Here is a 105334-nt window from a genome sequence, read left to right as displayed (position 1 = left end):
GTAAGAATGACCATTTGATTGGCACTGTGGGCAAAGCTGTTTTTTGACAGTGACCTCAGTGCTAAGGTAATATAACCCTACCCCGGGAACAGTGAATGCCCTGTAGACACCCATATTGAGTACTGCCACAAACTTAAGTAAGTTTCTGCTGGAGCTTGGCTCTGAAATCTGTGTTTCTCTTGCCTGATCCTGGCCCTTTTTGCAGCCCAACACTCAGAGGCAGAGGAAGGAGCTATCACTTTGCCTCCACCTTCTGCAGCAAGTTAAGCCCCTCTAAAGAGGCATTGCCTGAAACTGTGTTGCTCTTTATTTATTTTAGCATGGTTAATTTGTACTGATTATTTGAACAAAGAGTATTCTTTTAAAATAGAAGTCATAACCAGAGATTGGAGGGAACCGTTGCTGCAGAGGGCCATTTGACTTTGAACTCACACCCACAAACCACCTCAAAAATAACTTTGTATTATTTCCAAATGAGTTTAGTACATGAATACAGACTTGCTCCAGTAGGACTTGGCAGGGGAGGGGGGGGGTGTTCTCCACAAAACATTAAGCTTGTATTCTTATCTCTTTAGTGGACCATGGTTTCTTGTGATATAATATTTTTGTATATATTAAATCCATTACTTCATTAATAAAATATTTTGTTAAAAAATTATTTCCTACAATGCATGCCTCCTGGTATTAGACTAATGTCTAATCACTCAAAATAAGATTTTGATTTTAAATACTTCTAGAGATTTGACAACTTCCTTTCAGGATTAATCAATCTAATAAGAAAACTCTTATGTCTCTTAAGACTAACCATAATCTCTGCTGATTAAACTTAATCTTATGAGTAAAACTGTTCAATCTTGTATGGTCTCAAATACTACACAAATATTCATTGCTCACTTTCTAAATGCAGGCCTTCATAAATCTGAGAAACGTAACTTGACGTGCTTCAAAGGTATCCTTTGAAGGTCCAAAATGTGCATATGTGCCTTCCTATCCTGGCCCTGGTAGACTATCCTGCCCCAGTCGGACCCCTAGGCTCCAATATACAACTCAGGGCAAGTCCTACCCCTTGGCAAGAAAAAGGAACAGTAAATACATCATAAAGGACTTTGATTGTCAAGGTGTAGCTTAGGCTTTATACTAACCTGAACGCTAAGGAAGTTGTTTGAAATAGCCTAGTGGAAGGTAGGCTAATGGAAGTCTGCACTCAATATGCCACCAAATTTGGAAAAATCAGCAGTGGCCACAGGACTGGAAAAGGTCAGTTTTCATTCCAATCCCTAAGAAAGGCAATCCCAAAGAATGCTCAAACTACCACACAATTGCACTCATCTCACATGCTAGCAAAGTAATGCTCAAAATTCTCCAAGCCAGGCTTCAACAGTACATGAACTGTGAACTTCCAGATGTTCAAGCTGTTTTAGAAAAGGCAGAGGAACGAGAGATCAAATTGCCACCATCTGTTGGATCATCGAAAAAGCAAGAAAGTTCCAGAAAAACATCTACTTTTGCTTTATTGACTATGCCAAAGCCTTTGACTGTGTGGATCACAACAAACTGTGGAAAATTCTTAAAGAGATGGGAATACAAGACCACCTGACCTGCCTCCTGAGAAAGCTGTATGCAGGTCAGGAAGCAACAGTTAGAACTGAACATGGAACAACAGACTGGTTCCAAATCAGGAAAGGAGTACGTCAAGGCTGTATATTGTCACCCTGCTTATTTAACTTCTATGCAGAGTACCTCATGAGAAACGCTGGGCTGGAAGAAGCACAAGCTGGAATAAAGATTGCTGGGAGAAATATCAGTAACCTCAGATATGCACCACCAGATATGACACCACCCTTATGGCAGAAAGTGAAGAACTAAAGGGCCTCTTGGTGAAAATGAAAAAAGAGAGTGAAAAAAGCTGTCTTAAAACTCAGCATTCAGAAAACTAAGATCATGGCATCTGGTTCCGTCACTTCATGGCAAATAGATGGGGAAACAATGGAAACAGTGACAGACTTTATTTTGGGGGGCTCCAAAATCACTGCAGATGTTGACAGTAGCCATGAAATTAGAAGACGCTTGCTCCTTGGAAGAAAAGTTATGACCAACCTAGAGAGCATATTAAAAAGCAGAGACATTCCTTTCCCAACAAAGGGTCGTCTAGTCAAAGTTATGATTTTTCCAGTAGTCATGTATGGATGTGAGAGTTGGACTATAAAGAAAGCTGAGCACCAAAGAAATGATGCTTTTGAACTGTGGTGTTGGAGAAGACTCTTGAGAGTCCCTTTGATTGCAAGGAGATCCAACCAGTCCATCCTAAAGGAAATCAGTTCTGATATTCACTGGAAGGACTGATACTGAAGCTGAAGCTTCAATACTTTGGCCAACTGATATGAAGAACTGACTCCTTGGAAAAGACTCTGATGCTGGGAAAGATTGAGGGCAGGAGGAGAAGGGGACGACAAAGGATGAGATGGTTGGATGGCATCACCAACTCAATGGACATAAGTTTGAGTAAACTCTGGGAGTTGGTGATGGTGGACAGGGAAGCCTGATGTTCTGCAGTCCATGGGGTCACAAAGAGTTGGACACGACTGAGCGAGTGAATTGAACTGAAAGGGAGGTAATTGACATTATCAGATCAACATTTTAAAAAAGATCACTCTGATAACATATGCCTGTAGTGGGTAGGGTAAGATGTTAGCCTGGAAGTATTACTTCCAAGATCTGTGTGAGAAGAGCTCAGACCTGAATAAGATAGTAGCAGGAGGGGTGGGAATAACTGGATGGATTTTAGAGGGGCATAATACACGGGACTGCTGGACTTTTCCAACTTCGCAAAAGGGAGGAGTGAAAAATGACTCCAGAGTGTTAAGTCATGGGCAGTTGAGTAGGTGGCACATTCACTCAGAACATATAGCAGAAGGAGGTCTGTGTAATATTGAGTTCAGTTTGGGGATTACTAAAGATTGAGTAATTGTGAGACTTCCAAAGTGAGATTCTGGTAGGCCGTTCAACATATAGATGTGGATCTCAGAAGAGAGACTTTATGAAATGTCTAAGATATGAATACCTAAAACATTAACAGTATGAAAAAGCTTGGTAATTCACTCAATACTTTCTTAAAATTTAATGTGGTTATCACTTATACAGATTATTGAAAAATATTTAGAGAAATCATGTATGTGTGCATGCACGCTGAGTTGCTCAGTCATGTCCGATTCTTTGCAACCCCATAGACTATAGTCCACCAGGCTCCTCTGTCCATGGAATTTTCCAGGCAAGAATACTGGAGCACATTGCCACTTCTTACTCCAGGGGATCTTCCTGACCCAGAGACTGAACCCACATCTCCTGTATCTCCTGCATTGGCAGGCAGATTCTTTACCACAGAGTCACCTAGGAAACCCCTGTAGAGAAATCACAGATACAAAAAAAAAAAGGATGAAGGAAAAGGAGGAGAGTAGGATGGAAAGTAAGGGATAAAGAGGAAGTGTTGGAGGGAAAGAGAACAAAAAGAAAAAATTTTAATTACTTATCTCCTTCAATATACTCATTTTATTCCATGTTAAAGAGTGAATCATCTGACCCTTCATACACCTTATATTGAATGTGTTTGGGGGCATGTGAATGGGACATTATTCCAAAGAAAACTTGCATGAGAACCATAGTGGGCACCTTGTAAGTCTGTGGCCTCTCGGAATCTTTTGAACATCTAAATGTTCACAATTTCCCACACTGTGAATCCCAGGTCTGCAAGCTAGAAACTATGCTTGTTACCTCTCCAATCTCTCTCTCATCTCAGACAACCAGCATATGTCCTAGGTCCTGCCGTCAGTGGAACTCATGGAATGCCTTAGACTCATAAGAACATTATGAAGAGTCTGGCTGAGGCACAGAGTGCTCAGTGGTGTCAGAGGTGAAGGTTGGTGATAGTATCTGTGCTCATGTTCCCAGAGGCACTGTGGACAGTCCCATGGCTTTGGTTACAGCTCCAAGAAGCTTTGGGCTTCCCCATTGATTCACTAGTAAAGAATCCACCTGCAATGCGGGAGGTGCGGGAGCTGCGGGTTCAATCCCTGGGTTGGGAAGATCCCCTGGAGGAGGAAATGGCAACCCACTCTAGTATTCTTGCCTGGAAAATTCCATGGCTAGAGGAGCCTGGTGGGCTACAGTCCCTGGGGTCGCCAAGAGTAAACACAACTGAAGGGACTTAGCACGTATGCACCAAGAAGCTTTAACCTCTGAGAATGACTGGCCCTTCTCTGTTAAAACTAGCTAGGCTGTGTTGGTTCCATTGTTTAGAAGAGAAAGGAAGCCCAGATATAACCATTTATAGCATAAATTCACAATGATGATGATTTTTATTATTTTCTAAACACAGCTCATTAATATATGAGAATTCCTGAAGGCAGACACTAGCCAGTGGTGGCACATACATAGGAAATAGAGGAAATACAACTTAGTTGCATTTATTCTTTTTCCTCCTTTCTATCCATATACAGGTCTGTGCTATGTGCATGCTAAGTCATTTCAGTCCTGTCCGACTCTTTGCAACCCTATGGACTGTAGCCCACCAGGCTCCTCTGTCCATGGGTTTTTCCAGGCAAAAATACTGGAGTGAGTTATCATGTCCCCCTCTAGGGGATCTTCTCCACCCAGGGATTGAATCTGTGTCTCCTGTGACTCCTGCATTGCAGGCAGATTCTTTACTGCTGAGCCACCAGGGAAGCCCATCTACAGGTCTATACCACCGCATTTCCAGAATTAAATTAATGAATGCACATAATAAAAACATATGCTGAACCTGATAGACATATATATTTGTCCACTTTTTCCAAGACACAAATAAACACAATGCTGAGGCATCTCTGAGAATTTACAGAATTTCAGAATAGACTTTAAATGGCAATGAGGGGTATGAGGAAGAGCATTGACATTAATTCTAGCATTCTAGTTAATTATAAACCAATCATGTGATCTCGGGCTTCTTTGTTCTAGTTTTCCCCTCTGTAAATGGAGGGTTGTGTTAATAACAATAGCTATTATTTTTTGAGCTCATACTTTGCTAGTCACTGCTGAAGGGGTGATAAGCAAAATTACTACCTCAGGCTAAGAAAGAAGATAAGAGAGGTTAAGTAAATTGCTGAAAGTTACATGGTTAGGCAATAGCAGAACTGTATTATGGACTTTGATACATATTTACCAAGTTTTACTCCTTAACCTTCATTAGGTGATCTCTTATGTTCTTTCAGCTATACCCCTCTAAATAAACTTGTGTTCTTTTTTAAATCAAGAACTGCAAGAAAGATGTAAGTTGACTTTCACAAGCAACGCTATGCATTTTGATTTTTAAACAGCCTAAGGTAGTTTTGGGTTCTTGTTAGGCTTAATATCCTGTTAACTCCTGTTGAAACTGACTAAGAGGAGTCAAGAGACTTAGCTGCCAAGGGAAGAATCTGTGATTAATGGTGAACATGTTTAGAACAGCATAGTGATAAGGCAGAGACCCTGGGGTAGGGTCTGCACCAGCGGTGAGGGAACACTAATCACATGGTGGCGGCAGCAAGCTACGGAATAGAATTAAAATCCCTGTGGTTACAGAACAGTGGGAACAGGACTGGCAACTGCAGAGAGGTCCCAGCAGCATCAGCAGCAGCATCAGAAACAACTGTGGAGTATTTTTATGTACCGGGCCATGTTCTAACTATTTTATGTACATTATTTAATCTTTTTTAGTTAATATATTTCTATCTTTACTATGGATAAATGAATATATTTATAAAAATAGTCTTGTACAATATTAAATTTTTGTCACCTGCTTTTGTAATTTCATATACTTGAATACCTTCCCATGTCTTTGAAAACAGAGTTTTTCAAATTGTCTGTGAAGGACCAGGGTCTTTCCCTATCCTCTCAGATCAATATTTCGTTAAGTGACTCTGCTCTTGTTCTTGAACGTCACAGCAATGTTAAACTGGTATTAAAGTTTATACTTTCTGTAAAATACAATTTCTGTATTTATCTCACTGTGAACTGATAACAGTTTATTGACTGGTTCTAATATACAGATCATGCTTTAGGTAGCACTGTTTTGAAGCCCCTAAAATTATTGCATAGTATGAGGGAAAAAACAATTTAATAACCAATCCTGTTGGGGATATAAGAAAGCACTGTTCCACAGCAACCACTCCATTGAGTGGCTCTACTAATTTTATTGCTTTGAGAAACAAGGCCTTTGTTGTGAATATACTACACCTTTGTAATAAAATCAACTCCCCATAGCAAGATACCAATTACAAAAACTTGCATTTCAACTTAATCAGTTAGCAGTTAAGTCTTCAGCTTTGTTTACCTTACCTCTGACATCTGCCTTCTCTTTTACTGCCATCATCCTTTTGGAGACCACAGAATCATGATTCCTGGCCATCTTAATTGTCTCCTTGCCACCAGCATCTTTTCTCTTTTTCTTCATTTGAAAAATGAAGTGAGCAGAGACTGATGTTAAGGCGTTCTCTAGCTTTAATAGTCCAACATTTATCCCCTGCAGTTCTTATCAACTCTGACTTTGTTTCTGCCCCAAATAGCATATCCTAAGTTTTCCATTAGAGACTTTGCTACAAACATAATTTTGAAAAGGAAGTACAACCTGGAGATCAGCAACTGAGATTTGAAACCAGGCTGAATATACTGACAGTTGAGAAACTATAACCTTGGCTACTCTGCATTGGTGTTTTCTGCTCTTTAATTTGGCACTACAACCCTCTAGGTAATTAATATTTCTGTAGTTCTAGGAAGGTAACCTCTAAGGGTAATAAGAAATAATAAGAATCATATAGAAATAATGAAAAACATAAATCTAAATCCGGAGTATTAGTACTTTTTGGTTGCTTGAAATATAAAAGTAGTAATAAGTTTCATAATCAATATAATCTGTTTTTTAGTATGATAAATGTGTATATAATATTTAAAAAGGTCTGATATCTGGAATGTGAGGTCAAGTGGGCCTTAGAAAGCATCACTACGAACAAAGCTAGTGGAAGTGATGGAATTCCAGTTAAGCTATTTCAAATCCTAAAAGACGATGCTGTGAAAGTGCTGTACTTAATAGGTCAGCAAATTTGGAACTCAGAAGTGGCCACAGGACTGGAAAAGGTCAGTTTTCATTCCAATCCCAAAGAAAGGCAATCCCAAAGAATGCTCAGACTACTGAACAATTGCACTCATCCCACATGCTAGTAAAGTAATGCTTAAAATTCTCCAAGCCAGGCTTCAGCAATACATGAACCATGAACTTCCAGATGTTCAAGCTGGTTTTAGAAAAGGCAGAGGAACCAGAGATTAAATTGCCAACATCACCTGGATCATCAAAAAAGCAAGAGTATTCCAGAAAAACATCTATTTCTGCTTTATAGACTATGCCAAAGCCTTTGACCGTGTGGATCACAACAAACTGTGGAAAATTCTTAAAGAGATGGGAAAACAAGATGAGAAACCTGTATGCAGGTCAGAAAGCAACAGTTAGAACTGGACATGGAACAACAAAAGGAGTATGTCAAGGCTGTATATTGTCACCCTGCTTATTTAACTTATATGCAGAGTGCATCTTGAGAAACGCTGGGCTGGATGAAGGACAAGCTGGAATCAAGATTGTGGGGAGAAATATCAATAACCTCAGATATGCAGATGACACCACCCTTATGGTGGGAAGTAAAGAAGAATTAAAGAGCCTCTTGATGAAAGTGAAAGAGCAGAGTGCAAAAGTTGGCTTAAAGTTCAACATTCAGAAAATTAAGCTCACGGCATCCAGTCCCATCACATCAAGGCAAATAGATGGGGAAACAGTGGAAACAGTGGCTGCCTTTATTTTTGGGGGCTCCAAAATCACTGCAGATGGTGATTGCAGCCATGAAATTAAAAGACACTTGCTCCTTGGAAGAAAAGCTATGACCAACCTAGATAGCATATCAAAAAGCAGACAGATTACTTTGTCAACAAAAGTCCATCTAGTCAAGGCTATGGTTTCTCCAGCAGTCAAGTATGGATGTGAGTTGGACTATAAAGAACACTGAGTGCCGAAGAATTGATGCTTTTGAACTGTGGTGTTGAAGAAGACTCTTGAGAGTCACTTGGACTGCAAGGAGATCCAACCAGTCCATCCTAAAGGAGATCAATCCTGGGTGTTCATTGGAAGGACTGATGTTGAAGCTGAAACTCCAATACTTTGGCCACCTGATGCGAAGAACTGACTCATTTGAAAAGACCCGGATGCTGGGAAAGATTGAGGGCAGGAGGAAAAGGGGATGACAGAGAATGAGATGGTTGGATGGCATTACTGACTCAATGGACATGGGTTTGTGTAGACTCCAGCAGTTGGTGATGGACAGGGAGGCCTGGTGTGCTGTGGTTCATGGGGTCACAAAGAGTTAGACACGACAGCAACTGAACTGAACTGAACTGATATATTAGACATGATTTTTAACTAATAAATATGAAAGTTCAATTTATGCTTCAATGTTTAAGTAAATAATCAATGTTTAATTGTTTTGATTTAGTATCTCATAATAATTCATGTTTAAATAATTAGTGCAGTAAGTTAGCATTGAACAAAGTACCTATAGGAGTGAGAGTTCCTTTCTGTAAAAAGCTCCATGATGTTGAAAATCTCATCAACACTCCACCATTGCCCTTAAAGAAGGTGGCCATTTTGTGTTTCAGAAGATTGGAAGGAAGAAGGAGAAGACAGAGATCAGTTCCCTGAGGTGAAGATGGATTCAAGTCTGGCTTTGGGGGCATTTTTCCTGAAATATGATGGAGGCAGTCCTGAGAGTGAGGAGGATCTCAGACCCATGCAGCTCCCCAGGAGACTGAAGAAATGGTGCGGCTGCTGAATAGGAGCAGCTTGGAGAGGATTGGGGATTGAAACCGTGTCTTGATTTGGGGAATAAATGATCCTCTTTTTCAAGCATCGTATTAAAAGAGTAGGTGTGCTGCCCTGGTAGCTCAGTGGTAAAGAATCCACCTGCCAATGCAGGAGACTCAAGAGATGCAGGATATATCCCTGGGTGGGGAAGATCCCCTAAAGGAGGCAATGGCAACCGACTCCAGTATTCTTGCCTCGAAAATCCTATGAACAGGGGAGCCTGGCAGGCTAAAACCCATTGCGTTGTAAAGAGTCAGACATGTTTTAGCAATTAAACAACAACGTGAAGAGTAGAGGTGACTGCCTGTAAATAATTTATGCAGGCATCAAAAATTAACATCTCAGAGGTGATCAAAAGATTTGGACTGAAGACCCAAATCCTTTCCCCCAAATTTTCTGATGTTGTATATGATGACCCAGATTGTTTATGATCCTAGAGAGAGGTGGAGCCTGTCTGCCTTACCTGAATTCTCCTATATAATCAGCTAAACTTCCCACCAATTCTGTTGAGTAGAAAGCTTAGGCAGGCATCCCTAATTAAGAACAATGAAGAAAATGACGTTTTTTTTGAACCCAGGATTGTGAAGCGGATTCTCATCCTTTGCAAATATAGTAGAGCCCAGTGTACTCTGACGCAGCCTGAGCTATTAATATTTAGGATCTACGGAAAAGGAAGACCACTGTGGGATTACTGGTTCTTGACAGAGTGTGTCCACATTTTGAGAGGAGATACAGAAAAGGACCACCAAATGAAACAGGTAGAGGTAAAGCCCTGTAATGTGATGTAAGCCAAAGATGATAAACTAGAACCTAGTCCTTTATTCCTATGGTCTAGGAAACAAAGCCTGTGCTTAAATCAACTTCTCCTGGTTCAAGAAAAGGAAGTGTGACACAATAAGAAAACTTTTTCCTGTCTTGAGGAATTCTAAAGTACAGTCTGGAAATCAAGTCAGACCTTGCTTAAGACAGTAACAAAGTCTGCTTTACTAGAAATTCTTTTCCCTATAATAATCTTATGATAATCAAACATATATTTGGTTTTTCTTTAGAAAACTAAGATAGTAAGATAGTAAATATATTCATTACAGTTCTAACAAGATAATGTAGTAGACGAATAGACTGAAAATTCATCTATTTTTGTTTTGAGATTTATACTATTATTTGTAAAGTTTATGGATAAATGCATTAATATCTAATTAAATATTATTAAAACTTAAATTCATAAATATGTAAAATGTGGTTTCTACCTTAAGGTATTCCAAGAGTCTCCAGGAAATGGGTCTTTTAACTTATATTCCTTATTTTTAAAGCATGAGAAGATATTTGTACGTGTTACTTGGGAGAGAGTTGGTAAAAGACCTTGGATATTCATGGGAAAATGCCAGGATTGGTACTTTTGGGAGCAGGAAGTCAAAGGTTTGGTAAGGAAAATGGCACAATTAGGACTGTTTTGTTTTCCCAAGTTTTAAATTATAAAAGTAATCCAGGTTTACAATTTTAAAAAATCAAACAGTATAAGAGTGTTGTCTAAAAATATTTACTATATGATAAGATATTGGCTTTTAATTTCACATTGGTGTTCCCAAGAGCAGTGATTTAATACATACCAATTCTGTGGTCAGTCACATTCATGCAAAAAAAGAAAAGAAAACAAAGAAAGGATTCTAATTAGGAAAATGAAACAATGTAATTTGAAAATATTGATAAACATTTCAAGTCTATGATGTTATACATAATAGCTCCATTTAAATCTTCGAAAAGAGAAACCTGCAAAATGTTAATAAAAAATTAAAGGAAATTATGCTTAATGAAGGAGAAAATAGCCTAATATTTTAATAGCCTCTGTAAAATAAGTTCAATTGTGTGTGAAAGATTAGGTAAAAATAATGAGAGACAAAGCATCAGTTTTTGGGTTTTTTTTAACGTCTGTGACTATATCAAGCATCACAACTTTCATGCTAGTATGCATTAGGAAAACATTTTTTATTATATATATATTAATTACCTATTATGGATGGTGAGCATGCAATTTTGCCTCGTGAACTCCAGCTGTAAGAAAAGGAAAGCACTGTGATGAAATGGAGGTTGTCAAAACAGAGCTCCCTAAACTCTGAGCTCAATGGTGGCAAAGGCCACATCACCAAGTTGTTTGAGTTTTATCCTCAGTGCCTGGCACAGTGTCCAGTGTATAATAAGTACCTAAAAAATTGTCAAAAACATAGTAATAGTAATGTTTAACATTGATCACTTTCTGTGTGTTATTAATCTAAGCACTGACATCATTTTATACAAATCTTGAAAAAAAACTCACAGACTACTTCATGAATTAGTTTGTTCACTCTAGGGCAAAGGTTAAGAACTTCCAGAATTACCTAAATACATGAATTTTAGGTCTCCTGTGATTCACCTTTGTTGTCCAAAATATGGAATTTCTTTTCCTGTGAGTGGCTCTCTGGTCTTTAGCATCTTACACACTACTTAATCCCTAATGCTTGCTAGAATTTCAGTAGCTCAGTCATTGTCTGTTTAAAACTTCTCAAATCCCAGTGCCTTTGAGTTCATATCCCATAAATTGTGAATTCCTGCACTGAGTCATTCTTTTGTTCTGTTTCTGCTCCAGAACTTATGTATCACAACCATAGGAAAAAAGAGAACTGTTAAATTCATAAGGGCAATTTACATGGATAAAAAAGTATAAATTTGGGGAACAAACAAAGAAAAACTTGCAAGGATCTAAAAAATCTGATTTTCTTATTTTGGAATGCCTCTTTAAAAGATAAGATATTTTTAAAGACTATAACCATAATACCATTATCATACACACAAAAATAATTCCCTAGTATTATCAAGTATCTAATCTGCATTCCTATTTCATTGAAATCCCCTTATTTTAAATATATTTTTATTGAATCTTCTCCTCAAAATTTTGTGAAAATTTTCATACCACAAAGTCAAAATAATTTTACAGTGAACACATATTTTCAGACCATCTAGATGATACCATTAATGTTTTACTATTTCTGGTTTTATCATATATCTATATATATCTGTGTATACACATTTGTTCATCTGTTTTTTTTGTTTATACATTTTAACGTAAATTACAGGACTACCCTGGTAGTGAAGAGTGCAGAGTACTCTGGTACTCTGGTGGTGCAGATGTTAAGAATCCATCTTCCAATGCAGAGGACAAGGGTTTGATTCCTGGTCAGGGAACTAGGATCCCACATGCCTTTGGGCAACTGGGCCCTCAGTCACTTGAGAGCCCAAGCTACAATAAAGATCCCATGTGCCACAACTAAAACATGCTGCAGTCAAATAAATAAGTAAATTTTTTTTTAAGTGAATTACAGACATCAGTACAAATGAACAAATCTAAAGTATATATTGAATTTAACAAACATATCTGAAACTCAAACTGATATCAAGATACAGAATATTGTCACGGCCATCATGCCCCTCCCCAATTATTCCCTATCTCCATTCCCTAACGGAGAAGGCAATGGCACCCCACTCCAGTACTCTTGCCTGGAAAATCCCATGGATGGAGGAGCCTGGTAGGCTGCAGTCCACGGGGTCACTAAGAGTCGGACACGACCGAGTGACTTCACTTTCACTTTCCACTTTCATGCATTGGAGAAGGAAATGGCAACCCACTCCAGTGTTCTTGCCTGGAGAATCCCAGGGACGGCGGAGCCTGGTGGGCTGCCGTCTATGGGATCACATAGAGTCAGACACGACTGAAGTGACTTAGCAGCAGCAGCAGCAGCCATTCCCTAAGAGATAACCACTGTTCTGATTTTTTCCCCAGAATAGATTAGATTTGACTGTTCTTAAACCTTATATAAAGAGCCTTCCTCTTTCTTGTGAGGCTTTTTTACACTCATCATCATGTTTTTGAGTGTCAGTCATCCATATTGTTGTGGGATTCAGCAATTCATTCTTTTTTACCTACTGAATAATATTACCTTGTATGAATATACCATAGTTTATTTATACAGTCTCTGATGGACACCTGAGCTGTTTCCAGTTTGGGGATACTATGAATAAAGCTATGAAAAATCTTATACAAATCTTTTATTGTGGTCAGATGTACTGATTTTTCCTAAGTATTAATGTCATAGGGTAGGCACATACTAAATTTGGAAGGAAACTGTCAGATCTTTTTCCAAAGAGGTTGGAGTTTTTTACATCCACCAATAATGGCTGGTGTGATTTTCTCACATCATCACCAAAATTTGGTACTATCAGTGTTTTTTATTGTAGTTCAGTTCAGTCACTCAGTCGTGTCCAACTCTTTGCAACCACATGGACTTCAGCATGCCAGGCTTCCCTGTCCACCACCAACTCCTGGAGCTTGCTCAAACTTATGTCCATTGAGTTGGTGATGCCATTCAACAATCGATCTATCAGATATAATCCCTTTAATCTATTTCTTTCTTCCACTGTATAATCGTAAGGGATTTGATTTAGGTTAAACCTGAATGGTCTAGTGGTTTTCCCTACTTTCTTCAATTTAAGTCTGAATTTAGGAGTTCATCATCTGAGCCACAGTCAGCCCCTGGTCTTGTTTTTGCTGACTGTATAGAGCTTCTCCATCTTTGGCTGTAAAGAATATAATCAACCTGATTTTGGTATTGACCATCTGGTGATTTCCATGTGTAGAATCTTTTGTGTTGTTTGAAGAGGGTGTTTGCTATGACTAATGTGTTCCCTTGCCAAAATTCTGTTAGCCTTTGCTTCATTTTGTACTCCAAGGCCAAACCTGCCTGTTACTCCAGGTATCTCTTGACTTCCTACATTTGCATCCCAGTCCCCTATGATGAAAAGGACATCTTTTTTGGTGTTAGTTGTAGAAGGTCTTGTAGGTCATCACAGAACCATTCAACTTCAGCTTCTTCAGCATTAGTGGTTAGGGCATAGTCTTACTGTTATATTGAATGGTCTGCTTTGGAAATGAACAGAGATCATTCTGTTGTTTTTGAGATTGCACCCAAGTACTGTATTCTGCACTCTTTTGTTGACTATGAGGGCTACTCCATTTCTTCTAAGGGATTCTTGCCCACAGTAGTAGATATAATAATGGTCATCTGAATTAAATTCACCCATTCTGATCCATTTTAGTTCACTGATTCCTAAAATGTTGATGTTCACTTTTGCCATCTCCTGTTTGACCACTTCTAATTTACCTTGATTCGTGGACCTAACATTCCAGGGTCCTATGCAAATATTGCTCTTTACAGCACTGGACTTTACTTTCATAACTAGTCACATCCACAGCTGGGTATTGTTTTTGCGTTGGCTCCATCTCTCCATTTTTCTGGAGTTATTTTTCTATTCTTGTCCAGTAGTGGATTGGGTACCTACTGACCTGGGGAGTTCATCTTTTAGTGTCATATCTTTTTGCCTATTTTAATACTTTTCATGGGGTTCTCAAGGCAAGAATACTAAGTAGTTCGCCATTCCTTCTCCAGTGGACCACGTTTTGTCAGAACTCTCCACCATGACCTGTCTGTCTTGGGTGGCTCTACACAGTATGGCTCATAATTTCATTGAGTTAGCCAAGGCTGTGATCCATATGATCAGTATGGTTAGTTTTCTGTGACTGTGGTTTTCAATCTGTCTGACCTCTGATGGATAAGGCTAAGAGGCTTGTGGAAGCTTCCTGATGGGAGAGACAGACTGTGGGGGAATCTGGGTCTTTTTTATTTATCAGCCTTTTTACATTCTAATGCGTGTACAGTGTTATTTCATTTTGCTGTTTATTTGCATATCTCTGATGACTAATGACATGGAGCACTTGTGTCTGGGTCATTACCATTAGTTTGTATCCTTTTGTGAAGTGTCTGTTTAAATCTTCCAGATTTAGAGCTATCATTTATTACTTTTTTTTTTTGGATTGTTTTTTGTTCTTTCTTTTCCCTTTTCCTGCCTTCTTCTGGTTTAAATGTTTCTGAATTTTGTTGTTTTAGTTACTCAGTCATGTCTGACTCACTGCGACCCCATGGACTGTAGCCCACAAGGCTGCTCTGTCCATGGGATTTCCCAATCTTTCTTTGCCTCTTTGCATTTTTATTTATGCCTCTTTGAATTCTTAGTGTTTTCTCTAGGGATTACAGTATAGAGTCAACTTTCATACTCCACTTCACATAACATGTGCTATGGTTTCAATGTTTGCATCCTTGCAAAATTTGTATGTAAAAATCTCAATGCCCAATGTAATAGTGTTAGAATGTAGGGCCTCTGGAAGGTGCTTATGTCACGAGGGTGAAGCCCTCATGAATGGGATTGTTCTTCTTATAAGAGAGACTGCACAGAGACCTCTTCCCTCTTCTACCATGTGAGGATACAGTAAGAAATCAGAGGTTTGCAACCCGGAAGAAGGTCTTCACCAGAACCTCACCATGCTGTAACCCAGATTTTGGACTTTCAGCCTACAGAGCTGTGAGCAATAAATTACTGCCATTTGTACACCACCCAGTCTCTTTGTTCTAACAGCCTAAACAGATTAAAACAACATGTGCAAACTTTGCAACCATAGGAGTTCATTTATCATCTCCTGTCTCTCTTTTATTAAAAAATAATTTATTTTTGGTTGTGCTGGGTCTTCATTGCTGTGCATATTTTTGTTGTTTGGTCTCTCAGTCGTGTCCAACACTTTGTGACCCCATGGACTGCAGCACACAAGGCCTCCCAGTCCATCACCATCTCCCAGAGCTTGCTCAAACTCATGTCCATTGAGTTGGTGATACCATCCAGTCATCTCACCCTCTGTCATCCCCTTCTCCTCCTGACTTCTATCTTTCCCAGCATCAGGGTCTTTTCAAATGAGTCAGCTTTTAGCATCAGTTAGCCAAAGTACTGGAGTTTCAGAATCAGCATCAGTCCTTTCAACGAATATTCAGGACTGATTTCCTTTAGAATGGACTGGTTGGATCTCCTTGCAGTCCAAGGAACTCTCAAGAGTCTTCTCCAACACCACAGTTCAAAAGCATCAATTCACTGGCATTCAGCCTTCTTTATGGTCCAACTCACACACATACATACATGATTACTGGTAAAACCATATCTTTGACTAAACAGACCTTGTCAGCAGAGTAATTGTCTCTGCTTTTTAAGATGCCATGTGTGAGCTTTCTCTAGTTGTGGACAGTGGGGGCTACCCTTTATTGTGGCGTGCAGGCTTCTCGTTGTTCTGTCTTCTCTTGTTGAGGAGCATAAGCTCCAGGTGCACCAGTTTCAGTAGTCGTGGTGCACAGGCTTAGCTGCTCTGTGCCATGTGGAATCTTCCCAGACCAGGAATCAAATCTGAGTCCTCTGCCTTGGCAGAAAGATCATTATTCACTCTACCACCAAGAAAGCCCACTACCTCCTGCCTTTCCTTATGCTGTCATTGTTATATATATATTTCATTTCTATTTCACCCTATAGAAAAGGCTATCAATTTTGTTTTAAGCAGTTATCTGTGTTTTAAAGAAATCAATAGATTTCAATTATATTTACTCAGTTATCTAGCATTTCTTAAAGTTCTTCATTTCTTCCTGAGGATTAAAGTTTCTAGGTAGAATCATCAGCCTGAAACTTTCTTTAGCATTTCTTGTAATGTCAGTATGCGAGCAATTAATTCTTGGTTTTCCTTTACTTGAAAATGTCTTTATTGTGCCTTCGTTCTGGGAGGATATTTTCACTGGATATAGAATTTGGGTACTAACTAAAAAAACTAAAACTAAAAACTACGAAGTTTTCTCTTTCAGTATTTGTTTAATGTTTTACCACTGGTCTCCTGGTCTCCACAGTTTCTAATGAGAAGTCAGTATTATTTGCAAATTGTCCTCTTATTCGTAATGTGTCTTTTTCCCCCATGGCTGCTTTTAAGATGTTGCCTTTTCTTTGGATTTCAACAATTTGACCATGATATGCAAGCCATTCTTTGTATTTATCCTAATTTGTCTTGAAACAGAAACTTTTTCTTCTGGCAAAAGCTATGTCTTCTGCCAAATTTGAGAACATATGGGTCATTGTTTCTTAAAATTATTTTCCCCCTTTCTCTCTCTCCTTCTGGGATTCCAATTATAGTTACACTTTCCCACAGGTTCCAAAAAGCTTTCATTGTTTGTCCAAAAATTTTCTCTTTGTTCTTACGATTGGATGCTTTTTATTGATTGATTTTCAAGTTGACTGACTCCATTCTGTTAGTAAGCCCATCCTTCTCCTTAGTGCAGTAGGGGTAATCTACTATTTAGCCCACTATTATTATTATTATTAATCGCAATCTACTATTTAGTCCACCCAGTTAATTTTTTAGCTTAGATATTTTATTTTCCATGCCCAAATTTCCATTTGGCTCTTTTTAAAAGTCACATTTATTAAAATATTCCTCAATACAGTAAAATTCATGACTTTTGGCAAAGATGTACATTTGTGTAACTGCTACCAAATCAAGACATGAGTATTTCCATCCATCATCCCAGAGAGTTCTCTTGTGTCATTTTGCAGTAGACCAACTCCTACCCCTTCACCCTGTCAACCATTGATATATTTTTTGTCCCTTTATCATTGCCTTTTTCAGAATGCCACATCAATGGAGTCATACAACATGTAGATTTTTTTGTTTCTGGTTATTTTTTCCACTTAATATGATGCTTGTAAGAGTCATCCATTTTGTTGCATGTAAACTGCTGATTATTTGCCCAGGTTTTGTATTTCCTTTTTATGCATTCACTAATTATATGCACTTGGGGTTTTTTTTTTTCCAGTTTTTAGCAATTTTGAATAAAATTTCCTCAAAGTCTCCTCCCATGCACATCTTTTGGATTACCTCAGGTTGAGTTTTTCCACATGTGTGTGTACATGTAGCATTCTGCCGGCAAATCAGACAGAAGTCACCAAAAGGTCTTTAACTCACCAAAGGTAAATATCTGTATCTGTTAGGATATTTTATATACGGTGCTCAGTTGAGATATATATTTAGCAAAATTATTTTTAAGTGGAAACAACACAGTAAATAATATAAGGTTGCTTGGATGTTGCCTCCTATATAAATCTATTGTATTATTACACTTGTTATAATTTTAGGTTATAAAGGTCTAATTGTTTCACAGCCAGTCTGGGATGAGCTTCATTCATTCCAGTTATGCTGTATATGAAAGTGAAATTTGCTCAGTTGTGTCTGATTCTTTGTGACCCCATGGACTGTAGTCTGCCAGGCTCCTCTTCCCATGGAATTCTCCAGGCAAGAATGCTGGAGTGGGTAGCCATTCCCTTTTCCAGGGGATCTTCCCAACCCAGCGATCGACCCTAGGTCTCCCACATTGCAGGTGAATTCTTTATCGTCTGAGCCACCAGGAAGCCTTATGGTGTATATAGTTTGAATGATATATAAATTGTTCCTCCTCTTGACCACCCCTTCCCATCTCAGTATTTTGCAAGATTTAATTAGTTGTACATCTGGTGCCACTTACTTGCTACAGTTGTTATAATTTGATGGCAAACCCACTTCTCATCATTGAAGGAGACAGAAAAGATGTGTGTCTGATTAGTCCCAAGATTTTTTTGAGCTGTGCCATGCATGATTCTCTCTGCCTATGCAGCTCCATCTTGGAATTTTTTTTTTTTTGGTCTTATTATTTTTATCACTCTATAGAGAAGAGGCTACTGATGAGTACTAGTCTTTTTTTAAGATTATTTTAAAAATCTATTATTATTTGACTAGGCTGGGTCTTAGTTGTGGCATGCAGGACCTTTAATTTTGGCATTTGGGCTCTTAGTTGTGCCAGCATGCAGGGTCTAGTTCCCTGACCAGGGATAGAAACTGAGTCCCCTGCATTGTGAGTGCAGAGTCTTATATGCTGGACCACCAGGAAAGTCCCCAATACTAATCTTAAATACAGTTTTATTTTTTTCTCTCCACAAGTAAATTAATGTCTGCTCTTAAATATCTACTCACACTTTCTTGGGGGAAAAAATCAAGTATCAGTGCTAACAGATGTTGCATGTAAATTGTTAGCAAGTAATGACTACAACTCAGATGATTAAGAATTTTGTAACAGAAAGTTCTGTTATATTTTAATTTTTACATACAATTATGATAATTAGCATATTGTAAGAATATAAATCTTTGCTTTTTAAAGTTTATTTTTTACTATTTCTTTATTACCATTGGCTTCATTATGTAAATACTAAATATTGAATAAATTAAATGTCAATTTTTTAATTACCATAGTTCATGTTTCTAATGGGACCTTCAGGTGTTTAGAGATTTTTTTGGGGGTTAACATTCAATGCAAAAGTACTAGATGGTATATAATTCCAGAGTTGAATTTTAAGATTCCCTAATATGCATACTATCTTTTTGTCTGAAGTAATAAATAAGCTATGATCTTGAGAGTGGGGGGAAAAAAAAGACTCTCATACATAAGAATGGTATTACTGGGTCTTTTGGCAATTGTGTTCAACTTTGTAAGAAATATCCACACCAGCAATGTATAAGAGGTCATGTTACTCCACATCCTCACTGGAACTTGGTACCAAATCTATCTTGAAGTGAAAAAGGATTTAATTTATTTTGCAAATTCACAGAATCAGTATAAGGATCAACCTTGAGAAATGGGCAGAAGCTAGAGAGCTCCAGAGATATAAGCAGTGGAAACATAAGCCAAGACTACTGTACCCAAAGTATCTGCTCTGCACACTGTTGAAGCTATTAGAATGTATATGATCCTTAACCCTCTCCACATGTTTGTACGTCTGTGTTAGTCTCTCAGTCGTGTCCAACTCTTTGCGACCCCATGGACTGTAGCTCACCAGGTTTCTCTGTTCATGGAATTCTCCAGGCAAGAATACTGGAGTGGGGAGCCTTTCCCTTCGCCAGCAGATCTTCCTGATCCAGGAATCTAACCCAGGTCTTCTGCATTGCAGGCAGATTCTTTACCATCTGAGCCACAAGGGAAGCCCTTCCATATCTTTAGCACATGCTAAAAATTCAATGTCCTCTGAGAAAGCCTAAGATTGACTGAGCTCTAATCATGGGATGAGGATGGCTCCACTCAAATCTATGGTAACAGACAAACATTACCTCCCATTAAAACCATATTCAATGAGGAATTCTTCAAAAGGGAAATCACTATTTTTAGGAAGGAAGGGTTCAACAGCCAGGAAAACAGCTATCCACTAACACAGTCATGATAGAAAATTGGAAAAGTACAGAAAAAAGAAAAAAACAGGGAAAGGAGAGAAAGAAATAATCCCCCTAAATGCAACAATCAAGATACAAACACTAACAACATTTTGTATATTTCATTTATGTTAACTTTTTTCTAGGCATGGGATTTACATATAGTTGCATTAGGCACTTGAATATCACAACACTATCTCACCTTCAAAATATTTCCCAATGGATTTCTATTATTTCTCACATGTAATTTTCCCTCTATTATTAGGCCCACAGTAAATCTGCTTATGCTAAATGTTTATGCCAATTGAGGCCAAATATCCACAATTTTTTGATGGCCTATGTTCCATTTTTTATTTCAACTGAATTGCAATTACATTTTTTCCATTCATTTAAACAGCAGCAACAAAAGATTTCGAAGTATAATCAAAGTATTCAAATTGTTGTCATAGTAAATACTACCCTACAGAGATGGAGTTACTGTCAAAACTAAAATGAAGACAGAATCACTTTGGGATAACTTGGATGTTTGCAAGTCAGTTGATAGCATGGAACAGGCAATTTATAAGTATTAGTGTATAATGTATCAAAGTGTAGGTTGCAGGAAAATCGAATTTTTGACATGGATAATTGCCTATATTCATAAACAATGGCACATTTTATCTGATCAGTTTCATAGCCTTAGTATTAACTCTTATCCATTCATAGCTGGGATAAATACGGTATAAAAATCATTCTATTCTTTGGTAATACACTCAACTTTCAATTAAACATGTAAATTATTTTATCCTTTTGTAAATTTATTAATTGTGGAAATATGTTGCTTAATTTTTCCTGAAAAATTGTCATAAATATGAATTAAAGTAAAAATAATAGAACCATTTTTAGGGGAGTGGTCACTCATCTATGATCACTCACCTACAGCCAGACATCCTGGAATGTGAAGTCAAGTGGGCCTTATGAAGCATCACTATGAACAAAGCTAGTGGAGGTGATGAAATTCCAGTTGAGCTATTTCAAGATGATGTTGTGAAAGTGCTACACTCAACATGCCAGCAAATTTGGAAAACTCAGCAGTGGCCACAGGACTGGAAAAGGTCAGTTTTCATTCTAATCCCTAAGAAAGGCAATGCCAAAGAATGCTCAAACTACCACACAATTGCACTCATCTCACACACTCACATTACACTGAGTAAAGTAATGCTCAAAATTCTCTAAGCCAGGCTTCAACAGTACATGAACCATGAACTTCCAGATGTTCAAGCTGGATTTAGAAAAGGCAGAGGAACCAGAGATCAAATTGCCAACATCACCTGGATCATCAAAAAAGCAAGAGAGTTCCGGAAAAACATCTATTTCTGCTTTGTAGACTATGCCACAGCCTTTGACTGTGTGGATCACAACAAACTGTGGAAAATTATGAAACAGATGGGAATACCAGACCACCTGACCTGCCTCTTGAGAAACCTGTATGCAGGCCAGGAAGCAACAGTTAGAACTGGACATGGAACAACAGACTGGTTCCAAATAGGAAAAGGAGTATGTCAAGGCTGTATATTGTCACCCTGCTTATTTAACTTCTATGCAGAGTACATCATGAGAAACGCTGGGCTGGATGAAGCACAAGCTGGAATCAAGATTGCTGGGAGAAATATCAATAACCTCAGATAGGCAGATGACACCACCCTTATGGCAGAAAGTGAAGAAGAACTAGAGTCTCCTGATGAAAGTGAAAGAGGAGAGTGAAAAAGTTGGCTTAAAGCTCAACATTCAGAAAACTAAGATCATGGCATCCAGTCCCATCACTTCATGGCAAATAGTGGGGAAACAGTGGAAACAGTGACAGACTTTATTTTGGGGGGCTCCAAAATCACTGCAGATGGTGACTGCAGCCATGAAATTAAAAGATGCTTGCTCCTTGGAAGAAAAGCAATGACCAACCTAGATAGCATATTAAAAAGCAGAGACATTACTTTGCCAACAAAGGTCCATCTAGTCAAAGTATGGTTTTTCCAGTAGTCATGTATGGATGTGAGAGTTGGACTATAAAGAAAGCTGAGTGATGAAGAATTGATGCTTTTGAACTGTGGTGTTGGAGGAGACTCTTGAGAGTCCCTTGGACTGCAAGGAGATCAAACCTGCCTATTAAAGGAAATCAGTCCTAAATATTCATTGGAAGGACTGATGCTGAAGATGAAACTCCAATACTTTGGCCACCTGATGCAAGAACTGACTCATTTGAAAAGACTCTCATGCTGGGAAAGATTGAAAGGTGGGAGGATAAGGGGATGACAGAGGATGAGATGGTTGGATGGCATCACTGACTCAATGGACATGAGTTTGAGTAAACTCTGGGAGTCGGTTATGGACAGGGAGGCCTGGTGTGCTGCAGTTCATGGGGTTGCAAAGAATTGGACATGACTGAGTGACTGAACTGAACTGAACTGGAATAAAAATAATAGAAAAGCTTTTTTAGCGGAGTGGTCTAGTGATTAGGATTTTGAGCTTTCACTGCTGTGACTTGGGTTCAATCCCTCATCAAGGAACTGAGATCCTTCAAGCTGCATGGCCAAAATGAAGAAAAGAAACCTTTTTTTTACTATTTTATAGAAAAGGTATCACTTTTTTAAGAAAAGGTATCACTTTTTATAGAAAAGGTATCTTATAATAAAAGTAAATTCAATCATTAATTCATTTACTTGTTATTTCAACAAATATTTAATTGAGTGTCTTCTATGTGCTAAGCACATGGATAAAATGATGAACAAAAAGACATTTTCCCTTTGATGTAGATTAGATACTGGAGGAGACAGACATAAATCCAATAATCACTTCTTTGATAAGTATCACAAAAGAGACAGTCATGGTGCTGGGTGCTGTATAATGAGGCTTCTGATGGTGTGGGTAGTGAGAAAAGACCTTCCAGGGAATAGTAAGTGAACAAATGCTAAAAGGATGAGTAGAAGTCGCCTACTCTAAGTTAAAAGAATGAGGATTAATGGAATTGGTAGAGAGAAGAGTAGATGCAAAAATCTTTGAGAAGAAAGGCAGGAATACAACTCAAGAAGGAAGAAAGTGAGCATGGTATAAGATGAAGCTGGAAATGAGTAGAGGTCAGGTCATGTAGGCCTAGTAGGACTGAAGGGTTTTAAGGAGGTAGTGATATGATGAGTTTGGATTTGCATAATGTCACTCTGAATGCAGACTGGATAATTAATTAGAGGAAGGCAATATGGACTCTTGGGGATCAATTACAATGCTATTCATGCGATAACTTTTGAGAACATCCTATGTGCCAGGAACTGTTGCTAGGTGCTAGAGATCAATACATTGGTGAACATGACTAACAAGGCTCTTATGGGACTGAGAGCATCTTAATGTATTCAAATATAAAATATACAAGCAGTATGAATAAATATATTGGTATTTTTAAGTTTGGGCTACCCAGGTGGCTCAGTGGCAAAGAATCCACCTGACAGTGTGGGAGATGCAGGTTTGATCCCTGGGTCAGGAAGATCCCCTGGAGTAGGGAATGGCACCCCACTCCAGCACTCTTGCTTGGGAAATCCCATGGACAGAGGAGTGTGGTGAGCTCTAGTCCATAGCGTCACAAAGGAGTCAGATACAACTTAGCGACTAAACAACAACTTTTAAGTTTAATGTGAAATATAAATTAGTATTATTAGTATCTTTAATTTAATAAAAGACAAAATAGATTAATAGAAATAAAATTTTTTATATTGGTTTTGGCATTAACTAGTTACCTGACCTTGGTAAAGGAATATAAGCTTTATGTGGTGGCCCTTCGTAATATTCATTTGTAAAAGAGAGAATGAGACTAGTGAACTGAGATTTCTTTTTCCACTAAAATTTTACTAATCAAATTACATAATTGAAAAAATGGCCTCATCATATTTAGAAACTGCCTGCTTCATCAAGGAAAGCTAATTCTATTTGTTCAAGTGAAACTTTAAGTGGTAAATTTGTATAGTCTTGCGAATCTATTCAAGTGATTTATAGCCTAATGATTCATAAAAATAAAGCAATGATTCATATCCTAATTACTGATTATTGAGGTGTATAAAGTAACTTCTTCTGTATCACAGTGATTATAATTTCTAAAGCTTGTTTCACAGGCAGAGATGACAGTTTAGAAGATGCTATATTAAAACCAACTTGGAAATATGACATTTTAATTGGAAAATGTTAATGACTGTATTTCAAGAAAGTACAGAATTCCATGGTTACTCATTAAAGATTTTGAAACAAAAATCTTAAATGATAAATTCTTAGAGAAACTGAATCTTTGTTTCTGTACCTGCTGTGGCTTTATATATAGCTATGTATGTCATAAATGTTTTGAGGGGAAAAGTATGACAATACAGGAGAAAAACAATTACATGAGTTCTGTGTGCCATTACAATATCTAGTTATGGTAAAACATTTAATCCTATGATGAAATATTAAAATTTACTATAAAATAGTATTATTGGTTGATAACATTTCATACTTAAAAATAAAACCTAGAAATTGTAACATATTTCATCACACCTTTAGGTAATAGAAACAAAGTTCATCACAACGAATATTGCCCATTTATTGCAACAAATTTAATAATTCTTTTAGATATACTAGTTCTTATTAGCAGATAAGAACAAACCACAAAGCTATGAGAAATCTTGTTCATTCTGATTTGAAGAGTGATGGCATGGGCAATGTGCATATTTGTGAATGTGTGTTGGGGGGTATAGGGTGGAGAAAGATATTCCATAATTCTAAACTAACTTTTCTAACTCCCCATTTCCTGCTGCCCTGAAGGAGTACTGATGAAAAAAGAAGATGGAGATGGACAAGGGAGGGAGTAAAGAAAGAAAGAAACTATACACAAAGAGGAGGGGATAAACTGAAGTAAAAACGTATAAGATTAAGTTAGGAAAGATGGTCCAGTGTGCCACTTAATTCAGAGATGGAGGGGGGAAGCTGATCCTCCAAAGGAAGAATTTCAGAAGTTCTACCTTCTACATTTCATTTCCCCACCTCAGAAATTATCTTATTGCTTGATGAAAATGTCACACACTTTAATATACTAAGTACTTAAATTTAATTCAATTTTTGCAGTATTTTTGTTTGAAACCTGTTCATTCAGCATCTTGTGAATGACATAAGAATTTTTTAAATGGTCTATTCTTTCAAGGAAGTTCTTATTTTGATCTATCTATCCTGGACTGTAAACAGTTTTGTCCCCTTGATATATGCATTCAATAACTACATTTCCAGTGAAGGTGAACAGACTCACATTTCACATAAAAAGTCTTGGCTGGGACCTGCCTTGGAAGAGGACAGAAGCCTGGCCAAGGCCAACAGCAAGATGGCCTTATCTTCCAGACAAGAGAAGACATCATGAGCACTGCAAGCTTTCCCTTAAAAGAGAAGAGAGATCAGGTTTGGTGTGGAAGGACTGTCCTCTCTCTGGTAGGAAAAGAATGTGATGGAGGTCTTTGCTACAACAAGCTTGGTCCGGTAGGTGGTAGGATTTGTGGCTGGGGAAATGCTGGGGCAAAGGGTACAGAAACACAGGAGCCATTGCTCCCATGGTTAGAGTTGAGAAGGTAGTGTAGAAAACATCAGTCCCATCAGGTAATTATAGGGCTGCAGCTGAGTTAACGGTAGTGGTAATAGCACCAGCAGCAGCAGCCAGAGTAACAGTAAAAATTACAGTAACAGTTAACATCTATTGAATGTTTATTATATGCTTTGTTGTTGTTGTTTGGTTGCTAAGACTATGTTTTAACTATACATATCAAATTTTAATCCTCACAACAGTAATGAGGTAATTGCCCTTTTATAAAAACTCAAACTGAGGCATAGAAAGTTTAGTTATTTGCCTGCAGTTATGTGCCTAGGAGATGAAAAGGATGTCACAAGGTTAGGAAATATTAGAACATCATAGTGCCTGTTTGCTAGTCAAACTGCCATATATCCCTTAAAAGGAATCAAATACAGAGATTTCTCTGGCAGTCTAGTGGTTAAGACTATACTTCCAATACAAGGGGCATGGGTTCAGTCCCTGACTGGGTAACTAAGATTCCACATGTTGTGGGGCCAAAAAAATCAAGTATAACTTTTCTTAGGTTATCATACAATTTATGTGGTGATACATTGTAGGAAATCAATAAATTTGTGTACAAAGCCTAACAGGAAGCAATACACAGAGATAATAAGATGCTCTCTTCACTGTGTGTGTGCTGAGCTGTGTTCGACTCTTTCCTCACTAGCTTAATATCTTTTCAGTCTGGAGGCTTTCTGGAATGCTGGGCACACCCTAGTTTAAATACAAAAGTACATTCCACAGTGAAATAGCTGTGTGTGTGTGGGTGTGAAATTTCAGGGACTGTTTTTCTTTGCTTTTGCCCTAAACTTCACATGCATGCTCAAATCATGCCCAACTCTTTGCGACCCCAAGGACTATAGCCCCCCAAGTTCCTCAATCCATGGGATTCTTCAGGGGTTGCCATTTCATTCTCTCCCTGGAGAGAGAGAGAGAGAGAGAGAGAGAGAGAGAGAAGGAGAGAATCTTCCAGACAGGGGATTGGACTTGTGTCTCTTGCGTCTCCTACACTGCAGGTGGAGGCTTTACCACTGAGCCTCCAGGGAAGCCCTAGCTGTAACGGTTATTATGGCATTAAGTGGAGGGCTGAAGGTAAATATTTTTCAGTTATGAAGAAGGAAACCAGTAATTACCACACTGCTTCACTCATTTTGTGGAATGCATTACATGCTTTTCAGGCATTCTAAAGTGGCCTGACAAAATTAGGAAAAATTCTAAATACTGAGGATCTGTTTGCGATGTTAGGAAGTGTTCCATTACAAAGGATGTTTTCCTTCTCCCATCCAAATTTAATATTCTAGCAACGGATTCTCCTTTCTGCCTTTATTTAACCAGCAAATATGTTGAAACTACGCAAAACTCACCTTTGGGAGGAGTGTTTTTTTAAGACACTGTGGCACAGAGCATTATATTTATTAATAGAAAACAAAGAAAATAAGATTTTTTTTTATAGCAATAGGAATTATAGGAAAAATGATAAATTCTTGGCTAGACTTCAGAGGAAAGCAACAAAAGACCTCGAGGAAGAGGGGGTGCAGCAGGAAACAATTTACTTTGGCTTCAGAAAATTCTAGAATCTCGTGCCATATTTTTACATTTCTTCAAATGCGAGTTTATATATTTTCGAAAGTGCTAGAAACACTAAGAATTTATTCTAATAACGCTTGAAATTCCCTAGCCCAGAGCACTGTGCTTTACATACGTCAGGATATAAATAAGCGGCTTCTGAAAGTCCAGCTGGAGAGATCCCAAGTTCCCATGTCCTGGACACCAAGACAACTAACCAAACTCTAAACCCCTTAACCCACGTTTAAATTCCAGAAGCCGGAAGCATACAGGCAAAAAAATCTTACAACTCACAGGAACCACTGAGGAAAAATTCATCTGTCAACGCACAGGTTACATTTAAGGTATCTGGCGGAGCGTAATCCATTAAAAAAAAAAAACAACAAAAAAAAAACGCTGAGGGGACGGAAAATCCACTCAACCTCTCCCTAGGAAACGGGATATTTACTGGGTAAACAAGCGGTAGCCTCAAGACACACCTGCTAATCACGCCCACAGAAACCCAGGAGCCTCTATCGCCACCTCCTGGTCGCATCCCGGCGCTTCTCTACAAATTCGTGACGTTCTGACGTCGGAGCCGTTGGGTCTATTTGAAACACACGCACGACCAATCCGTCAGCGTCTGCAGGGAGGAGCGCGGCGGCCAGTCACCGCCCCTCTGGAGACTCCAGCAAATGGGAAGGAGGTTGACATCACGCGCCAATCGGCATGGCTTTTAGAGAGAGCGACTCACTTTTTGAATTGGCTTTGGCTGTGGCCGCGGCCGGCGAGGAATGGCGGTAACGGTGAGTAGGACCTGTGCTTGAAAAGGTGGAACTTCCAGGGCGTCCTCTGAGAGTGGTGAGGGCTCTGTGGGTGCGCGTGGCGGAGGTGGGGATTGGGGCCGGCGTCCCCGGAGCAATGGGCAGCTGTGCTTGTGTCCCGCGGCCCCGCCCCGGTGACCGCGAATTCCGGAGCGCCCAGCCCCGGCTTCCCGGCTCGGGAAACCACCCCGCCGGCTTCCCAACAGCGGGGCCGGGTTGCGGAGTGGGAACTGGAGGTCCTCCTGGCTGCTATGCTTCGTCATCGCTTGCCGGCTTGGATATTTTTTCCGAAAGAGTTTCTGCGCAAAGGGGGGAGTTATCGGAAAGGGGGTGTTGGTAAGCCACAACGGGCTCTTCGGATCTGGGGGCCGGCAGCTGCGGCCTTTGGGGGCTTATCTCAGATTCCTTGGTTTCACTCTTGGATTCTTCCTGGCATCTTTAGTTTTTAGTATTTAATGTAAAACGCCAGCCCTTTCCGGCGCTCCACCCCGCGTACAGATGGGTATGGTTTAAGAGTTAAAAGCGCAGCCTCTGAAATCAGCTCGGAATTGAATGTTTGTTTTGCCAACTGTATGCCCTGGGGGAAGTTTATCTCTCTGCTCTTGGTTTTTTTATCTGTAAAATGAATATAATAGTACCTGCCCCTCAGGATTGTTGCAAAGATTAAATGAATGCAAGTAAAAGGTTTTAGAACAGTCCCACAAATTGGTTAAATAAAAGTTATTTCTTAATGACAGTATTATGTAATGTGAACAATGTTATTGTCGATAACACCACCAACATGTCCAGTATGGCATTTAGCTCCTCCACCCTGAAAGATGATTGCCTAAAAAAATAAAAGGAAATTTGTTTAAATGACAAAATTTTATCTTTGTTATGGAAAGAGACATATGTTGTATTTAGTTAGAAACTCTTTGAGTATGTTCTCAGATGAAAAGTAATCTGTATGGGTTTATGAACACTGATTTTTTTTGTGTTTATCTTAAAAGCTTACAAAATACATGAATGTGAAAAAATTATTAGTGCTTTTCACTTTGTAATCAGATTGTTGATACGTGGTAACTTTAGCATGCCTCTTTTTTCTAAATGTTAAAGCTGTTTTCCACTGTTTCCCCATCTATTTGCCATGAAGTGACGGGACCACATGCCATGATCTTAGTTTTCTGAATGTTGAGCTTTAAGCCAACTTTTTCACTCTCCTCTTTCACTTTCATCAAGAGGCTCTTTAGTTCTCCATCACTTTCTGCCATAAGGGTGGTGTCATCTGCCTATCTGAGGTTATTGATATTTCTCCTGGCAATCTTAATTCCAGTTTGTGCTTCGTCCAGCCCAGCGTTTCTCTTGATGTACTCTGCATATAAGTTAAATAAGCAGGGTGACAGTATACAGCCTTGACATACTCCTTTCCCAATTTGGAGCCACTCTGTTGTTCCATGTCCAGTTCTAACTGTTGCTTCCTGACCTGCATACAGGTTTCTCAAGAGGCAGGTCAGGTGATCTGGTATTCCCATCTCCTTCAGAATTTCCCACAGTTTATTGTGATCCACACAGTCAAAGGCTTTGGCATAGTCACTTCATGGCAAATAGATGGGGAGACAGTGGAAACAGTGGCTGACTTTATTTTTCTGGGCTCCAAAATCACTGCAGATGGTGACTGCAGCCATGAAATTTAAAGATGCTTACTCCTTGCAAGGAAAGTTATGACCAACCTAGACAGAATATTAAAAAGCAGAGACATCATTTTGTCAACAAAGGTCCATCTAGTCAAGGCTATGGTTTTTCCAGTGGTCATGTATGGATGTGAGAGTTGGACTATAAAGAAAGCTGAGTGCTGAAGAATTGATGCTTTTGAATTGTAGTGTTGGAGAAGACTCTAGAGAGTCCCTTGGACTGCAAGGAGATCCAACCAGTCCATCCTAAAGGAGATCAGTCCTGGGTGTTCATTGGAAGGACTGATGCTGAAGATGAAACTCCAATACTTTGGCCACCTGATGGAAGAGCTGATTCATTTGAAAAGACCGTGATGCTGGGAAAGGTTGAGGGCAGGAGGAGAAGGGGACGACAGAGGATGAGATGGTTGGATGGCATCACCAACTCAATGGACATGGGTTTCGGTGGACTCCAGGAGTTAGTGATGGACAGGGAGGCCTGGTGTGCTGTGATTCATGGGGTTGCAAAGAGTCGGATATGACTGAGCAGCTGAACTGACTGAAAGCTGTTTTGGCAATAAACTGATCATATATAGTGTCATCAGAGACAATTTTACTTTTTAATTACTTCCCTGTTTTGATGGTCTTTAAACAGAGAGGCATAAGTGAAAAAATGTGAACTCATGATATTTTTCGATTTATTAAAGACTCACTCTTAATGTTCCTTAAAGCAGCAGTCATCTCTTGATTTTTCTTTCTTTTAAAAAATTTTATTTTTGTTTCTGCTGGGTCTTCCTTGCTGCATGTGGTCTTTCTCGAGTTGTGGTGAGTGATCTGGGGCTACTCTCTTCATTCCTTGTGGTGCACTGGCTTCTTATTGCAGTGGCTTCTGTTGCCAAGCACAGAAATTCAGTAATTGTAGCATATAGGTTAGTAGTTGTGGTGGATTTTTCTTATTAACATGCTTTTAAGGGGACTTGAAAGCCTGTTTAGAGCATTTCTTTTTCACTAGAAACATTTAAGTGTGAGAGACTTAACAGAAAAATAAGGGCTGAATAGAGTTTATTACTGATTCTAAGACTTTTACTAACAACTATTGGAGCTCTCCTTTGGGAAGCCTTTAAATAATGATTGATGTGAATGTATGGTAAAACAATGAGAAATGTTCACATTGTGAATGTTACCAGTTCAGTTCAGTCACGCAGTCATGTCCAACTCTTTGCAACTTCACGGACTGCAGCACACCAGGCTTCCCTGTCCATCACCAGCTCCCAGAGCTTGCTCAAACTCATGTCCATTGAGTCAGTGATGCCATCCAACCATCTCATCCTCTGTTGTCCCCCCTTCTCCTCCTGCCTTCAATGTTGCCCTGCATCATGAGAATGAATAATTGTCACTCTTGTAAAGACATCATCTATTAAGTTTATCACAACTGGATTTGAGTTGTACTGTTAACCTTTTCCTGGTGTGGAAACTGAGGCATAACCTACTAAGTGCAGAGTTGAAACTGGAAGCTGAGTTGCTTGACTTTGAAGCAACTAATATAAGTTAGTGCACTTAATAATCAGGCTTAAGTCTATTACTATTAGTGTGTATCTTGTCACACTATTTGATAGCACTTTGCAGAAATGAGGCTAATAATACTTTAAACATTACTTTGTTAAAAATATAGTGAAAGTTATTTGTATATTTTTTTATTCTGAAAATGTAGGAAAGGTATGCATCTCTAGATAAGATGGGGCCTCTTCTTTGTATTTGCCCAATATTCTGGAAATTTACCTCAAGGCAATAAACTTACATTAAAAACTCCAGTTTGAATTGATGAAGGTCTATTCAGCTTTTTCTTTATTCCCGGTTTGCTTAATGTTTCAACTCTTTAAGTCCTGGAAATTTAAAAAGAAAGAATTTTTCTTTCATAGTCCAGGATCATAATGACACTTGTTAATTGTCTTGTGAAATCTTTTAGAGGAGAAACTTTTGGAAAGTAATATGAAAAAACAGATAAGGGAGCAGTCCAGTTATACCTGAGAAGTTTGGAGAAATCTACAGAAGATAAGTCAAGTGGTGTGATGGGTTGAAAGACATGCTAGGAGAAGAACTGAGCCCTATTAAATGCAAGTAGGTGTGAAGTAAATTGTTTGCAGAATTCTGGGAAATCCCTTATGGCTGGAGCAGTACAGTCCATGTGGACTTGGGGAAATAGAGGAGGTGAGGTTAAATAGGTGGACTAGGACGAAAGTGTAAACTGGATGGTGAATATGAACTTGATTGTCTAAAGAGGCCTTGTCATGCAAGTTTGAAGCAGGGAAGTAACATGGTCACATTTATTTTTAGAACCATACCCTGAAAACCATGTGGATCGTGACCTCTGAAGAAACTGGTGATAGAGACAGTTGTCTGGAACTGTTGATTTTCATCAAGTGGGCACTGTGGCATTGGCCACAAAAAAACTGGCCGGATCCCAGAGATACAGAGATGCTTGAGGGATTGATAGCAATTTCAGTTCAGTTTAGTTCAGCCGCTCACTCATGTCTGACTGTTTATAACCCCATGAATCGCAGCACGCCAGGCCTTCCTGTCCATCACCAGCTCTCGGAGTTTACTCAAACTCATGTCCATCGTGTCGGTGATGCCATCCAGCCATCTCATCTTCTGTCATCCCCTTCTCCTCCTGCCCCCAATCCCTCCCAGCATCAGAGTCTTTTCCAATGAGTCAAGTCTTCGCATGAGGTGGCCAAAGTACTGGAGTTTCAGCTTCAGCATCAGTCCTTCCAATGAGCACCCAGGACTGATCTCCTTTAGGATGGACTGGTTGGATCTCCTTGCAGTCCAAGGGCCTCTCAAAAGTCTTCTCCAACACCATTTAGGGGAGGGCAAATGAGGTAGATGAAAGAGTAAGGATGGATCAGGTTTTTGACTGGGATTTATTTAGGGGATGATGGTGACATGATAAATGAAAATAGGAAGAGAAATAGTTTGGATAAGGGCAAAGGTATGGAGGGGGAGGTAGCATAGTATTTATGAGTACATTTTGAGTACTTTCTGACTGTCTGGTAATATCCTGTACTTTTGTACTTTTATACATATAAGGTACTTTTGGTACATTGTTATTTTAGTATATCTCTATGAATCAGGCATGAGTATCTTTATTTTACAGATAAAAAAGAGCAAACAGCCTCAGAGAAGTTGAGCGACTTCCTTTGGTTCAGTATTTTTCAAAAAATGGGCAATGATATTTCTTGTAAGTTGTAGGTATTAATGCTTGTTTTTGCCTAACAATTATGTTTATTTTTTGTAATTTTATTTAAATTTTTTTTCAGCCATCATAGAAGAGAACAAACAATGGCTGATAATAGTGCATTAACATCCACTACTGGCAGTACAAGCTTGGCAGACTCTTCCATTTTTGATTCTAAAGTTGCTGAAACTTCTAAGGACAACTTATTTATTGGATCTACTTCATGTGTTGAAGGTAAACATGTTACCTGCTTTAAAATGCCAAATCACTCTTTTAATCCTAAACTAGCGATTTTCTTATGATTTGACTGTAATATTATTAAGTTAGGGTACAGGCATTCAGTAAAAATTTGTTAACAAAAACCCATTACACTAAATTTTTTTATTGTTGTTTGGCATTTCCCAACTTCGAAGGAGAGGGCGTCTTGTTGGATATTGCTTTTGCTGTTTGTGAGGGCAATCTAGCTGCAATATTGTTAGCTAGAATATATTCAGTTAGGACTAGTCAGGTGAAGAGCCACTTCTTCCCTTTCCACTGTGTAAACCTATCTTTCCTGAAGTTGTATGTGCTATTTAAGAGGATGACTCTGCAAGTTAGTGAAAGCTTTCTTTGGTTATGAAGAGTGCTAATGTTTGAATACTTTGTTTATAATACAGTATGTTTTTCTTCTGAAATGATACCTGATCAGATTTTTTTAAAAAGCTAGGAATTAAGTCATTTTAATTCAAGGAATGTTATTATCTTAAAGATGAAAAACATTACAGATATAGCCAAAAAAGGGGTTGGAGACTACTGATTTCGATGTTAGTGAATAATAAAAGTGTTTTACTTAAACATTTTTAATTTTAATAGAAGAAATGCCTCAGATTGAAACAAGAGTCATACTAGTTCAAGAAGCTGGAAAACAAGAAGAACTTATAAAAGCCTTAAAGGTATGGAGATTTAGCTTTTTATTTTTTTTGAAAGAGACTATTTTCCTTCCATTGGTGCATAAATAAATTTATAGTTTTCTTAATCTCATAATTAAGTCTCTTTTCCACAGACTGTTAAAATAATGGAAGTCCCTGTTATAAAGATAAAAGAAAGTTGTCCTGGAAAATCGGATGAAAAATTAATAAAAAGTATTGTTAATATGGTAGGTCAAGCATTTCATTGCATGTGGCATGCTGCACTTCCTTTGATTGTATTCTGTAGTCCACTTAATGGTGATTGGGCCAAAGTAGACATGAGGTATACTTTGAGCACTCTGAAGCTAGATTAATGAAAACTATGACATTTATTTTAAAATTTGGATGTTTCTGAAACCTCAAACTATAATGTTCTATAAATAATGAAATCCTTATAGAGTAATTTGGCATTGTTAAATTTAAATGACATTTCACTTATGTATTTGTGAAGATCTAATACTTTAAACTCTACTTTTTTCTGAATAATTTTATTTTATTCTAAATTCTTGCTTTACTTCCACAGTTGCAAGTCAATATTTGACAGTCATCAGGGAATTTACCTCACTGTATGAAATATTTCTAATTCCCTGTACCAGCTAATACTAGATTGTGAGGGTTTCCATAATAATATATGCTAGGTGGCTCAAACAATAGAAATATGTTTTCTCACTTTCCTGGAGGCTAAAGTCCAAGACCAAGGTGCCAGCAGGTTTAATTTCTGTTGAGGCCTTTCTCCTTGGCTTGTCAATGACTGCCATCTTCTTGCTTTATCTTCACATGCCTTATCTTCTGTGCATGCATATCTCTTTTGTATGTCCAGATTTCCTTCTCTTATAAGGACACCTATCCACCACTAATCCAGTCTAATTAGAATCCACCCATGTGACTTCATTTAACCTTTATTACATCTTGAAAGGCCTTTATTTGAAATAGTTACATTCTGAGGTACAGGGGTTTAGGACTTCAACATGAGTTTCGGGATACACAATTCATCCCTTCACACCAGCCTGGAAAATAAAGCCCAAATATTGACTCACCCATTTGAATTTTCTTTTAAATGGTTCTGTTTTTTTTAACACAAGTCATGTAGATACTTAACTATCTTCATTCTTTTTCAGGGATGTACATTACACAGTTGGCCTTTTGTATCCTGTGTATACAATGTTGTAGTTGCTGACATATTTTCTTATTTTTCTCTTATTTCCCTCATATAAACTGAACTTTTTGTAGATGTTACATGTCATAGTATTTTTTTCCTTTTTTTCTGACTATAATTTGTGGAGGAAGAACTATGCGTATGGCATCATTTTCTTAGTCAGAATTAAAAGCAACTGTGGATATCTTTCTAAGGCATGCTACTATCAAAATCTATGTACTTAAAAAATTAATCATCCCTATTTTTATATCCATACTAGATGCTTTATAATGACTACTAAGTCATGTCAGAAACTTATGCCTTTATAATAATTTTCAAAATTTAAAATCTTAACGTAGAGATATGTTTATATAAATAACTAAAGAAATATGACTGTTCACTATTAAGTATAATGCTCACTGTATGATTTAAAACTTAAGTTTCTACATTTCTACAAATACACAAATAAAAATGTTGATACTGAGTTGATTTGGGGGTCTTAGTTAGATTTATAATTGATTTTATAATATAAATTTTATTTCTTAATAACTCCATGGAAAAAATCAAGGAAATTAAAGTGCCATTTGTAAAGATGGAATCAGTTGAAGAATTTAAAAGTTTGGATTCTCCAGAATTTGAAAATGTATTCATAGTCATGGACTTCCAGGATTCTGCCTTTAATGAGTTATACAAGGCTGATTGTAGAGTTATTGGACCACCAGTTGTATTAAACTGTGCAGAAAATGGAGAGGTAAGAAAGAATATATGCTTATTATAACTTTTCAAGGTTAATAAAATTTTATTAATGAATTTTTATGCAGAAAAATCTCACTAATTGTTGAGAATATAAAATATTTAGAATAGAAATAGTAGTGACTACTCTGTAGTACTCCCTACTAAGAACTCAAAAGTCCTTTAATCATAAATAATATGTGTGTGCATGTGTGTTAAGTCGCTTCAGTTGTTTGCAACCCTAGGACTTTGACCCGCCAGGCCATGGGATTCTCCAGGCAGGAACACTGGAGTGGGTTGCCACGCCCTCCTTCAGGGGGTCTTTCCAACCCAAGGAATGAACCCGACCCAGGGATCAAACTCCCGTCTCTTACATCTCCTGCATTGGCAGGCAGGTTCTTTACCACTAGCACCACCTGGGAAGCCCAAGGAATATCATATATATATACAAAATCTTAATACCTGCAGTATCTTGGAAAGAAATAATTTGCTTTAAACCTGGGTACCAATGATGTGTATATATAAATACATAAACTTTAATTTTCCTCTACATGGAACAGCTACCACAATTGCATTTTTATCAGTTTCTACTGATAAATTAGGGAAATTACTTTAGCTTTTTGTTTTTGAATAGCATTTCAGTTAAGTTGTAGTAGAGTTAATACATATTTTATTGCTCTGTTTTGGCATTCTTAAGCTTGCCTTATTAACTTTCAACTGCTTGGGTCTTTGTGCTTCTTTTATTAAAGGTACTAATAATGAGCACATGATAATCTTTTAATTCTCTGTTTTGATTCAGAAGTGTTGTTTTCAAAAAACACATAAACATTTTAAAGGCCAAGATTATGGAAAAGTATATTTCTGCCTAATAGTGGGAATTAAATTTATATCTGTTTTTAAGCATTCTCTTTCATATATAGATAGATAAAATGATTTGTTAAATTATTTACTGTCTCCATTTTTTAGCTGAAAAGTTGGAATCATATTTGGTTCAAGTATATGTATGATCAGTATTTATTAGAAAAATATTTTTGACCTCTTTTAACTTTAACTTGAAGCATTTACAGTGGTATATGGAAATCTTTTATTATAGACAATACCTCATGTATCAAAGTACATTTTGGGAATAAAGGTTTGGGTATGGATATTTATATTTTACTTGGCAGTAGTAAAGTGTGTTTAGAGTATGTGTATCAAATATAATATGGGAAATCTTGGGAAATTTTTATTGTGAAATTAAATTGGTCCTTGCAATTTGTTACATATTGAAAGATGCAAGTATATTTTGGGGTTGGGAATGTTAAATAGCAAGAGAGGGAAATATGTTTAGTTTAGAAAGATGTGTTCTATTTTTGCTGTAGAGAAGCTAACAGATTTAAAATTGTATCCTTCAGCCTTTGCCATTTTCATGTCGCCCACTCTATTGTACCAGCATGATGAATCTAGTACTATGTTTTACTGGATTCAGGAAGAAGGAAGAACTAGTAAGTATTTTAAAACGTTCTAGTCAAAGAATATTTTCTCTAGCAAAATAAATTTAAATTTGCTTTTTTTTGGTAGTTGTATCATGATTTTATTTTTAAAATATTGAAGGAGAAATTACTATGAACATGAAGTGAAGTCGCTCAGTCGTGTCTGACTCTTTGCAACCCCATGGACTGTAGCCCACCAGGTTCCTCCATCCTTGGAATTTTCCAGACAACAGTACTGGAGTGGGTTGCCATTTCCTTCTCCAGGGGATCTTCCTGACCCAGGGGTTGAACCTGGGTCTGCTACATTTCAGACAGACGCTTTACGTCTGAGCCACCTGGGGAGCCAACTATGAGTATACTAGGTCTTAAACTTTGAAGTAACACTCTGAAGAGCTTTGTAAACAAACAAATGTTTTGTCTAGGGTGGCTGGTCTGTGAATTAGAAAAACTTCGTAACTATCTGTTTAAATTGTCCTTTTAAGTATTTTATTAATGCATTATTTCAAGTTTTTGTTTATGCATTGCGATTTTTTTTTTATGTATATCTAGTCTTAAAGTATTCTCATTGCTCTAGAGAATTCATAGAAACTTCTTTTTTTGATCTGTAAAATTATTTACATTGGAGCTAATGGGATATTGTGGGAAGAGTCTTGATGTGATGGCAACCTGGCTTTTAAAAAGTAATAAATTGAGGACATTTTTTTGGGGGGACACAAGCCTGTTGTATCCCCCTTTGCCTGGCAAAGCAACAAGCTTTTCTACTTCACCACCAACCACTAAGAAGAAATATATTTACTTTTTCACTTGTGTGAAAGCCAGTCTTTAATTAACTTAGTTTTGTATGTTCATCTTAACTAACTTGTCTCTCTGTATGATTTTGCCTATGTCAATAAGGCAAATGAATCTTTAATTTGTAACATAAACTTTATAAAAATTCTTTTATGTACCTTATAAATAGAAATCAGTATATGCTAAATGAACTATAAACATAGTTTAAAATTTTGTTCATATTAATAAAAAAAACCTGTGTTTACTTTTTCTTTTGAGGTCAGATTGGTGACTTTGGTTCATCACATGGGTGGAGTTATTCGAAAAGACTTTAATTCAAAAGTTACACATTTGGTGGCAAATTGTACACAAGGAGAAAAATTCAGGGTATGTAAATTTTAGGATTTTTGTGTATTTCAACATAGCACTGTTTGGTAATGGATAGAATGATAATGTTCTCATTTTGTCTATTTCTCTCACAATTTATTGAGGATCAGAAATTCAATTTTTGCTACATGTGTGTTTAGTAAAAAATTTTAAATCATAGAAGTGTGGCCCCTGAGGTTTGAAAGAGGCAGTGGAGCTTGAGTTAGGTCTTGAAAGATGATTAGGATAGTGGAGGTTGGTAAGTGAATAACATTTTAGGAGGCAGATGAGTAATATTAGGAAAGAATTACTATGAGTGTTGGTGAGTAAGGGGATCAGAAGGTGATGAGGGCAGGTATTTCTCTCTTATCTAAGAGTAGAACTTTGTTCTTATAAAATGGTTCTAAGATTTAACTTGTGAAAATTATAGAACAGGAGAAAATACTTTTATTGGGATTAAAGTCTTAGTTCAAGATTGCACTGGAAGAGTTTATTACTTTGTTGTCACCCTCCATCACTGTATATATGTAGCAAATGGTAAGTTTAGGGTAATGTTGAATTCCTGGGAGGTATACTTAGAATTCATATCTAAGATTTTGTGACCTAATCAGATATTTTTTCTTAAACTCTTAGTGCTGTCATTGGGGTTAATACTTCTAAGAAAGTAAACAGGGAAATAGAAATGTAATAAAGATGAACTGAATCAACTTGGGAGATGTATTTAAAATAAAATGAAATAGCTTGGACCTTGTGGAACTTGTTTTGTAAGTTATTTTAACCTAAATTGTATGATGGAAATATAGTTTTTTCTTTAATTTTTCTTTATATTTTGTTACAAAGCAGATGGGCAGTGATCTAAGAATGTAATTATAATTGTTTATATCTTATAGGAATGCAGTTATTTAAGGTAAAAATTCATCTTAATTAATGTTTATGTTTTTAGGTAGCTGTGAGCCTAGGTACTCCAATTATGAAACCAGAATGGATTTATAAAGCTTGGGAAAGGCGGAATGAACAGTAAGTATTTAGAAGTTCAGTTGTTAATTATGTGAATCAATCACATGTCATTAGGAAACCCATGTGCCCAAAATTCATAAATTAATATATGAAAAGTTAATTCAGTCTTTGTGAAGCTTAGGCAATAAAGTATAGGAAGAACAAAGTTATTATTATTATTATTGAAAATGGAAAGATATCTATGATATCTTTGAACTTTATTTTATAAAATAATTTAATAACCAATAAAAACATTCTAAAATTATTAGGTAATAGCTTACTGCATCTGGATGTTTGGGTTGTGCCATATTTTTTCTTATATTTGTCTGGTTACATTTTAAGTGGTAATTGCATTTCATAACCTTGCTAAGCTTTCCAGTCTCATAATTCCTTGCTCTTGTACTTGATTATTACTTAAGATTTTATGAAACTATAGAACCCCTGGAATACATATAAAATTTCATGTACAGAGCAGATATTTGCATCTTGTAACAATTAGCTGTGATTAAACTGTGTGGGAAGACTGTAGTTTTTATGAACATTTCAGGACCTAATGTAAAATATTTTCAATAAACGGATTATGCTAAAACCTTGCAAGTTACTGTATATTTATAAATTGATCTGCTTTACTTATATTGAATTTTAGTTAAGCTGGTTTTAGGAGCATGTACTTTGTTTTTAGGGACTTCTGTGCATCAGTTGATGACTTTAGAAATGAATTTAAAGTTCCTCCATTTCAAGACTGCATTTTAAGTTTCCTGGGTTTTTCGGATGAAGAGAAAACCAATATGGAAGAAATGACTAAAATGCAAGGTAGTATTCAGCATAATTTAAAAGCTAACATTTTATTCCCTACTCTTGCTAATCACTTCCTCGAGAATATGTCTCTTTAAAAAATTTGGGCCTGGGGATAAATAGTTGGTGTTATGTATGCCTGTATACTTTCCTTTTTAGGAGGAAACTATTTACCAGTTGGAGATGAAAGATGCACTCACCTTATAGTTGAAGAGAATATAGTAAAAGAACTTCCATTTGAACCTTCAAAGAAACTTTATGTTGTGAAACAAGAGGCAAGTAATTGTAAAATAAGAGTGGTTTTTAAAAAACATTAGTAATAGCTTTTCTGATGAGATAAATTCTTAACTAAAGTGTTCTTTCCACTAGTGGTTCTGGGGAAGCATTCAAATGGATGCCCGAGCTGGAGAAACTATGTATTTATATGAAAAGGTATGCTGTTTGTCCCTTTTTTCGTTTGTTCTGTGAGCTTGATTGTATGAAGATGACACTTTTTTATTCCAAAAGAACCTAGGATAATTAGCACATAGATCATGTTTTTTTTGTCATGTTTAGGAATGTCAGAATAATTAAACAGTTGGATATTGAGGGATAGTCTATGTAGACCATGTATTGGATCTTATTTTAATCTATGTCATTCTGTGCTAATTCTTGGTGATCCCATTATAAACCATAACATCCCTATCTTCAAAAACTTAGAACCTTAAAGGAAAGAGATGTGCATACAATTACAGTACAGAATGAAATGTGCCATAATTGAGCAATGTATGTATTCTAACTACTAAACTCAGAGACTCAGGCAGGATTGAAAAGAGCAAATAAATGCTGAGTCATCTTCCTTGGCTAACTTAGTAAGGACATTCATGTTAGACAGCAGGTGGGAGAGGGTATGAAAACTTAAAAGTACATTAAAAGTATGGCTTCAGAAAAGAGTGTGGGAAAGAAGGCCAACAGACAAAGCTGACTAAATAGGCAGAATCAAGTTTTTAATATGTTAAAGCATTTTGATTTGTTCTGTAAGTATTGGAGTAACTGAAGAATGGGGAGGGATGTCATTAAAAAAATGACTGTAGTAGAAGGAATTATAGGCAAGGAAAATCCAGCCTTTATTGCTGGATCTTGGTGAAAACAGTGTTGTTCACCAGAATGTGACAGAAAGATATGGAAGCAGGCTTCAAGGGAAAATTTTCTTCAGTTTGGGATTTAATAATTTTGAATGGAATGTTGAAGGTGAAATATGCATTTATTATGTTTCTATAAAATCTAAATATGTACTCTGTTGTGTTCTCTTTGGGCGCTTATTCTCAATGTAAGTTTCTGAACGTAAAGTTTAAAAAATATGCCTCAGGTTGCAAGAGAGAATTCTGAAAAAAATCTAGTGGTAGGACTTCCCTGGCAGTCCAGTGCTTAAGAACCCGCCTGCCAATGCAGGGAACATGGATTTGATCCCTGGTCCAGAAAGATTCCACATGCTGTGGGGGAGCTAAGCTCATGTGCTACAACTGCTGAATCCCACAAGCCTGGAGCCCATGCTCTGCAACAAGAGAACTCACTGCAGTGAGAAGCCCCAGCATCGAAGCTCAGAGTAGCCCCTGCTCACCTCAGTTAGTGAAAGCCCTCGGAACATTGTCGATGCATTTTTAAAGACAGTACAGTTAAAAAAAAAAAAGCCAAGTGGTATTTGAGAAATATTGAAGAGCATTGTATCCAGGCATTGTGCTAAATGCCAGAGATACAGTGAACAAAATAGGAATGAATGGTCCCTGCCTTCCTGGAATTTATGGTCTGATGGAGAGTAGATTGTAAACAAGCTTATAGGCAAATATGTAATGGTAATACTACTGTGGAGAAAAAGAATTTGGTGTTAGTGGTTAGACAATCACAATAGTCCTTTGATTATTATGTTTTATGAAACAGCCGAATTATGTGGAAAAATGTGTAGTTGTAAAATTATTGTGCAAAACCCAGATTTTGTCAGATTTTTGTGTGTTTTTCTTTTGTTCTTGTCTCAGTAAAGAACCACAGAAGTAAAATTGAGCTTTTATGCTTTTGATTGCAGGCTAATACACCTGAGCTCAAGAAATCAGTGTCACTGCTTTCTCTAAATACCCCAAACAGCAATCGCAAAAGACGTCGTTTAAAAGAGACACTTGCTCAGCTTTCAAGAGAGGCAGACTTGTCACCTTTCCCTCCCCGTAAGCGCCCATCAGCTGAACATTCCCTTTCTATAGGGTCACTCCTAGATATCTCCAACACACCAGAATCTAGCATTAACTATGGAGGTAATTCACATTTTTAAATCTTTAAATTTAGTGGAATAGAATAATTATTAGAATGTAGATAAATCCATACTACAGTGACTGGCCTTTGTTCTGAGGAGAAAAGGCAGATGAAAATGCTTAGATTTAACAATTGCTTGCTATATACTAAGTGTTTATATGTTTTGTGTGTTTATAAGATAAATTCTATTGCCCCTATTTTACAGATGACTATACTGAGATTAGAGAAGTAAAACTTGTCTAGAGTCACACAGCTAGAAAGTGGTAGAGCTGTTCAGAGAGCAGATTGTTAACACAAAGAACCACAGATGTCACATGAATAATGGAGAAAATAGGTACAATGAAGTCAGAAGAAGGTGAATTTACTTTGTTTATCAGCTGATACAGGAAGCCACATATAATTAGTTCTTTTATCTTGATCTTCAGTTTTTTCCCTCTGGTTTTTTTTTTTTTCAGTCTGCACACAAGTATGTTGTTTTCTAATTTATGAAATAATCAAAACCTTTCCTTGACTTCGTAATACTCTCCACTGACTATCCTGTTTCTCTCTTCCCTTTCATATAACTACTCTTGAAGGATTTATCTTCATCCATTGTCTCATTTCTTTTCTTTTTACTGTCTTTTCAGTTCATTCCAATTGAATTTCAGTGCTCTTGCTGAGGGGGCCTGACAGTTTGTACATTCAACAGCATTGAGTACATAAGCAGTTACTCCTGCCTGGACACATTTTTTAATTTTGGCTCTTGTATATCATTCATTTCTCTTTCTCCTTGGCCTAACAACTTTCCAACTCTAAATGTGGAATGTTATTCCTGAGTCATTTATTTTCCATTGAATTCTTCCTAAATGATCTCATTTAATTCTATGGCTTTTCTTTCTATAGCTGATGATGCCCAAATGTGAGGTTTTTCCTGTTCAACTGTATTCTTCACACCTCCTTGTTCATGTCTAATACACAGCCTGTTCTTCACATAACCACATTAGAAATCTTGATTCAACCTCTCTTCCTTTGTTACCCTTCCTTTATCAACCTTTTCTATATAAATGGTCTCTTAGATAATTGCAGTGGTCCTTTAGACGGTCTCCCTATATTTATGTTTGCCTTTCTACATTTAGCACTTAGAGAGGTCTCTAAAAACATATAAATTAGTTCATGCTGTTCTCTGCACAAAGACAGTAGCTTTGTATTACCATAGCTTTCAGGTTCCTAGGTCATCCTTCCTCAGTTACTTCTAAGGTCATGTGCTACTGTCTCCACTGATACCCTCTGGGTATCAGTCACAGTGTCTGTTAGTCTTCAGATTTTTCTACTGTTAAAACCATACCTCAGGAACTTTATACTTGCTCTCCCTATTTTAAAGAAATCTTATCGGGTTCTCTGTAAAGGTAAGGCCCTGTCCCACTGCTCCTTCCTACCACCCTGACCCCGGGCTGTTGTCTTCAGGAGTAGTTATCACTGCTAGAAGTTGTTTGTTTACTCCGCTATTGTTTTATTCTCTTCACCAGAATGTAAACTTGAAGAGAATAAGTACCTTGTCTGTCTTCTCTGCCTGGAATAGAGTTGTTGTTTAGTCCCAAAGTCATGTCTGACTCTTTTGGGACCCCATGTACTATAGCCCACCAGGTTCCTCTGTCCATGGGACCTCCTAGGCAAGAATACTGGAGTGGGTTGCCATTTCGCTCTCTAGGGCACCTTCTTAACCCAGGGATCAAACCTGAATCTCCTGCTTTGGCAACTGGGTTCTTTACCACTGAGCCACCAGGCAAGCCCTTAGTATGGAATAGGTAGTCACTAAATATTCATGGAAGGAATTAAAAGTCAATTTAAAATAGGTGTAGAAAACTGAGTTGGATTTGAGATTTATTACAAGAGGAGCAAGAAGACTTGTAACACAGCATACAGAATGAGTTTTTAGGGAATAGTCAGTCAGTTTGCTTTGAATATGGAGGAGTGAGTCTCATTAGGTTAATTGTAATTAGGAAATTAACATTTAACACCGATCTACTCTATAGACCTTCAGATTTTACTAATTGTTCCACTAATGTCCTACTACGCTATTTGGCAAAAGCAAAAATTTTTTCTGAGTTAGGATTCAATCCAGGATTATAAATTGTGTTATCTTTCTTTAGTCTCTTCTTATCTGGAACAGTTCTTCTTTTCGGTAATTCTTTGTTTTTTAATGATCTTGATGTTTTTGAAGAGTACATGACCATTATTTTTTTCTGGCCTTATTCTAGGATGAAGCTCTACTTTAATGAAAATATATATGGTGGTATATTTATAAGAGTAGATACCCTTCTTTCTCTCTTTCTTTTTTACAGTGTTTGGTACTTATATCTGGCTTCCATTTTAAATCTTTCCTCCTTTTTCCTTTTAGAAACACCAAAGTCTTGTACTAAGTCTTCTAAGAATTCCACTCCAGTTCCTTCAAAGCAGTCAGCCAGGTGGCAAGTTGCAAAAGAGCTCTATCAGACTGAAAGTAATTATGTAAACATATTGGCCACAATTATTCAGGTAAGAATTTGGAAGAATGATCTCTGTTCTAGTGTTAATAAGTAAAAACAAAAAAATGTGGTGTTATTTTTTATAAGAGAATTGTATAAACATAGAATTTAAACATAGATATTGAAAGTCTATGACAGAAACTGCTATTAGGGAAATGCCATGTAAGAGTAGTTTTTTTTTTTTTCATGCAGAAATAGCTTTTTTTTTAAAATAGTGACTTTAAAAAGAGAAGGATCCTCAATAGATGGTCTTAGAGGAGACTGAATTTAATTCAGAATTTTGCAGCTTCCATGTCAGGATACTGCATTTACATTTGGAAGTGGTAGCTTTTTATGATAGTGTGTATCCCAGAGTCATTGCTTTATTTAGTACTGTTTATATATGGAAAAACAATTAGCAATGAAGCATAACAACATGTTTGTCAGTAAATTTTCATTTTTTTAAGTTTATTTTTAGTTGGAGGTTGATTGCTTTGTGTTGGTGTCTGCCATAGTAATTTTTTTTAAGTTATCCTTTAATGTGTTGTTTTCTAAAATTTTGCAGTAGTCAAATGTTGACTCATTGCTTATTATTATTAAAATGTACTATGAAGTTATTTCTGAAGAAAAAACAATTCTAAGGAATCCTTGTAGGATGAGATCAAGAAAGATATTAAGGAATAAATCAAAATTCAAGGTTCTGAAAGGCATAATAATAGGACATTATTTTGGAATCTGTAGAAAGAAGGAATAAATTTGTTTGTAGTCATGAAGGAGATAGTGTGTCAGGAAAATAAAGTTGATACCACCTAGCTTAACTCTGAATAGAAAATGATAGGGAGTTTCTTATTTGGGTTTAATTTTTAATTCTATTTTAATTCTTAATATTGTTCATTAAGTCCAATATAATGGCCTTTAGTTGCTTGTACCATTGATAAGATGCATGAATAAGAAATAAAAAACTTTTTTCTTGGTATTCATAGACAGGTTATTCTTCACAGTTGATTTATTTAGTAGTAGGGTTTTATGAGACCCTCTGCTGTATTAAACTCAACTTGTTTTAAGTCAGTTCTGTTCTTCCTCAAGGGAAGCCATCCTAGATCAGTTTCTTCTTGAAGTTTTTATGGCCAGCCAAAATGTGGTTGAGTAGCAGAAAATCCCTTTGGCATATACTGTTCATGTACTTTGGTAGCATTTGTAACCTAGAAATGTAAATCCTTTCAGGCCATGGTAAATGCCCTGGAGTTTCTGATTGTAATTTGCATATCAATTACATTCACTAAAACTTCTTTTTTAAAAGCACTTGTAATTATTACACTGTAGACAAACTTCCACACTACTGTGCTTAGTATAAATTCACCTAAGTTTACTTAAAAATTTGTGGGCCACATTCATTGTAGTGTTCTCTTTAAGCTTTGTTGCAGGACTAATGTGTCCTACAATGTGTCCTACTAATGTGTCCTACAAATTTTTAAAAAAAATTTGAATTTGGAATAGCTTAATTTTTACTTAGCCCCCCAAATTAAGTGAAACTTCTTGATTTTTCCCTTGTAATACTTAGGTGCCTATTAATATAAGGTGTTGTGACATGTGTTAAAGAGGATTCCTCTTTTAAAGGAACTTAGACTGGAATAGGAGTTAAAACATACACACCTAATTATAACCAAATGGAAAGTTCTGAACCTCATGAGAGAGGTTTAGTTAAGGTATTTGGAGATATGTGTGGTGAGAATTTTGCTCCTCTTCCGGTTTAGGGAAGGTGTTGGGCTGGAATTTTCAGTGGTTGAACACTGAAAAACTATCATACGGAAGATGCAAATTGAAGTGAGTTTTAAAGCATGACTATGATTAGTGCATGCAAAGAATATGGGTGGGAAGTGTATTTGAGATTATTCCAACAGTATAAAAGACTGTAATCCTTCACAGTATTACAGAATAGTCCAAGGGAATTTGAGTTGAGGGTGGGTTAGGGGTAGGGTGGAGCTGAAACACCAATACTTTGGCCACCCCAAGAGAGCTGACTCATTAGGAAAGACCCTGATGCTGGGAAATATTGAAGGCAGGAGGAGAAGGGGACAGTAGAGGATGAGATGGTTGGATGGCATCTCCGATTCAATGGACATAAATTTGAGCAAGCTCTGGGAGTTGGTGATGGACAGGGAAGCCTGGCATGCTGCAGTCCATGGGGTTGCAAAGAATTGGACACAACTGACCAACTGAACTGAACTGAACTAAGGGTAGAGTTTAGGGTGTGAATATAGTGAGAGTTGAGATAAGATTGCTTACTCCAGACTGGGGAAGGCCTTTGTACAGTGTGCTAGGTCATTTGTTGTTAAAGAATTTTTGATAGGAAGGGAAAGATAGTAACATTTGACTTGTATTTTAGAAAGTCATTTGGTTCACTTTGAAAGAGGTATTGAAGAAGGGGAAAGAAATGGAGGCGAGATCAATTTGAAGATTATTTCAGCACTCTTGGTTAGAGATTTTAATAAACTAAACTTCTTAGGATAGTCTCAGTGAGAATGAAAAGAGGATAGATTTGAGATATATTGGAAAGGTAGAATCACTAGTTTTTAGCTAACTAATTTTATATGCGGGATTAAAACAGTAAAAATATTTCAAGAGATTGTGTCTTAAGAGTACTGAGAAGTTTTAATCTTGATGTATTTTGATGGTCTGAATATTTTTGTTTAGGATTTTTAATGAAATGTTGACTATATAAAGGAATGCTTATAAATGGTTATAGATATCTTTGCATCTTCTATTATGTTTTTTCCCAATCCCATTTCTTTTCCCTCTCTCATAGATAACCATTACCTGGAGTTTTGTGCTTACCATTTTCCTTATAGATCTATCATATATATGTGGAAAATCAAACTGTCTAAATGTAACAGTATATATTTTTTAGTCAATTGCTTTTTTCACTTGATGGAGATGTTCTTAAGATAGATCTGTGTCATTGCATGTGGCAGTAATTCATTTTCCTGTATGATTATATCCACCTAATTTTATTTTTCGTAGACATTGGAATTTGTTTTGGTGTTTTCACTGCTGTTTGTTTTTACTGTTACTAGTAGTGCTTCTGTGAGTATTCTTACTCATGGCTGCTTGAGAACATATTCTGGGCAGAAATCTGGAATTTCTGGGTCATTGGTTAAACATACTTCTGACTTTACTGGAAGTTGTTAATATGTTGGAATCTAGGTTTTGAATGGGTCTTCTGTTCTCACTGAGGCTTTTATAGGTGAAGGTTTAACTTTCATCGATTTAGGCAAATGTCTTTGGGAAAAAGGTTTAGTACTCAGCTTTCTACTTTTACTTAGATTTTGGCCTCTGAAAGTACCTCACTTTCTTGTCAGCTTATTGATGTATTTAGACAGAGGTTTTTCTTACTTCATTATTTTGTTTTCAGCAAGTAGGTGCTCACCATACTTGCAAAAATGGAAGGCCTGAATATATATATGTATTTTGGGGAAAGAGGTGGTAAACTTGTAAGAACAATTCATAATCTTTATGAAGTTTCTTACTATTTACAATGTTCTTTCTTTTCTTCTCTCTCTCCCTCCCTCCTTCCTTTCTTTAATCCTATCCTGGCCTTAGTGCTATAGTCATTTTACTTCTACATATGTTAACCCAATAATACATTATTATTTTTACTTTGAATAGTCAATATTTTAGAATTTTAATTATACCGTAAATTAACTCTTTGATACATTTAACATTTCTATCACCCCCCAAAACTCCTGTTACTATTCCTTTATGTCACACCTTTTTTCTCATTCCATCTCCTGGTAATCACTAATCTCTTCTTCGTTACTATAATTTTTTTTTTAATGTCATAAAGCAGAGTCATTGTATACAACCTGTTCCTTTGGGTTTTATCTAACTTGTGTTTATAAATAGTTTGATCCTTTTGCAGAGTAGTATGCCACTGTATGGATGTACCACAGTTTATCTATTGACTTATTAAAAGGACATTTGGGTTTCCAGTTTTGAGTGGTTATCAATAGAGCTGTTACAGACATTTGTGTACAAGTTTTATAAGGACATAAATTTTCATTTCTCTTGGGTAAACACCTAGGAGTGATACTGCTGGATCATATGGTAAGTAATGCTTGATTTAAAAAAAAAAAACTGTCAAGCCTTTTGCCAGAGGGGCTGTACAGTTTTGCTCTTCAACCAGCAACATGTAAAAGTTTCAGTTCTCACATCCTCACCATTGCTTTACGTTATCAGTGTTTTTTATTTTAGCCATTCAGACACCTGTGTGGTATTATCTCATCCTGGCTTTAATTTACATTTCAAAAAGACTAGTGATACTGAACATCTTTGTCCTTAATTGATATCTGTATATCTTGTTTTAATTGAAATAACTAAAGATTTTACTTGTTTTTAATTGGATTGTTTTCTTTCCAGAGTTTTGAGAGTTACTTTATATATTTTGGATATAGTCCTTTGTTAGATAATGTGATTTGCAGACATTTTTTTCCTATTCTATAACATGTTTTCTTGTAAGTTTTTTGCTGAGTTTTTAGTTTTGGTAAAGTCCAATTTATCATTTTTTTTTTCTTCTATACATCATGCTTTTGATTTCATATTTAAACACTCTTTACATAAGCCTAAGTCACAAGGTTTTCTCCTAGGTTTTCTTCTAAATATTTCGTAGTTGTGGGTTTTTTTCTTTAGGTCTGTGATTACTTTTGAGTTAATTTTTGTATAAAGATTATGTTTAGGCTGAGGTTCATCTGTTTTGCCTTTGGCAGATGGTGTTTTAGTACCGTGTGCTGGACAACTTGCCTTCCTACACTAAATGCTTTTGCACCTTTGTCAAAAAATTTGTATGGATTTGTTTCTAGTGTCTGTAGTCTGTTCTGTTGATCTTGAATGTTTCTCTCCACCAGTGTTGCACAGTCTTGAATACTGGAGCTTGATAGTAAGAAGCTCTTTGCCCTTCCATATGAATGTTTAGAATCAGATTTTCTTTATCTATGAAAAGTCGTGGCATTTTTGATAGGCATTAGGGTAAAATCCTTATGTCAGTTCGGGGGTGGGGGACAGTTGACATTTTTACCGTGTTGAGCCTTTCAATCCATGACCATATGTCTTCATTTATTTAGGTCTTCTTTGATTTCTTTCATCAACATTCTGTAGTTTTCAGCATCATGTATGTGATTTATTCTATTTATACTTAAGCATTTTGGTTTTTTATTGTAAATGATACTGCTTTTTAACTTTTGGTTTCAGCTTGTACAAAACTGGTTTAGAGAAATAGGATTCTTTTTCAGTGTGCCTGCATGCATGTGTGTGTGCATGCATGTGCGTGCTGACCTTGCATCCCTAAGACCTTGCTGAATTTACTTACTATTTGTAGGAGTATTTTTTTAAGATTGATAGAAGCAGCAGCATGGATACAGATGGGTCTTTTAGCTTCAAATCCAGTCTTTTTCCCCTAAACCAAGTTTTTTTTTGCTATCAGTTTAAAACATTTAGTACCTATATTAAGAGTATGATTCCTTATTGCTTTCTTCCTTAGTAACTTGAATTAAAAAAGTAGAAATCACTCTGTATCACACTAGCAATTTTAATGATTTGTAGGACTGTGATAAACTTTTACTGGATTCTAATTAATATTTTGTTACAAGATTTTATATATATATATATATATATATATATATATATACACACACACACACAGATGTGTAAATAAATAGGATAAAATAGACTAGAAAATGTTATGAGAAAAGGTCTCAAATTTAGGTTAGGAAGAAATACTTTTTTTTTCTGTTAATATCTTATCTCTCCTTTATCACTGTATATACATTATATATATATATATATAAAAACTCTTTTAAAAAACTCTTTTCTTCTTCCAGTTTACCTGATCTAGTCTTGTTTCACCCTTTAGTTGTTTCAAGTGCCATTGGAAGAGGAAGGACAACGAGGTGGGCCTATCCTTGCACCAGAAGAAATTAAGACTATTTTTGGTAGTATTCCAGATATCTTTGATGTGCACACTAAGATAAAGGTAAATTTGTATATTAGTGTGGTAGTAATTCTTTTTAGATTATGTATATTCCCTGTGATTTTTCATGTACTTCTAGTTAGCTAAATAAAATTTGTATTTAAAATTTTTTAGTCCCTCATTTATTCCTTTGAATCATTTGCCTCTTTGCTCTAGCACCTTATTAATGTTTTTTTTGCTGCTGCCTGTCTTTTTACTTTGATTAATTTGAAAATAAAGAATATAGACCTTATAAAGTCTTTTCTATTAAGATAATGTGTTTGCTAGTACTATTTTTCTTGTTTTTTACCGCTATTCATCTTGAGTTGTATGTTTTTGTTTTGTTTGTTTAAAAAACGGAAGTTGGAAAGGGTTAGAGATCATTTCATTCATTCCTCTCTCTCTCTCTCTCTCTCTCTCTCTCTCTCTATGTATCTAGTCAGATAAATTCCAAAACTGTAAAATACAATGCTGTCTACTTTTTATTATAATAATTTTCCTTTGTTGAAGGGTCACTGGATTCCAGGTATCAATCTCTCATAGTAAAGTAATTTGTGGAAAGATTTAGATGAACTCTTAAAAGTAATTTAGCTTTATTTCCTCTTCATATATGATGCCTGAGCACAACTGATTAGTTTTCTTCTCAGAACAACCCGTTTTGATGTTTATTACAGCTTTGTGGCAGTGTCATAGCCAGTGAGGTTTATTTGAGGCACAGTATTAATTGCTAATTTATCTTTTCCCTCATGTTTACTCAGTGTTACAATAAAATGATCGGTCTGAATTACAGAATGTTTTCAAACAAATACATTAACTTACTTACAAAAATATAAAAGATCTGTAAATTAATAAAAATGCAGTTTATCCAATGCTTATATTTTGTATTTTCTCAAGATTGATCATATTTCACCTATTTCTAGATTTACAAGTAAGTTTGAAGGAGTCTTTCTCTTTTTTAAAAGATTAAAAAGCTATGGAATCTCAGGCTAGTTTATCCCTATTTCCAATTAGGATTCTGAATATTTGAAGAGTAAAGTCTTCTTGGAATGGTCTTTTTTTTTTTCCTCATGAGAAACATTGAGAGGTATAAAAATAGAGTAGAATGGCAAGCAGATTTCATCTTGGTGTTTTACTGCTAATTTGTAGATCACTTGGTGTCAGTCATTTAGCCATTCTGGGCATGCAAGTTCCTATCTAATATAAAATGTTATAAACTTTCTATGTGTACAGAGTCATAATCTCAGTTTGGCAAATTTTGTTCTCTGATTCACTGGCCCTTTTTTTGTTGTTAATAATTTTTTTAGTGAATAAATGGTTATTTAAATTCTATATTGCTTTACAATTTTGAAATGTTTTGTATACATGATTTCATATAATCCCATAATAACCCTGTCTGCCCCCACTATAGTTATCTTGCCCTTCTCACTTCTTTCTCCCCAAGGGTAACCATTAGTTTGTACTCTGTATCTGTGTCTGCTTTTATGTTTCCTTCACTAGTGAGTCGCTGGAGCTTTGAAAATGATTGTTTCTCTAGTTTTCTAATATGTGCCCAATTTTTTAAGCTTCTTCTACAAACTTGGATTACCAGTATTTCAAGTAGTAGTGGTTTTTTAGCTAATTTCAGGTTTGTCATGCATTTAAAATATTAAAGCCTATAGTTTTTTCCTACCATGAAACCCATATGTGCTGTCAAACATATATTTGTAAAATAAAGGAGAAAAGGAAAAAGTAGAAAATACCTATAATTCTGTAACCCAAATACTTCCAAAATTATGCTGTATTTTCTTTGTCTTTTTTTTGCATAGCATGTTTTCTTTTCTTCCTTTTAAATGTAGCCTGCCCTTTATCGGGTACTGCCACATCCACTGAACATTACCAGGAATTCGATACTGTGATTGTCTACATTGTACAGATGTGAAACTGCTATGTAGAGATTGAATACGTTTCTAAAGTCAGTCATCTCATAAATGCTGGACATTGACTTTGAACCCTTTTTTCTCTAACTTCCCCGGTGGCTCAGAGGTTGAAGCGCCTGCCTCCAATGCGGGAGGCCCGGGTTCAATCCCTGGGTTCCATCCCTGGGTCGGGACGATCCCCTGGAGAAGGAAATGGCAACCCACTCCAGTACTCTTGCCTGGAGAATCCCATGGACGGAGGAGCCTGGTGGGCTCAGTCCAGGGGGTTGCAAAGAGTTGGACATGACTTCACTTTCACCTTTGTCTGACTTCAAAGTCTGTTCTCCTAAACCCTTATGTTTTCTTGCTCCCAACCCCCTTTCTTTATGAGATAAAATTAACATGTAGCATTGTGTTAGTTTTAGGTATACAACAATAATGGATTCATATAGGTATGTACTGCAAAATGATCACCACAATAAGTTTAGGTAAGATCTACCACCACACATAGTTTTTTTTTGTTTTTTTTTTTATGATGAGAACTTTTTAGTTTTACTTTCTTGGCAACTTTCAGATATACAAAATAGTATTGTTTATAGTCACCATACTCTACATTATATCTTCAGGACTGGAGTAAGTAAAATAACTGGAAATTTGCCTTTTGACCACCTTTACCCATTTTAACCACCCTCTTTCCCCTGTCTCTGGCAACTGCCAGTCTGTAACTATGAGATTTTTGTGTATGTTTTTTGTGGGGTTTTTTTAGATTCCACATATAAGTGAGATCATATAGTACTTACCTTTCTCTGACTTATCTCATGTATCATAATGCCCTCAAGGACTATACATGTTATTACAGAAGGCATAATGGCTTTTTCATGGCTAAATAATATTTTGTTGTATATACCACATTTTCTTTATCCATTCATTAATTAATGGACGTTTAGGTTCTTTCCATGTCCTAATTTACTAATGCTATATTGCTTCTTGATTATCATGCTGTAGATATATTCTTTTAGTATATAAATGAGTAAATCATGTAAATATGGCTTAAACTTGTACAGTTTTTCATATCATATTGGTATGGTATTCCTGAGAAGCACTGGTATTTATTTGTATTTTATAGCATTGCATAGTGGTTACAAATTTGGACTGTGGAATAAAGTAGATTTGGGTTCAAAGTAAGTTAACATTAATTGCTTCAGTTTTCTTCTCTGTAAAATGGGGATAGTAGTGTCAGAATCATGAGTGGTTGTTTTGTGAAGGATTAAAATCATTTTTTACCCACTGTGTTTACAACCACTCTCTGGCAGTTAGATTTATGTCAGTAGATGTTTGCTGAATATTGGTCATGCTACTTTTTAAATGTCCCAATCAGGATCGGAAGTTAAATTTATTTTGTCATCTTAGATGTGTACACCTTTAGCGTCATTCTTCATTTGTCTGCAACTTACAGCATGCAGCATGCTAATAGTTATCTTAATATGAGGATGTCTGAGATTATTATCAGCATCTTTTTCTGTGTGTGAATTTTTCCTTTTCAGCGCTAATCAGCATTGGTTCTTGATGTGCAAATACCTGCTGTGTATTGAACTATGAAGAAACAAAAGAGCAAGAGAGGAGTTGAGGCAGGACCTTTTCTTTCTGTGTTTATGCTTTGTTATTTGTTAATTTAGTGTTAAGTCTCAGGGTACCTTGAACTTGTTTCAGGAACAGGTTTGTATTGGGGAATCTGCTGATTTGGTGTCTTGTGCAGTGACCTTAGTGTAAAAGAGAAACCCATCTTGTGTAAAGTAGATGGTAATGGTATAGAAGAAATCTTAGCAAGGACGAAAAGAAAGAAAGAGCTTAACTTCTTAATTCAATCTGTTTACAACTTCCTCTACTTTCTAAATAGGCTTTGGGAGCTCTATGCTCAATGTCTTAGAACTATAGAATTTTCCTTTCTTACTCCCAGGAGGTAATGTTGGGAGCATCCTATGGAGAATTGTGTATGGACAAGGAGGAGACATGTCCCAGGGTCTGTACTAAACTGAGTCAAGCATATTCCCACAGAAACATTGTAAGAAATGGTGGCGCTATGACTAATACTCTTGGGGGCTCACCTGCCCACCTGACTCCCCGTTTCTAATGGCGATAACTGTGCTATAGATCTCGTAGAGTGACATGGAATCTGGAGTCAGGCGAGCATGAGTGTGAGTACTGGTTCACAAGTGTGTGATTTGGGGCAAGTTAATCTCTCTAAGCCTTAGTTTCTTTATTACTTAGTCTCTGAGCTGGCCAAGTGATTAGGGCAGAGATCTTAAAAGGCTCAAGGATTTAAAGGTTAACCAGAAACTGGACTTTTTCAGGTGGCCTAGAGATTATTTTGCTTTCTGATTGTAATGGTCTCATAAAACTATATACCGCCATCCTGTAATTGTTTACACTTTAAAAATGTACCACTAGATTATATTTGCAGAGCTATAGGTTTTTTCTCTTTTACATCACAGTTTTCCAAATATCTCCCATATTTATATTAAATACATAGGAAAAGATAGTTAATAGTAACTTACTGAGCACTATTCTTTGTTAGGGTTTCTTCTAAGTGCTATACAAATATTAGCTAATTTAATCCTTTATGAGATAGGAGTCATTGCTATACTTATTTTTCAGAATAGAAAATTGAGGCACTTATAGGTTAAGTAATTTGCCGAAGGGCACAAAACTTAACATGCTCTAGAGCCAGTATTTAAAACTAATTAGTCAGTGCTAGAATTCACTGCATTATATTGTTCCAAGATTATCCTTATGTATAATCCTTTTATTCTTTCTTTCAAGTGCAATTTTAAATAGTTAAATCTTAATTCTTGACTCTGTGGGCTGTTTAATTATTCTTGCTTGAGTTCACCTTTACACTACTGAAAGTAAAGTTTTTCCCTTTTGACTTTTCTGAATCTGCAGAGTATAGCATGTGAAGTTAAGTGAAGTGAAAGTCACTCAGTCATGTCCGACTCTTTGCGACCCCATGCACTATATAGTCCATGGAATTCTTCAGGCCAGAATACTGGAGTGGGTAGCCTTTCCCTTTCCCAGGGGATCTTGCCAACCCGGGTATCTAACCCAGGTTTCCTGCATTGCTGGCGGATTCTTAACCAGCTGAGCCACAGAGGAAGCCCAGAGTATAGGATAATAGTTCTTAAATTATTTGGTTTCAGGATCCCTTTTCATTCTTAAAAAATGATCGAGGAACTTGTGTTTATGTGGGTTTTATTTATTCATATTAACTGTTTTTGAAATTGAAACAGAAAGTTTAAAAATACTTTTAAAGATGCCTCAGTTTTTTAACAGTTTCATTGAAGTATATTTTACATCTTTAAACTCAACCTTTTTTAAAATATATGATTCAGTGATTTTAATAAGCCACCAAATCATGCAACTGTCACCATATACATTTTAGAACATCTTCATCTTCCCCACTAAGATCCTTCATGCCCATTCTTAGCCCTGGTCCAGGCAACCATTAATCTACTTTCTGTCGTACAAATTTGCCTTTTCTACACATCCCGTATAACATAAATATATAATAGGTAGTGTCTTATGTCTGCCTCCTTTAACTTAGTATATTTTTGAATTTCATCTATGATTTAGCATGTTAGTAGTTTGTTCCTTTGTGTGGCCAGATAATAGTCCATTATAAGGATATGCTGCATTTCTTTATCCATTCACCAGTTGATAGAAATTTAGGTTGTTTCCAATTTTTGGCAGTTATGAATCATGCTGATATGAACATTGTCTGCAAATCTTTGGGTGTGTTTTCATTCTCTTCCATAGATACTTAGGAGTAGAATTGCTGGGTTATATTGGCAGTCTTCATTTAAAATATTTGAGAAACTATCAGGTTTTCACATCATTTTATATTCTTAATAGTAATGTATCAGCGTTCAAATTTCTATCCATTCTTGCCGGTACTTATATGTTTTCTTTTATAACCATTCTAGGATATAAAATGATTTTATTTGCATTTCCCTAATGATTAATGTTGTTGAACATCTTTCATCTACTTCTTTTTCATTTGTATATTATCTTTGTGAAATGTGTGCTTAGATCTGGTGCCCATTTTTTGGTTGGGTTGTGTGTTGGCTTACCAAGTTGTAAGGGTTCTCTGTAAATTCTTGGTACAAGTCCTTTATCAGCTATGTGTTTTGCAGGTATTTCCTCCCAGCCTGTTGTTGCTTATTTCATTTTTTTAATGGTGTCTTTGGAAGTACCAAAATTTTTAATTTTGATGAAGTCTGGTTTATCCATTTTTTAAAATGTAATTTGCTTTTGCTGTTTCATCTAAGAAATTTTTGCCTAACCCAAGATTTTGAAGATTTTCTCCTATGTTTTCTTCTAGAAGTTGTTTTGTTTTAGCTCTTACAGTTAGATCTATAACTTATCTTAAGTTCATCTTTGGCTAAGGTGAAGGTTTAAAGATCATCTTTTTATATGTGGATATACAATATTAAGAAGAGGTGGCAAGAATACACAGAACTATACAAAAGAGATCTTCATGACCCAGATAACCATGATGCTGTGATCACTCACCTAGAGCCAGACATCTTGGAATGTAGAGTCAGGTGGGCCTTAGGAAGCATCATTACGAACAAAGCTAGTGGAGGTGATGGAATTCTAGTTGAGCTATTTCAAATCCTAAAAGATGATGCTGTGAAAGTGCTGCACTCAATATGCCAGCAAATGTGGAAAACTCAGCAGTGGCTACAGGACTGGAAAGGTCAGTTTTCATTCCAATCCCAAAGAAAGGCAATGCCAAAGAATGTTCAAACTACTGCACAATTGCACTTATCTCACACACTATTAAAATAATGCTCAAAATTTTCAAAGCAAGGCTTCAGTGCTATAGGAACAGAGAACTTCCATATGTTCAAGTTGGATTTAAAAAAGGCAGAGGAAGCAGAAATCAAATTGCCACCATCTGTTGGATCATTGAAAAAGCAAGAGAGTTCCAGAAAAACATCAGCTTCATTGACTACGCTAAAGCATTTGACTGTGGATCACAATAAACTGTGGAAAATTCTGAAAGAGATGATAATACCAGACCACCTGACCTGCTTCGTGAGAAATCTGTATGCAGGTCAAGAAGCAACAGTTAGAACCAGACATGGAACAGCAGACTGGTTCTAAATTGGGAAGAATTATGTCAAGGCTGTATATTGTCACCCTGCTTATTTAACTTATATGAAGAGTACATCATGAGAAATGCTGGACTGGATGAAGCACAAGCTGGAATCAAGATTGCCAGGAGAAATATCAATAATCTTAGGTATGCAGATGACACCATCCTAATGGCAGAAAGCGAAGTGGACCGAAAGAGCTTCTTGATGAAAGTGAAAGAGGAGAACGAAAAAGCTGGCTTAAAACTCAGCATTCAGAAAACTAAAATCATGGTATCCTGTCCCACCACTTCTGGCAACTAAATGGGAAACAATGGAAACAGTGACAGACTTTATTTTCTTGGGCTCCAAAATCACTGCAGATGGTGATTGCAGCTATAAAATTAAAAGATGCTTGTTCCTTAGAAGAAAAGCTATGACAAACCTAGATAGCATATTAAAAAGCAGAGCCATTACTTTGCCAACAAAGATCCATCTAGTCAAAGCTATGTTTTTTCCAGTAGTCATGTATGGATGTAGGAGTTGGACTATAAAGAAAGCTGAGTGCCGAAGAATTGATGCTTTTGAACTGTGGTGTTGAAGACTCTTGAGAGTCCCTTGGACTGCAAGGAGATCCAACCAGTCCATCCTAAAGGATATCAATCCTGAGTGTTCATTGGAAGGACTGATGCTGAAGCTGAAACTCCAATACTTTGGCCACCTGATGGGGAGAACTGATTCATTTGAAAAGACTTTGATGCTGGGAAAGATCGAAGGCGGGAGGTGTAGGGGATGACAGAGGATGAGATGGTTGGATGACATCACCAACTCGATTGACATGAGTTTGAGCAAGCTCCAGGAATTGGTGGTGGACAGGGAGACATGGTGTGCTACAGTCCATGGGGTCACAAACAATTGGACACGACTGAGTGACTCAACTGAACTGAACTGAACTCATGCAGTTTTTAAAATATACATTAATAATAATAACACCTTATGTGGTAGCATAAATAACATGTTCTTTTTGAAAAATAACTAATTTCCAAAACAGAAACAGTAAAGCGTGATGTTGATTTGTTTTGCTTTTTTTTGTCTGACTTAATAGAAAACTTGTTTCTTCTGTCTACTTCTTAATTCATTCTTTTTCAGTATCACACATCATGTCGCCTCTATATGACTCTGTTGTATCCTTATAAGAGAATCAAGGAGTCAAATAATGCCTTCATATTGTATGAAAATAGTTTAATCTTATGGATCCCACATGTGTTGGGAGAGCATCTGCATGTAACGGTTTGACAACCTCTTGTATAAGTTTATTGATTAATTTCTACTTTAAAGTCACTTTTAGAATTTCAGTTAGGGCATGTCATTTCTTGCCATTTCATTTTATCATCTGGTTTTATTACCTTAGAAAGCTTTTAAATATCTTCTAAATTTTTACTAATAAGTAATATTTTAGGATGATGATTGAGAAAATTTACTGCTCCGGAATTAGCAGACTATGATCAATGGACCAAATCCAGCCAGTTTAGCATTTTGGTTAAGTTTTGCTTACTTTCATAAAGGGAGTTTTATTGATACACAGCCACTCACAATTATTTATATATTGTTTATGGTTCTATTCTACAAAGACAGAATTGAGGACTTGTGACAGAACCATATGGCCTGCAAGCTGTAAAATATTTACCATTTGGCCCTTTAAGTAACGTTTGCTGACCTCTATTAGAGATTATAGTTTCTAATGGCTGATGCTTCAACAGCCAAAATCAAAAGTGCTTTTCTGTAATTAATTAATTAATTAGTGAACCAATCAGCTGTATAAATTAATTACATTTGCACATCATACTGAGAAATTAGACTGTCTTACTGCTTTGACATTCTTTATGTTTTCTTAAATTATCTTTCAAAGGATATTTTTCTTGTAGTCAAAAAGTTAATTTCTTACTGAGAATGTTACTGTTATACATGCCAAATTAAGGTACTCTGTAAAGTATGTCTTTCAAATGAATATTCAGATTTTAAGAGATGCTAAAGTGATTGTCAGAATCATTTATTGTCTCATTTTGTGTTTTTTCAGGATGATCTTGAAGACCTTATTGTTAGTTGGGATGAGAGCAAAAGCATTGGTGATATCTTTCTTAAATATGTAAGTAATTTTGTTTCTTTTTTTAGTATTCAGATTAAAGTATCATCTCATCAAGAAATGGCAGGGAATGAAAGTTACCTGTTTAAATATGAGAACTTTTTAAAAACTTAGGCATTGTTGTGTTTGTAAAATATTTTGAAAGTGTTCTTGTCTTCTGAAACATGCCGTCCATACTAACTGTTGTGTTACAGTCATTTTACCATATATCATGTTATTTGCCCATCGTAAACAGCCATAGATTAATGATTTTTTAAAGTTTTCTATAATTGAGTTTTGTTTTTTCCTTTCCTTAGTTGATAGCACTTTTTACTGTCTTTGTGTCTGCATAAAACCTTCCAATGAACTGTTTCTTCTCTAAGAACATAGGTTAAGTTTATTAAATAAAGCATATTAGTTTTGAATGAGGTGCCACAAATAGAATTTATAAATTTCCTTCAGTCTCTTTGGATATGATTCAGTCCTACCAGGTAAGTTTCAGTGCCTTGGATTCTTGCCCATTTAGTTTTGATTTCTAAGGTCTCCTAACTTTAGTCCTTACCATATAGCCGTTAGATGTTCTTTCTGGTTGACTGAGAATTTCAAATATGCAAATTATTGTCCCAGATCTTTTTGGTACCTCTTGGTCTCAATTTATCAAGACATTTTCCTTGTACTTCAAAATTGCCCAGTACAGTTGATCTTTTAATGGTTGTTTGGATCCTTCAAAAGATAATAGCATGTTCTTGGGTTCTTCATAGATCAACTATAATTGCTACTGTATTCTAAATTAATAGAAGTTTTAAAACTTTGTCATGTTTATCAATACAATAAGCTTATATTGAAGTTCAACAAAGATACATCAACTTTTGTTTGTTTCTGAGTATTTATTTGCTTTTCAGGTTTTAGGCTCTGTTTAACAATTGATGCATTTTCTTTATTAGTTAACTCACTATGAATTAACTCACTATGAAATAAACTGCCTGTATTTACCTTGAGAAGAAATTTATTTTGAACTTTTCTTTTGTATCTGGTATGTCGGATTTTGACTACTGGTTATTCAACTTTAAGTTTCATTGACTAAGGGTAACAGCCATCACAAATTAATGTGTTTTGGGTTTTTTTGTTTGCCTGTTACTAGTCCAAAGATTTGGTGAAAATCTATCCTCCCTTTGTGAACTTCTTTGAAATGAGCAAGGAAACTATTATTAAATGTGAAAAACAGAAACCAAGATTTCATGCTTTTCTGAAGGTAATGTATATTTCTTTGAAATAAAAATCAGAGAATTATTTTCTGAAGGAATTTATTAAAATTAAATTTTAATAGTAAAGATATATCTTTTAGTAAAGATACATCCACGTCAGAACACCTTAATGTTATGTGTTTAGTTTTACTTGAAAGTGGCAGTGATGTTCAGCATCACAAGGTTTGATATGCCACAAGCAGGATCCAAGAGGCAGTGGAGTGAATATGAATGTTGTGTGTGTGTGTTTTTTAAGTTATGCATATTCTAGTTCTCAAACAGTTTTAAAATTTTTCCAATGAGATCTTGCTTTGCTTTTAATGATTTTCTTATTGCTGGCTTACTTTGTTTATCTAAATGGTATCAGCATAATTAATATTTTAAAAATTTTTTCTTTTTGAATGATGTAGATTTAAGAAAAACTGAAATGAAATGTAAAAGAGTGCTTAGAGGAACTCACTCTCTGTTTAAGGTGTTAATCCTTGGCTTGCCAAGAGGCTATTTTAGGCCTTGGGGAATTACTGAACCACAATAATCTGCCAGAGAACAACTACCACCCTACTTCTCCCATTCTTATCAGGGCACAAATGATAAGGTGTAATCTAAGAAATGTAATGTATAATAATCTTTGCAGAAAACGTTAAAAATAAATTTTGAATAAATTAATTCTTTTCAGATAAACCAAGCTAAACCAGAATGTGGACGGCAAAGCCTTGTTGAACTTCTCATCCGACCAGTACAGAGGTTACCCAGCGTTGCGTTACTTTTAAATGGTACCTGTCTGATCTCTTTCCAGACAATTTTGGATGTTTTTATGTAATTGTCTAAAAAACTGGCAAAATTTCTCATTTTCAAAGTGCTCTTGGGTTTCAGTTTTAAAGATTGTATCTTTTATGTAGAAAATATCTTTATGGATAATCTGAATAATCACTGGTGCTACAAAAATTAACTCTGGCCTAGAAATGCTTCATTTGTTGTGAAATCAGTTTTACTAACTAGTATTGAACTTTCTGCCTCCCTCCTAAAAGTCTTCTTACATTTCATGGTATGTCACTGATTCCCAAACAGTTTACATCCACATAAAATTCACCCACAAAATCACAAGATGAGAGATGATTACGATGTCTGAAGTTATTTAGTCTTTTTCTGAGTCTTAGTAAAATTCTTTATGCTTGATCTTATGCTTTTTTTTCCTTACAGTGTGCAGAACACTCTTGAAACATCCATCCATTTATTCTAAAACTTAAATTATAGATTTCAATGAAAAGGACATCTATAGCAGAGTTAATTTTTGTGAATAAATTTTACCTGCATGAAAAGAAAGGTGTATTTATATGCTTTTATATTTACCTGACTAAAGTAGTGAATAGGTCTAGAACAGTGTCAGTTTTTATATTTTTAAATTTAAATTTTATACTTTTAAATATAAGTATGAGAACTAAATTGCATAAAACAGGAATAAGTGTAACAAAGCATTTTGACCTCTAGACCTTAACTACAATAGTGTGTGTAGGAGGCTTAAGGAGACTAAGTTTGTGACTCTTTTTATCTATTATTGTCTTTGAAATATATTGGTTAAACTATGAATTGTGGTAGTAACTATAAAAATTGGTAATTTTTATTCTCTTTGAGGTTACCTAATATAGTTCAGAATTACTAGCATATAAAATGATTTCCACAGTCTTTAAAAACTATTCTATTTTACAGATTACAAGGAAAATTTATGAATATGCAATCTTTTAAACTTTATAAAATAGGCTATTTCTTTTTTTATTTATCTTCATTGTTGTTTTATTAAGTACTTACAGCAATCCATCAAATGTTGTCATGACTAAAATGAACTTGGTTTCTTAGCCTTTCTTCTATTATTCCACTTAAAAGATTTGGTGGGTGGGGGAAGATATAGGGAACCATTGGGTAGAACATTATAAGCAACTTGGGTAAGAAGAGTCAAAGACTAAGCACCTCATTGAATATAAACTAAAGAAAACCTTCCCTTCACACCGGCTGCTCTCTGTGATGGAGCCGTGGGCCCCACTATGAAATATAGCATGTATAATGACTTCTTAGTTAACTGAGGATCATGAATTCAGAGAGAGTTTGAAGAATTTAGGAGTCATCAAACTTTACTAGAAGGGAATTGAAATAGTGAAAGAAAATCTGGTACATATTCGGAAAATTTATTCAGTGAAAAAATGTGGAAACTTATTTAATACATTTAAGAAGAGAGCTCTTAAGGGTGCTCAGATACTCAGTCGTGACCAACTCTTTGCAACCCTGTGGAGTGTAGCCCACCAGGCTCCTCTGTCCTTGGGATTCTCCCAGCAGGAATACTGGAGTGGGGTGCATTTCTCCAGGGGATCTTCCCGACCCAGGGATTGAACCCACATCTCTTAATGTCTCTTGTTTTGGCAAGTGGATTGTTTACCACTAGCACTGCCTGGGAAACTCGTTCTTAAGGGAACATTGTATAAAAACTCTTTTTTAAAAGGAAAAGTTAGATACTATTTTTTTAAATTAAACTGTGTCTGTCACAGTGGACAGCATTTTTAAGTCATAGTTGGAAAACCATTTAATTTCTTTTAATCATAGAGAAAATATTTGATAAAATATTACAGATCTTAAGAAGCACACATCTGAAGAAAATCCTGACAAAAGCACTCTAGAAAAAGCTATTGGATCACTAAAGGAAGTAATGACGTAAGTACATTATTGCAGTTTTTTTGTTATTCCTTAGATTTACAGTGGAATTGGTGAAACAGAATTGTGAATAGCAAAAGATCAATAACAAAATTCTGTAAAATAGTATCTAAATTATTTTTAGTAGTGTAGTCACATATTAAAATGTTAGAAGTATTGTTAAGATGTGATTAATCAAAAACATACTTGTGAACGTATACTATTATGTAGAGGGTAACTGGTTTAGAAATTTGAAAATGTTATAAATGCACTAATAGACATTTTCTTTATATATTTCCTGTCTTAGCTTGGTTTTGTCTTCATATTCTTATTAACTACCCAAATGGAACTTGGGAATTTGACCATGATGAAATGAAAATGTTAATATGTTTTTCACATTAGTTTTGACTTTTTTTTTCTTACTTTGAATTCTGTGGACTTAAATTGGTAGGATTTGTTGGAGATGTGTTCAAAGTACAAACTCAATGAAATTTACTAGGGGAAATTGATTATTAAACTTAAGCTGCTTACTGTAGGTCTAACTTGGAGACAGCATTGATCAGAAATTTTTTCTGACTAATACGATCAGAATTAAAAGCTCTATTGCTGTTAATTGTTTTGCTTCCTAAGGATGAGGATATAGCACCTTTTTGAACTTTACATATAAGCATATTCAGTCTATTTAATTAAATAGCTTCTGAGATTCCATGAGGTCTTTTTTTTTTTTTTTTTTTCCCATGAGGTCTTTTGTATGATATATAGTTTCTTTTAAAAAAAAAAATCTAAAACCTAGCACCTGGATTCCTTGTTTGGCTGCACGAGGCCTTAGCTGCTGCATTCAAGCTTTGTCTGGTTGCAGAGAGCAGGGACTGCTCACCGTTGCAGTGTGCAGGCTCCTCACTGCAGTGGCTTCTCTTGTTGGCTCCAGGCATGCAGGCTTCAGTAGTTCCAGTGTGTGGGCTCAGCATTTGTGGCGCCCAGGCTCACTTGCTCCTTGGCACGTGGAATCTTCCCAGAACAGGGATCAAACCTGTGGTCCCTGCATTGGCAGGCAGGTCCTCAACCACTGCCTCCATGGAAGTCCTGAAATAGAGTTTCTTAAAATACTTGTAAGGACCTCCTAGATAGAAGTTACCAGCTCTAGGGTCCAGGAGTAGAATAATGCCCAAATTAATGGATATGAGCTTCTGTTGCTACTGAAAGCATTATGCATATTTTGGTTTTTGCTTATGCTTGTATTTTATATGTTGATCAGCCAACCATCATGCTTTTGGTTTGTTGTTTTGGGATCAGGATAGTAGTGTTTTTCAACACTTGGTGGTTTAACATACACATTCTTTACCTTGATCCTTTCTACAAACTGTGAATTATGCAGTCAGTGTTAACATATTTTCATAAAAGAAAGATGCTTTTAATTTTGTTGATCTTTTTCTATTTTTTTTTATAGTCTCTAGTTCATAACTTTTGATTTCCTTTTTCCTGCATGCTTTAGATTTAGCTTGCTCTTACCTCCCCCCCACACCCCCAGTGTGTTAAAGTAGAAGATTAGGATATTGATTTGAGCTTATTTTTTTAATTGTTTACTTTTATAGCTGTAAATTTCCCTTTAAAAACTGCTTTAGTCATGTTCTTGCTTTTTGTTCTTACCTGAAACTGTTTTCTGATTTCCCTTGTGATTACATCTTGACCTATTGGTTGTTCAGGAGTTTGTTGTTTAATTACCACATATTTGTGAATTTTTGAAGTTTCCTTTTGATACTGATTTTCTAATTTCACTTCACCATTTATAGAAAATATACTTTGTATTATTTCATTCCTTTTAAACTTCCTGAGGCTTATTTTATGGCTTAACCTGGTGAAGGTACCATATATATTGTGCTCTTATTGGATATTTTCATTATTTTACTTTTAGTCTATTCATGTCTTTGATGTAAAGTGTATCTTTTGTAGATAGGATATAATTAGGCTTGCATTGTTTGAGACATTGACTTGAGGTGACTTGAAAAGCCTCTTTATACTTTGCTGGGGGGTTTTTTAGTTGTTTTCAGGCAAAGTATATATTTTTCCTCTTATTCCATCTTGTCTGGAAACAATAGTCTTAATTTTTATTTCAGTGAAATGATTAGCATATGATTTGGGAATGATTTGCATAAAACCTTACCTGAACTTAGAACTTCTGAACCTGCAGTTTATACCAGTGTAATGTATTTTAGGAAGTGTATAATGAATATAGTTTAAAGTGAGAGAGAGAGAATGTAGTAAGAAGTAAAGCAAAACTTACTTTTCTGAGGGATTCTATGAAAATTTTTTTAATGTAGTGGGATACTTTTAGGGAATATAATAACTGGTATGATTATCAAGATTAAGATATATTCACATGGAGGGATTGTGTGTGTGTATGTGTGACACAAGATGTGTATATATACAGTTTTTATAGTCTGTTGTTTTAAAAATAACTTTATTCATTTTCAGCCATATTAATGAGGACAAGAGAAAAACAGAAGCCCAAAAGCAAATTTTCGATGTTGTTTATGAGGTAGATGGATGTCCAGTAAGTATTCATTTTTGATGATTGTCGGCTTATTTTCTTTTTGTCATAGTTGACCCTTGAACTACTGGGAGTTAAGGGCACCAACCCCCTGCCCAGAGCAGTAGAAAATCTGCATATAACTTTATTGTTGGCACTCTTGTTTCTGTGCTTTTGTATTCGTGGATTCAACCAATCATGGGTCATGTAATACTGTAGTACTTATTTACTAAAGAAAACAAAAACTGTATAAGTGGACCAGTGCAGCTCAAACCTGTGTTGTTCAAGGTCAGCTGTATTTAGATTCTGCCAGTTATCATGTAAACAGAAACTTGGCACAACTTTCTTTTTAATTATAACTTTAAAAATTATTTACCATGAAGTAATTTCTTTTATTAATATTTTCAATCTATTCAGGCTAATCTTTTATCTTCTCACCGAAGTTTAGTTCAGCGAGTTGAAACAATTTCTCTAGGTGAGCACCCCTGTGACAGAGGAGAACAAGTAACTCTCTTCCTCTTCAATGACTGCCTGGAGGTAAAGTTGTCCTTCATACAGGGTAATAACACTGCTGTTTTGTGTGACTTCATTGAATTGTTAAAACTAAGCTTTGATTGAAACAATAAGTTTTAATTACATTAGTTGATTTAAGAAGTTTAAAGTAAAGTGAATTTTAATCACTTTTTTGATGAAACCAATTGTTGGTTTAATGCTATAAATTGAATGCTTTTAGGAGAAGACCTAATATTAAGAAGTCTGATAATTTTTCATAAGTTCAAATCCATGTCAAAATGAAAATTTAGTTTATTTCCATGCAAATAAATGCCTAGATCAAGAATTTTAGGAACTTCTTGTATGTATGTATATTTCTTTAAGATTTACAAAATAAGTATGACTTCTTTTTAAAATTAAGTACATTTTCCCAGAAGAGAAATCCATATTTTGTTGAAGAAGGGCATAACTTGATTATTTAATATAATGAATTATAAATCCCTGCCAATGAAACCGTAGCCCACCGGGCTCCCCATCCATAGAATTCTCCAAGCAAGAATACTGGAGTGGGTAGCCATTCCGTTCTCCAGGGGATCTTCCCAACCCAGGGGTTAAACCCGGGTCTTTATCCTCTTTAATCCTTGGAGAGTTGTGGCTTACTTTAAATTTTTTTATTTTACTTCCCCTTCAATTTTTGTGGTGTCTTCTACAACTGGCTTGTTGACTTCCTTCCACTTTAATTCGTGCCGTTGGTCATTCCTTGTAGCCTCCAAGTCTGTTATCTCATAGCTTGGCCTCTCACTTTCTTCATCCTTCCTGAATTCAGTGCCTTTTTTTTCCTACTCTCTGTTAGTCTTCATGTCAAAATCACATTAACTGTAACAGTTCTATTTCTAACATTAAATTTGGAGCCCAAATTTTCGATCTTTAGATTTATAAGCTCTTATTCTTTAGCTTGTTTGTTTGTTTGTTTTTAAAAAAACATCAAAACTTAGAGCAGATTTGGAATGAAGAGAATGGTAAGTGTTAGAAACATTTAAAATGAATAAGATCTGAACTGACTTCACTTAGACATGACAGGTGATGTATCTATATCTTGAGTTCTTACCTTGATGGACTAGCATTTGTATCATCAGTATTAATACTTGTCATTGTTTTTCCTTTTTAAAATAAGCCTTAAAATTTTTTATTTTACTTAGCTAAATTAAAAGTACATTCAAATATTATAGTGGAAATTAAAGAATTGCTTTTTTTCACCATATTAATGTAAATGGGCTTTTAATATTTGGTATCTATCATAGATCTGTGTCATATTTCTGCATCAATGTGAATTTGATACTGCCTTTTGATCTTTTTTCATTAACCAACACAGATAGTACATATTTCAACCTTACTTTGTCATATTCATCATGATGAATATGACCAATCAATCTCAATTCATTAAGTAACTTTATCTAAATTATTTTGTGTTAGTGTCTTTTAGTTAATGATTATAAGCCCAAATGGTAAAGAATCCGCTTGCAATGCGGGAGACCTGCGTTTGATCCCTGGGTTGGGAAGATTCCCTGGAGAAGAGAAAGGCTACCTACTCCAGTATTCTGGCCTGGAGAATTCCATGGACTTTACAGTCCAAGGGGTCACAGAGTCGGACATGACTGAGCAACTTTCGCTTTCATAAGCCCAAGAGATATTTTTTTAAAAAGGACAAAATAATATACTATGATTTCATGGAAATGAAAAATTTAAAGACCTTATAAAATTCTCAGAACTTATGTACATCATGAGTCACAGGATCCTTTCTGATTTTGCTCCTGTCTTCTCCAGCAATACTTTACCTGTCTTTCCCTTTGGTGAGTTCCCAGTTTAATTAAAGTTATATCAGCACCTTGACTTTATAATTTGCACTGATTTATACTGTTACTTTCACTTTCTTATTTCTCAATAGTATGTAAGTGTCATGAGAACCAGAACCAATTCTGTATTATTCGCTCCTTTATCCTCAGTTTCTTGCATGGGATCTGAGATAATTGTGAATTCTGTTCTTAAACTGAAGTCAGTTATTTTTTTGAACCCAAGGCAGTGATCCCAGAGCAACTATTCTCCTTTCCGAATTCAAGGCCTTTTATTGAAGATTCCATCATCCTTTGATCCCATTACTTCTCACAATGCTTCTAAGTTCTTTCACACCTCTGGGATCTTTTCCATAGATCTGTTTTCCTGACTTTTGAGCTCTTTTCATTTGAATGTGAACAATTCTATTACGTAGTTACATGTATGAATTTGTCACATAGTAACTATGCTACTTACAGATAATAATTTTGTAATGACTGATACTTAAATGAGCTGCATATAGATTTATGTGACTAGTGCCATTTTATTTTTAAGCATTTTGTGTTTGTTTTTGTTACTGACATCAACTTTTTTTTTCCCCCCAATAATCAGATAGCAAGAAAACGACACAAGGTTATTGGTACTTTTAGGAGTCCTCATGGCCAGACCCGACCCCCAGCTTCTCTTAAGCATATTCATCTAATGCCTCTTTCTCAAATTAAGAAGGTGCTAGACATACGAGAGACAGAAGGTATGGTCATTGTATAAACTGTTGGCTAAATAAAAATAGTTTATATTCATTGAAGGTTTAATTCCCTTATATGTATATTTTTAAACTGGTAAAGTATTTTTCAAGATTGTTGATTAGTTCTGGCAAAGTAGTTGTTCTTTACTTTTATCCCACTACATTTCTAGGAACTGATTTGATTTTTAATTTTTTTCAAAAGAAAGTACTGTTTCATTCTATAGAATATCTTCATTTCTTAAGATACAAAGAGCTTTTAAATGGTTACATGGGTTAAAATAGTGCCCATTTTCCCCATTCCCACACCAAAACTTATTCCTTCAGAATCCAAAAGCAGTTGTTGTGTAATACCTGTGCATCCACGTCTTATAACATTTCCTGTTGCCAGTGGCTGCATTGTGAGGGATACATTCAGGATATCACCAGAAATAGATATGCATGAGTAAATATACCCAAAGTAACTATGGTAGACTCAATGTGGGCTCATGTATATTAAGGAAAGCTTTTCCTCTAAACTTTGGGAATGTTAAGAGAGGGTTCTTTGAAGGTTTGAGATTGATAGAAGTTTATACCTACCATAAGCAATATCATTTTTTAAAATAGTAACTAATAATATGTATGCTTGGCAATATTTTGCTTGTTTAGGCATATATTTTTACATTGTAAGCTGGTTCTATCAGTGATCCTATCCTCGAATGAAGGAAAGCTTTCAATTTATGAGAAACAAAGAAAACTTGAATAGCAGCTTATATTGCTCTCTTTACTCAGTTGTCAAATTCTGGATTTATTAAGGGCTCCATAGAGCATTTACTTAAATTGTCTATATTTTTTGGATTATAATTATGGAAGACTTCATTGTTTAAAATAGGTTCTGTTTTAGCATCTTGATCAGAAAATCTTTTGTAACAGTTTTAATATTTGAGTATTTTATTTCTTTCATTGATTTAAGTAGGTTGAATTATTGAATTATTCTTAAAATGTCACTTTAAAACTTAAATCTAGAATTCTAAGAAATGATCTAATTTTTTAAAGCTTCATTAAAGGAAATATTAAATGTTATGGAAAATACTGCTTACCTAACAACATTGAATTATTGTTGTTGGTTCCTCACATGGTATGTATTATTCTTTCCAATGTTTCAGCATAATATGATGCTGCTCTTGGTCCAGTTAAAAACTAAGGGAACAGCGAAGATAGAGACAGAGAAGAGATAATTCAGTGGAATTTTCTTGCTCTGAGGGAACTAAAGTTGTGTTATATCTGTCATTTTCCAAGGAGTAACATGTAGTGTTTGTGATTATTCTGGAACCCTAGATTGCCATAATGCTTTTGCATTGCTTGTGAGGCCACCAACAGAGCAAGCAAATGTGCTGCTCAGTTTCCAGATGACATCAGAGGAACTTCCAAAAGAAAACTGGCTAAAGATGCTATGTCGACATGTAGCCAACACCATTTGTAAAGCAGATGCTGTAAGTTCTTAACCACTATTGTAAGGAAGGTTTATAAACTCCATGGTAGTGTACATCCTAAACCTGTATATTTCTAGTGACTTGTTAATTATGATTACAGGAGAGTTTTCGTTTTGTGTTCATTGAGGAAAGCTGATTTAAAAGTTGTTTTGGAAAAGATATTTAAATGTATAGACACATGCAGCATTTTTTTTGAATCCCTAGCTTACAGATAGGCCCTCGCAGCCTTAGAACTCCTGTGACTCTGCTTTAATGAAGCTTTTGGAGCTTGCACGTTCATTTAGGCGCTTTGATTTTGCTGTTTGTGAGAGAATGTTTTGTTCTGTTGTCCTGTTGTCCTTACTGAGAGCAATGTGGTGAGCTGTAGCAAGTGGCTTTTCCTGTCAGGCAAGCTGCCAATCCAGTTTTATCAGTGTAGTCTCTTAAAAGCCATTGTAAATATATAATCACTTTTATCCTGTACAGATTAAAATGAACATATATGAGGAAATCAAAATCAGGTAGCTTGTGATAGATCTTGGATGAAGTCTAGGTCCATTAAAAGATAATTTGATTTCTTCATCATATATGGGAGGGATATGTGATAGATATTGATCCCTTCATATTTGCACAAATGATACATTAGATGGAGGAGAATGTATAAATAGATGACCCTTTTCAGTGTAGTAGATTGCCTTGGACATTTCCTGTGGGAAACGAATGTTTATTAAAGTTAAATCTGATCTTCAAAGACATTGAGGTATAATTATTATTGTTTATAAATACTTGATTAAGGATATTTACATAACTTTAGAAAAACTAAGAAACTTAAAAAAAATTTTTTTAATTGAAGTCTAGTTTATTTACAGTGTTGTGTTAGTTTCTGGTATATAGCCAAGTGATTCAGTTATACATATATTCTTTTCCATTATGGTTTATTATAAGATAAATATAATTCCCTGTGCTGTACAGTAGGACCTTGTTGTTTATCCATTTTATATATAGTAGTTTGTATCTGCTAATCCTAATTTATTCCTCCCCCACACCTTTTCCCCTTTGGTAATGATAAGTTCTTAAGTTTTCTATGTCTGTGAGTCTGTTTCTGTTTTATAAATAATTTAATTAGTGTCATATTTTAGATTCCACATATAAGTGATATTATATAGTGTTTCTCTCTCTTTGTGATTTACTTCACTTAATATGATATAATCTTTGTGTGTGTGTGCATGTGTGTGCTCAGTCATTCATGTCCAACTCTTAGTGGCCTCATGAACTGTAGCCCATTCGGGGGTTTCCCAGGCCAGAATACTGGAGTGGGGTGTGATTTCCTACCTCAGGGGCTCTTCCCAACCCAGGGATCAAACTTGCGTCTCCTGCATTGGTGGGTGGATTCTTTACCATTAGTTCCACCTGGGAAACCCATGATATTCTCAGGTCCATTTATGTTACTGCATGGCATTCTTAAACTCTTTTTTTATGGCTGAGTAGTATTCCATTGTGTATCTATTCTACATCTTCTTTATCCATTCATCTATCATGTTGCTTCCGTGATTTGGAAATTGTAAGTTGTGCTGCTGTAAAATTTATTGTTATTTGTAAATTGTGCTGCTATAAACATTGGGGTGCATGTATGTTTTTGAATTATAGTTTTCTCTGGATATATGCCTGGGAATGGGATTGTTGAGTCATATGGCAACTCTATCTTAAGGTGTTTTTGGTTTTGTTTGTTAGTTTTTATTGTTTTTTTATTTTCAGGGTTTTAAGGAACTGTTTTTGTAGTGGTTGCATCAGTTTTCATTCCAACCAACAGTGTAGAAGGCTTCACTTTTCTCCACACCCTCTCTGCCTTTGTTATTTGTAGACTTTTTAATGATGGCCATTCCTTCTGGTGTGAGGCGGTACCTTTTTGTAGTTTTGATTTTCATTTTTCTAGTTATTAGAAAACATCAGTTGAGCATCTTTTCATGTTCTGCTATCCATCTGTATGTCTTTGGAGAAGTGTTTATTTAGGTCTTTGTTTAGTTATTGATTAAGTTGTATCTTGTTATTAAGTTGTATGAGCTGCTAGTATATTTTGGAAATTAATCCCTTGTTGGGCACATTGTTTGCAAATGTTTTCTCCCATTCTGTAGACTGTCTTTTCTTTTTTGTGGTTTCCTTTACTGTGGAAAAGCTTTTAAGTTTATTAGGTCCCATTTGCTTGTTTTTGCTTTTATTTCTGTAGCCTTGGGAGACTGATCTAAGAAACAGTTGGACTTTTATGTCAGAGAATGTTTTGCCTATGTTGTCTTCTAGGAGTTTTATGGTGTCATGTCATATATTTGGGGCTTCCCTGGTGGCTCAGATGGTAAAGAATCTGTCTGCAATGCAGGAGACCCAGGTTCAATCCCTGGATTGGGAAGATCTCCTGGAGAAGAGAATGGTGTTTATTGAGTGTATGTATGGTGTGAGACTGTTCTGACTTCCTTGATTTATATGCAGCTTTTCCAACACCACACTGAAGAGACTTTTTTCCCCTCAATTCTGTACTCTTGCCTCCTTTGTCAAGAGTATATAGTAGTTTCAAGGTGTCTTCTGATTTCCTCTTTGATTCCATCATTGACTCTTTGATTTCTTTTTTTTTAGTAACATGCTTTTTAGTTTCCATATAACCTTTTTTTTTCTCCCTCTCTTTCTAAAGTTGACTTCTAGTTTCATGCTATTATGATCAGAAAAGATGCTTGAAATAATTTCTGTCCTCTTAAATTTGTTCTGTCTTGTTTTGTGTCCTAGTATGTGGTCAATCCTAGAGATTGATCTGTGTGCACTTATAAAGAATGTATTCTGGTTTTTTTGATGTAATGTCCTGAAAATATCAATAAAGCCTTACCTTTTTATTGTATCATTTAAGATCTCTGCTGCTTTTTTCATTTTGTCTGGAACGTGTATCTATTGATGTGAATGAGATGTTAAAGTCTTTTACTGTTTTATTTCTGTCAGTTTCTTCCTTTATGTCTGTTAATACTTTTTGTATTTAGGTACTCGTATATTGCATATGTTCCATATTGCATAAGTATTAAATGTGTGTAATATCTTCATCTTATATTGACCCTTTTATCATTATAGAGTGTCCTTTTTTATCATTATGACTTTTGTTTTACAGTCTGTCTGGAATGCATGTTGCTAGATCTGCTTTGTTGTCATTTCCATTTGCATGAAATATCTTTTTCAGTCTCATCACTTTCAATCTGTTTGTCATTGGCCCTAAGGTGGGTTTCTTACAGGCAGCAGGTTGTAGGCTCTTTTTTTTTTTTTTGAATCCAGTCTGCCACTGTCTTTTTATTAGAGTGTTTAGTCCATTGACATTTAAGGTAATTATTGATAAATATGTATTTATTTCCATTTTTAAGCCTTATTTTCCAGTTGAGTTTATATTTCTTCTTTGTTCCTTTCTGTTTTTCCTGTTTTCATTTGATAGTTTTCTTTTGTATTATACTTTTTTCTTTTCTTTTACTTTTTGTGAACCTGTTACATGGTTTTGATTTGTGGTTACCCTGGCTGTCAGGTGTGTTAACCCACAGCTATATTGACTTGCTCTAGACTGATAGTCATATAGGCTCAAACACATTCTTTAAAAGAAAAAACTCTACATTTTTATACTCTCTTTCCCCACATTTTATGATTTTGATGTCCTCTTTTATATCTTTGTATTTACTTTTTTGGTGTTAGTTGTAGTTATCCTTATTTTCAGAAAAAAATATTTTATTTAAAAAATTTTTGTACTTGCTTATGTAAGTGATTTTCTTCCCAATTGTGATTTTCTCTTGATTTTCTTTGCAATTGTGATTTTCTCTTTTGTGTAGATTTTTTTTTCTTTATTCTATTTAGAGAAACCTTTGAAAACTCCTTTTAAGATAAGTTTAATATTGCTCTATTCTTTTTAGTTTTTGCTTGTCTGAGAAGTTCTTTATCTCTCTCTATTCTAAGTGATAATCTTGCTGTATAGAGTGTCCTGGGCTGCAGGCTATTCCCTTTTAAGACTTTGAGTGAATATATCCTGCCACTCCCTTCTGGCCTTCAGTGTTTCTGAAGATAGAGAAATCAGTTGACAGCCTCATGGTGGGAGGAGTCCTTTGTAATTAACTCTTTTTTTTCTCTTGCTGCCTTTAGAATCCTCTTTATATCTTTAACTTTTGCCATTTTAGTTATAGTATATCTTGTTGTAGGTCTGTTTGGGTTCATCTTGTTTAGGACCCTCTGTCCTTCTTATACATGGGTTTCCGTTTCCTTCCTTAGATTTGGGACATTTTCAGCCATAATTTCTTCAAATACATTTTTAATTTCCTGTTTCTGTTTGTTTTCCTTCTGAGATTCCTATTATGCACAGATCTGGATACTTTATATTATTCCATAGGTCTTCTATATATATATTTTTAAATTTGTATTTCTGTCTACTGTTCTAGTTTGGTAATTTCCATTATTCTATCTTCCAGATCACTTACTAGTTCTTCATTATCCAGTTTGCTGTTGATTGCCTTTAGTTCAGCTTTTATCTCAGCAAATGAGTTTTCTACTTTTAATTGACTCCTCTTTGTATATATATGTGTTTTTTTTATAGTAATCTCTATTTCTATCCATATCATTTCTTAACTCCTTCATTATTTTCATCATCTCGTTTTTGGACTCAGGATCTGGTAGACTGGAGACATCTGTTCTTTCAGGGGAATTCTCTTGGTCTTTTAATTGTGTGGTTCCTCTTCTTCATTTTACTTCTATTCTGAGTCTGTGAATTAAGGAGAAACAGTTATCTACCATGGTCTGCAAGGGTGGTTTTTATAAGGGACTGTCGCTGTGTAGCCTTCATGAGTGTAATATTTTTGTACAAAGACTTTTTAGTATGGATGCCTGCGATGTTTTTTCTCTCTGCGTGTTATCCATTATCCCCTTGATAAGGGCGTGATTGTTGTCACGATGACCAGAGCCTGTACTGGATATTGAGTGTAGCCTCCTCTTTGCTCTGTGGTTGTTACAACTCTGTCTGGGGCAGGGTCTGCCCCCTTTTGGATAGATGCCCTCTACAGTGTGAGGTAGATAGGACTGGAATGCTCTCACTGGGAGAGATGCCACCCAGTGAATATTGGGGAAGGACTTGTCTACGGGAAAGTGCACTCTGTGATTTTGCCTCTCACTATTGTGCTGGTTCACAGAGTACAGTTTTTGGCACACCCCTTGGTCCCACCCCAGCTGTGGAGATTTAGATAGTTAGCTCTGGGAACCCTCCGGTCTTCTACTCACAAAGCTACTAGGACAGATCTGTTGGCACAACTCCTGAGATCAGGCACTGGGACCACCAGGGCTGGGCTGAGCACCTGGACCCGCCTTGGCTGTAGAAGCTGCTGAGTCAGCCCAGACCCTCGGCCTGCCTCTGTGTGTGAGCACCAGCAGCGCCTCCTGTCTCCAGACCTGCCCCAGCCACAGAAGCACAGTAATCCACACCAGTGTCCTACGGGCACTGAGTTTACCAACCATCTCAGGCACTTAAATTCATGGATAGCAAAGCCGTGGGGACATTAAGGTTTCAGCTGTGCTTTCTAAGTTGTAGGGCCACTGGCAGTTGGCTAGGACTGCAGCCTGGCTCTGTGAATGAGCAGCTGGGCCTGTTGTGAGCGCACTGAGAAAGGCTGCTATTCTGTGCCCCGCCCTTCCTTTGATCTTGCAGGTTAACAGTGGGGCTTCAGTGGCCGATCTGGTCTCCTTTTTGCATATGCAGCAGATTGCAGCTTGGATCACACTCCAAGCCCCTTCAGGCAGTCTTCATGCAGACAACTCCAGTCTTCCCCCCAGGTCTGTCCTCTGAAGCCCAGGTTTTAGCACCTAACCTTCTCAGATGGCTCAGAAGGTAAAGGATCCACCTGCAATAAAGGAGACGTGGGTTCAGTCCCTGGTTCAGGAAAATCGCTCAAGAAGGAAATGACAACCTACTCCAGTATCCTTGCCTGGAAAATCCCATGGACAAAGGAGCCTGGTGAGCTGTAGTCCAAAGGGTTGCAAAGAGTTGGACACAGCTGAGCACCTGTGTCGCCAGCAGACGTGCCCTCAGGCCGAGGACTGCAGTGAGCTGGCCTGGGTCCTGAGTGCGGGCCTCCCTCTGCTCTACTTGTTGCAGACCACTTGCCGTGTTCTCTCCCGAGCCTCTGGAGCTCTCTGTCTCCACACTGATCTCCCCTGCTGGTGAAGCATTTTCCCGTGTCAAGGAACATTTCCTCTTTCATAGCTCCCTCCCAGGGGAAAAGATCCTGTCCCAATTCCCCTTTTCTTTCTTTTCTCCTACCCTGTTATGTGGTGATCTTTCTTGCATTTTGGTTTTATGAGCTCTTCTGCCAGTATTTAGCAGGTATTCTGTGAGTTTTATTCTACATACAGATGTGTCTGTGGGAGGAGGTGAGTTCCATGTCCTTCTATTGCATCATCTTGCTCTGGTCCTTGTTGTTGTTGTTGTTTTTAATTTCTATGGGCCAAGAATATATTGTTATAAATAAAGTGTTGCTCCACACAAAGGTTCATTGAAAGAAATACAGTACTAGTGCATACAACAGAGTGCTGGCTAGGAAAATAATGGAGACAGCTTTTTGTGAAGCCAAAAACTTGTTCATTATAAGGAAGAATTTTTTCTCATAGTCCTATGTATCCATATATAAAATGGATCTCTGCAGTATAGTGATTTCCTACTATAGAGATTATTCCTAAATTTATCACAGTGTCCAAGTAGCTGTCTTTTGCGCTTTTCTAAATTTATAACTATGATTCTGAAGTGTAAACAGTTAATGGAAAAATGCTGAAAATAAAATCTATTGAATTACTAGCCACAGGATGGCTAGTAATTCTAGAACTGGAATATAAACAATTAATGAAAGTATTTCTTAAAGTAAAATTAACCACAAGGTGGCAGCAAACATTTAATCTATATCCTAATTTATACTGTTTTAAGCCACAAAATTCTTCCCAGTTGTGTTACTAAAAAATGTTTATAAATGTTTATAAATTCAGATATTCAGGAACTTCAGTTGAACTCTCTCCTGCATTTCAAATAGTACATTTTAAAATGCCCTGAGTTGGTGTCTTGTCTTTTGAGAACTTTTGCCATGTGGAAGAGAAAATATTTCTATACTCACACATACATTGTAAAAAATATAAAAATGTCTGATTTTTTTAATCAGTTTTTGTCCTTCTGTTATATCCTTTATGAGCCCATAAATAAATTTTAGAGTAGAAATTATGTCAAATACAGCAAAAGTCTTGAGTAGTTTGATTTATATAAGCACCCGTGTGTGCATATAAGTTCTTACAGGTTCGATTTTAGGAACAGCTGTGTAGTTTTATTTTATTATTTTAAAAATTAATATTAATTTTCAACAGGAGAATCTTATTTACACTGCTGATCCAGAATCCTTTGAAGTAAATACAAAAGATATGGACAGTACACTGAGTAGAGCATCTAGAGCAATAAAAAAGACTTCAAAAAAGGTAAATCTCAGTGACTTTATTATTCACCGTATCTCCAAAATGTATTTTTCAGAGTATATTAAAATAATGTAGCCATAGATGTCAGTGTGAAGGCAGTACATAAAACAGTTGTTTTTTGGTCTTAGGAAATGGCCTGCAGAGATGATAGATAAGCTTAGCGAATTCTTCGGCACAGCAACTGTAACAGCTTTTACCCTTCCCATTCTAGTTACTTCGATATTTCTGATGGTGTTTTAAGTATGTGTGCATTCCTGTTAGAAATTGCCTCAGATATTTTTCAACAAAGGACACACAATAGAGTCAGGAAACCTGGGATCTGTTCCTTAACATACTATGTTTCAGACTTCTAATGATGAAGATAACTTTTCTACTTATCTTCCCTTACCTTACCTTATGGAGGTTGTTCAGGACTACACAAGAATGTTGGTAATAGGTTTTTTAAAAGTAGAACTAGAGTTTTAATTTTGTAGGTAAAATTTACAGCCAGAGTCTGTTGTTCAGTTTATAAGCTTTTGATTGTTGTTTTCTTTGCCTTTGAGGGGAGGCTGCATACTTTAATCATCATTGTATCTCTGCATTTAACATGAATGATATATAGTAGATAAACATTAACAATGGTGATTCAAATAAAGTGCTACCCTTTTTCAGTTAAATTGAGGTTTAAGTGGCTTTGGAACAGCGATCTCACAACTGAATTATAGCAGAATTAGACAACCCCAAGGTTTCTTCTCATGCTAAATTTCCCCTCCTACTTTCTCCTGCTGAACTAGTGCTCTATGAATGCAAGATGGCATAATCCACAATGTACTACATTTTCTCACTGCTTTGTCCAGATATTCTCATTCTGCCATATACTTTTTCTACAAAAATTCCTCCATATTTTTTATAGAAAAACTTTTAATGTGAATTTGGCTTTGTTTTACTTATAGTTGTTCTAATCAATTATATTAGATTTATCGAGGCTGTTAAATTGATTGTATCTTGTTTTAATTCTAGGTTACAAGAGCGTTCTCTTTCTCCAAAACTCCCAAAAGAGCTCTCCGCAGGGCTCTTATGGCGTCCCAAGGTTCAGCAGAGGGAAGAAGTCCTTCTAGCAATGAGAAACACGTCATGAGTCGTCTGGCTAGCACATCGTCATTAGCAGTAAGTGATTTTGATTTAATGGGCTAAATGTCTTCAGATTTACTGAGTTGGTATAAATTTGTTGACTTTTTAAAGGTAGAAACCTTAATATCTTCATCAATTTTTTTGCTATATCTAACCTCATTGTTGGGTTAAGATAACTTAGAAAACCTTACTTAATGAACTAGAGGCTTACTTAAGGTATAGTTTATTTGATATGAAATTTTATTGGGACTGAGATGTTAATCTCTAAGAAAGCAACATGTTTCAGTCTAGCCTATCTCTTTTACTGACATACATAAGGATAGTTCTATTTATAGATGGGCTCCAATAATATAGCAGAGACTGAGTTTTTTTTCCTTTTATGTCTGTGAACAGATAATGGCTGAAGTTTTGAGTATCAAAAGTTTTATGGGTACTAAATCCATGTGTTTATTTTTAAATGTTTCCTGAGCAATCCAAATTCCCAATGGTGTCAGAGTTATTATACATTTAATTAATATTAAAGGCATTTCTAACATATATTACTGTCACTAAATAGTGATGTATCTGTCCTTTGTAAAAATTATTTTTAATATAACTTACTAAGGTTAAGAAAGACAAGTGACTGTCATTTCTTAGCTATATGTCCTTTAGCAAGTTTCCTGTTTTCTCTTGTCCCCAGTTTGCAGATGAAAGAAAGGAGTAACTTACCCTATGGTTTTATTGTAAAGGGTAAATACACACGCTCTATCTCACATATATGATGTGATTATTTTCTCAGAGGCAGTTTGAGTAGTGGTTAAGAGCAGGAACTCTGAAACTCCTAAGTTCAGATCCCAGTTCTGCTGTTTACTAGCTATGTGACTTTTGTCAACTTATTAAAGATCTTTCTGTTTCAATTTCACTGTTTATAAAATGAATCTAAAGTAGTAGTTGTAAGGATTAAGTAAGTTAGTATACACAAAGTGCTCAAGGGTAACACCTTGGTGTTTTATAAATGGTTACCTTTAATTATATAAAATGTATACAAAAAAGGCACATAATGCTCAATAGCTTATTTTTTATAAAGCTAGTTAAGTCTTTAGTTAATATACATCAAAGGTTATAGCTTAATATAAATATGTTTATACAGATTTGTAATCAAGATTAACCTAATGGAAGAGAAATCATACTTGGTTGATAATATAAATTTTTGCAAAGAAGTTAGTTAATGAAAAAAAGTATTGAAATTAACAAAGTATAGTAAGCATTCATTTACTAAAATTAAATTGTAAACTTTCTGAAGCCCCATGCACTATCCCTTTTTTATTTCCTTCATCTGTTTGTAACTATTATAAATATTACTGCTTTTCAAATAAAGATAATTGGATTTTATAGAAAATTTTTGGAAAATTAATATTTATTACTTATGGCTTTACCAGTTTTATGTGAATAATATAAATAAGTACCTAAAGTATCTTTAAGACATCCTTGTCCTCTTCTCAGTTGCCTATTTCTGTTCTAACAGATGACCCATTCTGTTTCCACAAGCAATGTAATTGGATTTACTGAGCATGGTTATGTTCAGCGCTCAAACTCTACTGGTGGGCGCTCTCAGAACTCCTGGTTTCGATCTGTACGTCATTCTGCCTCATGAGCTAGTTTTTCAGAGATGCTAGAAGGAAATTCTGAATTATCAAATTTCAAAAAAAGTTCTATCCAAGTCATCTTTGATATTTGTCAAGTATTAGGAGATATGTCAACCAGTAATGGAAACAAGCTTCATGAAGTTTAATGTGAGCTTATTAGCTATTTGAAATTTGTATTTATTGTGAAAAAAGAAAGTATTTTTCTCCACTGAATCACTAATTAGGTGAATGGGGACTTTTGAATTCACAACTTTATAAGCTTTGAAATCCCAACAACTTAGGCTTAATGGAGTTTCTTTGTTTATTGGCACATAAAACTATTTTACAAGATAATTTACCCATAAGGCCTGAAAAAATCAGTCCCATTAGATTTTCTTATTTATGGAAATAATTATTTTAAAATGTTAGTAATTGTCCTATGAAGTGGATTTATATTCCAAATATGATTCTTAATCTTAGAATTATGACATTTGTGTAAAATTTATGCTGTTAATATGGCAAATCATAAAGGTTTTACCCAAGGAAAATGTAAACTCTTATACTGTCTACTTAAATCATTGCTTTACTGTCACTTGAGTGGTAATACTTTACCAACCCAGCTCTTTAAACTCTCTAAACCTTTGATGAGAACTTAGCAGCTACCTTGCTGGCTCTCAGTTTGTGTGTGTTAGTTGCTCAGTCATGTCCTGCTCTTTGTGATCCCATGGACTGTGGCCCGCCAGGCTCCTCTCTGTCCATGGAATTCTCCAGGCAAGAATACTGGAGTGGGTTGTCATTCCCTTCTCCACAGAATAGTTAACCATTCATGTCTGTTAAAATAGTACTTTTCATAATAATTGGTTTTGATTTACATCCCCACTTGACTTTTTGGTATTGTTTCTTTGTTATTAACTCTGATGATATTTAACTTTGACATTCTGAAATAATAAAGTTTAGACAGCTTAGTATGTTAGTAATCTCTATTATCAGAAGCACTGCTGTTTTGCTCAGTCATATATGAAGCAAAATCATACACACACATGTAAATATGGGTTGCACACATAATATAAAAATTCTTTCAGAGTGTATGGCTTTTAATTTAGAAAGTTATTTCCAATGAAGTAATTTTACTGTTCTTAATTCTGCTTATGATTAAGAAGAAACCATTGTGGTTTGTCTTTTTAACCTCAAAAATTTGTCTTCTAATTTATAATTTTAAAAAGACATCTGAAACACTAAATCATTAATATCTACAGAAGTACCACTACTAGCAGTAAGCATTTATCTCTTTCATTTGAGTTCATATGTAGTAAACCAGTGTATCCATTTTTCTCGTTCTTCAGAATGCTAAAACAGTTCTATGTGTTCTCCCAACCCTTCCCTCCTAATTTTAAGTTTCTATTTCTTTAAAGAGTTTAGATTTTCAGATGTCTTACTTGTTATGATAATTTGTAAAATGCAAAAATAGTGTGTATGATGCTAAGCTATATCTTACTTAAAAGAAAAAATATTTAAGTATAAAACATTTGTCTTTACAGGGCATCCCATCTCCCTCCCTTGTCAGTCTTCCTGCCTTCTTTGAAAGGAGAAGCCATACTTTAAGTAGATCTACAACTCATTTGATATGAAGCTTAAAAAAAATCTTAATTTGTGCAAAGTTATAAGCACCTCATACTCGAATAAGAAACTGACTTAAATGGTACTTAATGTTAGCACTTGGTGAAAGCTGGAAAGAAGGTAACACTAAACTATGCCATTTTATTTTTTTCTTGAAAGAGTAAGGTTAACCTCTGACATTTTTTGAGTTAATTCATGTAAAAAGTTATATTGATTTTGGTGTAATTTTTCTCTTTGTTGAATCCAGTTGAAGACCAGTCATTTAAGTTATTCATGATAATAGTAACTTTGCCACATGATACAGTAAATAAATTTTATTGGTTGATGCCAAATACTGCTGTAAATCTCTTTGTATAGTGTCCATGAATGAATTTTTGGAAATAAATATGTATCTCAGTTTGTTTAGAAATGAAGTGATATCACAAATGAAAACCTGCATAGATCTCTAAATAGTGGGTTCCGGGTTCACATACTCTGTTTAGTTATTTAACTGCTCCTTTTGCAGTTTATTTTATAAATAAAGATATCGCATGTGGATTTTGAAAGATTTGCCACTATTGACAAGAATAACAGTTACAGGAGGTGGTTTCAGAATTTACTTGCAAATTGAGATAAGGACAAAAGGATTAAAAAATCATATATATTTTGCACAAACATGATACTGATGTATACTTGTTTCAGGGCCAGTATACTTTATAGTGATTTTAGCCATTGGTAACTTGGTTTAGTTTGATAGTGTGTGGTATTTTATTTGGAAAGATAAGACCATGAGGTGATTGTGGTAAGTGGTTTATACTCTTTATGAAATAATTACTAAGTTGGCTAATCTACTGTAAAATGCATAGATATGTGTATGGTTAAATTTTTATTGTGGCCTCATAATTAAATGTAAAATTGAAATACACTTACTTGCTGTTGTAAAATATTTTTCAAACTCTGATTTTATCTTTCATAATAGGGTTTCAATAGTAGTACAAAATAATCAAGTTCCTATGAATAAATGCATTGTTATTTCCTACCTGTTTAGGGAGTACTGCAAATGTTTGTCATTTAACAATTTTCAATTATCTGTTATAATACTTTAACTGACTATGGATATTTTTCTATGCCACATATGTACCACTTTTAAATAGTGAATGCTCCTTTATTGCTATATTTTAAAAGCAGTTTTATTAGGGAGAACTTTGTAAATAAATTCCTAAAACTCAAGTATTATGTTTCATATTTTAAACACTTCTTTTATACAAATTTTCATAGGCCAGTATGAATGCTTTTATCAACCTTTGCTCTGTTGTGTATTTGTTTCCATATTTATTTGCTTATTCTTCCCTCTATTAATATTGGGCAGTATGTAAGTTAGGAGTCTTTAATCTGGAATCTGCTTTGCAGAATGAAAGTAGTGAATGCTATGATAGTTTATATAAAATTTTGTGTTTATAACCATGTATGCATTTTTTCTGGACTTTCCTGGGGTGACTCAGTGTAAGGAATATGCCTGCCAATGCAGGAGACCCAGGTCCTGTCCCTGGGTCAGGAAGATCCCCTGGAGAGGGAAATGGCAACCCACTCCAGTATTTTTGCCTGGAGAATTCCATGGACAGAGGAGCCTGGCGGCTACAGTCCGTGGGGTTGCAGAGTCGGACGACACAAATTAGTGACTAAACAGCAACTATGTGTTTATATAGTTTGGGAAAACCCCAAATATGTGGGTTTTCCAGGGAGAGGAAATGACATGAGATAAGGCACGAAGTTGGAAATGTACTGGATGTTCATTGGCAAAATATAGCAGGTAGTTACTTTTAACTTTAAAGGGAGCTTTAGAGTCAGTGTGAAAAGGTACTATTACCCAGGAGTGTGGATGCAGGGAAATATGAGCGAACTGGAACTCATTACCACAGCAGAATACCATAATTCTCATGCACATATTTATAGAAAAATATAACTTATTAATACTGATATAGGAAGAAATAGAACACATATAAATGTTCCTATAAACACTAAAGAAATGGATTCACGTTTAAAATTATTCCTAGAAAGGAATCACCAGAGCCAGATGGCTTCACTGGATAATGCTATTTAATATTTAATGAAGAACTAATACCAATTACAAATTCTTAAAGAGAATAGAGGAAGGAAACTTCCCAACTTATTTTATGAGTTATGGATAACCTTGGACATTTTAAGAAACATTAATCTTATTTGGGGCTTCCCTGGCAGAAATCTGTAAACAGTGAAGAATCTGCCTGCAATGTGGGAGACCCAGGTTTGATCCCTGGGTCGGAAAGATCCCTAGGAGAAGGAAATGGCAGCCCACTCCAGTATTCTTGCCTGAGATATCCCATAGACAGAGGAACCTGGTGGCCACAGTCCATGGAGTCATAAAGAGTCTTATTTGTAAAAATACATGTAATATTTCAAATTTTAACAAATGAGATATTGTAATATATTAAAAGAATAATATAACTAAGTTGGGTTTATGCAAGGCACACAAGGTTATTTTAATTTTAAATAATTTATCAGTATATCTTCCTAATAGGCTAAGGGAGAAAAACTATATTACCTCTGTAGTGGCAGAAAAACATTTGATAAATTTGTCTGCTATGATCAGACTTCTTGCAGATTAGGAGTAGAATGGAACATCCTTAAACTGATAAAGGTTATCTACTCAAATACTATAATGAATGTCCTACGTAATGATGAAGCCTTGGCAACATCTTCTTTGTGATCAGAAAGGAGAAGAGTGCCTACTGAAATACCTAAGTGTAAATCTAATAAAAGATGTAAAAGATCTTCAGTCAGTTCAGTTGCTCAGTCATGTCCAACTCTTTGTGACCCTGTGGACTGCTTGTAGCATGCCAGGCTTCCCTGTCCATCAACTCCCAAAGCTTGCTCAAATTCCTTTCCATTGAGTCAGTGATACCATCCAACCATCTCATCCTCTGTCGTCGCCTTCTCCTCCTGCAATCTTTCCCAGCATCAGGGTCTTTTCAGAGGAGTCAGTTTTTTGCATCAGGTGGTCAAAGTATTGGAGTTTCAGCTTCAGCATCAGTCCTTCCAATGAACATTCAGGACTGATTTCCTTTATGATGCACTGGTTGGATCTCCTTGCAGTCCAAGGGACTCTCAAGACTCTTCTCCAACACCACAGTTCAAAAGCATCAGTAAGTCTGTCACTGTTTCCATTGTTTCCCCATCTATTCACCATGAAGTGATGGGACCAGATGCCATGATCTTAATTTTCTGAATGTTTGAGTTTTAAACCAACTTTTTCAGTCTCCTCTTTCACTTTCATCAAGAGGCTCTTCAGTTCTTCTTCACTTTCTATCATAATGGTGGTGTCATCTGCATATCTGAGGTTATTGGTATTTCTACCAGCAGTCTTGATTCCAGCTTGTGCTTCATCCAGCCCAGCATTTCTCATGATATACTCTGCATATAAGTTAAATAAGCAGGGTGACAGTATACAGCCTTGACATACTTTCTCGATTTGGAGCCAGTCTGCTGTTCCATGTCTGGTTCTAACGGTTGCTTCTTGACCTGCATACAGATTTCTGAGGAGGCAGGTATGGGAATTTATTTACTTTAATTAAAGACCTTAATGGAGAGATTATATCATAGTCATGGATTAGTTCCTTTGCTTTTGTACAACGTTTCCCTCAAATTGAATTGTAGATTCAAACAAAGCCAAAGTACAAAGTATGTGTTTGTGTGTACCATGACAGATTGTTTTCCAATTTTATATGGAAATAATGAGTTATGAATAACCACTTGGTTGAGGAAGTGAGAGGACTGGCTTTATTAGAAACAAGGTTATTATAAAGTTGTAGTCATCAGGACATTGAGGTGTTGGAAGTATTGGTGTATTGATATAAAAATAAATTAATGGATTGTAATTGAAAATCTATAAATAGACAAAGTGGCACTTTAAAACTTTGGAGAAAAGATAGTCTGTTCAATAAATAGTGCAGAGATAAATGGGTATCTTTATTTTAAAACCAGAAGAAAAGGAAATTAATTTCTTCTATACATGCTATACAAAAATGAATTTCAAGGGAATTATAGACTTAAATATGAAAGGTAAAATGATAAAGATTTTACTAGACAATATGAGAGTATCTTTTATCTGAGGGTTAGAAAAGATTGCTTAAACACGTTACCTTGTTTAAGCTAATTATAGTGGGAGAGGTTGATAAATCTACATTAAAATTAAGAACTTCTAGTCATGAAAAGACATCATTAAGAGAGTGAAAGTCACAGAGTAGAGGTTTGCAATTGATAAATGGCTCATATCCAGAATATATACTCAACTAAAAGTCTGAGAAATCAGACATCTCTGTAGAAAAAAATGGCATTTTACAAGTGAAGAAATCCAAATGGCCAACAACCTTATTAAGGAATGTTCCTCATCCATAATGCAGAAAATGCTAATAAGATACCATTGCGCATGCACCATATTTGCTTAGCACAGATAGGAAGCAGAGAAGTCCCTTCACTGCTCTTTGGAGTGTAAATTGCATAATCACTTTACAAAATGCTTGGGCATTAAACTATAAGGTTTAAAATATGCATACCTTAATACCAAACAACTGTTATCCCAGATACTTATTTAAAAAAAAATAGGTACATGAATACCAGAATCCATGTACAAAAGAATGTTCTTAGCTGCATTATACATAATAGGTTGAAAATGAAAAGTTAGAAATTTGTATCAATATTATAATGAATGAATATACTATGTTATAGTCATGCATTGAATGAACTGAACATGCAATGGCCTGGATAAAGTTTGAAAGTATTGAGTGAAAGAAAATAGATAGAACTTTTTATTCTATTTATATAAGGTTTAAAAATTGACAAAGTATTACTTTATTGTGTAAGGTTGCAGAGTTATTTGATAAAAGTTTGGGCAAGCAAGAAAAGTACTACTCTAAAAACCAAAATAGTCTAACCTCCATGGGGTAAAATGAGGAAGGGGCACGTGAGAGCTTATATGTACTTCTGGCAGCATTCTACTAATATTTCTTAACCTGTATTTTATATGATTTATACGGTTGTTCACTTCATAGTAATTTATTGCTTTATTTAGTTTTTTGAGAAGACCAATAACATTGACAAATATCTGTCAAGGTTGAAAGAGCAAATATAAAACATTAGAAATGATATATTGACACATGCATATGATACTATGAACAACTTTCTCCCAGTCAAATTGAAAACAGTAGAAATTAATAAATTTTGATGAAAATACAAATAAAACTGACTGAATAAGGGAAAAAAAAGTCTGGTTGGTTCTATAAGTTGTTAAAGAATATACTCCAAAGTTAAAATTCTTTCTTACAAAGAAAATACTTGGTCTCAATAGCTTTAGGGCAAGTATACCCCAAATTCGAGAAACAGAATGAAGAGAGAATATTTTCCATTTTTTAATGAGTTTAGCATAACTTTGATATAAAAGCAAAGAGAAAAGAAAAAAAATTACTGTCTAATCTTCAAGACTCTCAATGGAAAAATTCTAAATTGCTAGTATTCTGTTAGCAAAGTCAATTCAGCATTGAATAAAAAAGATTATGCATCATTACTGAGTTTATCTCTGGAATGCAGGGTTTCTTTAACAATACAAAATCAGTATAAATAACCACATCAACACATGAAGGGGAAAATCAATAAGATACATTTGAAAAATAAAATAATGCATAAAAAAGTACTTTCTTAAGGTAATAAAGGACTTTCACCAAGAAAAACAACAGCAGACATCTTACTTAATGATGAAACTTTAAAAGCATTTCCTTCAAGATCAGAATACAAGGAGTCATTATATTGGAGGTACTAGCCAGTGCAGTGACAATTTTTTAAAAAAGAAAGTATACGAATTCATGAGGAAAATAAATATTCTTATTCACAGGGATGTTATTGTCTGCATAGCCCTATTGTCTCTCCCCTCCTCCCCAAAGAACATGCAGATACATTGGTAGAGTTAGTAAGAGTAATAAAGTTCTGGAAACAAAAATCAATTTTATTGTTCTCCACAGACAAAAACAAAAGCTATAATTAAAAAAATAACAATTATAGTGGCAACAAAAATACAACAGAAGATTTGCAAAAGTTTTTTATGGAGAAAGTTGAAACTTTATTGGAAGTCATTAATCTAACAATCCAGAGTGTATTCTTTGATATAAATTCCCTAAGTTGATTGCCCATCCTCAATAAGAATTTTTAATTTATTAAACTGGCTAATTCTAAAATGGACTTGGTAGAACAAGTAGCTAATAAAATTAAGACACTTGTGAGGAGGGACAATGTGATAGCATTTGATTTACAAGATACCAGGACTTAGAAACAATATGGTATTTGGTGCAAGGAGAGGTAAATTGATGTACTGATGAATTGGTTTATTGCACAGAAATCAGTTTGTTGTCATATGGTGAAGTTGTATATGACCAAACCAGATGGTATATCCATTCTTACTTAGGGAAACTCTTGCGCACATGTGTCTGTTGGTGTCCAGGTATGAGGATGTCTGTAGCAGCACTGCTTACAGTATTCACAAATTGGAAACAACACAAGTGTTTACCAGTAGTAGAATGGATAATTATAGAATATCCATACAATTTTATGACATACAGTGGTAAAATGAATGCATTTTATCTACATCCAGTAACATTAATTTCAGAAACATAGTGAAAAGCAAGTCCAAAAAATAGATACAGCAATATTCTATTTGTATAAAGTTTAAAAGCATAAAGGACAGTTATTTAGGGACAGGTAGCTGGTAACATTTTAAGCAAAAGCACTGGGCATAACTAGCACAAAATTCTGGGTGACAGTTGCCTCTTGAAAGTGTTTGTTTAGTGTGAGAGTAGTGCTTGGAGAGGAGCACAGAGGAAGAAGCTAAGGTATTGGTGACTGAATGCAGGATAGTGTGTGCATGGGTATTTGTCATTTTCATAATATTCATTTTAAATTTGTATTTCACATTAACATTATATTTCACAGTAAAGTTTTTTATAGAGAAAAATCCTCAAAATACATAATAGAGGGAAATCACCTAAACATAATACTTTGTAACTAGTGATGACAAATAATCATGTTACATGCAATATGAACAGAATTGCATTAAATTGGAAAAGGATTCACCCTCCATAATCACAGCTATTTATTCTGTTTTTAAAGCCTTTAGCTAATTCAATAATATAAAACATTAATTGTTATACATTAAAAGAATAGGCAAATTCTTAATAATGTGGCTGTATATTCTGAAATTTCCTTTAAAAATCTTACAATTAATATTTGTCTGCTTACATGATTGGTAGAACAGAAATCAAAAGCTTTTCTTCAAGTTGGTAATAGCTAGTTAGCATTTGATACACCAAATAAATTAGAGACACCAAGGGAACATTTCATGCAAAAATGGGCTCAATAAAGGACAGAAATGGTATGGACCTAACAGAAGTAGAAGATATTAAGAAGAGGTGGCAAGAATACACAGAAGAACTGTACACGACCCAGATAATCACAATGGTGTGATCACTCATCTAGGGCCAAACATCCTGGAATGTGAAGTCAAGTGGATCTTAGGAAGCATCACTGAACAAAGCTAGTGGAGCTGATGGAATTCCAGTTGAGCTATTTCAAATCCTGAAAGATGATGCTGTGAAAGAGCTGCACTCAGTATGCCAGCAAATAAGGAAAACTCAGCAGTGGCCACAAGACTGGAAAAGGTCCATTTTCATTCAATCCCTAAGAAAGGCAATCCCAAAGAAAGATCAAACTACCACACAATTGCACTCATCTCACACACTAGTAAAGTAATGCTCAAAATTCTCCAAGCCAGACTTCAGCAATACATGAACAGAGAACTTCCAGATGTTCAAGCTGGTTTTAGAAAAGGCAGAGGAACCAGAGATCAAATTGCCAATATCCACTGGATCATTGAAAAAGCAAGAGAGTTCCAGAAAAACATCTATTTATGCTTTATTGACTACACCAAAGCCTTTGACTGTGTGGATCACAATAAACTGGAAAATTCTGAAGGAGATGGGAATTCCAGACCATCTGACCTGCCTCTTGAGAAACCTGTATGCAGGTCAGGAAGCAACAGTTAGAACTGGACATGGAACAACAGACTGGTTCCAAATAGGAAAGGCTGTATGTCAAGTATGTCAAGGCTGTATATTGTCACCCTGCTTATTTAACTTATATGCAGAGTACATCATGAGAAACGCTGGGCTGGAAGAAGCACAAGCTGGAATTAAGATTGCCTGGAGAAATATCAATAACGTCAGATATGCAGATGACACCACCCTTATGGCAGAAAGTGAAGGGGAACTAAAAAGCCTCTTGATGAAAGTGAAAGAGGAGAGTGAAAAAGTTGGCTTAAAGCTCAACATTTAGAAAACTAAGATCATGGCATCTGGTCCCATCACCTCATGGGAAATAGATGGGGAGACAGTGGAAACAGTGTCAGACTTTATTTTTGGGGGGCTCCAAAATCACTGCAGATGGTGACTGCAGCCATGAAATTAAAAGACGCTTACTCCTTGGAAGGAAAGTTATGACCAACCTAGATAGCATATTAAAAAGCAGAGACATTACTTTGCCAACAAAGGTCCATCTGGTCAAGGCTATGGTTTTCCCAGTGGTCATGTATGCTTGTGAGAGTTGGACTGTGAAGAAAGCTAAGTGCCGAAAAATTGATACTTTTGACCTGTGGTGTTGGAGAAGACTCTTGAGAGTCCCTTGGACTGCAAGGAGATCCAACCAGTCCATCCTAAAGGAGATCAGTCCTGAGTGTTCATTGGAAGGACTGATGTTGAAGCTGAAACTCCAATACTTTGGCCACCTCATGGGAAGAGTTGACTCATTGGAAAAGACCCTGATGCTGGGAGGGATTCAGGGCAGGATGAGAAGTGGATGACAGAGAATGAGATGGCTGGATGGCATCACCGACTCGATGGGCATTAGTTTGAGTAAACTCCGGGAGTTAGTGATGGACAGGGAGATCTGGCGTGCTGCGATTCATGGGGTTGCAAAGAGTCGGACACGACTGAGCAACTGAACTGAACTGAACTGACACAAAATAAAAGAATTTCCCTACAATAATGACAGTTTATAAAAACCCTTGGAATAAATTTAATAACAGGGCTTGTGTAAATACAAACCCTTATTAAATAAAGGGCATAAAGCAATCTTGAATGATTAGCAAAAATTTCTTTTTCCTAAATGGGAATACATAATATTGAAAATAAATTAGCATCTAAATTCACTACATTTCCTTTAGAATCTTATTTATTTATAAATATTGTGAGCTATACTTGGCATAACCAATGCTGAAGAAGCTGAAGTTGAATGGTTCTGTGAAGACCTACAAGACCTTCTAGAACTAACACCTAAAAAAGATGTCCTTTTCATTATAGGGGACTGGAATGCAAAAGTAGGAAGTCAAGAGATGCCTGGAGTATCAGGCAGCTTGACCTTGGAGTACAAAATGAAGCGGGGCAAAGGCTAAGGAGTTTTGCCAAGAGAACGCACTGGTCATAGCAAACACCCTCTTCCAACAGCACAGGAGAAGACTGTACACCTGGAAAGCTCAAGATGGTCAATATCAAAATCAGATTGATTATATTCTTTACAGCCAAAGATGGAAAAGATCTATACAGTCAGGAAAAATAGGACCAGGAGCTGACTGTGGCTCAGATCGTGACCTCCTTTTGCAAAATTCAGACTTAAAAAAGTAAGGAAAACCACTAGATCATTCTGGTTTGACCTAAATCAAATCCCTTATGGTTATACAGTGGAAGTGACAGATTCAAGGGATTAGATCTCAGAGAGTGCCTGAAGAACTATGGGTGGAGGGTTGTGACATTGTACAGGAGGCAGTGATCAAGATCATTCCCAAGAAAAAGAAATGCAAAAAGGCAAAATGGCCTGAGGAGGCCTTACAAATAGCTCAGAAAGGAAGAGAAGCTAAAGGCAAAGGAGAAAAGGAAAGATATACCCATTTTAATGAAGAGTTCCAAAGAATAGCAAAGGGAGATAAGAAAGCCTTCCTCAGTGATCAATGCAAAGAAATAGAAGAAAACAATAGAATGAGAAACAGTAGAGATTCTTTAAGAAAATTAGAGATACCAAGGGAACATTTCATGCAAAGATGGGCACAATAAAGGACAGAAATGGTATGGACCTAACAGAAGAGAAAGACACTGAGAAGAGGTGGCAAGAATAAACAGAAGAACTATACAAAAAAGGTCTTCATGACCCAGATAGCCACGGCGGTGTGATCACTCACCTAAAGCCAGACATCCCTTATTGCAAAGGCAAGTGGGCCTTAGGAAGCATCACTACGAACAAAGCTAGTGGAGGTGATGGAATTCCTGTTGAGCTATTTCAAATCCTAAAAGATGATGCTGTGAAAGTGCTGCACTCAGTATGCCAGCAAATTTGGAAAACCCAACAGTGGCCACAGGACTTGGTTTTCACTCCAATTCTGAAGAAAGGCAATGCCAAAGAATCTTCAAACTACTGAAAAATTGCACTCATCTTACACGATTGCAAGATAATGCTCAAAATTCTCCAAGCCAGGCTTCAGCAATACGTGAACAGAGAACTTCCAGATGTTCAAGCTGGTTTTAGAAAAGGCAGAGGAACCAGAGATCAAATTGCCAACATCCACTGGATCATTGCAAAGCAAGAGAGTTCCAGAAAAATATCTATTTCTGCTTTATTGACTACACCAAAGCCTTTCACTATGTGGATATTGACAAACTGGAAAATTCTTAAAGAGATGGAAATACCAGACCACCTGACCTGCCTCCTGAGAAATCTCTATGTAAGTCAGGAAGCAACAGCTAGAACTGTACATGGAACAGCAGACTGGTTCCAAATAGGGAAAGGAGTACGTCAAGGCTGTATATTGTCACCCTGCTTATTTAACTTACATGCAGTGTACATCATGTTAAATGCCGGGCTGGATGAAGCACAAGCTGGAATTAAGATTGCCAGGAGAGATACCAGTAACCTCAGATAAGCAGTTTATACCACCCCTATGGCAGAAAGTGAAGAACAACTAAAGAGCCTCCTGATGAAAGAGGAGAGTGGAAAAGCTGGCTTAAAACTCAACATTCAGAAAACTAAGATCATAGCATCTGGTACCTTCATTTCATGGCAAATAGATGGGGAAACAATGGAAACAGTGACAGACTTTATTTTTGGAGGCTCCAAAATAACTGTAGTTGCTGACTGCAGTCATGAGATCTTGTTCCTTGGAAGAAAAGCTATGACCAACCTAGACAGCATATTAAAAAGCAGAGACATTACTTTGCCAACAAAAGTCCATCTAGTCAAAGCTATAGTTTTTCCAGTAGCCATGTATGGATATGAGAGTTGGAGCATAAAGAAAGCTGAGTGCCAAAGAATTAGTTCTTTTGAACTGTGGTGTTGGAGAAGACTCTTGAGAGTCCTTTGGACGGTAAGGAGATCCAACCAGTCAATCCTAAGCATATCAGTCCTGAATATTCATTGGAAGGGCTGATGCTGAAGCTGAAACTCCAATACTTTGGCTAACTGATGAGAACTGACTCATTGGAAAAGACCCTGATGGTGGGAAAGATTGCAGGCAGGAAGAGAAGGGGATGACAGAATGAGATGGCTAGATGACATCACTGACCTGATGGACATAAGTTTGAGTAAGCTCTGGGAGTTGGTGATGGACAGGGGAGCCTGGTGTGCTTCAGTACATGGGGTCACAAGAAGTTGGACATGACTGAACTACTGAACTGAACTAATACTTGGCATATGACATTAGTTTCAGTTATGATAACTCAATATTTTTATATATTGCAAGATAATCACTATGTCTAGTTAACATTCATTGCCACACATTGTTACACAATTTTTGTGTGTGATAAGAACTTTTAGTCTCTTAGCAACTTTCAAATACACAATACAGTATTACTCATTATAGTCATTATACTGTACATTACATCCCTATGACTTATTTAATACTGGAACCTTTTGACCTCTGTACCTTTTGACCCAGTTTGTCCAGCCAACCCATACTCCCCCACTCTGGCAATCACCAGTCTGTCCTCTGTGTCCATGCACTTGTGTTTTGGGTTTTGTGTGTGTATGTGTGCTGTGTATTTTTTTTTTTTTTAGGGTTCTGCATATAAGAAGACCATGAAGTATTTATCCTTCTCTCTGTAACTTAATCCTCAAGTAGGTCTCTCTCTGTTAACTGTAATGTTAAGATTTCCTTTTTTAAATAAAATGGCTGAATAATCCATTTTCCTTATTCATTCATCCAATCAATGGACACTTAGTTTATTTTCATGTCTTGGCTGTTGTAAATACTGCTGCAATGAAGATGGGGGTCATTATCTTTTCAAGTTAGTGTTTTCTCTGTCTTTGATAAATACCCAAAATGGGTCATATGGTAGTTCTATGTTTAATTTTTTGAGGAACCTTCATAATGTTTTCCATATGGCTGCCCCAGTTTATATTCCCAACGAGTGTAGATGTGTTCCCTTTTTCCCACAACCTTACCAGCTCTTTTATCTTTCTCGTGATAGCCTTTGTAAATAGGTGTGAGGTCATATTTCATTGTGGCTTTGATGCATTTCCCTGATGATTAGGGATATCTAGCACAGATGTTGGCCATCTGTGTGTCTGCTTTAGTAAAATGTCTATTCAGGCTTTTGACCATTTTTAAATTGGATTTTTCGGGGTTAGGGGATTCTTGAATGAGTTCTTTATGTTTTTTTATATTAGCCCCTTATATATATGATTTGCAAATATTTTCTCTGATTTAATAGGGTGCCTTTTCATTTTGTTGATAGTTTCTTCTGCTGTGCAGAAGCTTTTGAATTTGATGTAGTCCCACTTTTTTTTTAAGTAGGTTTTTGTTTATTTTGTTTGCATCTTTTTTAAGAATAGTACAAAGTAATTCTAACTACAATGTCTGTAGGAGAAAATAGACATCTGAGACTCGCCAAATTCTTTTGCAAGTTAGTAAAGGAGGACTTGCCTTGAAACTTAGCCCCCAAATTTCTATAATTAAATCCACTTAGTACTGGAATGATACTAGGTTAGTAAATAATATAGAAGATCCAATAAAAAAAGATGAGTATATGGAACAGAGAAACTAATTAATGATAAGTGTCATTTCAATTTGGACATAAAGGATGGTTTATTTATGAGGAAATGCTGGCATAATGCACTATCCATCTGGAAGAAAACAAAGTTTTATTTATAGCTTATATCATTTTGTAAATACAGTTTTAAAATATAAAAGCAATAAAATATAGAATAAAATTTAGGAAAGTAGCTTCATAACCTCTATATGTAGGGAAAAGAAAGAAATGTCAAGATAGACATATTTTACTTCATAAAGATTAATAAGTTGTTTGTGTATGGTGAAAAATTTCATTAGGGAATACCTTGGAGGTTTTGCAAGTTCGGTTCCAGACCACTGCAGTGAAGTGAGTATTGAAATAAGTAACAAATTTTTTGGTTTCCTGGTGTATATAAAAGTTGTATTTACTTTAGAGTCTGTTAAGTGTGCAATAGCATTGTGTCTAATGAAAGCCAATATGTATACTTTAAATAATACTTAATTGCTAAAAAATGCTGACCACCATCTGTTGTTCAATCTCTAAGTGGTGGTCAACTCTTTGTGACCATCATCTGAGCCTTCCGCAAATTATAATTTTGTGCTGGCAGATAGTTGATGGCTGCTAACTCTTCAGGGATTGTCTTTACTGAAGGCTGGGGTCAAAGCGAGAATCACTCAGTTGTGTCCGACTCTTTGTGACCCCGTGGACTATACAGTCCATGGAATTCTTCAGGCCAGAATACTGGAATAAGTAAAATGCCAAAATTGAAGTCAGTCCTCTCAAACTCTCTGCTGCCTTATCAACTGTGTGTGTGTGTGTGTTACTCAGTTGTGTCCTACTCTTTGTGACCATGTGGACTGTAGCCTGCCAGGCTTCTCCATCCATGGAATTCTCCAGGCAAGAAAACTGGGGTGGGTTGCCATTTCCTTCTCCAGGGATCTTCCCAACCCACGGGTTGAACCCAGGTCTCCTGCATTGCAGGTGAATTCTTGACCATCTGAGCCACCAGGGAAGTCTTATCAACTAAGTTTATGTAAATCCTCTCGTCATTTCTACAATCTTCACAGCATCTTTACCAGGAGTAGATCCAACACACACACACACACACACACAGACACACACACACACACACACACACACACACACCACTCTGCTTATCTATAAGGAGCAACTCTTAAACTGTTAAAGCTTTATCATGAGACTACAGCAATTTAGTCACATCTTAAGGCTCCATTTCTAATTCTGCTTCTCTTGCTATTTCTCAGTTCAGTCACTCAGTTATGTCCAACTCTTTGCGACCCCATGGACTGCAGCACACCAGGCTGCCCTGTCCATCACCAACTCCCAGAGCTTACTCAAACTCATGTCCATCGAGTCGGTGATGCCATCCAGCCATCTCATCCTCTGCCGTCCCCTTCTCCTCCTGCCTTCAGTATTTCCTAGCATCAGGGTCTTTCCAAATGAGTCAGTTCTTTGCATCAGGTGGCCAAAGTATAGTTTTAGCTTTCTCAGTCCTTCCAATGAATACTCAGGACTGATTTCCTTTAGGATGGACTGGTTGGATCTCCTTGCAGTCCAAGGGACTCTCAGGAGTCTTCTCCAACACCACAGTTCAAAAGAATCAATTCTTTGGTGCTTAGCTTTCTTTATGCTCCAACTCTCACATCCATACATGGCTACTGGAAAAACCATAGCTTTGACTAGATGGACATTTGTCTGCAAAGTAATGTCTCTGCTTTTTAATATGCTGTGTAGGTTTATCATAGCTTTTCATCCAAGGAGCAAGCATCTTTTAATTTCACAGCTGCAGTTAACCATCTACAGTGATTTTTGGAGCCCAGGAAAATTAAGTCTCTCACTGTTTCCATTGTTTCCCCCTCTATTTGCCCTGAAGTGATGGGACCAGATGCCATGATCTTAGTTTTCTGAATGTTGAGTTTTAAGCCAGCTTTTTCACTCTCCTTTTTCACTTCACCAAGAGGCTCTTTACTTCTTCTTCACTTTCTGCCATACGGGTGGTATCATCTGCATATCTGAGGTTATTGGTATTTTCCCCAGAAATCTTGATTCCATCTTGTGCTTCATCCAGTCTGGCATTTTGCATGATGTAGTCTGCATATAAGTTAAATAAGAAGGGCAACTATACAGCCTTGACGTACGCCTTTCCTAATTTGAATCCAGTCCATCTTTCCATGTCCAGTTCTAACTGTTGCTTCTTGACCTGCATACAGACTTCTCAGGAGCAGGTAAAGTGGTCTGGTATTCCATCTCTTTAAGAATTTTCCAGGTTGTTGTGATCCACACAGTCAAATGCTTTAGCATAGTCAATGAAGCTTGCTATTTCTACTATATCTGAAATTAATTCCACCACTGAAGTCTTGAATGCCTTAAAGTCATCCATGATGGTTGGAGTCAATTTTTTCCAAATTCCTGTTAACATTGATACTTTGTCCTCTTCCCATGAGTCATGCATGTTCTTAATGGCATCTAGAATGGTGAATCCTTTCCAGGAGGTTTTCAACTGACTTTGCCCAGATCCATCAGAGGAATCACTGTCTTTGGCAACTATAGCCTTCCAGAATGTACTTTTTAAATAATAATACTTGCAAGTCCAAATTACTCCTTGATCCATGGGCTGCAGAATGGATGCTGTATTAGGAGGCATGAAAACAGCATTCATCTCACTGTACATCTCCATCAGAGCTCTTGGGTGACCAGGTTCTTTGTCAATGAGCAGTGATATGTTGAAAGAAAGCTTTTTTTCTGGGAAGCAGATCTCAACAATGGGCTTAAAATGTTCAGTAAACAGACATGCTGTCATCCAGGCTTTGTTTCATTTATAGAACACAGGCAGAGTTACTTAGCATAATCCTTAAGACTCCTAGGATTCTTGGAATGGTAAATGAGCAGTGGCTTCAACTTAAAGTCATCAGCTTACAGCTTTTACAAGAGTCAGCCTGTCCTTTACAAGAGTCCTTCACTTAGCCCCTTTCGAAGAGAATCAGCCTGTCTTGATGCTTGGAAGTGAGGCATTGACTTGCTACAAAAATCCTCGATGGGCTCTCCTTGCAATATAAGGCTATTTTATCTACATTGAAAATCTGTTGTTTGGTGGAGTCACCTTCATTAATTGTCTAGATCTTCCGGACAACTTGCTGCAGCTTCTATACAGAACTTGCTGCTTCACTTTGCACTTCTATGTTTTGGAGATGACTTCTTTCCATAAACCTCATTAACTAACCTCTGCCAGTTTCAGACTTTTCTTCTGCAGCTTATTTACTTCTCTCAGACTTCATAGAATTGAAGAGAGTTAGGGCCTTGGTCTGGGTTAGGCTTTGGCTTAAGATAATGTTGTGGCTGGTTTCGTTTTTTATCCAGACCATTAAAACTTTCTCCATATCGTCAGTGAAGCTGTTTCAATTTCTTTTCATTTTCACTGGAGTAGCACTTCATTTTCTGTCAAGAACTTCTCCTTTGCCCTCACAACTTTGCTAACTGTTTGGTTCAGGAGGCTTATCTTTTAGCCTATCTCAGTTTTTGACATGCCTTCCTCAGTTAGCTTAACCATGTCTAGCTTTTGATTTAAATGAGAGACATGCAATCTTCCTTTCACTTGTCTACTTAGAGGCCATTGCAGGGTTATTGGCCTAATGTCAATATTTTGGGGCTTCCCTGGTGGCTCAGATGTTAAAGAATCCACCTGCAATGCGGGAGACCTGGGTTTGATCTCTGGGTTGGGGAGATCCCCTGGAGGAGGGCATGGTAACCCATTCCAGTATTCTTGCCTGAAGAATCCCATGGACAGGGGAGCCTGGCAGGCTACAGTCCATGGGGTTGTGGGGAGTTGGACACAGCTGAGTGACTAAGCATAGCACAATGTCAGTATTCTTGTGTCTCAAAGAATAGAGGACTGAGGAAAGGGAGATAGGTGGGGGAGCTGGTCAGTGAAGCAGTCTGAACTCATACATTTATAGAAAGTTCACTGTCTTATATGAGCATGGATTGTGGCGCCCCCCCATACAAGTACAATAGTAGCATCAAAGATCACTGATCACAGATCACCATAACAAATATAATAGTATGAAGAAGAATATGTGAAATGTGGCAAGAATTATCAAAATGTGACACAGAGAAACAGAGTGAACTGATGCTATTGGAAAAATGGTGACAGTAGACTTGCTGGATGCAAAGTTGTCATGTAAGGTTGTCACAACCACTCAATTTGTAAAAAATGCAGTGTCTGCAAAGTACAATAAAGCCAAATTAATAAAGGTAGGCCTGTATCGAAAAGAATATATATATATATCAAATGTATTTTTTGATAGAGTCAAACTCCTTCCACAAAATTGATCATAGGCAAATAAACAAGTATGTATAGCTGTATTACAGGATTGTCAGTATAAAAATGTTTTATGTTCTTTAATAAGAAATTGGATATGTAAATTGTGACACATTCATGCAATGGAATACTACACAGTCGTTAAAAATGATGTTTTTTAATATAGATGTATGGATATGGAAAGATGTTCACTACCTATTATTATATGAAAAAACAGGTTATAAAATAGTATATAGAATATGATTATATTTTGCTAAAAGTATTACATATGAGTAGGAAAAAGTCTAGAAAGAGACATACCAAAATAATAGTGTCTGCGAATGGAACTAAAAGTGATTTTTAAAAGTTGTTTCTTCTCTATTGTCTGAATTTTAAAATAATGAACAGAGGATCTATCTATCATAAAAATAGAACAGATCTATCCAACCATCTATCATCTATATCTCTGGTGGGGCGGGGAGAGAAAATTCTATGTTGTTATTTTTTTCCTAACTTTCTTATTGCTCTTCCATTCACTCGGTAACCCATTGCTATTTGGCTTTAGCACTTACCTCCACTGAAACTTGTTTGCCAATGTCACTGTGACTTTCCACTTGTCAAATCTAATGTCTACTTTTCAGTTCTCATCAATTGTACCTCTAGTTCTGTCCTCATAAACCATCTCTTCCTTTTAAAAGCTTTTTCGTCCTTTGAAATGTGTCACTTCTTTTTTTTTTTCTTCCTCTTGAGCTAGATCTCAGTATATTTCATTTATTATATAGAGAATCATGGCCCACCCATTATTGCCCATCCCCCAGTAGATATTCCCCATTTATTCATCTTTGTTCTTCAGTTCTTTGTATTTTATGTACTCATAGGATACTATTTTATGCGTGTATGTATAGCTCTATACCTATCATATGTGTGTGTGTGTGTGTGTGTGTGTGTGTGTGTGTGTATAGCTTTTTATAAAACTTCCCACAGGACATCATCCCCTGGATCATTTAAAACCATCTCACGTTTTATATATAGTCACATCTGAAGTCTCTTCTTTCTTCACTCCTCTAGTATTCTTTTTTCTTTACAGCTTTCTGTGAATGGCATCACCATCTACCCTACCACCTGAATCAGACACCGGAAATCCTCCCCGGCCTAGGCTTGTCTCCTCCTCATTCCTCATAGCCAGGCTGCTGATCCCACATCCTTAAGATCTTATGAATGAGTCTGTTTCCTCGTCTCCATTCCCACTGCCAGGCTTTATTTCAGGCACTGTGACTTTTTCCAGGATTTATGTGATAGTCTCTAGTCTTCAGGGTTCCACAGAAGCAGAATCTAAAACAAGGGCTTGTGTTAAGGTTTATTTGGGTAGTTCATCCAGGGGAGTAGGAATGAAGAAACAGAAGGAGGAAAAGCCAACAGTCTGTTCTACCTAGCTGGCCACCACCACAACCACTCTTGCTCAGATCTGTTATGTGAAAGGAGGAAGTATGGATTTCTCAGTTCCCATTCTGGCTGTTCAAGGGTGGCACCATGGGCATAGGGTGGTACCTAGCAATTCCAGGCTGCAATTGGCCCAGCAGTGATTTTGACACCCCCCACCCCCCAAAGCTTCAGGGATCTCTGGTGCAGGAAGTGAGAGGTACATAGCACATATTCTAGCAATGGCTTCTGTAAGAAGAGGTGGGGTGAGAGGGTTTGAAATGACCCAGAGGAAGTATCTGATGTGCCTTCTAACTGATATTCTTGTCCTTCTGAAATCCATCCTTCAGAGTGAGAGTAGCCTCCCTAAAACAAAATGAGTACATTATTGTCCTGCTTAAAATGCTTCAATATCTCTCCTAGAGAATTCCAGAGAAATATATGCTCCTTAGCATATTATAAAGTGTGAAAGGCCCTCCCTTTATGATCTGGCTCCTTCTCACTTCCTTAGAGCCATCACTCACCACTTCTCCAAATAAATCCTTCCCAGAACATGCCTGACTTCCCTGACATGCTCCTTTTCTATCCTGTACCCTCTCCTGAGAACGACTTTCTTCTCCTTTTTAGCTTAACTCAAGAAGATACAAATGAGTTAATCCTAAAGAAAATCAACCCTGAATATTCATTGGAAGGACTGATACTGAAGCTGAAGCTCCAGTACTTTGGCCACTTGATGCAAAGAACTAACTCATTGAAAAAGACCCTGATGCTGTGTAAGATTGAAAGCAAAAAGAAAAGTGTAACAGAGAATGAGATGATTAGACAGCATTACTGCCTCAATGGACATGAGTTTGAGAAAACTCTGGGAGATAGTGGAAGATAGAGGAATCTGGCATGCTGCAGTCCATAGGGTGGCAAGGAGTCAGACACAACTTAGTGACTGAACAACAAAAATTCTCTCCTTCAAGAAACCCTACTTGACAGTATACCCTTCTTCCCAGGCTGGGTTAGTGCCCGTCCTAACTGTCCAGCAGCACCTGTGTTTACCTTCATCATAAAAGTTACTATATTCTGTTACATTTGGGGGAGGTCTAATTTATCTGTTAAACTAGATTGTCAATTCCTAGAACATAAGTGCTCAATAACTGCTGAAATTGTTCCAAAGTCTATGGGAAAGCAGCCTATCAGGCAAGATCAACCAACTGTGTTACTGAAACAAAGAATAACCATATCCAATGTATATCTTAATACCTTTGATGTTTTAGTTCCTCTCAGAAGGTGTTAACCTAACACATGTCTATTAGATGTACCTTAGGGAGAATGCAGATTTTAAGCACTGCATGAAGGTGTGGTAGGTGAAGAGATGAGAGAGGTGGCCGCTCTGACATGCTAGAATGGTTCAAAGAGCAGTCTTGTTATTACTGATGGGAACACCGCCTCTCAGATCACCTGCCTGAAAGAGGTGTGAAAACTGATAACTTGTGTAACAATTTGCTAGAGGAAGTGTTTCAGACCCACAGATAAGTTGCACGCACACACTGGAGCTGGCAAAACTGTCATGAGTCTGAATGAAATTGGGCTGTGGGCCAGCATAGTTTCTGTTGAGTTTGGAAATATGACATCAGGCACTAATATTGTACCTCCCCAAGAACTGAGTCTTTCCTCCAGGAGGTGTGGTACTGCTATAACCCCAGAGAGAGGCAGAGACTCAGGAAAATATTGTAGACTGAGAGATTATTTTTCACTTTCAAATAAATCTGCCTGGCTGAATCCATTTGTAAAAGAATAGATTTGGCTTGATTTGTTTAGCTTTTGTGGTTCAGTTTTCAGAGAATTAATTTGTGCCAAATATAATTCCATTTTTTAAATGAATAATTGTATAATTCTTTACTTGATTAGAAAAATAATAAGTATGGATATAGAAACTATCTCCGGTTTTCATGTTTCCAATGGTTGCCTTTCTATCTTTAAATAATACCAAACAGTGTTGTTTCTTCAACTGTGAACTTCAGGCATTATTTATAGCTGAACTCTGAGAAGCTGGGAGGTATTGTGTCTACTTAAACTCTATTTTCTCTCCTCCCCTTCCACCTCAAACTTAAAACAATTGTTATTATTTTAATTTTGCAGAGACAGCATCTCATGACTCTCAATGATGTTAGATAATGTTAAACATTTATTTGGAAGAGGGTGTTTGCTATGACCAGTGTATTCTCTTGGCAAAACTCTGTTAGCCTTTGACCTGCTTTGTTTTGTACTCCAAGGCCAAATTTACCTGTTACTCCAGGTATCTCTTGACTTCCTACTTTTGCATTCCAGTCCCCTATAATGAATAGGGCATCTTTTTTGAGTGTTAGTTCTAGAAGGTCTTGTAGATCTTTATAGAACTGTTCAACTTCAGCTTCTTCAGCATTACTGGTCGGGGTATAGACTTGGATTGCTGTGATATTATACTGTAATATAAATATTACTCTGATATCTCCAAGGTTTGCCTTGGAAACGAACAGAGATCATTCTCGTTTTTGAGATTGCATTCAAGTACTGCATTTCAGACTCTTGTTTACTATGATGGCTATTCCATTTGTTCTGAGGGATTCTTACCCACAATAGTAGATACAATGGTCATCAGAGTTAAATTCACCCATTCCAGTCCATTTTAGTTTACTGATTCCTAAAATGTCTATCTTCACTTTTGCCATCTCCCGTTTCACCAGTTCCAATTTGCCTTCATTCATGGACCTAACATTCCAGGTTCCTCTGCAATATTGCTCTTTATAGCATTGGACGTTACTTCCATCACCAGTCACATCCAAAACTGGGTGCTGTTTTTGCTTTGGCTCCATCTCTTCATTCTTTCTGGAGTTATTTCTCTACTCATCTCCCGTAGCATATTGGGCACTTATCAACATGGGGAGTTCATCTTTCAGTGTCCTATCTTTTTGCCTTTTCATGCTATTCATGGGTTTAGCAAGAAAAGAATACTGAAGTGGTTTGCCATTCCCTTCTCCAGTGGACCACATTCTGTCAGAACTCTCCACCATGACCCGTTCATCTTGGGTGACCCTACATGGCATCGCTCATAGTTTCATTGAGTTAGACAAGGCTGTGGTCCATGTGATCAGTTTGGTTAGTTTTCTGTGGTTGTGGTTTTCATTCTGTCTGCCCTCTGATGGATAAGGATAAGAGGCTTATGGAAGCTTTCTGATGGGAGAGACTGATGGAGGGGGAAACTGGGTCTTGTTCTGATGGGTGGAGCCATGGTCAGTGAATCTTAAATCCAATTTTCTGTTGATGGGCGGGGCTGTGTTCCCTCCCTGTTTTGTGACCTGAGGCCAAACTATGGTGGAGGTAATGAAGATAATGGCACATCCTTCAAAAGGTCCCATGCATGCACTGCTGCACTCAGTGCCCCCAACCCTGCAGCAGGCCACCGCCGACCCACTCCTCTACCAGAGACTCCTGTACATGCACAAGCAAGTCTGGGTCAGTCTCTTGTGGGGAAACTGATCCTTTATCCTGGGTCCTGGTGTGCACAAGGTTCTGTTTGTGCCCTCCAGGAGTCTCTTTCCCCAGTCCTGTGTAAGTTCTGGAGGCTCTAATGTGGGTTAATGGTGATCTCC

General features: G+C 36.3%; 1 protein-coding gene and 1 pseudogene across 9 annotated transcripts; one reads left to right on the top strand and one right to left on the bottom strand.

Moving 5' to 3' along the window:
• Nucleotides 1–27892: 27892 nt before the first annotated feature.
• On the top strand, nucleotides 27893–84077 carry ECT2 (epithelial cell transforming 2). 9 transcript variants are annotated; one of them, XM_070466408.1, is made up of 26 exons: nucleotides 27893–28040; nucleotides 33028–33179; nucleotides 33798–33877; nucleotides 33988–34080; nucleotides 35596–35778; nucleotides 37154–37243; nucleotides 38279–38386; nucleotides 39309–39382; nucleotides 40044–40174; nucleotides 40316–40431; nucleotides 40526–40588; nucleotides 42216–42438; nucleotides 44814–44950; nucleotides 50825–50944; nucleotides 60028–60096; nucleotides 61214–61324; nucleotides 61993–62089; nucleotides 63935–64016; nucleotides 66468–66546; nucleotides 66940–67059; nucleotides 69457–69595; nucleotides 70904–71058; nucleotides 78433–78540; nucleotides 79537–79683; nucleotides 81152–81419; nucleotides 82790–82879. In XM_070466408.1, exons 2-25 carry the CDS (start codon nucleotides 33050–33052, stop codon nucleotides 81278–81280), a joined length of 2784 nt encoding a protein of 927 aa, XP_070322509.1. In that variant the 5' UTR covers nucleotides 27893–28040; nucleotides 33028–33049; the 3' UTR covers nucleotides 81281–81419; nucleotides 82790–82879. The 9 variants fall into 9 exon arrangements, with proteins under 9 accessions (XP_070322509.1, XP_070322508.1, XP_070322507.1 ...); XM_070466407.1 differs by having other exon boundaries at nucleotides 27893–28065; XM_070466406.1 differs by having other exon boundaries at nucleotides 27893–28095.
• A 12929-nt stretch (nucleotides 84078–97006) lies between these two features.
• The window catches only part of LOC139034855 (tigger transposable element-derived protein 1-like), an 8512-nt pseudogene continuing 184 nt past the window's right edge, over nucleotides 97007–105334 (bottom strand).

The sequence above is a fragment of the Odocoileus virginianus genome, chromosome 4, assembly GCF_023699985.2.
Source record: "Odocoileus virginianus isolate 20LAN1187 ecotype Illinois chromosome 4, Ovbor_1.2, whole genome shotgun sequence".
In the NCBI taxonomy this organism is placed as follows: Eukaryota; Metazoa; Chordata; class Mammalia; order Artiodactyla; family Cervidae; genus Odocoileus; species Odocoileus virginianus.
This window is presented reverse-complemented; position numbering and strand designations above follow the sequence as displayed.

What these genes read in the sequence shown, in the direction of transcription:
- ECT2 (XM_070466408.1), top strand. Translation starts at nt 33,050, where the DNA reads ATGGCTGATAATAGTGCATTAACATCCACTACTGGCAGTACAAGCTTG. An exon ending in CTATGTATTTATATGAAAAG is followed by an intron (nt 40,589 to 42,215) that starts GTATGCTGTTTG and finishes TTTTGATTGCAG; the next exon opens with GCTAATACACCTGAGCTCAA. An exon ending in ATGAGGTAGATGGATGTCCA is followed by an intron (nt 66,547 to 66,939) that starts GTAAGTATTCAT and finishes CAATCTATTCAG; the next exon opens with GCTAATCTTTTATCTTCTCA.